Source organism: Nuphar pumila, chromosome 12, assembly GCF_984573655.1.
Source record: "Nuphar pumila chromosome 12, dmNupPumi1.hap1.1, whole genome shotgun sequence".
Lineage (NCBI taxonomy): Eukaryota > Viridiplantae > Streptophyta > Magnoliopsida > Nymphaeales > Nymphaeaceae > Nuphar > Nuphar pumila.
The window spans coordinates 106,239,878-106,384,056 of NC_143260.1; the positions used below are offsets into that span (position 1 = coordinate 106,239,878).

Here is a 144,179-nt window from a genome sequence, read left to right on the forward strand (position 1 = left end):
TGTATGAGTACTTGTTCTTTAAAAACAAGTGTTTATGACAGTTTTTCGTGAATATATATATATATATATATATATATATATATATATATATATATATATATATTGTTTTTTCAATAAATAATTCTTGAGGAAGCGACACGTGACCTACCTTTAAAAGCTAGACACAGCCATGCACCAATAGGGTTTGATTCTGTGCCACTCGGGTGGCCACTCAGAAAACCCCCCTCATGGTTTTAACTACTAAACTTGTAGAAGGAGTAACTGCTGAGCTTCTAGAAGCCAGTAAATTATTGCATTATTAACAACTTAAAACAACCACTTTTATAAGTGCTGAGCTTCTAGAAGCCAGTAAATTATTGCATTATTAACAACTTAAAACAACCACTTTTATATGATGCACTCGAATTATTGTGCTAGTGCCAGCTGATTATATAAGTTATGGAAAAGGTGCCAGCTCTAGCTATTCAACCCGAAGGGAATCTTTTTCCTGTATTAGGCGTACTAAGGGCGTGTTTGATACGTGGGACAAAACCCTGGTTGGGGGACAAAATAATTCTCACGTCATGTGTTTGATGATACGTGCCTTGCTTGGGGACAAATCTCTCTCCCCAAAGCTAATTTTGTCCCTGAAATTTGGGATGTAACACGTCAGAGTGTTGTGTGCTGGACAACTTAGGGATGGCTTTTGTGGGCATCTGCAATGTGATTGTACACTTTTAGTGTGCTGCTGTGCATCATCTTAGCAATGATGGCTTTTGTGGGCCCAAGCAATGATAGAAGAAGACCATAGGCAGAGGCGTGTTTGGTTGCTCTTTACAAATTAATGTGAGTAAATCTCATAGATTTCAAATCTCATCAAAATCATGTGATTTCCCATAATCTATACGGTTTGGTTCGGTTCGGGTCGGACCCAGGTAAACCGACCCTGACACGTTAGGTAAGGCATAAGCAAGAGGACCCCACTAATCCTGAAAATGGGACAAGTTGAAACATTGCATTACGTTATACGTTATGCATACAACATTATTATTATTATTATTATTATTATGTTTGATTGTAAGTGGATGCTTACCCTTGAATAGGAACTGGGTTTTGACACAAGTATTTTAATAATATGTGATGAAACCCACATAATAATATTTAAAAATAATCTGGGAAGCAACTTTCCCTAAGTATCATTTTCAAAGTACAGTTTCCTAACCAGTAGTTGACACCTGAGAGAGTTATCCCTTTGGCATCAGGTGAAGCTTAATTTTACTAAGCTACAGTACAGTCATCTTATTTTATAAAAACAAATTATTTTCCAAAAAAGGACCAATTCCGTTTCGCACTGACAAATATCCTCATTTCTGTTCCGTTTAGGGGTGTCAAAATCTGACACGACCAGCTTCTTAGCCGGGTTTGGGTTTGGCTTAAATGAGTTTGTGTCATAAACGGGTCGACCCAGCTAACCCATTTATTAAACGGGTCAGGTTCGTGTTAGGGGTATGCCAACCCTCCAACCGAGCTGACCCGTTTAATAAATGGGTTAGGTCAACCCATTTACCAGACCTAACCCGCCAACCAATTTACCGACCCGACCCGTTTATTAAACGGGTTAACCATGTCGTGTCGGGTTACCCGTTTAATAAATGGGTCGGGTTCGTGTTTTCCACAGCCGACCCATTTAATAAACAGGTTGGGTTCGTGTTGAGGTATGCTAACCCACCAACCCGCCGACCCGACACGCCAACCCGACCCGATTGCCACCCCTAAGTTCCCTTGACGATGGTAATCTAGCCATTTCATCACTGGCCACCTCAAGAATCCAAAACTTTGCTGTCCGTACTCACTCATCGTGTCTTCGAATCATAGGTGGAGTGCAGCTGTCGCAATACCTGACAGTTAGAAAGTGGGCCACGACCCGGAACCGAAAACAAGAAATGATAACCACAAGAAATACAACTTGGGAGCAATTTACGTCACACACACACCCCATTACTTTTCTCTTAATTCAACAAACCTCATATCGGATTGAAGGAATCCATGATCACACCAAATGCCTCATCCAGTAAAAATCTACATTCGTGGGGTTGCAAACCTCATATCGGATTGAAGGAATTCAACTTTGCTGTATTTTATTTGTTTCCTTTTTTTTTCAATTTAAAATTTTGATTTATTAATTTTGACTGTTATTCTACAGATAAAAAATGTTTTTTTTTTTAATTTATCAGAAGAATTTCGTCTGCCATTGTTTTCTAATAGGATTTTCATTATTACCAAAGTGTGGTCCAATCAGATTTTGATTGGTAACAAAGTGCAGCACAAATTAGTCCCAATCAACACAAATGCCTTAATTGGAACGAACAGCCAATATTGTACCAGTTATTTTATTTATTTATATGATTCTTTGCTTTCTTTGTTAAGCAAAACCAAGGGAAACCTCCTCTAGAGTTGCAAATTTGGATGAATCCAAGGTGGTGGTTTTGCAAATTTTGGTTCCGATCCCAATCCCAATCCCTTTGTATTTTATTTGTTCCAGATCCAAGCCGTTTGTATCCCTAACTAGGTGTGGCAAAATCTGACCCGACCCGCCAAGCCTTTGTATTTTATTTGATATTTACACAAAGAAATCACTCCTAGTAGCAGCACTGGCTCTGCTTACCGTACTTATGGTCACTGTCTTGGCAGCATTAAACTCTGTGGGCTTACCCTTTGCCTCGTCAAGCTTTGGCTTGCGTAAGGGGGTGACGCCCATAAGATTTGAACTTATACCGCAGCTGTGCCAAACCCCTTTGGGGCCTTCCTTTGCTTGTTAAAACATGTTTTTTTTTTAACCCATCATACAAAGTAGGCTCAGCTCAGCTCAGCTTTGACCATGCAACAGGAACACTTTAACATGCTATGGTGTCGTGTCCCCTTGTATATTATTCTTAATGAAAATTTCACAAAAAAACAGCGAGTCTAGTAAACTTTTAGACGTATCCATGTGACGACAGTTTTTTAGTATAAAAAAATGCCTGCAAGTTAGCATACAAATAGGGGTGGCAATCGTGTCGGGTTGGCGGGTCGACCCGACGGGTTGGCGGGTCAGCATACCTCAACCCAAACCCGAGCCGTTTATTAAACGGGTCGGCTGTGGCAAATACGAACCTGGCCCGTTTAATAAACGGGTAACCCGGCACGACCCGCCAACCCATTTAATAAATGGGTTGAGTCGGGTAAACGGATTCTCAGGTTCGCAGATCAAGTTGGCAGGTTGACGGGTCGGGTTGGCGGGTTGACCCACGCGCCTAACCCGTTTATTAAACGGGTCAGCCGGGTTGGCATACCCCTAACACGAACCCGACCCGTTTAATAAACGGGTTAGGCGGGTCAACTCGTTTATTAAACGGGTTGGTTTTTTCCAAACCCAAACCCGCCTAAGAGGCGGGTTGGCGGGTCGGGTCAGATTTTGCCACCCTTACATACAAAGAGATTAAACAAGTAATCTAATCAATGAAAGTAAATGGTTTACATACATGACAGTCACCAAACGATGAAGGGGGTTCCAGAAGTTACCAGAAGGAAACCAAGTAGGGGGAACGGAAATTTTCACATTAATCTCTAAACTTATTGCTAATCAATAATAAAACACCAATAGGAATCAACAGTTTTGGGGTTTATTTAAAAAGGGCGGTTGTCTAGTGGACACGAAGTAGGGGCATTTATTTTAATGCGATAATTGCATATTTATTATTATTATTTGCTATTTTTCCTGTGATTGTATTTGTGGGGGAGGAGAGAGGTCGGGGAACGTCGATCCCTCGTCGCTGATTTTCGCACTCATCGCCTTGTGTGGTTGCTTCTTCCCCTGGTTTTAGTTTCCAGGCTTTTCGATTATTTAATTTGGAACGTTCATCTTAAAGGCGACGGTTGGATCTGGGGATTTAAGGTTCGATCGGTAGGGCGGGGAGCAGCTGCAGGTTTGATCTCTCTCTACAGTGGGTGTGTTGAAGACGAGGGAGTAGAGGCGGAGGAGGAGACGTTTTGGTGGTCGATCGGCGGAGGAACGGGCGGTACGGTCGTGCTCTCTACGGCGAAGGAAGGAACTCTCGTCGCTCAGTAGGACGCCCGGAGAGGCGTTTTAGTAAGGTTTGGAGGTTGAGAAACAGTGGAGCTTGTGGCAATTTTGTTGCTCCGGCGGTTCTGGACTCGTGTGAGAACTGGTGGCGGATCGGCGGAAGTACGGGTGGTCCGGAGGTTCGGGAGAGAGACGACGTCGAGGTCGCCGGCGGAGGAGGATACGAAGGATCGGTGCTGCTCGCGCCCTTCGTAGAGGGGCGAGAAACGGTGAAGTTTGTGGCAATTTTGTTGCTCCTGTGGGAGCTGGACTCAAGTGAGGAGCGGAGACGATCGGTTGTTGGAGGTTCGTTGTGGAAATGAGTGAGTTTTCTCGGTGAGGGTAGACGTGATCTGGCGGTGTCTGAAGTGTTTTGAGTTGGAACGGGGGTGGTTTTAGAGGAGGAGAGCTAGCGGGATTTGGAAATCCGGAAAGCTGGGGGGATGACACTAGTAATGGAGTTGGTAAGTGTTTGCGTTTTCATTTTGAAAGTTTTTTTGGGCTGTGCATCGTCTGAGACTCGAAGGATTTTACCTTTTACTCTTCTTCTGATCGATAGTTTGGTGATTTCCTTTTCCTCTAGGGTTTCGGCAATTCGTACAATAAGGAGGGGGGTTGTAAAGTACTTCGATTTCTCTTCTGGTGCTAAATAGCACGAAGGCTTTGAAAGTAGTTCGGTTTTGTGCTCGTTGAAGTATCCGGATAGGTTTCCAGCTCGCTTTAGGTTTACTTTTTTTTTTATGTTTCTTTTTTCCTTTCTTCGCGGCGAGAAGTTTGAAGTTCCGTATTGTCTGGTTCAGGTTACAGGAGAAGAGGAGGTTCTGAAGATGAATCGCCATAATTTGGGGCGAACGCCAAGCTTTGGCATACCGGATGAGGTTTTGCAGCGGGTGATGGCGTACGTGGATGATCCTCACGACAGGAGTGCGATCTCTCTCGTCTGTAAGAAGTGGTATGATATCGACCACTTGACAAGGAAGCATGTCACCATTGCTCTGTGTTACTCGACCACGCCGGCTAGGCTCCAGGACCGGTTCCCAAATCTGGAGTCCCTGAGACTGAAGGGGAAGCCTCGCGCGTCGATGTTCAATTTGATACCGGAGAATTGGGGCGGATACGCGGGGCCTTGGATTAGAGAGATCTCGCATGCATTTCAGTGCCTGAAGTTTCTCCATTTCAGGCGGATGATAGTGATGGATGAGGATATTGAGGTGCTGGTTCGAGGCCGTGGGCATATGCTTCAGGCGCTTAAGCTGGATAAGTGCTCGGGGTTTTCGACGGATGGGCTATTACAAGTAGCTCGTTCGTGCAGGTGATTCTCAGTTTCTGATGATCGGGCTTTGTTCCTTTTGAGCCTTCTTGTGGTTTCTCATTTGACAGTTGTTTGTAGGAAGTAGTTGCCTTTTTGGTGTGTTGAAAGCACACTCGGATTTTTTTTTTCTTTGATATGCTTGATTCATGGAATTGATTCTCACTTTCATTGACTGGAATTTAGTTTTAGCAATGAACACATAGCCTATGTTTTGAGATTATTGGAAACAAGTGATTAAATCGGTTAGTTATCATGATATTTTCAAACTAGCTGGCATTTAAAAATTATAGCAAGATAATATGATGATATTATCAGCTTCTTACTTTTTTCTTATTTTCTTCTCTATATTCTGAGCATGAATTTTCCTTCTTTGTTATCTTTTTTATATTTTAAAAACCCTTATGTCTTATATTTACAATTTTTGCAAAAGAGTTGCTAAAACCTATTCTTTTCTTATCTAGTATTATTTTGTCATATTTTCCTATTTTCAAGTGTCGATAGCCCGAGACTAATCACAAAAAGTATAACTTTCCTGAGATTATGCCTTGCCAAGATATAGCCAACCGATATATATGCCTGGTTTTAATTCATGACATCCAGTTATTTAAAACTGTTGAAAGATCATTTTAACTTAGAATCACAATTAGGGCTTGGAATTGACACAAGCGGATTGTGATTCTACTCTGCTCAACTTGTCAAAAGCTTGTTTTCACTTTTGAATTGAGCTTGACAGGCCAAGCTGCAAGCTTCTCGTGAAGGTTGCATGATCCAAGCATGAAGGCGGGGTGCTCAACTCGTGTGGGCTCGTTATATATATATATATATATATATATATATATATATATATATATATATATATATATATATATATATATATATATATATATATATATATATATACACACGTGGCTCGTGGGTAAGGAACCCCCAGTGAAAAAATGCAATATTTCCAAATATTTTCAGTTTTTTACATATCTGACCTTCCAGACATGATCTACTTATTAAGTTTAGTAGAAACTGACCTTTTGATCATGTTCTTCTGACATATATGTCAGATTTTATGAGGGTAGAAAAATCAACAGCCTACAATGTACCAAAATTTCAAGCCTGAAAAAAACATGTTTTTATGTCCAAAAACTATGATTCAAAAGTTGATTTCTACTATTTTGAGCATGCTGAACACATCCATGATGTCAGATTTGGTCAAAACAACCTCCCCCTATGAGTTCTAACTAGGGGATTCCTTAGCAGGATAGCAAATGCTATCCCATATATAAAATCTTTGGTGTGAACGTGCATACAGCATCAATGAGTCCAATTGATCAATATATCATTGCTTATGCTTTTTTGAGTAAATCTATCCCCAATAGGTGGACATGCATGTTTCTGACATCATGAGGTCTTGGAGCATTCTTCTTTCTTAAGTAGCTTGAGATGAAATCTTATGAATACCCTTATGCCGATTGATTATCTTCTGCATTGGCATGTGCTCTCTATGTTCAGGCAATGTTTGTAAATTCCATAATTGCATTCCCGAATCTGAAATAGCATTTATGAATTTCCTCAAGTCTAAATTTATGCTTTGTTTACTTCACATAGTAGTGCAAAACACATTTATAAATGCTTAGCAAAGTGCAAGTGCTCTTGTTTTGGAAGTTATGCTTGTATTCGGCTGTTAATCATTTTGAGATTCCTGATGGTGAATGATGAATAACATATTGGCCTGCTAATGATATTCATTCTGTGCCTTTTAGATATCTGAGAATCCTATTCTTGGAAGAGAGTATCATTTATGATAAAGGTAATGGTTGGCTCCGTGAGCTTGCACTGAACAACTCAGTTTTGGAGGTTTTGAACTTTTACGTGCCGGATCTCAGTGTCAGTGTACAAGATCTGGAACTATTGGCTAGGAACTGTCGCTCGTTAGTCTCTTTGAAGGTTAGTGATTGTGAGATTTTGGATCTTGATGGGTTCTTTCGGACTGCTACAATGTTACAAGAATTTGGGGGTGGTTCTTTTAATAATCAAACAGGGCAAGGTAATAAGTATGAGAGTGTGTATTTTCCTCCTAAGCTGTCTGTTTTGGGCCTTATGTACATGAGTAAGACTGAGATGTCAGTTATATTTCCTTGTGCTTCATCACTCAAGAAGTTGGATCTGCAGTGTGCATTTCTTGTTACGGAGGACCATTGTCAATTGATTCAACACTGTCCCAATGTAGAAGTTCTTGAAGTATGGATTCAATAGAATTTTTAATTTTTCTTCTTCATATTGTTTTTTTCTTTCATTCAGGGATTTACTTGTTCTCCACTTTTGTAGGTGAGAGATGTGATTGGGGACAGAGGATTAGAAATTGTTGCTCAACATTGTAAAAAATTACGCCGTCTTAGAATCGAGCGTGGGGATGATGAACAGGGTTTGGAGGATGAACAAGGAATGGTTTCTCAAAGAGGTATATCTGCAATTGCTCAAGGATGCCTAGAGCTAGAATATCTGGCTGTGTATGTATCTGACATAAGTAATGGAGCATTAGAATGCATTGGGACATACAGCAAAAATCTGTGTGATTTTCGTCTTGTCTTGCTTGATAAGCAAGAACAAATAACGGATCTCCCACTGGACAGTGGTGTTCGAGCCTTATTGAGAGGTTGCCAGAAACTGAGGAGATTTGGACTTTACCTACGGCCTGGAGGCTTAACGGATGTTGGTCTTGGATATATTGGAAGGTACAGCACTAATGTCAGGTGGATGCTTTTGGGTTATGTGGGTGAAACAGATTCTGGATTCATAGAATTCTCTAGAGGTTGTCCAAGTCTTGTGAAGCTTGAAATGAGGGGTTGTTTCTTTAGTGAGTGGGCATTGGCTCTTGCTGTTACGCAGTTAGTGTCTTTGAGGTATATCTGGGTTCAGGGCTATAAAGCATCAACATCAGGCAAGGATCTTCTGCATATGGTTCGTCCATTCTGGAACATAGAGATTATACCTCCAAGGCAAGCAATTGATGAGTTTGGAAGGCCTGCAGAAGATGGTGTTGAGCAGCCCTCGCAGATTCTGGCTTACTATTCTCTTGCTGGGAGAAGAACAGATTCTTGTGATGCAGTTGTTGTGTTGTCTCCATCATTATTTAGATCTCCATAAGTACCACATCTTATGTTTCTTTCAAGTTAGCACCAGCGCTGAAGGTACATCATCTTTCCTTTGTATGATTCTCCACAAGCATCCATCATGTTGATTGCATAGATGGCCTATGCTTACCTTTTCCTATTGAGATAATATACATTTGGATGTGGAACCACAATCTTAGATGAATTATCTGCCAAGACTTGTTGCTGTAACGGGATTTTTGCTGTAATTTTTCCTTTCATGGATCCATTGGTGCAGAGCAGGAATGAAATTTTCAGATTTGACTGTACTTCTGAGCAAAATAAAATACTGCTTTGACCAATTTGGCTACAATCTGATTAAGTTAGCAAATTTTCTATACTGAAACACACGCAACTTGCTCCATGTCAAACACCCCCGACCCACACACACTCACACACACATAATGCATTAAGCCATTTGATGGCCTCTAATTATTCAATGGTGGACATCTGCTCAAACTAGAATGTGCATCCTATGATGCCAAGAAATTTTTGATTAAGTGAATGCACAATCTTCACAATCTTCCGCTATAGTAAATATGATGGGTACTCGCAAAACATGTTTTACCAGTAGCAATCTACCTACTTGTGATAATTAGCTGACCAAGATTGGATCCTTTTGCAAGCTCGATCCTATACGCTGACGAATGCGCAACTCTTGAGATGCAGTTTTGAAGTTTCAAGTGGTCTGCCCAAAGATTTCTCGAGTAATTCCCCAGCTTGACTTGTTTGCATAACTTGAGTATAGACCAGGATCTCCATATGCATAAAATTAGCTGCCCCAATAATCAAAATGTCATCAATGAATTGGATATGGGTTAAGGTTGGGGGAGACCCTCACTAATGAATCCTTCTCCATGCTTTATCCTCACTTGCTAGTTAAATAATAATGGGGATAGAGCCATAGAGCGTCCCCTTGCCATAGGCCTCTTGACATGGAGTAAACTTCGGCTGATGTCTATGTGATTGCCACAGAAATTGATGTAGGTGATAGCATATTCTTTGGCCACTTGGCCCACCACATGTAAAAGAAGCCAGCAGTTCGCCTTATTGAACATGATGTAGCTTCATTTGTTACAATTTCTCATTTGTTGATTCCCTTTTTGAAGGTGATGCTTGTAAGAAAATAGAATCCTCAAACAAACTTCAAATGCTTCTTGACGAATAAGCTGTCTCAAGAACCATAAAGGTTCATACACAAAGTAAACCCTTAAGAACCACTAGGGTTCACACACAAAATACTCAAAAGAGAGATTTACAATGAAAAAGTGAAGAATATATTTCATTCAAGTGGGACAAAACCCACACAAAAAGTATATGATACAATGGGGTAACACCCCATATTTATACATGAAATGAGATGGCAAGGGAGAGTTGGTGGAGTGTACGTCTCTAAATAGAGCCGTTGGAGTGTCCAACGACTCTCGGTAGCTTTTGCTTTTTGACTTGGTCAAAAAGCAAAAGCTCTATGCTATATCCAAAATTAAAAAATAAACTATGTAAAAAATCTAACTAACCTATGCTATTGTAACTAAACTGAAAAAAAAAATACATATTATGGGATATTTACATATGAGATTCTCTATGAGATTACAATTTTTAACACTCCCCCTCAAACTTACGGTTGAACAACCGAAAGTTTGTCAGAGAGAAAGTGAAATCGATGAGTATCGAGTGGTTTGGTAAAGAAATCTGCCAGTTGAAATTCTGAGGAGACATACGAAAGATCAATGGTGCATTGTAGGAATTCCTCACTTACATAATAGCAATCCATTTCGATATACTTGGTTCATTCATGGAATGTCCGATTGTAGAACTTTTGTTGTCACAATATAGTCGTGATGCACTTGTACTTGTAACACTCATATCATGAAGTAGTCATCTCAACCAGACCACTTCCATAGTGGTGGTAGCCATAGATCTGTACTCGGCTTCAGTAGACGAAAGAGAGACCTTTTGTTGTTTTTTACACCTCCATGAGATCAATGACTCTCCAAGGAACACACACAATCCAGTAGTTCAGTGTCGATCATTTGGATCTTCTCTCCAATCTGCACCAGTATAAACAGTTAATTCGAGTGTGGAAGAAGCAGACAAAAATAGTCCTCTAAAAATGAAAGTTTTAATATATCTAATAATGCATAACACAACTTCCATATGAACAGAGGTGAGAGCATGCTGAAATTGACTTGCTGTGTGAACAACATGTGCAATGACAAGTCTTATAATGGATAGATAAGACAACGCCCCAACAAGTTGTCTATAAGGTGTTGGGTTCTCAAGACGTTTCCTATCGTCAATTTTCATTTTGATATTCACAACTTCATGAGTATCAACATATTTGTCATCTGTGATTCTTGACTTGCCAATAATATCAAGAGCAAATTTAGATTGAGTTAGTAAATAACCTCTAGGAGAATAAGCTACTTTAATATAAAGGATTTTTTTTTAAAAACCTAAATCACACGTATTAAAGTTGTTTTTGAGAAATTTTTTGATATTGTCAACTCCATGTTTGTCACTTCCTGTTATGATCATGTCGTCCACATAGAGAAGAAGAATGATGATCTCTGCATTAGATTTCTTAATAAACAAAGTTGTGTCAGTAAGACAAAATTGAAAGCCAAAATCAAGCATAACCTTACTGAATTTATCATACCAGGCTTTTGGGGCTTGCTTAAGACTATATAATGTTTTATGTAACCGAAAAGCTTTTCTTTGAGGAACTTCAATGTCAGGAGGTGGTTTTATATAAACCTCTTCGGCTAGACTTTCATTGAGAAATGCATTCTTGACATCCATTTGAAAGATATGCCATTTCTTTATGGTGGCAAGGGCTATTAGAGTTCTTATGGTGGTCATTCTAGCGATTGGTGCAAAGGTTTTTTCGTAGTCTATTCCATATTCTTGTGAATAGCCTTTAGCGACTAGTCGAGCTTTAAAACGTTCAAGAGTGCCATCACTCTTAGTTTTAACTTTGTATACCCATCGACATCCTATAGGCTTTTTTCCAAGTGAAATATCTTGAATAGTTCACGTGTTTGCCTTTTCCAAGGCATTTAACTCGGCTATCATAGCTGCGACCCATTATGAATGTTCTTTTGTTGTATTATAGTTTGAAGGTTCTATATAGGAGTGCAATAGAGCAATATATGCTTGATGTTTTGGTGAAAAAAAAATCGTAAGATACAAATTTTTTGGGCACTCTTGATACCCTAGATGATTTTCTGGTTTCTATTTGATCCTGTGCTTTAATATATTTTTCTAGAGCATAAGTTTGCTATAGATTTCCTCGCCTGAAGTATTAAATGCAATCTGGATGAGATGTTTCAACATTGATTATACTATTTTGATCTTCTTGATCAACTTTTTCTTTATTAATTTCTGAAACTATGTCCAACAAGAAGGAGTATTCATCAACCTCTCTAAGGTTTTTAGTTTCAAAGAAACTTTCGTTTTCTAAGAAAGATACATTTCGTGACACATATAACTTCCTAGTTCTGAGATCAAGGTATCTATAGCCTTTCTGTTTGCTTGCATAACCAAGGAATGCATAAAGAATGACTCGAGGTGAAAGCTTGTCATTTTTGTTGGAGAAAACAAAACATTTGCAACCAAATACTCTTAATCACGAATACTCTAGAGTTTGTTTAAAATTTTTTCAACGGGTGATAAATTTTTTGACAAAGATGATGGCATTTTGTTAATGAGATATACTGCGGTTAGCCTAGCTTCGGCTCAAAATTTTTTAGGAACTTGACGAGTAATGAGCAAAGTTCTTGTTGTTTCTATAATGTGTCTATGTTTTCGTTCTGCTAAACCATTTTGCTGTGGAGTATATGGGTATGACTTTTAATTTAAAATTTCATGTAGATTTAAATAATTGCTAAATTCTTTTGATTAATACTTTCTTTCTGAATCAGTGCGAAATATAGAGATATCATTCTTAATTTGGTTCTTAACCAGTTTATGAAATATTTGAAAATGTAAAAATACTTTGGATTTATGTTTGAGAAAATAAATCCAGATATGTCTTATAAAATCATCTACAAAAATGACATAGTATGAAAACCCTCCTTCTCATATGACTGGTGCAGGACCCCATATATCTGAATGTACTAACTCAAGAGGTCGAGAAGAGATAAAATTTCTTTCTTGAAAGGGTAATTTCTTCATTTTTCTAAGAATACATTTTTCACATTTAAATGTCTCAGAATTACAAAAGTTTTTCGTATTTGGAAAAAACTGAATTTTGGATATGTTAGGATGATCAAGTCTCTTGTGTCATAAATCCAAGTCCATTTTCTGAACATTACAATAAAACATATTCTTGGGAATTTCCAAAAAATCCATGTAGTATAGGCCTCATTGTCTATGGCCTTCCCTAATCAGCTTCCCTGACTGGTGATCTTGCACTTGGCAACCACGAGAAGAATGAAACGTTATATAAATGGTCAGATAATTGAGAAACGGATAAGAGATTGAGGTTCAATTTTGGAATATATCTAATTTGAGGAATATGAAACCCTTTAAAGTTTTGAGAAGTTTTTTTAACAATTCCTTATTGCTTTAATTTCTAGTGATGTTCCATCAGTAGTAAAAACATTGGACCCATTTGAATTATGACATTCGGATAACATTTAGATATTTGAAGTCATATGAAAAGAAACACCTGAGTCAAGAAGCCATAGAGTTTTACCTGGATTGGAAGTGCTAATTGAAGAGACTGCAACTCTCGTAGATGAAGATGCTCCCTTGAGTAGAGGTCTAAGAGCTTTCACCAATTATGCTAGAGACTTGCTTTCAATTTAAGATTCACTTGACTCTTGTGGTGGTCCGACGACGTTGACCTTTTTCTCATAGGGCTTTCTTAATTTTGGGCAATGGGTTTTTACATGTCCCGGTTCACGGCAATAGTAGCAAATGATTTTTCTTCTTTCAAAATTATTTCCTTGTTTTTCATCATTTCCTCTTCCATAGTTAGGAGGTTTGTAAGTCCTAACATAGTTTCCGGGTTTCGAGACAGCTAGAACTGAGTTGTCATCATTCTTGGAGATCCTACTTTTGAGTCTATTTTCTTTCATACTTAACTTCTCTATTGTGTCTTCTATTTAAGGCACTTTTCCACGATGAAGGAGAATAGACTTAGTGGATTCAAATTCCGATTTTAATCCACTAATGAAATGAAAAAAGTGCTCTGCATTGATTTGATTTTGACAGAGTTCAATATCTTGTGGACAATGCCACTTTGGTTTAAGAAGAGCTAATTCTTCCCACAATTTCGACAAGCCATTGTAATACTCCCTAATGCTCATGTCTCCTTCAACCATATTTCTTACTTTAGTTTGAAGATTGTACACATGTGCAATATTCTTAAGAGAATACATTTTCTTAAGATAGTCTCAAGCTTCATTTGCACTTGAGCATTTCTTTATATCAACACTCGAAATAACCCAAGACATGATCTTGGCATGTCCCATACGCCATATTTTTCACTTTTTCTCGTACGTAGATATGACCTTAACTCTTTCTACCTCCGTGAGAGGTATTTCCTTTTCTCCTTCATCTTTTGTAAGAATTAGAGTAGGTTCCTCATCGGTTCCATCTACTAATCTCCATAAACCCTTGCCCCATATAAGATGCTTCATAATCGAAACCAGAGTTACCGGAAGCACCTAGGCGCATGGGGAAATGCGCTTTCCCGAAGCGCACTTCCTCCACGCTTCCACCTCGCTTCCCCCATGCTTCTACATTTTTTTCATTTTTTTTTAAAATTTTTTTCGCTTCCGGTTCGCTTCCTAGGTCGCTTCTGGTTCTCTTCCTAGGTCGCTTCCGAGACAGTTCGTATTTTCCTTCAAAGTCATCCCACGCTTCCCGCTTCCTAAATTTTTTAAAGTGCCTCGCTTCCCACTCCCGCTTCTCGTATCGCTTCCGCTTCCCCGACTTGTAACTCTGATCGAAACCCATGTGACATAGTTGAAATCATTTAGTTTGATGGGCTTAATGGTGACATTATCATTGTCATCCATTTTACAATATTCGGGAAAAAAAATAAGAGGAAAGATAAATAGAAGAATACTCTACCACAAATGGTGAATACGAATATCCTTCAAGCTTTTTACGCCTCCACACGATCACCACTTGTAAGAACCTCGCGTGGTATGTTTCCCAATGTATGAAAAGACTTGTCTTGATTGCTTGAACCTTGCTCTGGTACCATGTAAGAAAATAGAATCCTTGAACAAACTTCAAATGCTTCTTCATGAATAAGCTCTCTCAAGAACCATAAAGGTTCATATACAAAGTAAACACTTAAGAACCAATAGGGTTCACACACAAAATACTCAAAAGAGAGATTTACAATGAAAAAGTGAAGAATATATTTCATTCAAGTGGGACAAAACCCACGCAAAAAGTATATGATACAATTGGGTAACATCCCATATTTATACATGAAATGAGATGGCAAGTGAGAGTTGTTGGACACTCCAATAGTGCCGTTGGAGTGTCCAACGACTCTCTATAGCTTTTGCTTTTTGACTTAGTCAAAAAGCAAAAGGGCTATGCTATGTCCAAAACTGAAAAAATAATAGCTTTTGCTTTTTGACTTAGTCAAAAAGCAAAAGGTCTATGCTATGTCCAAAACTAAAAATAAAACTAAAAGTAAAAAATCTAACTAACCTATGCTATTGTAACTAAACTGAAAAAAGATTACATATTATGGGATATTTATATATGAGATTCTCTATGAGATTACAATTTTTAACAATGCTTTCTGATTTTGTGATGATGAGGGTGTGAAAACTTTAAGCCAATAAACCATGGTTTTGGAGATTGTCTTGAACACTATTAAGAGATATAGACTGAAGTCTAGAAATGTCTTCTATGCCAAAATCCATAGTTACTAATATCAGTTTTGCAATCTTCGAGAGTGTTCTTTCGAGTAAATTTACTTAGGAAAATATCAGGATAGCCTTGGGGGAATATTTAAAAGAGAAATAGTAATGCATTTGAAAAATTAAACATTTAAAGAATTTCCAAAAGTAAATTTCTCAGAAATAACCTGAAAATGTTGTGATAATATCATAAAGTTGACTTGACATTTTAGTTTTTTTTGAAATGTTTTGATATTTTCTCTCTTTTTGCTTTTCTAATAATCTTTTAAAAGGGGTTATTTTCAAAATCTTGCTGATAGTGGTGTGTATGCTCCATGCCTATTTATTTATGGATAAGGATTAGGCTTGACCTGCTCCCGTTCTTTGGTACAGTCCATTCTTGAGATCATTGTGATACCAATGCCTATCTTATTATGAGCTTGTGATTGTGAACCTTATGCTCAACTATTTTCTAGATTGACATTCTAACCTTCTTTTCTGTGAAAGGTGACACCTGTAATTCTTTTTTCGACCTCTATTTTATGAATCCTATAAGTGCCTTCTGGAGACACGTTAAACCTATTCCAAAATACTGGGCCACTTCTACTATATCCCATCCTCTTCCACCAAGGTGTGTTTTATAATTAAATGAGAAATATAACTAAGTCCATATTTGGAGGAAGCAATTTGAATCTTCTATAAGCAGTGAGGTGGATAAGCACACACAACATTGTCATCTTGTAAAGCTCAATGGTTGTCATTTTGCTTAAATACCTTTTAGGCTTTTAGCTGTGTTTCTTTTGCCTATTTAAACTTCAAGAGATATCTAAATCAAATGCTTCTGAAGTTTATTTAATGCATGATATTTCTCTCATTGCCTTTCTGTTGTTGTTTATTGATTTGTTACAGATCAGGTGGAAGAAAGTTCTATCCTGGTGTGATCATCGCAAAAATTTTCTTCTTGGTTTCTCTCTCTTCCTTCTCTATCCTTTTCTAATCTCTATTTCCCTTTTTGAAGGGGAAATAAAAGACAGAAAAGAAGAGAGAAGAGAAAAGAAAAGAACAGAGAAAAGAAGTCTTTTGCAAAGGTCTCAATTGACCTTAATTTTGAAAATATTTAAAAGATTACTCGCCTCCGTTTTGAAATATTTGTGGGAAAAAGGGGACGGGGCTCACTGGTCGGTACGAGGTTCGACCGTTTCTGACGCCTTTACCAAAGGTAACCAAACCAAGGATCGAATTTATGCTTTTTGCTTTGCTAAAATATTATCTAAGAATTTATTTTAAGTCTAAGGATGCACAAAGAATCATGCTTGTGTAAATGCAAAAGATGTATGCTCTTTTGAGAAGAATTTGGAAATTTTATCCAAGTGATTTTAAAAGTATGAACAATATGATGAAGAAATGTTTTTTTGAAAGTTGAAGACGGACTTGGAGAAGTTAGATTTTCTAACTTAAGATTTAGAATAGATCTTGAGTTTTGAAATAACCAAAGATTGAGATGAACCTGAATTTGGAGAAGAGATTTTAGAAAATAAGAATTGAAAGTTGAATATGGACTTCAAAAATGGATCTAGAATTGAGAGTCAAGACGGAATTTAAAAATAGAGTGGTGTTCTAGATTTAAATATTTGAAATCAAAATGGATCCTGGGTCTAGGTGGAATTTGAAAACATAATTGGATTTTTAGATCTGAATTTCAAGATGAATTTGAATCCGAAATCTGGAATCCTAAATGGCATAGGATCTGAAGTCTGAAATCCAAGATGGAGTCGAATCCGGAATTTGAAATCCTAAATGAAATGGGATCCGAAGTCTGGAATCTAAAGATGGAGTCGAATCCGGAATTTGGAATCCTAAATGGAGTTGGATCCGAAGTCTGGAATTCAATATGGAATTAGAAGATGGATCTGGATTTTGGAAATCCAGATAAGATTTGAAGATGGATCTGGATTTTGGAAATCCAGATTAGATATGAAGATGAGTCTAGGCTTTGGAAATATAGATGAGATTTGGATTTTGGGAACCCAGATAGAACTTGAAGTTGGATTTAAGAAATCTTAGATCAATTTTCAAAATTTGGGAAGAAGGATAGAGAATGAAACTTGATTTTCAAACTTAAATTTTGAGATCAGGAGATGAATCTGGAAATTTCAAACTTGAATTGAACTTTGAAATTTGTTTTGATTTGGAGATTGAATTTTAGATATGAATTCAGAATTTTCAAAGTCAAATTGGTTTTTGAAATCGAAGTCTGAATTTTAAAATGAGATAAAATTGAGAATAGAAAGATGAATTTGAATTTATAAATAAGAATTGATTTGAGAAAAGGTGTTTGAAGAATTATCTGAAAATCACTTGGATTTTGAAAAAAAGAATGATGTAATTCTATCCTAAATGATAAATGAATTTAAAAGAATTTGAAATTTGGTTTTAAAAAGCATATTTCATTCTTTAAATGAATTGAAATAAGATTGAAGACATAATACATTCTTGACTATGGTCATTGAATGTATTATATAATAATCTGTATTTAAATTCACCTGAAGAATAAAATACATTATGGTACCTTCATAGAGTTTAAAGTGAAATTAACTCTCAATATATCTTGACTATGGCCATTGATATATATTTTGAGTTAATTTTTAAGTTAAACTCTGATAAGGAAGAAAATATATAGAAAAATATGATGATTTTTTGAAAAAGAGATCCAGTGTGGATCCAATGTTATTCCATAAAAGGTAAGAATCCTAAGCATTGCCCACATTTTGACTATGACCATCAATGTGAGTCATTTGTTTAGGATTAATTACCTCTCATTAGAATGATGCACGTGTCATTCGTGTTCATATTCGTGAAATTTTGAAATAAAAGAGAAAATGATATGAAACAAGCAATTCTAGAGGATATACATGCTCATACATTCTAACCTAATACGGGAAATGTAAAATTCTCATTATAATCTAACTATTACAAAATTGAGATTAAAATTGAATTTACAATTTCTAAGCTAAGACAGGAAATAACATTTCCTGCAAAACAAGGTTAGCATAAAACAATGTGCTAAATATTAAGGTGTTTTGCTGAAACTAGATGCGTATGATATGTGTATACTCATGGAATTGCAGGCATGACGATAATATGTACATAATGTGAAAATGTTAGATAGGAGGTTATAGAAAGGCAAAAATGGAGAAATATCAAACGACTAGGCAAATGCATTGTCAAGGTACGAATATGAATTGCAGAGAAGATGAAACATGAATGCAATAATGATGGTGTGATTGAAGTGTGGAAGCATAGTAAGAGATGACTAAGGTGTTAGTGGAGTGTAGTGCAACATATATGTGCTGTGAAGGGAGCGCCAACAGGTGCAAATAATGCATAGGTGGGCTGAAGGGGTGATATTCTGAGAGTTATGAATGCAAAGGTGTGGAGTGCAGGTAATATATATATATATATATATATATATATATATATATATATATATATATATATATATATATAGTATGATGGAAATGTTGGCAATGGCATTAATGAAGCTGTAGGTATATGGGATATGCCTGTGGTAGGTAGCTGGTGATGATTAGTTAGGTATATGGGATATGCCTGTGGTAGGTAGCTGGTGATGATTAGTTGGATGTTATGGCTGAGAATAAATAAAGGGGTTGGTGCAAATGCTTCAGCAGGGGATGCTGAGTGAAGGGATGTAATAGTGATATAGGTGCAGAGTATGACTAAGTAACAATGGAGTACAATTACTATAATCCATGTTTGTAGTGGATGGGCATGTGATGGAACTGGAAATGGGAACAATGTGTTGCAACAGTTATAGCAGTATGGTGTATATTGAGGATGCCACTATTCAGGTTAGTAGTGTAGTATGGGTGATAGATGGTGAAAGATGCTGGAAGCAGCAGGTGGTGGTGTTGTGTAACAGAGATGGGGAAGGCGTCGATGGAGGGTAATGGGGTTTAGTGCACAACAGGTGTAAAAAGGGGACTGGTGAGGCTATAGTGAAGTTGTGGCATTGGTAGCAGTGACCTGGGGAAGGTGCAGCAGGTGGAAGTCCCACAGTGCAGTGCTGTGAAAGTTTTTGTGAAGGAAGTGCAGCCTGTGAAGGAGTGAAGGTAGGTGTTGTTGGTGTATTGCAGCAGGAAGGTGAGTGTGCACCAGGTGAGGGGCAGGGTGCTAATATGATAGTGATTACTTGCTGATATTGGACAAGAAATGATGGTACCGACATGTAAGTGAATAGCATGTTGTGATAGCAAGTGGAGATGTGCAAATGTAGTGAAGGCTAGTGATCAACAAGTGACTTGCGAAGGGATAGTAATGAAGAGGGTGTAAGGGTAAGGTGAGTGCTGGTGATGTGATAATGTAAGTGGGAGTTATGTGTTGCGAGCAACAGGTGAGTGTTGTGGCTTGTAAGCTAGAGATGTGGAGTGGCCAAAAAAGGGTGTTGGATACCCAAGTGTAGCAGTAGAAAGTTTGTGGTGGATATGAAGTAGGTAATCCTACAGACATATATGAATGGTAGTAGTGTGGGTGAATACTACATTCTACAGAAAAACTTGCACAGTGCAAAGTGACAGGGGTGGATAGAATGAATGTGCGTATATACATGACAGTAAAAAAAAAAAAGTAGAGGCATTGTTGTATAATCAGATGGTGGTCTGATATAATGTGATGGAGTGATGGGTGAAAAGAGAAAATAAGCCCTGAGTTTATAACAGCAATGGAATGGAAAAATGAGATGAGGAAAACTCATGATAAGATTTGAGAGGTAGACGAACATTGTATTGCAGCCTATGACAACACAGTAACAAGCCATTCACAGGGAGTTTTTAATCGAGATATAGCTCAGAAGATTCTTGTCCTCAAAATATATAAATATCATACAGAAGCATAACAAAAAGCGATAACAAATACACAGGGCAAGAAAGATCGGTCTGATAAAATGAACTGTAAAGAGATATTAGATCTAAACGGCATGAATTGAGATGTATACTTGCATAAACTGAGGAAACTCTATGAAATAAATTATAGAACTATAAGCAAATGTTGGGATCTCTCATCGCATTGATATTGCGTATTTGTAAATCGGTTTTGCTAATGAGCAAGCCAATGTTACATGGACACTTTAGTGGAAATAATTAAAATAAAGGGAAGAAAACAAAGAAAAACCGGGAAAGTGAGGTAAAGGGAAAGAAAAATCATGAAGAATTAAAAGAGCTACGATAAGAAAACGTAAAAGAAATAATAAAATTAAAATAAAGGGAAGAAGAAGGGTGTTACCTACCGTAATTTGATGGAAGATTCGATGGTAGAAGGATAGAGTTGATCCTTCGATGCCCTCTGTGATCGCGGCCTATACTCCGATTGGGAGGGAAGAGGCGCTTCTGTATAAAGCTGCAGGAAGCTGACCACCGTAGCACTCCTGAGTGATAGTTAATCTTCGCTTGCTTGGGGGGGAAACCAGAAAAATAAGAAGAAGAAGGAGAAAGGGAGAGAGAAGGAGGAAGAAGAGAAGAAGAAGAAGGATAATGCGGAGGTGAAGAGGCGATGTCGATAGCTTCCCCGACATGCCCTTTTTAAAGACGAAGAGGAAGAATCTGGAAGGATGGCAGTTGGAGATGAGCGGGAGAGGAGAAGGAAGGCAGGCTGATGATCGATCGAGCGAACGAGAGAGAGAGAAAGAGAGAGCCCCCGATCGGGAGAGAGAGAGAGAGAGAGAGAGAGAGAGAGAGAGAGAGAGAGAGAGAGAACGACTTTCGTAACGGAAAGCCGTTGCTATTTTTTTTAAAAAAAAATGGGTTAATTTTAAGGTTTTCAAAAAGGTGGTTATTTTTATGAGGTTTTTTTCAGAAAAGGGGGTCTTTAAGTTTCCAGAATTTCAAAAGGGAAATTTTCACATTTGCAAGGCTTTTCAAAAGAAGGGTTTGCACTATAGATTTTTGAAGTCTTTTTATTTTTATTTATTCTTTTTTTTTTAGAAAAATCCTAAAATCACAAGGAAAATATGAGGAAAAACCTAAGGATTTTCAAAAGATGGGATCCGGACGAGGTTTTGAAGTATTTTTACAATAATTTTGCTTTAAATTTTAAGATTTTTTTAAAACAAGTTTTTTATGAAAAATGCAGGATTTATTTTAGAAAATGAACCTCATAATGGATCTAGATCCAAGATTTTCATAAAATATTGGGTTTAGATCTCGTATTGAGATCGGATCCAGATAAAGCATCCGAGAAAATCCAAAGAATTGATTTTTTTGATTTTTTGAAGAATAAGAGATCCAAGATCAAAATTGGATCCAGATATCCGATTTGGATCGGAAGTGAAAAATTGATTCTGGATTCCAATGAATCCGACAAATGAATGGAAATTTGATCAGAAATTGACCCAGTTTATTCAGAGAATGGGCCTAAGGGCAAAAAGGGGATTTTTTGGAAAATTTGGGGTGTTCACAAAAGCCCCTCTTTGCTGCTAAGCCGGTTGTAAGCCGAGCTTAGCGGCAAAGAAAACACACCAAATTTTTCTAAAAATGCCTCAGTTAGGAGGTCTGAACTGGGTGTGAAAGAATTATTTTGAAAACATTATTCTCAGGTTTGATACCTTATCCTGAAAGGTTTTAGGAAGAAATGAAATCCTCGAGAATGAAAATAATTTGGACAGAAGAACATAAGGAAATCAAGATGAGACTTTGGGATGAATATCCCGAAATGGTAAAAAGGAGAGATTTTGAAGAAAGCTCATGGCTGAGACAAAAATAAATTTATTTGAAAAGACACAGGTTTAGCCCTTAACCTGGATGGGACAAAGATATTTGAAAAACCACGATGGGTCATTTTTGAAAAATACCTCATGAGACGAGGTTCAGTATAATCCTTATTTAAATGGATACACAAAGCATGAATTCCTTGATGGGGAAGACCATGATGGGATTGAGAGAAATACCTCACCAGAATGAGGCAACTCTCTTTGAAAAATATAAACAACGCTAGGTTGCATCAAAAATAGATATTGAGCATTTATTTCATTTTTGGATAACCGAAAATTTTTGCCAATAAGATGAAATTGCAATTGATTCAAATGCTTGAAAGTGTGCACGTATGTGCGAAAGATATTCCCTCTTTTTACCTAGAGTATTTCCTCCAATGAGATTAACTTCCCGGATTCCAGCTGTTGAGTTTCTTCAAGGAAGTTATCTAGTTCTTTGATATAAACAAAGAAGAGATACTCTTAATTTCATAAAAGCAAGTAGTGAAAAGACATTGATGAAAGGATTTCACATAAAAAAGATAATTTCTGGCAATTTTGACTATTTGATATCTTTCTGACACTCTTTTTGAGACATTGAGCTTTCTTGGGTTTCGGGGGAAGTTCATTACATCATCCTTCATTTTGAAGATGTCCTGGCTTTTCTTTTTTTCTTCGGAGTAGGGTACGTCACAAACTCCTTCATCTTGGATATGCTCTGATCCTTCTTTTTCTCAGGAATTATACTAATGATATTGGCTTATTGGTTAAAAATCTCTTAATGATAGCAGCAATCGAATATCTTTTAGGGTTTGTTGGGAGGTTCAGCGCAGTCGCCTTCATCTTGACGGTGATCTGAACGTTCCCTAGAAGGATCCGTCACAAACTCCTTCATCTCGGAGATGATTCGAATCTTCTTTGGCCCTGGGGGTCTAAGCTCGCGTATTTACCTTCAACTTCACGACAATTGAGAGAACCCCTTTGCGGATATTTGATTGTAGCTTAAATGAATGAGGAGATATGGATTGAGTGGATTCTTTTTATCGCTCAGGATATTTCCACTGCCTGATTGCCAGAAAGTCGTCTTTAAACATGCGTCATGGCTATGATCAATATCGATTCACTTCCGGCTTTTCAACATCATTGAATATTTCTTTCGCTAATCATACCAAAGATATTTCTTACATCCTCTTGGTTGATCAACAGAGAGAAGATTTGAATTTTACTCCTTTTCACAAAAAGCTTCACCCTTTTGAAAAGAATACTAGAGGTAATTTGAGGTGATTCTTTTGTATAATAAAATATTAGAATCAACACATATTTTTTAGCAAATTGACAAAGTTTTCGAGAATCCTTTGTGAAATAATCACTCAATACAGATTTTGATAGGACCTTTAGCAGAAATTCGGCAGAAATAATGTAAGACTTGTAGACTTTGAAAGACTCGACCAGTAAAAACTGGATTTGACAGGGCCAACTAAATGGATTTGGGTAAAAAGGGTTTTGGTAAAGGATTTTTGGTAAAGGATTTTGGTAAAGGACCAGTGTTAAACTGGAATTTGAAGGACTAATTTGAGAAAATTGGACATTTGAAGGACCAATATAAATATTGGAATTTTGAAGGACCAATATAAAAACTGGAATTTGAAGGACCAATTTTGAGAAAATTGGAATTTTGAAGGACCAATATAAACATTAGAATTTTGAAGGACCAGTGTAAAACTGGAATTTGAAGGACCAATTTGAGAAAATTGGAATTTTGAAGGACCAATGTAAACATAGGAATTTTGAAGGACCAATTGGAATTTGAAGGACCAGCTGGAATTTTTGAAGGACCAATTTAAGAAAATTGAAATTTTGAAGGACCAATGTAAACATTGAAATTTTGAAGGACCAATTGGAATTTAAAGGACCAAGGTAAAACTGAAATTTTTAAGGACCAGCGTAAAACTGGAATTTGAAGGACCAATTTGAGAAATTGGAATTTGGAAGGACCAATGTAAACATTGGAATTTTGAAGGACCAGTGAAAAACTGGAATTGGAAGGACCAATGTAAAAACTGGAATTTTGAAGAACCAATGTAAACATTGGAATTTCGATGAAGGACCAGTGTTAAACTGGATTTAGAATGACCAACGTGAGAATTGGATTTGATGAAGGACCAATGTTAGGCTAGATTTGGAAGGACCAATGTGAGAATTGGATTTGATGAAGGACCAGTGTTGGACTGGTTTTGGAAGGACCATTATAGAAGGCTGCACTGCTTCTATGAATGATTTCAAGATTATCCCTTATCCCGAACAAGAAACTCAGGTTTATCCCTTAACTTGAAGGGGAAAGAAGAAATTTTGAAAAGAATAAACCTGAAGCTTGAAATTTGGAAGGGATTAGCCGGAAGGCTAGATTTTGGAAGAAGGTCCAACCTGGAAGTTGGGTTTTTGAAAAAGTCTGAGTCGGAACTTGGATATTTAAAAAGAAGGATGAACCAACCTGAGAGTTGGGTTTTTGAAAAAGAGAAGAGTCTGAGTCGGAACTCAGACATTTTAAAAAGAAAGATGAACCAACCTGAGAGTTGAGTTTTTTAAAAGGGGAAGAATCTGAGTCAGAACTCAGATATTTCAAAAAGAAAGATGGACCAACCTGAGAGTTGTATTTTTGAAAAAGAGAGAAGGAAATCCGAGTCGAAACTCGATATTTTAAAAGAAAGCTTTAATCATAAGATTGAATTTTGAAAATTTATCAGTGCGAGGACCGAATCTAGGATTGAGAATGACCAGTTCGAAGACTGAATTATTTGATTTGAAATAAAGAAGACCGTCATAGTTAATTGTATGTGGTCTGATTTTCAGGATTAACCTCTTATTCTGAATAGGGAAAGAATAAAATTTGAGAAGAACTGAAGAAAAGAGATAGAAATTGATGGAAGATTTGATAAAATTGGAGAAAATTTGAGGAAGTTGATGAAAATTTGTCTTGAAAAAGAATTCTCATAGGTAGCATTTGTGCTCGTATGAGGGGTCTCAGGATTATCCCTTATTCTGAATGGGAAGAGAATATAATTTAAGGAAAAAATTTCTTTAAAAGGAATAAAAATTGACAGAAATTTATAAAATTGAGGAAAATTGATGAAAAATTGTTTTACAAAAGAATTCTCATAGGTAGTGTTATTGCTCCTATGAGGGGTATCAGGATTATCCCTTATCCTGAATAGGAAGAGAATAGAATTGACAAAATTGACAAAATTGATAAAAGGTTGATAAAGAATTAAAATAAAAAAAATGATAAAGAATCAATAAAATTGATAAGGAATAAGAATTAATAAAGAATTGACAAGGATTGACAAAGATCTGGTAAAAATTGGTAAAATTTGGTGGAAAAACTAAGGATACTTGGAAGACGATGAAAGACTTCAGGATTATCCATTATCCTGAAGGAAGAAGGACCTCGCAGGACGATGTTCAGGTTTATCCCTCAACCTGAGAGGGAAATTCAGGTTTAACCCTTAACCTGAGTGGGAAAAAGAAGAAAGGAATACCTCATGGGAAAGAGACATCAGGTTTATTTCCTTAACCTGAAAGGGTAACTGAAAATAAGAATTGACAAGAAGAATTAATAAAAATGGATGAAAAATCAATAAAATTGATAAAGATGAATAAAACTGATAAGACTAATAAAGATTGATAAAGGAAAAATTGATAAAAATTAAGGAAAAGTGTTTGTTTGATCCTGCCTGCACGTGAGATCTTTAAAGTGAGAGGAGAATGTTCATGAGAAAATCATTTTTGGAAAGAGGATCAACCGTGAGGTTGATTTTGAAGAATGATCAACACGATAGCTGATCTTTAAAGAAGAATCAACACGAGGGTTGATTTTGAAGAGAGATCAACATGAGGGTTGATTCTTTGAAAACAATGGTTTGAAACTGGTTTTGAAAAGGCGAATCACCACGCTGGTTGATTTTGAAAAAGATTGGACCAAAATTTTGAACTTTTGGTAATCATGCCGAAGATTTTGCAGAAAATTTTACAATTTTGAAAAACCTTCATAGGTAATTTCATTTATCTCGTGGATGATGTTGGGATTGTTCCTCATCCTGAAAAGAATAGGAGTTTGATGGCAAAGAAGATTTTTGAACTGTAAATATAATTTTAACGAAAAGATGTCCCAGTAAAAGAAAGAAGAATTGAATACCAGAGAAGGAAATTGACATTTAATTGATAAGCAAAACCGGTAACAAAAACTGAAATATTTACAAGCACTTTGACCAAAAGGTCACTAAAAGACTCGGGCTGACTTGCCCTTACAAGATGGTTGGTAAAAGAAATGGAGGAAAGCAGAAAGACTCTAGCATCATCAGTTTTTTGAATGATCTGGAAAAGGCTTGGTCAGGACTGAGGGCTTCCTGCTCTTCATCTTCATCCTCTATCAAAAGATTTTTATCAATGCAATCCTGGATGATGTTCTTGAGAATGAAGCAGTGTTCGGTATCGTGCCTCAAAGCTCGGTGGAATTTGTAGAATTTGTCTTTCCATTTTCCCATGGTGACCGGAGGATCTACAACCCTTGGAAGTTTAACCAACTCTTTGCTCAATATGTATTCAAGGACCTGTTCGAGGGATTATTCTAGAGCAGTAAACTGGCGGTCATAACCCCAACCGTCACGTTTTACCTTCTCCTTCTGTTTGGCCAGAACCAACTTGTCATTCTGTTTGAAGGGTTCCTCCCACTGACCTGTTTGTTTGTTCTTGCCATCTTTGTTGCTACTGCCACCAAAGTTGGCCGAGAAGGTATAATTCGCCTTCTTTTTGGAATCTTGACTGCTCTTAATGAGGGTGATGCCCTCATACATTCCATTGTCCATCCCCATCTCGAGCGACTCAGCTTGTTCAATAAGTTCGATGAATGATTTTGATGGGTAGGTAGAAATAAGGCTCCTGAGAGGCTAAGAAAAGTTGTTCAAAATGACCTGGGGTGCGTGCTCTTCTTAGATGGGGGTTCTCATTTTGTTGCATGTATCTCTTCACCTCTGAATGAAATCTATAGCCTTTTCTTTGTCCTCTTGTTTCAGATTATATAAATGATTGAGGGTTGGCAGTGCCTCAGTGTTGAACATGAATCGCTCCACAAACACATTAACAACTTTATCAAAATCTCGCAGCTCAACGGGATTGATGTGTTTTGCATACCACTTTGTTGCTCCGCCTTCGAGACTGCGCGGGAAGCACAAGAAAAGAGCACGGTTGTCTTCGTTGAACCTGACACACTCTGCGAAAAACATTGCAAGATGGGCCTTTGGGTTGCTGGATTCATCAAATTTAATGAATTTTCTGGGGAGGTCTTCCATGTTGCTGTCCCCATCTAGACCGAGGTAGAAGTCTTGCCTGGTATATACTTTCTTTCCCTTTTCTCAAATTTTTAGGTCCTTGACCATCTTAGTCAGTACTTGAATTGAATCTTCTGCCGGGACCCCATCTCTAGGCTTGTTCACTGATTCAGGCTCTTCTGCCACCTTTTTGGGTTGTCGCAGATGTCTTGGGACGAACACGAACTGCTTTTCTTTGGAGTCCTCTTCTGCCAATTCTTTACCCTCAGAGGTGTTGTCCTGTTGGATCATCTTCTTGCTGATCCTGACATGCTTCTTCACTGACTTTCTCTTGATCTTGTTTTTAGAAGATGTTTTCTTGGAACCTACCCCAGCTTGTTCGGACATCATTTTTGCCATCATTTTTTGGAATATCTTGTACATTGCTGGATCATCATCATCCTCTTCTGAATCATGTCTTTGGGACAATCTGGGAGAGTTCATTTCCTCTACGTCACTGTCATTGTCTTGCTGAGTTGCTCTCCTCTTTGCTCTCGTTTGAACCATGACGGAAAATCTGATGTTTTCTGTAAAATAAAGGAAGGGTTTAAACTTGAGGAGTTTTTGGAAAGAAGAGAGACGATGAATGAGATATTTAAAAAATTTGAGGAGAGATCTCTCGATAAAAAGAGATCTTGGATGAGAAAAATAGAATTTGAAGATATATTTAAAGATGAATGATAAGACCTTGAATATTTTAAAAAATTGCAGGCAGGATCAAAAGAATTAAATAAATCAGAAAAAAAGAAGAAAAATGCGCCTGAACTTTCGAAAGATAGAGGAAAAACTTAAAAGAATGTCCGGGGTTTAAGAAAATTATAAAAGAATAAAGAAATGAGAAATATACAATCCTGGATTTTTGAGAAAATAAAAGAATTTTTGTGAAATAAACATCAAGGGTTTTGAAAAATAAGATTTTTCAAGATAATATCCACAATAGAATCAAATTATACAAACAATGATGCACTAAATAGCACTCCTTAAAAGCTGACTCTAAATGCAATATTTGAAATGGCTCGCAGGACCTTAATCCTAACTCTATGGTTCAGATCATCTGATTCCAATCAAGGTATGCCGATATACTCAAGCCGAAGCTCGAAGTACGTGGCATATAAAGTGTTTCTCCGGTTCTAAGGTAATGGCTTCCCAATATCCTTGAGCACCTACCGATATACCTTGGACTATGGCCCTTAGGTACGTGGTAGGGGGCGCTAACCCAAATAAGTGGTCCAGTTGTGAGGCTCTCTCCAAACTATGGTTCACTGAGACAGCCCAACAACGTGAAGACCGAGACAATATAGGTAGGGATGTTTTCAAAAACATGTTCAACATGCCAGAAATCAGATGGCTCTAATGCAAGTCCTAAAGAGATAGAATTTAGATGAAGAGAAGCACACACTTGTATACATTGTTTGCATTCAATTCTTAGAATTGAGGAGAGTTGTATTTCAAACCCAAGTCTAATGTGAACATGGAATAATCTCCTCAATATGGTCCTACCAAACCACACTTAGATCCTATATGCAATAATGTCAGCTAGGACAGAATCTAGGCTCCTAAGGTTTGCATGAAAATGAAGCTGACATTTATAGGATAAAGACTTAGATAATATCAAAGCAAAGCAAAAGGCAAAAATCTGACCAAACGAAGACGGGTCCCATCTCGGTCGCCAACTTCTGTGATCATCGCAAAATTTTTTCTCTTGGTTTCTCTGTCTTCCTTCTTTGTCCTTTTCTAACCTATATTTCCCTTTTTGACAGGGAAATAAAAGACAAAAGAAAAGATAAGAGAAAAGAAAAGAAGAGAGAGAGGAACTCTTTTGCAAATGTCTCACTTGACCTTAATTTTGAAAATATTTAAAAGATTACTCGCCTTCGTTTTGAAATATTTACGGGAAAAATGAGACGGGGCTCGCTCGTCGGTACAAGGTTCAATCGTTCATGGTGCCTTTACCAGGGGTAACCAAACCAAGGATCAAATTTATGCCTTTTGCTTTGCTAAAATATTATCTAAGAATTTATTCTAAGTCTAAGGATGCACAAAGAATCATGCTTGTGTAAATGCAAAAGATGTATGCTCTTTTGAGAAGAATTTGGAAATTTTATCCAAGTGATTTTAAAAGTATGAAGAATATGATGAAGAAATGGTTTTTTGAAAGTTGAAGACGGACTTGGAGAAGTTAGATTTTCTAACTTAAAATTTAGAATAGATCTTGAGTTTTAAAATAACCAAAGATTGAGATGAACCTGAATTTGGAGAAGGGAGTTTAGAAAATAAGAATTGAAAGTTGAATATGGACTTCAAAAATGGATCTAGAATTGAGAGTGAAGACGGAATTTGAAAATAGAGTGGAGTTCTAGATTTAAAATTTTGAAATCAGAATGGATCCTGGGTCTAGGTGGAATTTGAAAACAAAATTGGATTTTTAGATCTGGATTTCAAGATGGATTTGAATCCGAAATCTGGAATCCTAAATGGCATAGGATCCGAAGTCTGAAATCCAAGATGAAGTTGAATCCGGAATTTAAAATCCTAAATAAAATGGGATCCCAAGTCTGGAATCCAAAGATGGAGTTGAATCCGGAATCTGGAATCCTAAATGGAGTTGGATTCGAAGTCTTGAATCCAATATGGAATTAAAAGATGGATCTGGATTTTGAAAATCCAGATAAGATTTGAAGATGGATCTGGATTTTGGAAATCCAGATGAGATTCGAAGATGGGTCTGGGCTTTGGAAATATAAATGGGATTTGGATTTTGGGAACCCAAATAGAACTTGAAATTGGATTTAAGAAATCCTAGATCAATTTTCCAAATTCGGGAAGAAGGATAGAGAATGAAACTTGATTTTCAAACTTGAATTTTGAGATCAGGAGATGAATCTGGAAATTTCAAACTTGAATTAAACTTTGAAATTTGTTTTGAATTGGAGATTGAATTTTAGATATGAATTCGGAATTTTCAAAGTCAAATTGGTTTTTGAAATCGAAGACTGAATTTTAAAATGAGATAAAATTTAGAATAGAATGATGAATTTGAATTTTTAAATAAGAATTGATTTGAGAAAAGGTGTTTGAAGAATTATCTCAAAATCACTTGGATTTTGAAAAAAAGAATGATGTAATTATATCCTAAATGATGAATGAATTTAAAAGAATTTGAAATTTGGTTTTAAAAAGCATATTTCATTCTTTAAATGAATTGAAATAAGATTGAAGATATAATACATTCCTGACTATGGTCATTGAATGTATTATATAATAATTTGTATTTAAATTCACATGAAGAATAAAATACATTATGGTGCCTTCATAGAGTTTAAAGTGAAATTAACTCTCAATATATCTTGACTATGGCCATTGATATATATTTTTAAGTTAATTTTTAAGTTAAACTCTGATACGGAAGAAAATATTTAGAAAAATATGATGTTTTTTTGAAAAAGAGATCCAGTGTGGATCCAATGTTATTCCATAAAAGGTAAGAATCCTAAGCATTGCCCACATTTTTACTATGGCCATCAATGCGAGTCATTTGCTTAGGATTAATTACCTCTCATTAGAATGGTGCATGTGCCATTCGTGTTCTCGTTCGTGAAATTTTGAAATAAAAGAGAAAATGATATAAAACAAGCAATTCTAGAGGATATACATGCTCATACATTCTAACCTAATAGGGGAAATGTAAAATTCTGATTATAATCAAACTATTACAAAATTGAAATTAAAATTGAATTTACAATTTCTAAGCTAAGACAGGAAATAACATTTCCTGCAAAACAAGGTTAGCATAGAACAATGTGCTAAATATTAAGGTGTTATGCTGAAACTAGATGCGTATGATATGCATATACTCATGGAAATGCAGACATGAAGATAATATGTACATAATGTGGAAATGTTAGATAGGAGGTTATACAAAGTCAAAAATGGAGAAATATCAAACGACTAGGCAAATGCATTGTTAAGGTACGAATATGAATTGCAGAGAAGATGAAACATGAATGCAATAATGATGGTGTGATTGAAGTGTGGAAGCATAGTAAGAGATGACTAAGGTGTTAGTGGAGTGTAGTGCAACATATATGTGCTGTGAAGGGAGCACCAACAGGTGCAAATGGTGCATAGGTGGGCTGAAGGGGTGATATTTTGAGAGTTATGAATGCAAAGGTGTGGAGTGCAGGTAAAATATATATATATATATATAGTATGATGGAAATGTTGGCAGTGGCATTGATGAAGCTGTAGGTATATGGGATATGCCAATGGTAGGTAGCTGGTGATGATTAGTTGGATGTTATGGCTGAGAATCAATAAAGGGGTTGGTGCAAATGCTTCAGTAGGGGATGCTGAGTGAAGGGATGTAATAGTGATATAGGTGCAAGGTATGACTGAGTAACAATGGAGTACAATTACTATAATCAATGTTTGTAGTGGATGGGCATGTGATGGAACTGGAAATGGGAACAATGTGTTGCAGCAGTTATAACAGTATGGTGTATATTGAGGATGCCACTATTCAGGTTAGTAGTGTAGTATGGGTGATAGATGGTGAAAGATGCTGGAAGCAGCAGGTGGTGTTGTTGTGTAGCAGTGATGGGGAAGGTGTCGATGGAGGGTAATGGGGTTTAGTGCACAACAGGTGTAAAAAGGGGACTGGTGAGGCTATAGTGAAGTTGTGGCATTGGTAGCAGTGACCACGGGAAGGTGCAGCAGGTGGAAGTCCCACAGTGCAGTGCTGTGAAAGTTTTTGTGAAGGAAGTGCAGCCTGTGAAGGAGTGAAGGTAGGTGTTGTTGGTGTATTGCAGCAGGAAGGTGAGTGTGCACCAGGTGAGAGGCAGGGTGCTAATATGATAATGATTACTTGCTGATATTGGACAACAAATGATGGTACCAACATGTAAGTGAATAGCATGTTGTGACAACAAGTGGAGATGTGCAAATGTAGTGAAGGCTAGTGATCAACAGGTGACTTGTGAAGGGATAGTAATGAAGTGGGTGTAAGGGTAAGGTGAGTGCTGGTGAAGTGATAATGTAAGTGGGAGTTATGTGCTGCGAGCAACAGGTGAGTGTTGTGGCTTGTAAGCTAGAGATGTGGAGTGGCCAAAGAAGGGTGCTGGATACCCAAGTGTAGCAGTAGAAAGTGTGTGGTGGATATAAAGTAGGTAATCCTACAAACATATGTGAATGGTAGTAGTGTGGGTGAATACTACATTCTACAAAAAAACTTGCACAGTGCAAAGTGACGGGTGGATAGAATGAATGTGCATATATACATGACAGTAAAAAAAAAAAAATTAGAGGCATTGTTGTATAATCAGATGGTGGTCTGATATAATGTGATGGAGTGATAGATGAAAAGAGGAAATAATGATAAGAGGGAAATACCCATTTCTCCATTTCTCCACCATGCCAATATACTTAGATCCTATACATGTAGGTCACGTACCTCACAGATTCCCTTTGACCAAAATAGTTTTGGTACCTTGACCCCCAAGTAACCACATTTTCAGAACATGTCTGAAAGAATGATCCTTAAATGTATATTGGAACTCTGGATGCTTCCAGCAACGAACCTTTGGCATATATTGGTTCGGGTTACAGATGCTCATGCACAGATTCCACAGACGATAAGTTTGTGACTGTTATCTCCAGATCCGCAGCCATATTACCCCATGGTCCCTTTTATGTCTTGCAAGCCTCATGTTTAGCATCGATACGAGAAACAATACTTGTCAATTTATCTGTCCGAGAGGAGATTGGCCCTGAAACACTTGTTAGGGCCTTTTGCAACTTCCATCGATGAGCCTGTTTCTTCGACTCTTAGATCCTCGCGAATAGATTTTAATAACATATCACCTTCAGTAGCTTGTCCCTAGGTTCAAAACCAACATTATCCTTGTAATGACCCACTTCTTTAGATCGTCCTGCTGATATCTTGCCTTCTGCTCCAGTAATGCTGACAGAATTTTATCATACTTAAACATGATTCCGAAGGAGAGAGACAGTGAAGACGACATAGGGGACCGAGGCCAGGACAGATCACTTTGGCCCTTCTCACCTGTTCTCACGGCAAATCTGATATGCTATTAAAGCAGATCAGATTTGGTTTCATGCTATGATGGAATCTCATCTTACACTCAAGGCAAAGAACACTTTTCACAGAAAATGGTTAGTAGGCAAATTATAACAAATCTTGATAGGAGGTTTTGCAGTAAGTGAAATGGGAACTTACAATATATCAAATACGAATATCAATCCTCCAATTTCAGGGTATTAAATTGAATAATAGATCAGTTTCAAACATCGAATCCTTGCAGTTCATAGCAATGACTTATTTTATGTTGCTCAGGCATAGTTGATGCAGGGAGATTAATAACACGGTAGTAGCCATTGATTACACAAAACAAAAAAAATGCAATGACCCAGAACACCAACCAAATAGAGCATCGTTAGGAGATGCTCCAGATAAAACAACATTCATCGAATGTATTAATAAATGCACAACCACAACAAGACCAATCGAAATCACTAGTAATATGAAAGGGGAATGCACAAGCAAAAAGTGAGTGCTCAACCATATCCGATGAAGCTGGAAATCAAAACAAAGTTATAAAAGTAAAACCTATCAAAAGGAAATATCGATTTCGCGCAGGATGGAGCAGATGGCTAAGTGTTGTGGTACATCGTTGATGTAAGCGATTTATTGCCATCATTGGTGATATCAGGGCAATCAATCAAATAATAATGCAACAGGACCCATGACTATTTGGCAAAAATTTGAGAGGTAGACGAACATTGTATTGCAGCCAATGACAACACAGTAACTAGCCATTCGCAGGGAGTTTTTAATCGAGATATAGCTCAGACGATGGCAAATGTTGGGATCTCTCATCCCATTGATATTGCGTATCTGTAAATCGGTTTTGCTAATGAGCAAGCCGATGTTACAGGGATGCTTCAGTGGAAATAATTAAAATAAATGGAAGAAAACAAAGAAAAACCGGGAAAGTGAGATAAAGGGAAAGAAAAATAATGAAGAATTAAAAGCGCTATGATAAGAAAACATAAAAGAAATAAGAAAATTAAAATAAAGGGAAGAAAAAGGGTGTTACCTACCGTAATTTGATGGAAGATCTGATGGTAGAAGGATAGAGTTGATCCTTTGATGTCCTTTGTGATCGCGGCCTATACTCCGATTGGGAGGGAAGAGGCGCTTCTGTATAAAGCTGCAAGGGCTGACCACCGTAGCACTCATGTGTGATATTTAATCTTCGATTGCTTGGGGGGAAAACCAGGAAAATAAGAAGAAGAAGGAGAAAGGGACAGAGAAGGAGGAAGAAGAAGGATAATGCAGAGGTGAAGAGGCGATGTCGATAGCTTCCCCGGCGTGCCCTTTTTAAAGAGGAAGAGGAAGAATCTGGAAGGATGGCAGTTGGAGATGAGCGGGAGAGGAGAAGGAAGGTAGGCTGATGATCGATCGAGCGAACGAGAGAGAGAGAAAGAGAGAGCCCCCGATCGAGAGAGAGAGAGAGAGAGAGAGAGAGAGAGAGAGAGAGAGATGCTTTCGTAACGGAAAGCCATTGCTGTTTTTTTTTTAAAAAAAGGGTTAATTTTTAAGGTTTTTCAAAAAGGTGGTTATTTTTATGAGGTTTTTTTCAGAAAAGGGGGTCTTTACGTTTCCAGAATTTCAAAAGGGAAATTTTCACATTTGCAAGGCTTTTCAAAAGAAGGGTTTGCACTATAGATTTTTGAAGTTTTTTTATTTTTATTTATTCTTTTTTTTTTAAGAAAAATCCTAAAATCACAAGGAAAATATGAAGAAAAACCTAAGGATTTTCAAAAGATGGGATTCAGACAAGGTTTTGAAGTATTTTTACAAAAATTTTGCTTTAAACTTTAAGATTTTTCTAAAACAAGGTTTTTATGAAAAATGCAGGATTTATTTTAGAAAATGAACCTCATAATGGATCTAGATCCAAGATTTTCATAAAATATTGGGTTTGGATCTCGTATTAAGATCAGATCCAGATAAAACATCTGAGAAAATCCAAAGAATTGATTTTTTTTTATTTTTTTGATTTTTTGAAGAATAAGATATCCAGGATCAGAATTGGATCTAGATATCCGATTTGGATCAAAAGTGAAAATTTGAGTCTGGATTCCAGTGAATCCGAGAAATGAATGGAAATTTGATCAGAAATTGACCCAGTTTATTCAAAGAACGGGCCTAAGGGCAAAAAGGGGAATTTTTAAATTTTTTGGAAAATTTGGGGTGTTCACACCTGGTAAAAAAGATGATGGTGGCTACAGATATGCCACTCAGAGCAGGTCTGAATCACGGATACTCCAGCTTGGGTGCTTTTGACTGTAGCAACTTGAGATTGTGGCAAACAATGGTTTCTCTTGATCCTTTTGAAAATTGATGCGAGAGAACTTTGAAATCTAAACTTGCAGTGTGGTACATTATATCCTCCTTTTTTTTCTTATCTGGACCTGAATCATGGTTAAGATCTCTCCGTGTGGAGAAAGGAAGCTCTCCTTAAGGCCACTAGTGTAAATTGGGGTCAAATGTTGCAGCAGAACATTATACGTCCATGGTAATTTATTGCCTGTTTGTGCCGGGTTTTTGGTTACTCTTCTTAACATGGAGAATGATTTCCACTGATTTGGCATTGATTTGATTTTGGATTCTGAAGGTAATTGATAGCTTGTCCCCCATCCCTTCTCTTCTTTGTTTACTCTATTTTCCTTCTCTATCCCTTGGTGCATTTTGTTGTTTAATCTGTTGCTAATTCGCAGTCAAACAATCAATTTACCTGCTGATTTTTCCTCTCTCCTAATTCTTGTTGCTTTGTTTGTTTTAAGCATGAATTATAACTAAATTCATGACAATTAGTTTATGTGTATTAGTTGAAGCATGAACTTATATTATGTCATGAATATACATGCATTAAAATATGTGCATGGGCGTGCTCCATAATTCGAATAGGATTTTCGGTAAAAGATCTTGTTTGACCGCTTCTTGTAATCACCAAAGTGATCTGAGTCATGTTAATTAAGGATTCTTTGGACCGTATTAAGATTCATAATTATGATTGTGTGTGAATTTATGAAACATCGATTCTACCCAAAGGTAGGCCGTTGTGTTCCAAATTTACACAGGGTGTGATAGTAGATGTGTATTCCAGCCCATGAAGCATGTTCGTTCCCAAAGGTACAATGCTGAATTGCCTCTGATTACATGATCTACTAGTCACCAATTGAAGTCAATTCCTTGAGAATTGAAGAGACGGAGCAGCTATGAGTATTATCATTTTCACCAAAGTGAAACGATAATAGCTCAACTATACTTGTCTCAGAAAATGTGAAAATAAAGGGTCTCACTTTTACCTTTTCAACACAAGTCTCGTCTGAGCAATAATATAAATGTCATTCCCTTTTTTGTTCCTTGTTTTATCAGGTTCCTTCCTTATCGACGGTTCTACTAATATCCCCATTTTAGACTGATCGAATTTTTCTGATTGGAAAGAAATTGTATTATTCACTTTAAGCTATATGGTTTTAGATTTGGCCCTTAGAATTGATAAACCTCCCGCTCTTATATAGTAGAGTACAGTCGATCAGAAGGTTGCCTCTGAGAAGTGGGAGCGCTCAAACAGACTTAGCCTAATTCTTTTGCAATCTCGGGTGACTAAGAATATTCGAGGCGTCATTCCTCATTGTTGGACTGTGAATGAATTTTTGGGAGCCATTGAGGCTCAGTTCGTCACTTCTAATAAGGCAAGGGCCGGTACGCTCATGTCCAAATTAGTGTCTATGAAATATGTTGGTGACAGTCACATCCGACAACACATTTGGAAATGAGGAATATTGCGACTCAACTGAATGACATGAAGTTCGCCATCTTTTTCTTAGTCCATCTGATCTTAACCTCCTTACCTACTGAGTATGGACCCTTTAAAATCTCCTACAACACACATAATGATGAGTGGTCTTTTAATAACCTCTTGGCCAAGTGTGTTGAAGAAGAGGAGAGATTGAAGGGTGAGTGGGTGTCAAGTGCACATATGGCCTCTCATAAGGATAAACAGAGGTCGAGGCCAAAGAAAAGTTCATTCAAAAGGAAGAATCAGAAGAGAGCCACTAAGGAGAGTTCAAACTCTTAGGCGAAAGCTAAATCCCAGTTAGGAGGCCCTTCTATAAAGTGTTTCTTCTGCAAAAAGAAGGGGCATAAGAAGGTGGACTGTTTGAAGTACAAGAAGTTACTCGAAAATAAATGTAATAAGTCATTTGTTTCTCATGAGTGCAATCTAATTCATGTTCTATTGCATAGTTGGTGGATTGATTCTGGTGTCACGGTGCACATTGCCAACTCTTTGCAGGCATTTCTGAACAAAAGGGAACCAATGGAACATGAAAGAAGCATCTTCTCATTAAATAAGATGTGTTCCCATGTCAAGAGCGTTGGGACCTGCAGAATTGTGTTGGAGTCAGGATTTATATTGGATTTGGTCGATGCATTTTACCTGCCATCTTATAGTCGGAACATAATTTCAATTTCAAAACTTGATAAGTTTGACTTTGTATTTAAATTTGAAAAATCTGAACTTATTATTATGAAAAATTTAATGAATATAGGTTCTGCATATATGTGTGATGGTTTGTATCGATTAAGAACCAAATTCCAAATTCGGGAATCTCATTTCATTGAGAACACAATGATTGACAATAAACGTGGCCTAAAGGATGATCAATCCTATTTGCTTTGTCATTAGAGGTTAGGACATATCTTAAAAGAGAGAGTCCAAAGACTCGTGAAAGAGAGAATCCTTGGATCCCTTGATTTTACGAATATAGAGCCATGTGTTGACTGCATAAAGGCTAAGCAGTCTAACACGTATAAGAAAGATGTCAAACATAGCAATGAAAAGTTAGAAATAGTGCATATTGATGTTTGCGGCCCTTTTTCACCGTGTTATGCGGGTGAAAAATATTTTGTCACCTTTATAGATGATTACTCACGGTATATGTATCCCTACTTATTATCTGAAAAATCAGAGGTCTTTCAGGTTTTTAAGGACTTCAAGAAAGAAGTAGAGAAACAAACCGATGAAGTTATTAAGGTTGTCAGGTCTGATAGAGGTGGCAAATATTATGGTCGTTTCACTGAGATGGGACAAAAGGAAGATCCATTAGCGCAATTTCTAAAAGAGGAAGGCATTATACTTTAGCATACCATGCCTGATAGTGCTTACCAGAATGGTGTAGTTGAAAGGAGAAACCGTACGCTTAAAGAAATGGTTCGAGCGATGTTGAATCACTCAAACCTCCCTTTAATCTTGTGGGGTAAAGCTCTTAAGACAGCAGTGCATATTCTGAATAAGGTTCTTACGAAGGTTGTTCAAAAGACTCCTTACGAGTTATGGACATGTAGAAAACCTTCTTTATCATATATGCACATATGGGGATGTCCAACAGAAGCTAAATTGTATAACCCACATATAAAAGCTTTTGATCCTAGGACAACTAGTCGTTTCTTTATTGGTTATCCAGAAAGATCGAAAGACTTTAGGTTTTATTGTTCATCTTATACACCACAGATAGTGGAAATAGATAAAACAAGATTTCTCGAAAATGGTTCTGTTGGGATAGTTGCGTCTCAAAATATTGATTTTGAGAAAATGCAGGATTCAGGTTTCACACCTGCTAAGGATAAAGACCCGATTTTCTCTATCATTGTTCCTTCGAGTAATGTAAGAGAAAGTTTAGTCAATAAACATCAATCCCAAATAGATCCGGTTGTTGATGAGGATATACAACAACAACAGGATACAAAGACTCACTTTCAACCACCTGTAGCACATGTATGGAGGTCCATCAGAATTAGGAAATCTGCTATCCATTCGGACTATGTGTTGTATTTACAAGAGTCAAATGATTTCATAGACATTGATGAAGATCCATTAACATTTGCAGAAGCCATTGAAAGTGAAAGATCAACACATTGGATTAATGCCATGAAAGAAGAGCTTGACTCTATGGCAAAGAAACAAGTGTGGGATCTTGTACCTCGACCTGATGGAGTTAGACCTGTTGGTTGTAAATGGGTTTATAAAACCAAAACAGACTCTAAAGGTCATGTGGAGATGTACAAGGCTAGGCTTGTTGCAAAAGGTTTCAGACAGATAGAGGGCATTGATTATAATGAGACTTTTTCTCCTGTCTCAACTAAGGAATAATTGAGGATAATCATGACCCTCGTAGCTCATTTTGATTTAGAGCTGCATCAGATGGATGTAAAAGCTGCATTCCTGAATGGAGATCTGGATGAGGAGGTATACATGCAACAACCTCCTGGTTTCAGTATAGATGACTCAAATAACTTAGTTTGCAAATTGAATAAGTCAATTTATGGACTTAAACATGCCTCCCGCCAGTGGTATAAGAAGTTCAATCAGGTAATAATGAACTTTGGATTCACTGAAAACATTGTTGATCAGTGTATTTTACATTAAGACTGGTGGGAGTAAGTTCATAATTTTAGTTTTATATGTTGACAATATTCTTCTTGCAACTAATGATTTGAGTCTTTTACATGAAACAAAAGATTTTCTTTCCTCTCATTTCGATATGAAAGACATGGGTGAGGCCACTTATATCCTTGAAATCGAGATCTGTAGTAACAGAACTAAGGGTGTCCTTGGCCTCTCTCAGAAATTCTATATCCTTAAGGTTCTTAAAAGATATGGGATGGAGAATTGTTCTCTTTGTTCGGCACCTATAGTGAAAGGGGATAAATTGAACTTAAAGGACTGTCCTCAGGATGATATTGCGAAGACTCAGATGGATGTTATCCCATATGCTTCGGCAGTTGGGAGTTTACAGTTTGCGCAGACCTGCACTCGACCTGATATAACATTTGTTGTGGGAATGCTTGGTAGATATCAGTCAAATTCAGGCATTGCGCACTGGAAGGCAGCGAAGAAGGTCGTGCGTTATTTACAAGGAACGAAAGACTATATGTTGACCTACAGGAAAGCTGACCACCTAGAGGTCGTTGGATACTCTGATGCGGACTTAGGAGGGTGTATTGACAGTAGAAAATCCACTACTGAATACATTTTCCTTCTAGCAGGTGGTGTTGTCTCATGGAGAAATGAAAAGCAGTCTACCACTGCTGCTCATACCATGGAGGGGAATTTATTGCTTTATACGAGACTTCATCACAGGCCATTTGGATAAGAAACTTCATTATGGGTCTTGGTATAGTGGACTCTATTGAAAGACCACTAAAGATCTTTTGTGACAATGAAGCAGTTGTATCCTTTTCAAATAACAACAAAAGCTCAACATCGTGTCGACACATGGAGTTAAAATATTTTGTTGTTAAAGAAATGACTGAGAATCATCTGATATGTATTAATACAATTGGGACGAAAGAAATGACTGCAGATACCCTTACTAAAGGGCTAGCACCGGAATTGTATTCCCAACATGTAAAGGGGATGGGTCTTTTTGATTCCTTCTTATGTATGACAATACATTATGTGACCACATTTGTGTTTATGTTATGATTCTCTAAGGTTTTGTGATATTGTTGATTTTGTATAAAGAATCTCTCATATGGGTTAGAGAGAATAGCAGAATAACAATATTAAAGGACCAATAGAATAGGTGAGAGACCAACCTATTCATAAAGGTAATAATTTTTTATATGCCTAAGCACTGAAGGTGAATTGTAACATAGTACATGAATATATGACATTTCATAAAGGGGTGTTCATATTCATGACTCATATGATTCATCCTTGTGATAAAGGGTGGCATGTGAACCCACATGAAGAATTAAATCGAGATAACGATATACACCTCGATTTAGTACACTTTTGGTGTCAATGGGTCAAGTGGGAGAATGTTGGACATTATCGGTTATGGGTCCAACCCACAAGTGTGACCCTGTTTGACACTCAGTAGTGGGTCACGTTAGTGGCCACACAATGGGGATAGTGGGTGGGAGTTACATGAATGTAGAGAAAACCACATTCACGTAACTGCCTAATCTCCCATTACATAAGGGGTTAGGGGCTATGAGGATGATGAGACATTCATAGCATTTAGCCTGCAAAATTCAGTTATGCATTCGGATACAGCGGAACAAGGTCCTGCTCATCGTCGACCTAAGGCCTGGGCTCATTGTGGGCGTCAACTGACTGAGGAGAACGCCGAATTTTCTACGCGCACTATGGCCAATTTAGGTACGCTTCCTGTCACTGTTTGTTTTACAGGATTCGCCAACACTTCCTCCTTAAGAAAGAGAGGGAGAGGAGAAGAACGTCAAGCTAAACGTTGAAAGGTTTCACAACGTTCACCTTCAGCTTTCGGTAGAACCCGTGAACGTTAGTGTGATTTCAAATCTCACGGGTTGAAATGATTTCAAATCACATGAGATTCAAAAATCATGTGAGCCCACAATCTCATGTTTGGCTGAGAGATTTGTGACAATATGAGATTCAACTCTCTCATTCAAATGAGAAAGTGAATCTCTTGTGATCTAACCAAACATGCCCCAGGTGCAGCAGCACACTAAAACTATGCAATTACATTGCACACCATCCTCAATCTGACTTTTGTCCAGTTTGTCAAACATAGAATTTGGTACCAGATCCTTGGTTTTTTTTCAAACTAAAGATCTCACATCCTCATGAGTTTTGAGATCCTCAATAGATGTTGTGAACTAGAGATCTGAGATTTTCGCACTCTTAGATCACTTGGGATCTAAGATGTGCGGCAATCAAACACACCCTATGTCAAAAAGAAAAATGCATTAATTTCTATAAGAAAATTCAAAGTTGCATTGGTTTCCACTCATGGCAAGTAGGGGTGTCAACAAGTTGGGTTTGGACCCAGGTGGAACCAGATCCGATTTTTGAGTATGGTATCGGGTCCAGACCTGAGTCTAATTGGGTTCACTATTAGAAAAATCATACCTGGACCCGAAAAGAACTACATAAACTATACTCGAACCATACCCGGTAAAACCATATTTTTAATTGTTTTGACATTGAAAATTTGCAGATCTTAATTGGAACTCGGGTCAGATTTGGGTCTGTTATAAAATTTCACAAACTATACCCCGGATCCATGTATTAATTGGACCTTTGGGTCTGGACCCTGGCTTCTTATTTATCACCTTACCCATAATCTATAGGGTTTGGTTCGGTTTGGGTCCAGGTAAACCGACCCTGACACCCTAAGGCAAGGCATAAGCAAGAGGACCCCCACTAATCCTGAAAATGGGACAAGTTGAAACATTGCATTACGTTATGCATACAACATTATTATTATTATTATTATTATTATTATGTTTGATTGTAAGTGGATGCTTACCCTTGAATAGGAACTGGGTTTTGACACAAGTATTTTAATAATATGTGATGAAACCCACATAATAACATTTAAAAATCATCTGGGAAGCAACTTTCCCTCAAGTATCATTTTCAAAGTACAGTTTCCTAACCAGTAGTTGACACCTGAGAGAGTTATCCCTTTGGCATCAGGTGAAGCTTAATTTTACTAAGCTACAGTACAGTCATCTTATTTTATAAAAACAAATTATTTTCCAAAAAAGGACCAATTCCGTTTCGCACTGACAAATATCCCCATTTCTGTTCCGTTTAGGGGTGTCAAAATCTGACACGATCCGCTTCTTAGCCGGGTTTGGGTTTGGCTTAAATGAGTTTGTGTCATAAACGGGTCGACCCAGCTAACCCGTTTATTAAACGGGTCAGGTTCGTGTTAGGGGTATGCCAACCCGCCAACCCGGCTGACCCGTTTAATAAACGGGTTAGGTGTGTGGGTCAACCCGTTTACCAGACCTCACCCGCTAACCTGCCAACCCGTTTACCCGACCCGATCCGTTTATTAAACAGATTAACCGTGTCATGTCGGGTAATCCGTTTAATAAATGGGTCGGGTTTGTGTTTGCCACAGACGACCCGTTTAATAAACGGGTTGGGTTCATGTTGAGGTATGCTGACCCGCCAACCCGCCGACCCTATTGCCACCCCTAAGTTCCGTTGAAGATGGTAATCTAGTCATTTCATCACTGGGCACCTCAAGAATCCAAAACTTTGCTGTCCGTACTCACTCATCGTGTCTTCGAATCATAGGTGGAGTGCAGCTGTCGCAATACCTGACAGTTAGCAGGTGGGCCACGACCCGGAACCGAAAACAGGAAATGATAACCACAAGAAATACAACTTGGGAGCAATTTACGTCACACACCCCCCCATTACTTTTCTCTTAATTCAACAAACCTCATATCGGATTGAAGGAATCCATGATCACACCAAATGCCTCATCCAGTAAAAATCTACATTCGTGGGGATGTAAACGATTCGGACCCGGATCTGATAAATTCTATACCGTATTTGATTAATTGAATGTTGGCTAATTTGGATATTTTCAGATTTGGATGGTGACAAGCTCATAACAGACTCTTTTTTACATGTAAATGTATTCGGATATACGTCAAATTTGGATATTTGTTGGATTTGGTAGCAAAAATTCGAATGCAATTAGTCTCAATTAAATGGAATCCGTCAAAATGGAATTCGTATTCGGATATCCGTCAAAACCATATTAGCATTGTAATTGGATATTTTTTTTTGGCTTACCAAATGCAATTAAATGGAATTCTGTTGGATATCAGATAAATTTTGGTTAATTGACGACAGCCCTACTCTTTGGCTTAGAAATGGATGTGAAATAATTGCAAAAAAAGAAGAAGCAACATTTTGGTTTCAACTTTAAACAGCCACAGTTTCATTTTTTTTTCAAAATATCATGATATTATTGTTTTTAGCAAAAATGTTGTGATTTTACCAACGGAGGGCTCCGCAGTTTGTGCATGTCACCTTGTGTTGGGATGTTGCAAGTTCGAACCCCAAATGGTATGGTTGTATAACTGGTAGGGATCTGCCTATCCCCAGCTTTCTCGTTTGAAAAAAAACAAATTTGTGATTTTGATTTTAACGTCTATTTCTTTGGGTAAAAAAACATGTATTTTATTTGTTTCCTTTTTTTTTTTTCAATTTAAATTTTTGATTTTGCAAATTTTGGTTCCGATCCCAATCCCAATCCCTTTGTATTTTATTTGTTCCAGATCCAAGCCGTTTGTATCCCTAACTAGGTGTGGCAAAATCTGACCCGACCCGCCAAGCCTTTGTATTTTATTTGATATTTACACAAAGAAATCACTCCTAGTAGCAGCACTGGCTCTGCTTACCGTACTTATGGTCACTGTCTTGGCAACTTTAAACTCTGTGGGCTTACCCTCTGCCTCGTCAATCTTTGGCTTGCGTAAGGGGGTGACGCCCATAAGATTTGAACTTATACCGCAGCTGTGCCAAACCCCTTTGGGGCCTTCCTTTGCTTGTTAAAACATGTTTTTTTTTAGCCCATCATACAAAGTAGGCTCAGCTCAGCTCAGCTTTGACCTTGCAACAGGAACACTTTAACATGCTATGGTGTCGTGTCCCCTTGTATATTATTCTTAATGAAAATTTCACAAAAAAACAGCGAGTCTAGTAAACGGGTTAGGCGGGTCAACTCGTTTATTAAACGGGTTGGTTTTTTCCAAACCCAAACCCGCCTAAGAGGCGGGTTGGCGGGTCGGGTCAGGTTTTGCCACCCTTACATACAAAGAGATTAAACAAGTAATCTAATCAATGAAAGTAAATGGTTTACATACATGACAGTCACCAAACGATGAAGGGGGTTCCAGAAGTTACCAGAAGGAAACCAAGTAGGGGGAACGGAAATTTTCACATTAATCTCTAAACTTATTGCTAATCAATAATAAAACACCAATAGGAATCAACAGTTTTGGGGTTTATTTAAAAAGGGCGGTTGTCTAGTGGACACGAAGTAGGGGCATTTATTTTAATGCGATAATTGCATATTTATTATTATTATTTGCTATTTTTCCTGTGATTGTATTTGTGGGGGAGGAGAGAGGTCGGGGAACGTCGATCCCTCGTCGCTGATTTTCGCACTCATCGCCTTGTGTGGTTGCTTCTTCCCCTGGTTTTAGTTTCCAGGCTTTTCGATTATTTAATTTGGAACGTTCATCTTAAAGGCGACGGTTGGATCTGGGGATTTAAGGTTCGATCGGTAGGGCGGGGAGCAGCTGCAGGTTTGATCTCTCTCTACAGTGGGTGTGTTGAAGACGAGGGAGTAGAGGCGGAGGAACGGGCGGTACGGTCGTGCTCTCTACGGAGAAGGAAGGAACTCTCGACGCTCAGTAGGACGCCCGGAGAGGAGTTTTAGTAAGGTTTGGAGGTTGAGAAACAGTGGAGCTTGTGGCAATTTTGTTGCTCCGGCGGTTCTGGACTCGTGTGAGAAGTGGTGGCGGATCGTCGGAAGTACGGGCGGTTCGGGAGAGAGACGACGTCGAGGTCGCCGGCGGAGGAGGATACGAAGGATCCGTGCTGCTCTCGCCCTTCGTAGAGGCGCGAGAAACGGTGAAGTTTGTGGCAATTTTGTTGCTCCTGTGGGAGCTGGACTGAAGTGAGGAGCGGAGACGATCGGTTTTTGGAGGTTCGTTGTGGAAATGAGTGAGTTTTCTCGGTGAGGGTAGACGTGATCTGGCGGTGTCTGAAGTGTTTTGAGTTGGAACGGGGGTGGTTTTAGAGGAGGAGAGCTAGCGGGATTTGGAAATCCGGAAGGCTGGGGGATGACACTAGTAATGGAGTTGGTAAGTGTTTGCGTTTTCATTTTGAAAGTTTTTTTGGGCTGTGCATCGTCTGAGACTCGAAGGATTTTACCTTTTACTCTTCTTCTGATCGATAGTTTGGTGATTTCTTTTTCCTCTAGGGTTTCGTCCATTCGTACAATAAGGAGGGAGGTTGGAAATTACTTCGATTTCTCTTCTGGTGCTAAATAGCACGAAGGCTTTGAAAGTAGTTCGGTTTTGTGCTCGTTGAAGTATTCGGATAGGTTTCCAGCTCGCTTTAGGTTTACTTTTTTTTCCCTTTCTTCGCGCCGAGAAGTTTGAAGTTCCGTATTGTCTGGTTCAGATTACAGGAGAAGAGGAGGTTCTGAAGATGAATCGCCGTAATTTGGGCCAAACGCCAAGCTTTGACACATCGGATGTGGATTTGCACTGGGTGATTCCGTACGTGGATGATCCTCACGACAGGAGTGCGATCTCTCTCGTCTGTAAGAAGTGGTATGATATCGACCGCGAGACAAGGAAGCATGTCACCATTGCTCTGTGTTACTCGACCACGCCGGCTAGGCTCCGGGACCGGTTCTCAAATCTGGAGTCCCTGAGACTGAAGGGGAAGCCTCGCGCGTCGATGTTCAATTTGATACCGGAGAATTGGGGCGGATACGCGGGGCCTTGGATTAGAGAGATCTCGCATGCATTTCCCTGCCTGAAGTTTCTCCATTTCAGGCGGATGATAGTGATGGATGAGGATATTGAGGTGCTGGTTCGAGGCCGTGGGCATATGCTTCAGGCGCTTAAGCTGGATAAGTGCTCGGGGTTTTCGACGGATGGGCTATTACAAGTAGCTCGTTCGTGCAGGTGATTCTCAGTTTCTGATGATCGGGCTTTGTTCCTTTTAAGCCTTCTTGTGGTTTCTCATTTGACAGTTGTTTGGAGGAAGTAGTTGCCTTTTTGGGGTGTTGAAAGCACACTCGGTTTTTTTTTTCTTTGATATGCTTGATTCATGGAATTGATTCTCACTTTCATTGACTGGAATTTAGTTTTAGCAATGAACACATAGCCTATGTTTTGAGATTATTGGAAACAAGTGATTAAATCGGTTAGTTATCATGATATTTTCAAACTAGCTGACATTTAAAAATTATCGCAAGATAATATGATGATATTATCAGCTTCTTACTTTTTTCTTATTTTCTTCTCTATATTCTGAGCATGAATTTTCCTTCTTTGTTATCTTTTTTATATTTTAAAAACCCTTTTGTCTTATATTTACAATTTTTGCAAAAGAGTTGCTAAAACCTATTCTTTTCTTATCTAGTATTATTTTGTCATATTTTCCAATTTTCAAGTGTCGATAGACTAATCACAAAAAATATAACTTTCCTGAGATTATGCCTTGCCAAGATGTAGCCAACCGATATATATATATGCCTGGTTTTAATTCATGACATCCAGTTATTTAAAATTGTTGAAAGATCATTTTAACTTAGAATCACAATTAGGGCTTGGAATTGACACAAGCGGATTGTGATTCTATTCTGCTCAACTTGTCAAAAGCTTGTTTTCGCTTTTGAATTGAGCTTGACAGGCCAAGCTGCAAGCTTCTCTTTAAGGTTGCCTGATCCAAGCCTGAAGGTGGGGTGCTCAACTCGTGTGGGCTCGTTACCCACGAGCGTAGTCAATATATATATATATATATATATATTTATATATTGATTACCCTCGTGGGTAAGGAACCCCCAGTGAAAAAATGCAATATTTCCAAATATTTTCAGATTTTTACATATCTGACCTTCCAGACATGATCTACTTATTATGTTTTGTAATTTTTACATATCTGACCTTCCAGACATGATCTACTTATTAAGTTTAGTAGAAACTGACCTTTTGATCATGTTCTTTTGACATATATGTCAGAATTTATGAGGGTAGAAAAATCAACAGCCTACAATGTACCAAAATTTCAAGCCTGAAAAAAACATGTTTTTATGTCCAAAAACTATGATTCAAGAGTTGATTTCTACTATTTTGAGCATGCTGAACACATCCATGATGTTAGATTTGGTCAAAACAACCTCCCCCCTATGAGTTCTAACTAGGGGATTCCTTAGCAGGATAGCAACTATCCTGTGTATAAAATCTTTGGTGTGAACGCTCATTCAACATCAATGAGTCCAATTGATCAATATATCATTGCTTATGTTTTTTTTTGAGTAAATCTAGCCTCAATAGGTGGACATGGATGTTTCTTATATCATGAGGTCTTGGAGCATTCTTCTTTCTTATAGTGTAACGCCCCAAAAATCCAAGACTTGTAACTTTTAGAATAATTTAGAAAGCTTTTGAAATCATATGGTTATCAGAGTTTAAATAGTAATTAAGCAAAAAATGATATTTTTCAAAACAAGTCAATGGACCTTGGGCGCATTACAACGCAAACTTTCTTTTGTCAAATTTCGCATAACCATTGAAATCAAATGGTTTCATAATGCCGTTTCAATAATTGAGAATTTGTACATCAGATTTGCAACTCATTATATTTATTGAAACAAAAAACAAGTTTAGTATAACAGCTTTAGTAACTCAAGGTTTATTTAAAAGAGAATTTTTGAAAGACACTTTATACCAAATTTACCGAGATGTCCTTAGGAGCGAAACGTAAGAAAAATAGTTTCATTTTGATCTTATCACGTCATCGCAAGCTGTATCACCTGTACACCACTTGCCCATAAATGAGTCAGTTTCACGAAAAACTGGTAGGTGCACAATGTAACGCCCCAAAATTTCAACTTGTGATTTCGAAAACATTATCGAAAAACCTTTCAAAGATTTAAAGTTTTCACTTTTAAAAGCGACAACAGAAGACATTTAGAAAGGAGCACAAGTTAACAAATTCTGAAAAACCATCATTTCACATGAACCACTGCTTAGAGGAATTGAGGAAATAAAACAATAGATCATTAATAAATCTGCAGTTTATTACAAAATGAGCATTTTCCCAATGTCCAATAATCTAAAGAAAACTCCAAAACTCAGAGCCAAGACGCTAGCATAAGAAAGAGAAATCTTGAGCCATGATGCACCACGCCATCGGCCACCTATGAAGTCCTCTCATCACTTGCCCATGAAATGGGTTAGTTTCATAACAAACCAGTAGGTGCACGAATAAATAAGTAGAATAAAATAAAGCAGGACATTCATGAGATAAACAGTTTATTATATTAAAACAACAAATACAATTGTAATCTATTTTAACAAGTGTAACATATGTAAAGAGCTATTGTTTGAAACATTTCAAGCAGTGTAAGTCTCAATCATCTACAACTATTTAAAAAGATATTCTTTAAGTTCTGATATTAACTGGCCTGTGGGTACGCACAGACGTGAAACGTACTAACAACCGAGTCCGATCCGGGGGTTTATTATGTCAGGTGTTTTCTTTAACCCGGATGACTGACTGAGTCCGCTCCTAAGGGGAAGGTCAGTGACCAAGAGAGTAAATCCCCAAAGGCATTCGTGGCACATGGATGCATCCAACTTCTGCAGAAGTACCTGGGAGTTACCACCTAGGATAATTTATGGTAATCCCAATTCTCCTAACTCCGATGACTGGGGAAGCCGAGTCTTTTGCCCGTGGGGTGGTTGTTAACAACCTGTCCATCAGAGTTTTTGTACCATCCATCCTCTCCCTTGATGAACCATTAAGGTCGAATGGGCGCGATGGGGGTTTCTTAACTGCCGCCCCATTCTACATGGTCTGGTCTATTAGGCCCACTTGAGCATCTTTCTTGTGAAGGCGAGTTGTCACCATTTATGTGATCTCAGCATTGTGCTTAATGCACGCTTCGAGGTTGCTACAACCTCATCATCCAAACATCGTAACACACATGGGACATACTTGTCCAAAAGTACGGTCATACCTACCTAGAGGTACTGAAAGTTTTTCACCTGTAGAGAAGAGAGAGAGAGGAAGAGAGAGGGAGACGAAGAAGAAACACAAGTCTTCTTTCAGCTGTTACGCTTTCTGTTTTTCTCATTACTTAAAATCGTGACCTAAAGGATGTTTTATAATGTTACAACACAATGATGTGGATCCGGGTCTGGTGTATCCAGACCCGATAGTTTAAGTGGGTTATAATACATGACTATGGATATGTGTCCATGGCTGTACACAATCCATGGATCGGGTCCACCTTTTTCACCCCCCCTCAAGTTGATCATGGTTTTGGACCATGAACAACTTGCCTTTAAGCATCCAAAAACGATCCTTTGTTAACCCTTTGGTAAATAGATCTGCAACTTGTCTCTCAGTATTGACGAACTCAGGTTCAATCTCTTTTTCTTCAACCTTCTGTCTCACAAAGTGTTGATCGATCTCAATGTGCTTGGCACGACTATGATGTATTGGATTGAATGACATGTTGATAGCACTTTGGTTGTCACATAGCAAAGTAGTATGGGAAATCTTTTCTCCTACTTCGGTTAGTAGGTGCCTGATCCATGTGACTTCAGCAGTAGCAGCAGCCATAGATCTATACTCAGCCTCAGTGCTTGATCTAGCGATGGCCTTTTGTTTTCTACTGCTCTAAGAGACTAAATTTTTTCCGATGAAGATGCAATATCCTGATGTAGATCTTCGTTCATCAGGATCTCCTGCCTAGTCTGCATCACAATATACAGTGAGTCTGTGCTCATCTTTGCCATATGACTGTGGTGAATATATCAATCCATCTCCAATAGTCCCTTTCAGATATCTAAGGATCCTCTTGACCGCTTCCATATGTCCAGTACGTGGCGCATGCATAAATTGAGACACTTGATTGACTGAATAAACAATATCAGGTCTGGTGAATGTGAGGTATTGTAACATTCCTATTATGCTTCGATACCTGGTGGGGTCATCACACAGATCTCCATCCTGAGAGCTAAGTTTTTGATGAAGCACACTTAGAGTTCCCAGAGGTTTGCAGTCTTGCATGCCTGCCTTGCTGAGAACGTCTACGGTGTATTTGTGCTGAGTGAGTGTCAAGCCATGAGCCTGGTTATCAACTTCTACGCCAAGAAAGTAACGTAGAACTCCAAGATCCTTCATTTTGAACCTCTGACCTAGTAAATCTTTTACTTCTTGGATGTGGGTCGCAGAGTTTCCTGTGATGACAATATCATCGACATAAATTAATAACAGAGTGCTCACAGTCTGACTTCTAAAGATAAATAATGAGTGGTCCAGCATGGAACGTGAAAATCCATGTTTCTGAATCTCTAGCGAGAAGTTATCAAACCATGAGCGAGATGCTTGCTTCAGACCATAGATAGCTCTTTTTAACCTGCACACATGAGTTTTACAATTTTGTTTTTGATACCCAGGGGGTTGCTCCATGTATACTTCCTCTTTTGAGTCCCCATGTAAGAATGCATTTTTTACATCAAGCTGACTCAACTTCCATCCATGTTCAACAGCCAGGGAAATAATAATTCGGATTGTTCCCATTCTTACAACTGGACTAAAAGTCTCATCATAGACTTGTCCTGCTTCTTGAGTGAATCCTTTTGCCACAAGCCTTGCCTTGTACCGTTCAATAGTTCCATCTGGCTTGTGCTTTATTTTGTAGACCCATTTACATCCAATAACATTTTTGTCAAGTGGTTTGGGAACAACTTCCCAGGTTCTACATTCATGCAAGGCTTGCATTTCATCATTCATGGCTTCTACCCACTTGGTAGAAGTGGCTGCCTGGTAGTACATAGTGGGCTCTTCTTCCTTATTGAGAGCAGTTAAGAAGAGTTGAAAATCCAATGAGAAGTTGTTATAGCTGACCCACCTGTCAATGGGATGTCGTATGCGGTTTGATTTTCTGACCTCAAGAGTACGAGAATGAGTTGGATTGCCGTCTGAGACATGATCTGAATGACTTGATGCCGTCGGTCTTTGTCTAGAATAGACAATGCCTTTGTATCTGCCTGGTACTTCTGTATTCTGTGATCCCGACGTCCCAGTGTCTTCAAAACTCTCTTCTTCTTGTTGTACACAATCTGAGGAGCATGCTTCGTTGGAATCAACAAAAAGTTCTGAACTCAACCACGGATAGTAAACTTCAGTTGGCATATTCGTTGCATCAGCTCCGTCATCAAATTTTTGTTCATCAAAAACAACATTTCGTGAGATTCTGATACGTTTGTTGATGGAATCATAACACCTATATCCTTTGTAGTCATCTGCATATCCCACAAACCTACATTTCTGGGCTTTGTCCTGAAACTTGTTTCTCAGGGACTGATCAATATGCACATAGCAAACACAACCAAAGACACGCAAATCATGATAACTAGGATGAGCTCCAAAAAGACAGTGATAAGGGGACTTATTTTCCAGAACAACCATGGGCAGCCTATTTATCACATGAACGGCAGAATGAAAGGCTTCTGTCCATAGGTTGATAGGGAGATGACTGTCATGAAGCATACTCATGGCACTTTCAACAATATTTCTATGTTTTCGTTCAGCAATCCCATTTTGTTGAGGGGTGTGGGGGCAGGACACCCTTCTTCCTATTCCATTATTTCGAAGAAAAGAAACAAAATCACGGGATGAGAATTCCTCACCTCCATCACATTGGAAAAATTGAATGGACTCAGAAAATTGATTTTTGACCAAGGAAAGAAAATTTTGAAACAAAGAGAAGACTTCCGACTTATTCTTTATGAAATATATCCAAGTGTATCGAGAATAACTATCAACAAAGATTAGATAGTATCTGCTCCCAGATCCAGAGACAATTGGGGCGGGTCCCCATACATCAGAACAAATAATCTCAAAAGGTTTTGAAGCTCTCTTATTAATGGAATGGAAAGGCAATACATGACTCTTACATGAAAGATAACTGGAACACTTATGACTGCTCTCATTCCCATTAAGACTTTCTTTTGGAATGAGATTATTAGAAACAAGTTTCTTAATGAAATGACTCCCACAATGTCCTAACCGACTATGCCATAAGAACGGCTTATTACATTCAGAAATACTAAAAACACTGGCAGAAGAAGATGAACACAACTCTAACGAAGGCTTTGAATTCAGATGAGCAGGGCAAACAACATGACATGGAGCTTCTTCAAAGACATACATATTGCCTCGTCTTTTTCCTTCAGCGAATGTTTCCCTCGTGCGTAGGTCCTTGACTTGCACAGGGAAGGGAGTAAATTCAACTGAAACATTATTATCATCAATAAGCTTGGAAACAGAGAGGATGTTTTTCTTAATGTCAGGAGCATGAAGAACATCAGAAAGAGTAAGAGTGGAATGTGACATGGGAATGACAGTTTTTCCAACATGAGTAACAGGATGGTGGGATTCATCTCCAGTAACAATCTTATTTTTTCCAAAATAAGGAATAGGATTAGAAATCTTACCTGCATCACCTGTCACATGAGTCGTTGCTCCTGAGTCAACAAACCAAGTGCCTTCATCACTCTGTTTCAATTTCAACTCTGACAAGGCAGATATTAGTAGATCTTTGATGTCTCCACTATCTCTGGTGTTTGTGAACTTTCTTTTCATTTCTGTCTGTGGGCCTTTTCCTTTATTCTCTGGATTGTGCCAACAATTCGCCTTGATATGCCCCTTTTTGTTACAAAAGAAGCAAGTGGGGACGGATCTTGATCCCTGCGCATGGACAAACATATTTGGAGTGGGAAGCAAACCACGTCCTCCGTATCCATTTCGCCCTTGTACTCCTCGTCCTCCTCCTCTACCATAAGTCACTCCTGTGGCAAAAACTTCTTGAGAATTTGTGTGGATGTGAGTTTCTTCAGAGAATCCCTTCAGAGTCATTTCATACTGAATCAATTTCGCCCGTAACGCATCGAAGGAAGGAAGAGCAGGAAGGCACAATAGTGAAGTGACTATCATATTGTAGTCAGATCCCAATCGACTCAGAGTTTGCTGCACCATGTCGTTGTCGCTTACGGCACATCCTATAACTTCAAGCTGATCTGTGATGGTCTTTATCTTGTTCAAATATTCCATGATGGTCATGGATTCTTTTCTTAACAACTGAAATTCCCTTTTAAGGAAAACCATCCTTGCTTGAGAAACCTGCGAATACGTCTGAACCAGTCGCTCCCAGAGTTGTAGCGCTGTACAATTGTCGGGAATGGCAACTAGAACTTCTTGAGACAGGGTTGAGGTGGTGTATGCAACAATTGATTGATCTTTCCTTTCCCAATTGAGAAATTCTACATTTTTGACGTACACGATCGAACTCACCCCTTGATCATCTTTCTCTTCTCTCGGGACAAATTCTGGTGGAACAAGAGTGGTTTCGTCCAGGTGACCTAAGAGACCTTGACTCCTTATAAAAGGAATGATTTGTCTCTTCCAAATCAAGAAATTGAAGGTATTCAACTTTTCAGACACGAGTTGGTTGAGGAAGCTTGAAGAAAGATTTGATTGAGAGTGATAAGGGTCCATTTGAAAAGAAACAACGAGAATGTTGACCAGAGTGTTCATAAAAAGTTCAGCCTTTTTTTTTTTGGAATCGCAGGCTGTCGGATGCAGGGAACTCGGTTTCTGAACCTTTTCTGTGCAGTCCAGAAACTGAGATTGATGAGATGAAGGATGCCTTCACACGTTAAAGGAACTCCTTTTTTTTTTTGATAAGAATAGAAATCGATAATCAAAGGATAAGTTTCACAGTATAGCAGTAAAAAAAAATCGATAATGCAAAGACAGACTTAGAGGGGATTAGGTAGGGCTGATCAAGAAAAGAAATTAAGGAGATACTGTGGGTGTTTGTGTTTACGTAAACGTGAATCACAGATTCACAAAAAAAAAATGAAACCCACGTGAATAGAGGTCACGTGGATCACGGTTTCACCAAGGGAAGAAACCCACGTGAGGTGTGGGTACACAGTAAATTTCAGAAGGAGGGGAGGAAATGGGGAAGAACACAAGAAAAAAAAATGTGAGATGTGGGTACACAGTAGATTTCAGAAAGAGGGGAGGAAATGGGGAAGAACAAAGGAGAAAAGAAAGGGAAAAGGAAGAACCTCGATTTTCCGATCTCGCTCTTGTCGGAATCCTTCTCAGCCTCAGTCGGATCTATGCTCTGATACCATGAAAGTTTTTCACCTGTAGAGAAAAGAGAGAGAGGAAGAGAGAGGGAGACGAAGAAGAAACGCAAGTCTTCTTTCAGCTGTTACGCTTTCTGTTTTTCTCATTACTTAAAATCGTGACCTAAAGGATGTTTTATAATGTTACAACACAATGATGTGGATCCGGGTCTGGTGTATCCAGACCCGATAGTTTAAGTGGGTTATAATACATGACTATGGATATGTGTCCATGGCTGTACACAATCAATGGATCGGGTCCACCTTTTTCAGGTATGACTATGATGAGAGGGCAACATTTAATGTCTTGTGATTCTTTTAGTTCATACATGACATGTATTGCTCTTTGAGCATTTGGCCTGTGGAGGCCGACATTATTTCATTTATATCAATAAAGTGTTGATTGCCCACCTCGAGGTACTCACTGACCTCTCTTACTATTTGTACCGTACCTGTCTTAAGGTCCGGTTACGATAGCAAATTTGTGGGTTTATCGATGGATAACCCATTACAGTATTTCATAAAATCAGTAATATACTTGGCATGCTCAAATACTAAGAAACAAGAAGTCTCAGACAAACCCTGGAATCGCTGTGGATCCAATCATTTCTTTCGAGTAACCGACTCGGGATACACTTAGTTGCATCTAGCAACGCATAACTAGCTCCCAAGCTTTATAATCAGAAATTCATTCTCGATGAGTCAGCCCTGCACAAGGAAACACCTCCTCTCAAACTTTTAGTGCTTGTACACAATTTCACACCTTTTCCATAAAGGGGCAAAATGTGGTACGTGCACCCGCACACCCTACAAGGTTTGTCTAAGGGTGGCGACAAGATTCATCAGGCAATAACTGAAAGTGCACTAGGATCGAGACAACGAGCACTAGAGGGGGGGTGAATAGTGCTTTTAAAACTTTCTGCGGAATATTGAATGATTTTGCAAATCTCAAAGCAAACACACAAAGAACACAAGATTTTATCTTGGTTCGGTCAAACCTGACCTACATCCAGTCCCCAATCAAAACCCGTTTGAGATTTTCCACTATCAACCTTGTAAACTACAAGATCACACAAACTATAACCGGTCCCACTTTCAGTAACAATCCCACTGAAAGCAAACAACTCCTTTACACCAATGAGTCCTTCTTTTTACAGAAAAGAAATAAGAACTTACAATACAACCTATGAGCCTTCCTTTTGAATGCAAATGAGATGTAATTGGCTTTTGAGGTTGTTGAAACACTGTACTCACGAATTCACTATCTGTCAAAGTGATTTGAGTGAAAAACTGAAGTGAAAATATCACGTGAGTGAGAAAACAAATACTTGAATGAATAGGAGTGAAAAGCAAGATTCAAATCGATTGAATTGTTGTTTTTGAGTGTAAAATGCACTCATATTTATAGTTAAAAGATTCCATACGTTGAGAGTATGAAAGAGTGTCAAAACGGTCCATTTCGAACGATCAAAACGTTTGAAAAACAAAAAGACACGCCTTTTTGAAGTTTCAGGAAAACGGCAAAATTAGTCGACTGAAACATCAGTTAGTCGACTAATAGTTAGTTATTAGTAGACTGACAATTATCGTCGGTCGACTGATCTGTTAATCGAGCCGTTTGAAAATCTGAACTTTTGAAACTTAGTTGACTGGAGAAAAGTTAGTCGACTGATAATATCATCAGTAGACTGAAAAACCTTTTAGTCGACTGCTGCTAAAATCTTCTGAAAAACAAACATTCTGTTCGGTCGACTGATAAAAAGCATTAGTCGACTGCTGCTAAATTTTTCAGAAAACCCATGTTCTGTTCAGTCGACTGATAAAACCATTAGTCGACTGCTGCTAATTTTCCAGAAAACAGACATTCTGTCCAGTCGACTGATAAAAACTTCGGTCGACTAATATGACAAGAATGATTTTTTAGAAAATATGGCGCGAAAGGATTAGTCGACTGATAAGTCTATTGGTCGACTAATAAACATGAAAATTTAAGAAAAGAGTTTTCTAAAAAGATTTTCAAAAGAGTTTCTTTTAGAAAAGTTTTTCTAAAGACTTAAGGTGAAATGCAACCTAAATATGCACTCTAAGTAAGGCTCTTACAAGAATCTAAGACTTTTAATGAATTAAACATTTGCACACTAGTCTTCAAGGATTCTTCACCGAATTCTTCAATTTCTTCATAGCCTTAGCTGAAATGCAGTTGATTCCACTTGCTCATCATCAAAACCTTGTACTTGAAGTATCATGTATGACTTCATTGTCGTAACAATCTCCCCCTTTTTGATGATGACAAACTTAATCAAAGATAAAGCATTTAGATGCATAGATGGAGATTTTACTCCCCCTATCAATATGCTGCAAAACATTAAAAGTTAGCACATTTAAAGCACATATATCACATATTGATTGGTTTGTATTTCCATTCATCATTTCTTCATGCATTTAGAAATACATTCATTCAAAGCTTTCTTTTTCTCTTAATTTTGCATTTCTTATGCAAGATCTCCTGTAATGTAATTGCTATCATCTTTTTCTCAAGATCTCCTTGCAATTTCAAAGTAATGCTCCATCTTTTTCTCCCCCTTTGTCAGAATAAAAAAGAGTAAGGGAAAAAATAGCATAAGTAGAAATAGAGATAAGTTTAAAATATTACAACCCATAAAGTATGTTTTTCAAAGATCAAAGATCAGAAAAGAGAGTTTAGCAAATCCTTAATGGCAGTTACATCCTTCTGAATTGAAGCAAGTTGTTGAGTCCCATCTTCACGAAAGGTGTGTTGATGCAGCTCCAAAGCTTCCAGTCTCTGCATAACTTCATCATGGTCTTGATTTGTCGAAAATTTCTTTCTGTTTGCATGAGATGAAGGTGTCGCAGAAGGTGAAGGTTCAGAAATAGATGGTTCATTAGGATCAGATGGTTCAGTTTGATCAACATTTAAGGGAGGCAGATATTTAATTTTCATTCTTTTAAAAATTGTTTGATCAAAGAACTCTTTTTGCTCAATGTACTTTTCATTTGTTAAAGGTACTTTAAAATGTCTAAAAATACGGGTTAAAAGACAACCATAAGGAAGAAATGGTTTTTGTTTCCACAAGTTTGTAAAATATACATTGGCCCAGTTGACAGAAATATTTCCAAATAAAACATAAAGAGCCGTAGATAGATCTGTGGAATAATAATCAAAAGAACCAGTTTTTGGTAGAACATTGTGGGCAAGGATTCGTCCAGCAATGCGTGCACGAGTTTGAAGATTAGTATTTTTAAAAGGAGGGCAGTGAGGTGCTTCTGGAAGAAGAATTTGTTCAAAAACTCTTTCATCATTCAATTCAATAGTGTTGAAAAGAGTGTTTGAAGGTGGAATTTCAAGAATTTCTCCAAGCAATTTCGAATCAAACTCGATTTCAACATCACGAACAAGAGAAGACAAAACTCCAGTTTCATGATTCATTTGTAAATTTGTGTAAAACAAGTGAATAAGAAAAGGATAGTGAAGGGTATCTGCACAAGCATAAAAAAGATATGAAATACCAGGAAATAATTCTCTTATTTTGTAACGAGAAAACAAGTGAAATAGAACATTTCGGCCTGGTAAAATAGGTAGTGCAGAAATTGATCCAAAAGTGTCATAGAGAAGAGGGTTGCGAAGTAATCTTAGTGAAAAACCATGTCTTGAAGTAGGTGTAGGAGGAGGAGAACCTAAACCTTTTGCAGATGCAGACTTCGTGCGAGGCATGGTTACCAAAATGTCAGCTTCCAAATAACGTCCGGCAAGGGGAAAAAGCTTTCCGGCGTTCAAAAACAAAGGACGATGCGGTGGCAGACGGTGAGGAGAGGTCGGCCAAAAGGGGATTCCGGCAATGCACTGTCACGGCAAGAGAGTTTCGGCGTATTTTTGAAGATGCGTCAGTCACTACAAGAGGATTCCGGCGTTTGAAGATTACGGCCACAAGATTCCGGCGTCTCCCTGTTACGGTAAGAAAATCCCGGCGATGATGGAGTCGAACAACACTCCGAGGGTTTTTCGGAAGAGAGAGAGAGAGAGGCAAGAGAGAAAGAGGGGTTTTTGGTTTAAGGGTTTCGTTTTTTTTTTTTTTAAAAAACGAAAAGGTACGAAGTGAAACGATGCCTCTTATGTTTTAAAAAAAAAACGGGTTTTAAAACAAGTCCAAGGGGTGTCGGGTCCCTTCACTTAAATTTTTTTAAAAAATTTAGTCGACTAAAACTTTATCGGTTGACTAAAAAAGTGCGACTTATTCTAAAAATATCATCAGTCGACTAGAAATATATCGGTCGACTAATATGGTGCGATACATTCCAAAATATAAAAACACCAGTCGACTAGAATTTTATCGGTCGACTAATATAGTGCGATTTTGAGATTTTGTTCAAAAATCAGCATTTTTATAAATCCAAAAACGAGCAAATACCTAGTTCTCTCCTAATTCTCATAAAATATTCATTTTTAAGAGGTTTAGTGAAGATATCGGCATGTTGTTCTTTAGTGAGAATAAAATTTAACGAAATATCTCCTTTTAACACATGATCTCTTAAAAAATGATGTCTAACTTCAATATGCTTAGTTCTTGAGTGCTGAATAGGATTTTTCGAAAGGTTTATAGACTAGTGTTATCACAATAAATAGTTGTTGTGGAGTAATTCAAACCAAAATCTTTTAAGGTCTGTTTCATCCAAAGTACTTGTGAACATGCTAAACTAGCCGCTATATATTCTACTTCAGCTGTTGAGAGTGATACTGAATTTTGCTTTTTACTAAACCAAGAGACTAAGGAATTTCCTAAGAAATGACAAGTTCCACTAGTACTCTTGCGATCAGATTTACTTCCTGCAAAATCTGCATCACTATATGAAACTAAATCAAAGGAAGATGATTTTGGGTAAAACAAACCGAAATATGAAATATCTTTCAAATAACGAAGAATTTGTTTTACTGCAGTTAAATGAGATTCCTTTGGATTAACTTGAAATCTTGCACACATACAAACACTAAACATAATATCAGGTCGACTAGCAGTTAAGTATAATAGAGATCCGATCATACCTCTGTAGAGCTTAATATCTACACTTTTACCATTTTCATCTTTATCAAGAGAAGTAGTTGTACTCATAGGATTCCTTCTTGATTTAGATGAGTCCATCCCAAATCTCTTGAGAAGTTCTTTTGTATACTTAGCCGGATTGATGAAGATTCCTTCTTCAGTTTGCTTTATTTGAAGTCCAAGGAAGTAGTTTAATTCGCCCATCAAGCTCATTTCAAACTCTTCCTGCATAGCTTTAGCAAATTCTTTACAGAGAGAATCATTAGTAGAACCAAATATTATGCCATCAACATAAATTTGCACAATAAGAATATCTGAATTAAAATGTTTAATAAATAAAGTGGAGTCTACCCGACCAATGGAAAAACCAGATTGTTCTAGAAAATTTCGTAGTCTTTCATACCACGCTCTTGGTGCTTGTTTGAGTCCATACAGAGCTCTTTTCAATTTGTAGACCTTTTCTGGATATTTCTCATTTTCAAAGCCTGGGGGTTGCTCTACATAAACTTCTTCATTGATGTGTCCATTTAAAAATGCACTCTTAACATCAATTTGATATAACTTGAAGTTCATGTAACTAGCAAAAGCAAGCATCATACGAATTGACTCTAATCGAGCCACTGGTGCATAGGTTTCATCAAAATCTATGCCTTCTTCTTGATTATAGCCTTGTGCCACTAGCCTTGCTTTGTTACGAATGACTTCACCATTTTCATTCAGCTTATTTCGGAAGACCCATCTTGTTCTAATTACTGGATGATCCTTTGGTCTATCAACGAGATCCCAAACATCATTCCTAGTAAATTGGTTAAGTTCTTCAGACATGGCTAAAAGCCAAAATTCATCATCACATGCCTCATTGATATTCTTTGGTTCTAATTTAGATATGAAAGCAACATTTGCAATATATTTTTCTAACTGCCTTCTAGTTTGGACACCACTCTTTATTTCACCAATAACTTGTTCATGTGGATGATTAGAAACTTCTTTCCAAACCGGTTGAAGAGGAATATTTTCTTGAGAAGTACTCTCTATCAAGGGTTCTTCTTGAAGTATTGCTTCTTCTTCTTCGCTTAGAGGAATAACCTGCTCACAATTCTCATCAAATGCAACATGTAAAGATTCTTCAATACAAGATGTTCTTTTATTGAAAATACGATATGCTTTACTTCTAAAAGAATATCCAAGAAATATTGATTCATCTGATTTTGAATCAAACTTATCAAGATTATCTTTGGTATTTAACAAGAAACATTTACTACCAAAATTTTTGAAATATGAGATCTTTGGTATACGATCATAATACAATTCAAAACATGTCTTATGTAAAATTGGTCGAATAAGAACACGATTCAAGACATAACATGCTGTATTAATTGCTTCAGCCCAAAAATATTTTGGTAAATTTTTATCTTGAAGCATGGTTCTAGCACATTCTTGCAAAGTTCTATTCTTTCTTTCAACAACTCCATTTTGTGGAGCCGCTCTAGGAAAAGCAAAGTTGTGAGAGATACCATGTAAATCACAAAACTTTAGAAAAGATTCATTTTCAAATTCACCACCATGATCACTACGAATTTTAATAATAGATGTGGATTTTTCATTTGTAATTCTTCTACAAAGTTTAGAAAATTCTGAAAAAGCATAATTTTTGCTTTTTAGAAAAATCACCCATGTAAACCGAGAATAATCATCTACTATAACAAAAGCATACTTGATACCATTCAAACTTTGAATTCTAGATGGTCCAAATAGATCTAAATGTAAAAGTTCAAGAGGACGTTTTGTTGAAACTATATCTTTAGCTTTAAAAGAACTCTTGATTTGTTTACCCCTTTGACAAGCATCACATAAGTGATCCTTTTTATATGGTATTCTAGGTAGGCCTCTTACAAGATCATTCTTGGATAATTTTGAAATAATTTTAAAATTAACATGTCCAAGTCTCTTGTGCCATAACCATTGAATTTCATTTGAAACAATAAGACATTTTTCATTAAAAGTGGGTAATTCATCTAGATATAGTTCATACACATTGTTTCTTCTTTTACCTTTAAAAATGATCTTTTTAGATTGAAAATCAGAAATTAAGCATAAATTATTTTCAAAAGAAACATGAAAACCTTTATCACATAATTGACTAATAGATATTAAATTATGCTTTAAACCATCCACTAAAAGAACATTTTCTATCAAGGGAAATTTTGGATTACCAATATTACCAATACCTATCACTTTTCCCTTGTTATTGTCACCAAAGGTGACGGTTCCTCCATCCTTATTTTGGAGGGTGGAAAATAACTTCGGCCTTCCAGTCATATGTTTGGAACAGCCGCTGTCCAATATCCATTTGCTCCTTATGTTGTGTACCTACAACAAAATCAGACAACAGAGCATTTGACCCCTTTCTATTTTCGGGTCCATGAGAGTTAGTCTTAGGAACCCATATCCATTTGGATTTTGGTTTCCTTTAATAATAAGTATTCTTTCTATAAAAGGATTTAGAATAAACATGTCTAGAACAATCATATCTAGATGCATTTCTATTAGAACTAGAAAGTTTAGTTCTATGAACAAAAGGTTGAGAATAATGTCTTTGATTTTTCACCACAAGGTTTGGTCTATTTTGAGTATCAAAGAAGCTATATCCCAAACCGGTTTTATTAACCGAGCATCTTTGAGAACCAAAAAGTTTTTCTAGATTCTCTTGACCATTTGTGAATTTGGTCACTATAGAAAGAAGATTATTTGACTTTTCTTTAAGATTAGATATTTCCTTTTGTAAGAGATTGGTTCTAACTCCAATTTCTTTTATCTCAAGTGCTTGGCAAGAATTTTTCTTCTTGAGATCTTCTATTTCTTGAAGTAACACTTTATTTTGAGAGTCAAGAGTTAAATTTTCAGTTTTTAACTCTTTATTTTTAGAACTAAGACTCTTAAATTTAGCATATAAATCATTAAATGCTTCAAATAACTCATCATAGTCAAATTGACTTACCGAATCTTCTTGTGCTACAAAACACATGTTGGCGACTTCTTCATTTGATTCTTCATCGGAAGAGGAGTCACTATCATCCCAACAGGCTTGTTGAAAATCTGAACTTTTGAAACTTAGTCGACTGATAATATCATCAGTAGACTGAAAAACCTTTTAGTCGACTGCTGCTAAAATCTTCTGAAAAATAAACATTCTGTTCGGTCGACTGATAAAAAGCATTAGTCGACTGCTGCTAAATTTTTCAGAAAACCCATGTTCTGTTCAGTCGACTGATAAAACCATTAGTCGACTGCTGCTAATTTTCCAGAAAACAGACATTCTGTCCAGTCGACTGATAAAAACTTCGGTCGACTAATATGACAAGAATGACTTTTTAGAAAATATGGCGCGAAAGGATTAGTCGACTGATAAGTCTATTGGTCGACTAATAAACATGAAAATTTAAGAAAAGAGTTTTCTAAAAAGATTTTCAAAAGAGTTTCTTTTAGAAAAGTTTTTCTAAAGACTTAAGGTGAAATGCAACCTAAATATGCACTCTAAGTAAGGCTCTTACAAGAATCTAAGACTTTTAATGAATTAAACATTTGCACACTAGTCTTCAAGGATTCTTCACCGAATTCTTCAATTTCTTCATAGCCTTAGCTGAAATGCAGTTGATTCCACTTGCTCATCATCAAAACCTTGTACTTGAAGTATCATGTATGGCTTCATTGTCGTAACAATAACCAGTAAGGCATCTACAGTAACTTACAACAGTGAGCAAGGATGAAAATACAAAAATAGGATCTCTCTAGAAATGAGTCTACCCATAGAGCTTACATTAAGCATGTAATTTCAAAAGAATAAGGATGAGGAAACACAAAACAGACAATCACAAGTTAAGTAATCCTACAGGTAAGCATGTATGCCAAATAAACTATTCTATCACAAAATCCTTATATTTTATTCCATTCATACAAACTTCTTGTGCGACTTTCCCCTACCTCGGAATGTCGTGCAACTGTGTGCATCTACGAGTGTAGATGATACGAGGCTCAGGCCGCGGAGCCAGAGCGGGGTTCAATGCGAAGTCTGCAAAAGTGTGGGCATTCAGCGCTATATTATTTATTATGCCAAGAAAAGAGAGTCAGGCAGGGCATCGCTCTTTGCCTGTCGGTCAAAAACAATGAGAGGCGGCAGGGGTATGCCCCTGCTTGCAGAAATCAAAGAAGCGACAGGGAGTGAGCCCCTGTCTGCCGACGACAGTAAGGCGATAGGGGACGAACCCCTACCGATAACAGCAAGGCAGCAGGGGGCGAGTCCCTGCCGACAACACCAAGGCGGTAGGGGGCCAGCCCCTGCCGACAGCACCAATGCGGCAGGGGGCCAGCCCCTGCCGACAACACCGAGGCGGCAGGGGCGAGCCCTTGCCGACAGCACCGAGGCGGTAAGGGCGAGCCCCTGTTGACAGCATCGAGGCGGCAAGGGTTGAGCCCCTGCCGACAGCAACGAGGCGGCAGGGGGGCGGGCCCCTGCCTGCCGGGAACACCCAGGTGGCAGGGCGAGCCCCTACCAGCCGTCGATCGAGCGATGGTAGGGGAACGAACCCCTGAGAGAGAGAGAGAGAGAGAGAGAGAGAGAGAGAGAGAGAGAGAGAGAGAGAGAGAGAGAGAGAGAGAGAGAGAGCCACCAACCTCCTGCCGACCCCTTGGTAGGTCACAGAGGAGAGGGGGTGACAGGGGGACCACCGACCTCCCGTCGGCCGTCCGATCACCCACAGGGGAGAGAGGGTGTCGCAGTGGCCATTGGCCCCCCTGTCGGCACTCCGACGAACCTCCAGAGAGAGAAAGAGAAGGATTAGAAGACCGGGGGGGGGGGGGGGGGGGGTTACGTACATGGGAGAAGATCGACGGCGATGGTGGCGGCGACGGTGTCGATCAGACCAGAGGGAGGAGGCGTCGAGGTTCGCAAGGGGCGTCGGTGCGAGGGGGAGGAGGCTCGAGAGGGAGGTGTGCCTCCCCTTGCCCTCCTGCGGTGCTCTTAAAGAGCTCGAGGGGGGCGAAAATCGGGGAAACCCCGATTGGTTTCCCTTATCGGTTCGAAGGCGCGGTTGGGGTGCGGCGCTCGGGAAGAGGATTTCTTAAAATCCTCTTCCTGAGTCGGGTTTTATAACCCTAATGAGGACGGGCCCGGGTCGAGTCCAGACCCGACCCGACCCGAGTATGATAATAATATATATATTTTAAACCGTGGGTTTTACATCCTACCCCTCTTAAAAGAATTTCGTCCGCGAAATATTTATTACCTTTAAGAATCAAAATACAGGTCAGGATATTTTTCCCTGATATCGTTCTCAGGTTCCCAAGTACATTCGTCAATTCCATGATGTTGCCACCGAACCTTTACAAAGGAAAAGGTCTTCGATCTTAACACTTGGTCACGATGATCGACGATCTCCCCTGGTCTTTCTTCGAATGTGAAGTCTCATCTAATGTCCACATCATCGTAATGAATGATGTGCGATGGATCGTGAACGTATTTCCTCAACATTGATACGTGCAAATATTATGGATCTGAGCGTACTGAAGAGGTAACGCCACACGATAAGCTGCTGCTTCAATTCGCTCCAGGATTTCGAACGGTCCGATGTATCTAGGACTTAGCTTTCCCTTCTTCCCGAACCGAAATACGCTCTTCGTCGGAGATACCTTAACAAAAACCATCTCATCAATTGCGAAGGTAAGCTCTCGTCGGCGTCTATTTGCATAGCTTTTCTGTCGACTCTGAGCGGTACAGAGTCGTTCCCGAATCATTTGCACTTGTTGAGTATAGTGTTGTAGAACTATGGGTGCCTTCAGCCTTCGTTCACCGACTTTATCCCAGTAAACAGGTGATCGGCAAGGCCTCCCATACAAAGCTTCGTATGGGGCCATCTCGATGCTCGCATGATAGCTGTTGTTATACGCGAATTCCGCCAGACTGATGTGGGAATCCCACTCTCCCTTCCAATCCATCATACAAGTTCGAAGCATGTCTTCCAAGGTCTAAATCGGACGTTTCGACTGCCCGTCAGTCTGGGGTGAAACACAATACTGAACTTCAACTTTGTGCCCAAAGCTAACTGACGTTGTCCCCAAAACCTCGAAGTGAATCTAGGATCATGATCGGAGATAATCGAGATCGGAACACCATGCAGTCTCACAATCTCTCTAACATAGAGATCAACAAAACTCTCTAATGACGGGTTAAGACGGATAGGTAGAAAGTGAGCAGACTTGGTGAGTCTATCGACAATCACCCAAATTGTGTCATGCTTCCTCCGCGTTCTCGGTAGACCGACTATGAAGTCCATGGTGATATCCTCCCACTTTCATAGAGGGATCTCTATCTGCTGCATGACCCCACCGGGTCTCTAGTGCTCGATCTTGATCTGCTGGCACGTCAAACACTTTGAGACATACTCAGTCACGTTTCGTTTCATTCCGTTCCACCAATAACTCCGTTGTAGGTCCTTGTACATCTTCGTGCCGCCAGGGTGAATGGTATATCTAGACTTGTGGGCTTCCGCAAGAATTTCATCTCGTAAGACTGGGTCATCAGGAACCCAAAGGCGCTCCTTCAGCCATATACTTCCATCATTCTTCAGACGAAAAGGTGTAAGTATCGCTTGAGCCTTCAACTTCTCGTAGCGTGCATCCGTCTTCTACCCATTGATGATCCTCGCTAGTAGCTCAGGTTGAGCAACAAGATGGGATAAACAAATTGAACCTTGAGTGATTGCGAAAGGTTCCCAAGAGGCTAGGTCTTCGACCAACCTCTATCCAACAAATAAGGCATTAATCGAAACTTCAGGTGCTTTGCGGCTGAGGGCGTCAGCCACGACATTCGCCTTTCCTGGGTGGTAGGAGAGGGTTAAGTCGTAATCTTTGAGGAATTCTAGTCAACGTCGCTGCCTCATGTTCAATTCTTTCTGCGAAAATAGATACTTAAGGCTCTTATGATCGGTGAATGCCTCAAACTGCTCCCCATACAAGTAGCGTTGTCATATCTTCAGTGCGAACACAACCGCGATTAACTCTAAATCATGAGTTGGGTAGTTCTTCTCGTGAATTTTAAGTTGCCGAGAGGCGTAAGCGATCATTTTTCCATTCTGCATCAGCACGGCCCCTAGGTCTGACCCAAAGGCATCAGTATAAATCACGAATCCGCCTTTACCAGATGGTAAGGTCAAAATAGGAGCACTGGTAAGCCGCTTCTTCAATAATTGAAAACTCGCCTCGCACTTCTCGTCCCATAAGAATCTAGCCTCTTTCTTCAGCAACTTCGTCAGGGGTAACACAATTTTAGAAAAATCCTGAATGAATCTTATGTAGTAACCCGCTAGTCCAAGAAAACTCCTGATATCACGTGCGTTCTTCGGTTGATGCCAACTGAGTACAATCTCAACCTTTGCATGGTCCACGAACACTCCTTCTTTAGAAATAGCGTGTCCCAAAAACATAACTTCTTCGAGCCAGAATTCACATTTAGAGAACTTGGCATACAAACGTTCCTTTCGCAGGGTCTCCAACACGATGATTAGGTGTTCCCGATGTTCTCGACTTTCTGAGTACACCAAGATATCGTCGATGAACACGATCACGAAGGTGTCCAAAAATGGCTTAAACACCCTATTCATTAAGTCCATGAAAGTTGCAGGGGCATTGGTTAGTCCGAACGGCATGACCGTGAACTCATAATGTCCGTATCTCGTCCGAAAGGCCGTCTTAGAAATATCATCATTCCTAATTCTATGTTGATGGTATCCAGACCTAAGGTCGATTTTCGAGAAAACTTTAGCCTTTTGTAACTGATCGAACAAGTTTTCGATACACAACAATGGGTACTTGTTTTTTATCGTGGCCTGGTTGAGCATTCGATAGTCGATGCACAATCGCAAGGTCCCGTCCTTCTTCTTCACGAAAAGCACATGACCTCCCCAAGGAGATACGCTGGGGCGAATGAATTCCTGATCCAACAACTCCTGCAACTGCTTCTTGAGCTCCTCAAGCTCAACTGGCGCCATCCTGTAAGGTGCTTTAGAGATTGACGTCGTACCTGATAGCAATTAAATATTGAATTCTACCTCACGAGACGACGAAAGTCTCGATAGCTCTTAAGGAAAAATGTCGGGATAATCACAAACAACATTCAGCTCACTGATGGGAACAAACATTGGATCCGATTGGATAACACTAACCAAAAAGACAGTGCATCCTTTCCGTATGAAGTTCTGCACCTTTAGCGCCGAGATCATCCGACTTGCTTGCACAAGTCTGGGAATTCTGAATTCTACTCTCGGAGAGCCTGAAGGTGATAAAACGATCTTGCCATCACGGCAAAATATCTTGGCATGATACTTGTGCAACCAATCCATGACTAGGATGACGTCAAATTCTGTCATCTCAAGCAGGATGGCACAAGCAGGCAAGTGCCGCTCTGCTACAACTACGTCCAATTCAGGTATGTAAGTGAGGCAAACCGTGTTCTTCCCAACAGGGTTATACACGTCTAAAGCATTGTCAAGTGGTTTTACAATTATATGCAATTGTTCTACGAATTTTTTTGAAACAAACGAGTGTGTGGCACTACAATCAAAGAGTGCAAAAGTTGCTTGACCAACAACAAGAATGGTACCTTGAATGAGATTCTCTTTTGTCAATTGTTCGACCGTGACTGCATAAACTCGACCCGGCTCCTTGACACTGCTTGGTTGTGCTCGCTGCTGCTGATGAGGTGGTCGAGGAGACTGAGATACGTTGCCGGTTCGCTTGAGGTCATTTGCTACTTTCTTTCGGCATTCACGTATGAAGTGACCTATCTTGCCACAGTACAGGCATTCGCCAGTGTCTCGCGGACAAGATTGTCCTACGTGAGGCCTTTTACACTTGGGGCAGCTATCTCCAGACGACTGTCTGGGCGGTGGATGGCCCTGCTGTCGTTGGCGCTTTATTGGAGGGAACTGTTTTTTCCCTCCCTCGGTCTTCACAGGTAATGGTGGCCGCTGCCCTGGGCCACCGGAATAGGTTCTCTTTTGATCACCACCTGTCACAAGTGGCTTTTTGGCCTGCACACTCTTTGAACACTCCCAATCCTCGTTCAGTAGGGTGGCTGCTGCTACAGCCGCAGAAAAAGTCGCAGGCATGCTGGTGAGAACTCTATGTCTGAGTCCTTTCTTCAATCTACGTATGAACTTCCCAGCCCGCTCATGATCATCCTCGAACAGGTGGGGACAGTAGCACTCCAACCGTTGAAATTTGGCGATATACTGCACAACTACAGAAATTCCACCTTCTTCTTTTCCCTCGCATGAGGAGGGAAATAGTTTTCGAGGAAAGCCCTCCGGAAGGCCTCCCAATGAATCACCTCAGCACCCGAGAAGTGCACTTCCTGGGTAGTGTCCCACCATTCGTGAGCGTCGCCCTTTAATCGAAAGGACCCGAACATCGTTTTCTTATCGTCAGGAACAGAAAACACTTGGAACACCCGTTTCACCTCTTTGACCCAACTCTCCGCCAAGTCAGGGTCAACCTTACCAGAGAAGGTAGGAGGGTCAAGCTTCAGAAATTTTTCATAAGTGGCGGTTGGTGTATTCCCAATAAGGGAGCCCGGATGCTGCTGTGGGCGACCCTGACTACGAATCGTCTCTGCCAAGGAGTTGAGGGTATCCATCATGAATCCCCTCTGCTCACGCAACTCATCAGCCATGTTGTTGCTTGAGTTCCCCGTCATCCTTGAAAAGCAACTAAGGTTAAGAGTCAAAATACCGAAGAAGCACAACAAGACATAAGCATACATGGCGAAATATAGATCTTTATTATGAAAGTCATTTATTTCGAATCCAGTAGTACTGGTACACAAGCAAAAAGTTCTATTCTGTAATGATAAATGAGTTCACAGACTCCAACAAAACTTGGTAGGTGCTACCTCCCCTTAGGGACAGCTAGAGTACTGCTTAAGATATTCCCTTTTATTTCCTGTGTGCCTGCATCTGCGCTTAGGGGTGAAGGGAGGTGGCTCCTCATAGGAGGTCTCCTGCCCGTAGAGGGGCGTCGCTGGAGTATATTTTGGTGAGCCATGACTATAACTTGACGAATCAGTTGCAGGCGTGTATATGGGTGATACACCGCCCACTGGTTCTGCTGAAGGTGGTGGTTGCTCGCCTGCAGTCGAAATTGTGATCTTGTCATCGTGCTCGGCCTTACGGAGGCAGACATCCATGGTGTGTCCTGATTCTCCACAGAAAACACATTCCTCTGCTAACTCAGGGGGAACATAATCTCTCGATGACTCTTGTGATGCCTGATGGCGCACCAGAACATGTCAAGGCGCGAATCCACCTTCTCGAGCATACACCTCAGCCCACGTTACTGCCAAGAGTATTTGGTAGGTGGCCGGTAGTGTGAAGCCTTGCACATCCGTAAAGGTGGATAGAGGAGGGCGGTTAGCCCAATAACCAGCCTCAAACATCCCCTGTCTGCCCCTCCCCCTTAGAGAACAACCATGCAACCTACGCGCGCCCTTACCGTGACTACCACTAGAACCAGCAAACAAATCCATCTTTCAGACTGTACTACAAATAAAAACAAGAATATAATTTAGTCTAAACATGATATAAAATATCAAAGACTTACTTACAGTACGATGGGATGCTCAATGGTCAAGATTCACCTCTTTCTGATCTGGCTCTGATACCAAGTTATAACGCCCCAAAATTTCAACTTGTGATTTTGAAAACATTATCGAAAAACCTTTCAAAGATTTAAAGTTTTCACTTTTAAAAACGACAACAAAAGACATTTAGAAAGGAGTACAAGTTAACAAATCCTGAGTACATTAATTGAAAAACCATCATTTCAGATGAACCACTACTTAGAGGAATTGAGGAAATAAAACAATAGATCATTAATAAAATCTGCAGTTTATTACAAAATGAGCATTTTCCCAATGTCCAATATTCTAAAGAAAACTCCAAAACTCAGAGCCAAGACGCCAGCAGAAAAAAGAGAAATCTTGAGCCATGATGCACCACGCCATCGGCCACCTATGAAGTCCTCTCATCACTTGCCCATGAAATGGGTTAGTTTCATAACAAACCAGTAGGTGCACGAATAAATAAGTAGAATAAAATAAAGCAGGACATTCATGAGATAAACAGTTTATTATATTAAAACAACAAATACAATTGTAATCTATTCTAGCAAGTGTAACATATGTAAAGAGCTATTGTTTGAAACATTTCAAGCAGTGTAAGTCTCAATCATCTACAACTATTTAAAAAGATATTCTTTAAGTTCTGATATTAACTGGCCTGTGGTACGCACAGACGTGAAACGTACTAACAGCCGAGTCCGATCCGGGGGTTTATTATGTCAGGTGTTTTCTTTAACCCGGATGGCTGACTGAGTCCGCTCATAAGGGGACGGTCAGTGACCAAGAAAGTAAATCTCCAAAGGCATTCGTGACCCATGGATGCATCCAACTTCTGCAGAAGTACCTGGGAGTTACCACCTAGGATAATTTATGGTAATCTCAATTCCCCTAACTCCGATGACTGGGGAAGCCGAGTCTTTTGCTACTTGGGTGGTTGTTAACAACCTGTCCATCAGAGTTTTTGTACCATCCATCCTCTCTCTTGATGAACCGTTAAGGTCGAATGGGTGCGACGGAGTTTCTTAACCGCCGCCCCATTCTACATGGTCTGGTCTATTAGGCCCACTTGAGTATCTTGCTTGTGAAGGCGAGTTGTCACCATTTATGTGATCTCAGCATTATGCTTAATGCACGCTTCGAGGTTGCTACAACCTCATCATCCAAACATCGTAACACACATGGGACATACTTGTCCAAAAGTACGGTCGTACCTACCTAGAGGTACGACTACGATGAGAGGGCAACATTTAATGTCTTGTGATTCTTTTAGTTCATACATAACATGTATTGCTCTTTGAGCATTTGGCATGTGGAGGCCGACATTATTTCATTTATATCAATAAAGTGTTGATTGCCCACCTCGAGGTACTCACTGACCTCTCTTACTATTTGTACCGTACCTATCTTAAGGTCCGGTTACGATAGCAAATTTGTGGGTTTATCGATGGATAACCCATCACAGTATTTCATAAAATCAGTAATATACTTGGCATGCTCAAATACTAAGAAACAAGAAGTCTCAGACAAGCCCTGGAATCGCTCTGGATCCAATCATTTCTTTCGAGTAACCGACTCAGGATACACTTAGTTGCATCTAGCAATGCATAACTAGCTCACAATCTTTATAATCAGAAATTCATTCTCGAGGAGTCAGTCCTGCACAAGGAAACACCTCCTCTCAAACTTTTAGTGCTTGTACACAATTTCACACCTTTTCCATAAAGGGGCAAAATGTGGTACGTGCACCTGCACACCCTACAAGGCTTGCCTGAGGGTGGCGACAAGATTCATCAGGCAATAACCAGTAAGGCATCTACAGTAACTTACAACAGTGAGCAAAGACGGAAATACAATAATAGGATCTCTCTAGAAATGAGTCTACTCATAGAGCTTACATTAAGCATGTAATTTCAAAAGAATAAGGATGAGGAAACGCAAAACAGACATTCACAAGTTAAGTAATCATACAGGTAAGCATGTATGCCAAATAAACTATTCTATCACAGAATCCTTATATTTTATTTCATTCATACAAACTCCTCGTGCAACTTTCACCTAGCTCGGGATGTCGTGCAACTGTGTGCGTCTACGAGTGTAGATGATACGAGGCTCAGGCCGGGAACCGGAGCGGGGTTCGATGCGAAGTCTGCAAAAGTGTGGGCATTCAACGCTATATTATTTATTATGCCAAGAAAAGAGAGTCAGATAGGGCATCGCTCCTTGCCTGTCGGTTGAAAATAATGAGAGGCATCCGGGATATGCCCCTTCTTGCAGAAATCAAAGAAGCGACAGGGAGTGAGCCCCTGACTGCCGACGACAGTGAGGCGACAGGGGACGAACCCCTGTCGATAACAGCAAGGCGGTAGGGGTTGTGGCGGTAGGGGGACAACCCCTACCGACAACACCGAGGCGGCAGGGGGCGAGCCCCTGCCAACATCACCGAGGCGTCAGGGGGCCAACCCCTGCCGACAACACCGAGGCGTCAGGGGCGATCCCCTGCCGACAGCACCGAGGCGGCAGGGGTGAGCCCCTGCCGACAACATTGAGGCAGCCCCTATCGACAACATCGAGGCAGCAGGGGGCCAGCCCTTGCCGACAGCATCGAGGCAGCAGGGGTCGAGCCCCTGCCGACAGCATCGAGGCGGCAGGGGGGCGGGCCCCTGCCTGTCGGGAACACCCAGGTGGCAGGGCGAGCCCCTACCAGCCGGTGATCGAGCGATGGCAGGGGAACGAACCCTTGCTGGAGAGAGAGAGATAGAGATCGGGGTGGTTGGAGCCACCAACCTCCTGCCGACCCCTTGGCAGGTCACAGAGGAGAGGGGGTGACAGGGGGACAACTGACCTCCCGTCGGTCGTCCGATCACCCACAGGTGAGAGAGGGTGTCGCAGGGGCCATTGCCCCTCCCTACCGGCACTCCGACGAACCTCCAGAGAGAGAAAGAGAAGGATTAGAAGACGGGGGGGGGGGGGTACGTACCTGGGAGAAGATCGACGTCGATGGTGGCGGCGACTACGTCCATCGGACCAGAGGGAGGAGGCATCGAGGTTCGCAAGGGGCGTCGGTGTGAGGAGGAGGAGGCTCGAGAGGGAGGTGTGCCTCCTCTTGCCCTCCTGCGGTGCTCTTAAAGAGCTCAAGGGGGGCGAAAATCGGGGAAACCCCGATTGGTTTCCCTTATCGGTTCGAAGGCGCGGGTGGGGTGCGGCGCTCGGGAAGAGGATTTCTTAAAATCCTCTTCCTGAGTCGGGTTTTAAAACCTTAATGAGGACGGCCCTGGGTCGGGTCCATACCCGACCCGGCCCGGCCCGGGTCCGATAATATTTTTTTTTTAAACAGTGGGTTTTACACACAAGATAGTCAATATAGAACTGAAATAAACAATTAAAACAAATTATGAGTTATATTTGGCAGGTGCAATAGACTATGCAAATGAGTAAGCATTTCTAACATGAACATTTGAATATGTAAACAAATGAAGGTTCACAAAATTTTACGGCAAGTAACTACCTAACTCATAAGGTGCAAGCAATTGCACAACAATCTGTTTAGAAGTTGCATGCGGTAAACGATTATACAACAATAGTTATACTAATCACAAGCTGTAAGCAACTAATAAGACAGACAACTCCATTAGCCCTAGTTATAAACAGTTCATGGATTTCGAGCTGTAAGCAGGCACATTGACAAGCCAGAACAATTCGACCAAGTAGTAAAGTATGTCACATATGTCATATTGCAACTAGCATAATGCTATTATCATAAGCATTTAACTAGTATGAGCAACCAATTATTATTAACAAGAAACTAGTGTAACGCTACAATAAGCGTGTATAATTTAATGAGTAGAATACTGAACTAAACAAGCAAGTCATGTCACAACATGCATATCTCGATAATGTAAATAGTTTATCTTATGTTTCGATATTAGCTGGTCAGGCGGGTATGCCCAAGGCACGAAACGTAGAAACAGTCGAGACCAGTCCAGGGGTTTATTATGCTATGTGTTTTAGATAACCCGAATGACTGACTGAGTTCGCTCCTAAGAGGATGACTAGTGACCAAGAGAGTAAATCCCCAAAGGCATAGGTGGTCTGTGGATGCATCCAACTATAAGCTACCATTTGTAGCCCATTTTCCCTAACTCCGATGATTGGGGAGTCCGAGTTTTTTGCTCGTAACTGTCATTAAAGGACCTGTCCATCGAAGTTTTGTACCATCTGTCCTCTCTTTTGACGAACCATGTCGAACGAGCACGATGGAGGTTTCTTAACCGCCGCCCCGTTCTACATGCTCTGGTCTTTCGACCCACTCGAGCATCTTGCCTGTGAAGGCGAAACCATCACCATTATGTGTGTTATACGCGCCATTGCACGCTCGAGGTAAACATAGACCTCTCATCCTACTCATCGTAATACGCAACATACCTGTTCAAAAGTACAATCACGATGAAAGGTGGTTGGATTTCTCATATGAAATCCCCAACACATCTGCTTTGTAAAAGTACACAGTATAATCACTCAATTTCATATTTGTCATGCTCTGGTCCTTTAGACCCTCACGAGCCTCTTGCCTGTTAGGCGGTCATCAACATTACATGATTACAATAAGGTGCCAAAACACGATTCGAGGTTACCTCAAACCTCTCATCCGATCATCGTAACACCAATGTGCCGTACATGTTCAAAGGTATGACCATACCTGTTAAAAGGTACGACTACGATAAAAGGGAAAACGGTTTCTCGAAAGAAACCCCCAACATTTATCCTTTATAAGAGAAGTGATACAATAATTACTCAGTTTTATAATTGTTAGTTTTGGATCATGGATCCGACCCGCACCACATTCCAAGGATCCATCTTGGGATGCATGGGCGGTGGCATGTTTGTAATTTGGTTTTACTTGTGTAATGTCATACTATGTACAACACTTATAAATAATAAGGTATTAGGTAGCCTTGGACCTGAATATCGCATGTTTTGCACAGCACTCCAGGTTGTCTCAGTTCTTCCATGTTTTGATGATCTTCAATCTAAGCTTTTGCAATATGAGGTCAGTTTAAATCAGGAACATGCGTCAGATGATACTTATCCTGTGATGATGACACATACGCCTATTCAAACAGGAGCCTTATTTACTCCTCGTCCAAATGGAATAACTATAAACAAAGGAGGATTACTACCTACACCAGCTGGAGGAGGCCTTGACTCAGGCAGTGTACCACGAGGGGGACGTGTTCCTACTTGTTTTCTATGCAACAAGCGGGGACATGTTAAAGCAAATTGCTGGTACAATCCTCAGAACCGGAACAAAACAGGGAGGCCAGGGCAGAGGGTAACTCAGACGTTTGCATGCACTCCTCAGGGACAGGTTCTTCCACAGGACGTACAAAATATCCTTATGACTACTTTCAATCAGATGAACTTGCGTCAAAATGATGATGGTGTATGGTATATTGATTCAGGGGCAGCAGCACATGTTACTTCTGATGCAGGTAAATTTTCTCACTTGACTCCTTACACTGGAAATGGCACTATAGTCATAGGAGATGGATCTCACCACCCCATCTCTCACATTGGAAAAGTCTCCCTTTCTTTGCCTGAATCTCAATTACCCTTGTCAAATGTCTTACTCACACCTGCTATTCAAAAGAATATTCTATCTGTGTCTAAATTAGTTGATGAAACAAATTCTTCCGTTGAATTTACTCCTTCTTCTGTTTATCTTAAGGATCTCCACACCAAGAAGACGCTCGTTAAAGGTGAACGACGCGGGAACATATACGTCTTTGAAGAATCTCATGTGCCTTTGAAGACGTCGTCTTCCGTAACCGTGGCTTCTTCAGCTCCTTCCTTTCCAACATTTTTGAGTCGATCCACAGATCATAGTTCTTCATCTAGAGTCTTGAAACTTAATAAGCCAGACTTATGGCATCTTCGTTTGGGTCATTGTAGTCAAGTTTTTCTTGACAAGTCTGCTAAAGGTCTAATACCCGCAGTCAGTTTAGAGTCAAAATGTCCAAGTTGTCATTTATGCAAAAGTCATGCACTTCCTTTTCATAGTATCAATAAAAGAGCAACAAAGCCTTTTCAGATTATATGCTTAGATGTTTGGGGTCCTGCGCCCACTGCCTCTCTTTCTGGATCTCGATACTATGTACTCTTTCTTGATTCTTACACTCGATTTAGTTGGATTTACTTCATGAAAAACAAACATGAAGTTTTCAAGTTGTTCAAACAGTTTCATGCACTAGTGCAAAACCAATTCAATACCAATGTTGTATATTTCCAGTGTGATGGGGGGGGAGAATACATATCCCATGATTTTAGTGAATATTTGAAGGAGCATAGCATTACACGTAACATTTCTTGCCCTCATACCCCTCAACAAAATGGAGTAGCTGAGAGAAAACACATGCATATTGTTGAGACAGCCTTGAGAATGATGCACACTATGGGTATTCCCTTCTCTCTTTGGACCGAGGCTTTTCATACAGCTGTTTACATTATCAACAGGTTGCCCATGACCATCCTTGAAGATAATTCTCCATACTTTGTTCTTTATAATTGTCATCCATCATATGAAGAACTACATCCTTTTGGTTGTGTATGTTATGTTCACATTAATCGTTCATTGAGAAATAAGTTTCAAGACAGAGCTGTACAGTGCAAGTTTCTTGGGTATGCAGATGAATATAAGGGATACAGGTGTTATGATCCTCATACAGGCAAAATTCGGGTATCTAGAAATGTTGTTTTTGATGATGAGAATTTTGACACTCTGGGTTCGTCTTCCACAGATACACAGGACAATTATGATCCTTGGCTCAGTGACTCACTTTTATATGACTCGTTGCCTTATGAGGATTCATCTTTATTGACAGACAATAAGCCCTATACTTTCGATGTGGAACCGCATATGGAAGACATTCCTCCTACAACAATATCCTCACGTTTTTCTGGTCTTGTTTATTCTCGTAGAGCTCATCCAGTCAATGATGAGACTCCTCTACGACGTTCCACTCGGATTAGACATCCTATAGATCGCTGGGTAAGTTATAACAATTTCTCTTTGGATTTTCAAACATTTTTAACCAGAGTGTCCAAAGAAACAGAACCTTCCTCCTTTCATGATGCTGTACATTCCCGTGCCTGGGTAGAGGCGATGAATGAGGAAATAGAAGCATTGCATGAATGCAGTACATGGGAAATTGTACCAAGGCCAGATAACAAGAATGTTGTAGGGTCCAAATGGGTGTACAAGATCAAACACAAACCGGATGGCAGTGTTGAGTGCTATAAAGCTCGTCTGGTCGCACGAGGTTTCACATAGCAGTATGAGCAGGACTACGATGAAACATTCAACCCAATAGTAAAATTGGGCACCGTCAGGATTATCATTGCATTGGCATTACAACATGGATGGTCACTCAGTCAACTTGATGTTAAAAATGCCTTTTTGCATGGTGAACTAAAGGAAGAAGTTTACATGGAGCAGCCACCTGGTTATAGTATGCATGATTCATCCAATTGGGTATGTAAACTTCGACGCTCTCTTTATGGCTTGAAACAAGCTTCTCGATCTTGGTTTGAGAGTTTTTCCACGGAGATAAAGCATCATAGGTTCACTAAAAGTGTTCTAGATCATTCATTGTTCATATTCAAAAGTGATTCAGCTATTGTTTGAGTGCTTATATATGTTGATGACATCATTATTACCGGGAGTGATGAGGTTCACATATCTTGGGTTAAGTCTATGATGATGGCTAAATTCAAGATGAAAGACTTGGGTCCCTTGCGATATTTTTTGGGTGTGGAAGTTGATAGTCGACATGAGACTATTACATTGAGCCAACATAAGTACACCATTGATATTTTACTTGCTACAGGGATGGAGAATTGTAAACCAATTAGCACACCTTGCCTTCTAAATCATAAGCTAAGTGCTAAAGAAGGCACTACTTATCATGATCCTACTTTGTATCGTCGAGTTGTAGGGATGTTACAATACTTAACATTCACTAGGCCTGACATAACATACTCTGTCAATCAGGCTTCACAGTTTATGCATGCTCCTACAGATGTACATATGGAAGGAGTAAAAAGGATCCTTCGGTATTTAAAGGGTACGATTGGAGATGACTTGATGTACACCAAGGACACAACTTATATGTCAGGGCATCGACTATTCACCTACATAGACACGGACTGGGCGGGTGATCCTGACGAGCGCAGATCAGTTTCGGGGTATTGCATTCTTATCGGCAATAATATTGCAACATGGAGTAGCAAGAAGCAAAAGGCAGTGGCACGATCTAGTACTGAAGCAGAATATCGTGCAATGGCAGTAGGAACAACCGATGTTACATGGGTGAGACATCTACTGCAAGAATTACAAGAACCGATCTCGTCCTCTATGCTTCTTTGCGATAATCAGAGTTCTATTAATATTGCCTTCAATCCCATCCTTCATTGTCGCACGAAGCATATCGAGATCGATCAACATTTTGTTAGGCAAAAGGTGGAAGAAAAAGAAATTGAACCTGCATATGTTCGGTCAGATATGCAAGTTGCTGACATCTTTACCAAGGGATTATCCACTCATTAGTTTTGGGCACTCAAAGGCAAGTTGAGCATGATCAAAGAGCATACTCAACTTGAGGGAGGCTGTTAGTTTTGGATCATGGATCCGACCCGCACCACATTCCAAGGATCCATCTTGGGATGCGTGGGCGATGGCATGTTTGTAATTTGGTTTTACTTCTTGTGTAATGTCATACTATGTACAACACTTATAAATAATAAGTAAAAGAGGGAAACCCTATTGCCGCCGACCCCTCTCTTGTCTCTTTACCTCATCTCTAACCCTTGCAGGTGGATATTTCTGACAATAAGATCAAGTCTCTTAATTTATATTAACACAATGACATCTTGCACGATACGAGATTTGCCTCGAATCACTCTTTTGAAGTGACAATATCGCATGCAGGGGATCGTCGCGGATCTTGCTTCCGTTCTCTAAAGACACGACTATTTGAGAGACTTGCCTGAGATATTGCAATTCCCAAAACTTTTGAGTTTGCTTTGCAAGGTTTCAATCTTGATAAGTTGTAACCCTTTTCAGAGTTTCTGAATCATATCAAAATATCAATTTATTGTTGTAAAACATTCTATTCAAAAGTGTTGTCTTGGAAAACTTAGTTGCACTTTCGCAACCTGCAAGACTTCCAAATTTTTTCTTTTACAAAACGATGCATTTGAAAACTGGATTCGCATAAGGAATCCTTTTAAGAGGAACCGTTGCGCACAAGCGCAACTCGCATCTTTCGTAAATTAACAAAAATATGATATATAAAAGGCTGCATCGACTTGTATACAATAACTGTGAGCATGGGAACATTATAGCGTGATAGCAAAGTACTAAGCAATACTCGATATGCAAAAATCACACCTCGAGCGAAAGATGTATAAGTAAAATGCACGATGTACAAATTTGTACATCGATCAAATATCTAAACAAGCAAGTAAATATGTAATTATGCAAATAATGCATGAGGTACGAAACCATACATCAGTCAAATATCTAAGCAATCAAGTAAATGTGTAACTAAGGCATGAGGTACGAAACCATATCTCAACCAATAAGCGTGCAAGCAAGTAAATATGCAAAGCAGAGAAGTACAGGAAGGAAATAAAGTACGATTAGGCATCTCTAGAATGACTATTAATTATTTCAACTTAATTCAGTTCATCTACTGCCCTTTTTGCGCAACTTTCCCCTACCTTGAGGGTTTTAGGGTTGCACGCGTTGTTGTACGTAGTAATGTAAGTCTCGGGCCGTGGGACACGAGCGTTCTCCATCGTGGAATCTGTGAAGAACAAATAAATAGCAACTCAAATAAGAAATAGAAAGGGCTTGGTGGACTCAGCTATGATCCTGATCGAACCCGACATTAGACAAGGGATGTCGGTCCGCTAGGGCACTTGGTGGTGACAAAAGGTGGTAGGGGCCAAACCTTCCACCCATCTTCTGACATCGCGGACATGGGCAAAGGCTAGGCTGCTGCCACTTGCAAGAAGGCAGAAAACTGCAGAGCTTAGCTCCTGCCAATAGCTGGAAATCATAGGAGGCAATAGGGGCTCAACCCATGTCGACCCACCGAAAGGACTCGGTCGGCAGGGACTCAGCCCCTGCCGATCTGCCAGAGAGCGAGTGTCAGGGGCAAAGCCCACTGCCGGAAGGGGGGTGCATGGCAGGGGTCGAGGCCGCTGCTTGTTAGAAACATCAAACGGCAGGGGTCGAGGCCCCTGCTTGTCAGAATCAGACGCACAGCATGGGTCGAGACCCATGCATGATAAAAACCCCAAATGGCAGGGACTGAGGCTCCTGCCTATCGAAATAATCACACGGCAGGGGCCTTGGCCCCTGCCTGACTGGAGCGACAGACGGCAGGGGTCGAAGCCCCTGCTTACTAAACAAGTCAAAGTGAGGGTGCAAGGGGATCGGCGACGCCGTCGCCAGATAGATCCCAGAGAGAGGGGAGAGAGATCGGGTTACCTTGAGGGAGATGGCACGGTTGCCGGCAATAGCTTGCTGGAGGGGAGCTCGCTGGAAGGGACCCTGGATCGACTGCGATGCCGTCGAAGCTCGCTGGAAGGAACCCTGGATCGACTGCGATGCCGTCGAAGCTCGCAAGGAGATGAGAGGAGCAGAGTGGCACTGGGGAAACCACCGGCGTTGAGCTATCGTCCGAGATCTTCAGCAAAAAGGGGGCGACAGTGTTGTTGGAGAACCCAGCTACGAGAGAGAAAAGGGACGGGAGACAGAGAGGGGTTTCTTCGAAGGGTCTCGCCAGAGGCCGCTGGACTGGGGTGGTTGTCGGCGCTGGCGAGCACTGGTGGTGCCGATTGGGATGCGCCGCAGAGAGGGAGAGAGGTGGATGGCGACAGGGAGGTGTCAGTCGGGGTTGCCGGCGAGGCTGTTGCCCGTAGGGAACGAGAAGGGGGTCGATGCCTCTATCCTCCCCTCCCGCGACGCTCTTAAAGAGCTCGGGGAGGGGCGACATTTGGGGAAACCCTCAAGGGGTTTCCCTTATCCTGTCGAGGGAGTGGAGCGGCGCGGGTGGGGTGCGGCGCACAGGGGAGATGCGTCGTGTTTTAAAAAATCCTGACGAGAACGGGTCTGGGTCGGGTCCAGACCCGAACCGGGTCCGATTGTTTTTTTACGCGGGTTTTACAAGTAGCTTGAGATGAAATCATATGAATACCCTTATGCCGATTGATTATCTTCTGCATTGGCATGTGCTCTCTATGTTCAGGCAATGTTTGTAAATTCCATAATTGCATTCCCGAATCTGAAATAGCATTTATGAATTTCCTCAAGTCTAAATTTATGCTTTGTTTACTTCACATAGTAGTGCAAAACACATTTATCAATGCTTAGCAAAGTGCAAGTGCTCTTGTTTTGGAAGTTATGCTTGTATTCTGCTGTTAATCATTTTGAGATTCCTGATGGTGAATGATGAATAACATATTGGCCTGCTAATGATATTCATTCTGTGCCTTTTAGATCTCTGAGAATCCTATTCTTGGAAGAGAGTATCATTTCTGATAAAGGTAATGGTTGGCTCCGGGAGCTTGCACTGAACAACTCAGTTTTGGAGGTTTTGAACTTTTACATGGCGGAACTCAGTGTCAGTGTACAAGATCTGGAACTATTGGCTAGGAACTGTCGCTCGTTAGTCTCTTTGAAGGTTAGTGATTGTGAGATTTTGGATCTTGATGAGTTCTTTCGGACTGCTACAATGTTACAAGAGTTTGGGGGTGGTTCTTTTAATATTCAAACAGGGCAAGGTAATAACTATGAGAATGTGTATTTTCCTCCTAAGCTGTCTGTTTTGGGCCTTATGTACATGAGTAAGCGTGAGATGTCAGTTATATTTCCTTGTGCTTCATCACTCAAGAAGTTGGATCTGCAGTGTGCATTGCTTGATACGGAGGACCATTGTCAATTGATTCAACACTGTCCCAATGTAGAAGTTCTTGAAGTATGGATTCCAGAGAATTTTTAATTTTTCTTCATATTTGTTTTTTTCTTTCATTCAGGGATTTACTTGTTCTCCACTTTTGTAGGTGAGAAATGTGATTGGGGACAGAGGATTAGAAATGGTTGCTCAACATTGTAAAAAATTACGCCGTCTTAGAATCGAGCGTGGGGATGATGAACAGGGTTTGGAGGATGAACAAGGAATGGTTTCTCAAAGAGGTATATCTGCAATTGCTCAAGGATGCCTGGAGCTAGAATATCTGGCTGTGTATGTATCTGACATAAGTAATGGAGCATTAGAATGCATTGGGACATACAGCAAAAATCTGTGTGATTTTCGTCTTGTCTTGCTTGATAAGCAAGAACAAATAACGGATCTCCCACTGGACAGTGGTGTTCGAGCCTTATTGAGAGGTTGCCAGAAACTGAGGAGATTTGGACTTTACCTACGGCCTGGAGGCTTAACGGATGTTGGTCTTGGATATATTGGAAGGTACAGCACTAATGTCAGGTGGATGCTTTTGGGTTATGTGGGTGAAACAGATTCTGGATTCATAGAATTCTCTAGAGGTTGTCCAAGTCTTGTGAAGCTTGAAATGAGGGGTTGTTTCTTTAGTGAGCGTGCATTGGCTCTTGCTGTTACGCAGTTAGTGTCTTTGAGGTATATCTGGGTTCAGGGCTATAAAGCATCAGCATCAGGCAAGGATCTTCTGCATATGGTTCGTCCATTCTGGAACATAGAGATTATACCTCCAAGGCAAGCAATTGATGAGTTTGGAAGGCCTGCAGAAGATGGTGTTGAGCAGCCCTCTCAGATTCTGGCTTACTATTCTCTTGCTGGGAGAAGAACAGATTCTTGTGATGCAGTTGTTGTGTTGTCTCCATCATTATTTAGATCTCCATAAGTACCACATCTTATGTTTCTTTCAAGTTAGCACCAGCGCTGAAGGTACATCATCTTTCCTTTGTATGATTCTCCACAAGCATCCATCATGTTGATTGCATAGATGGCCTATGCTTACCTTTTCCTATTGAGATAATATACATTTGGATGTGGAACCACAAACTTAGATGAATTATCTGCCAAGACTTGTTGCTGTAACGGAATTTTTGCTGTAATTTTTCCTTTCATAGATCCATTGGTGCAGAGCAGGAATGAAATTTTCAGATTTGACTGTACTTCTGAGCAAAATAAAATACTGCTTTGACCAATTTGGCCACAATCTGATTAAGTTAGCAAATTTTCTATACTGAAACACACACAACTTGCTCCATGTCAAACACCCCCGACCCACACACACTCACACACACATAATGCATTAAGCCATTTGATGGCCTCTAATTATTCAATGGTGGACATCTGCTCAAACTAGAATGTGCATCCTATGATGCCAAGAAATTTTTGATTAAGTGAATGCACAAGCTTCACAATCTTCCGCTATAGTAAATATGATGGGTACTCGCAAAACATGGTTTAACGGTAGCAATCTACCTACTTGTGATAATGAGCTGACCAAGATTGGATCCTTTTGCAAGCTCGATCCTATACGCTGACGAATGCGCAACTCTTGAGATGCAGTTTTGAAGTTTCAAGTGGCCTGCCCAAAGATTTCTTGAGTAATTCCCCAGCTTGACTTGTTTGCGTAACTTCAGTATAGACCAGGATCTCCATATGCATAAAATTAGCTGCTCCAATAATCAAAATGTCATCAATGAATTGGATATGGGTTAAGTTTGGGGGAGACCCTCACTAATGAATCCTTCTCCATGCTTTACCTTCACTTGCTAGTTAAATAATAATGGGGATAGAGCCATAGAGGGTCCCCTTGCCATAGGCCTCTTTGTTAAATTATGTACCTAATCATTTAATGTAATATATATATTTTATATATATAAGGTAATACATATACATATATTAATATATATGTATATGTATCTACTTATTATATATATAAAATTTATATTTCTATTTGTTTAGCTGTAGGGGCAGTTGAGTCTTTTCCTCTATTTTACGCACATTCACTTTTTGAATCTGATTGTAAATTTATTTTTCTTTTATTTATTTTTCATTTTTTATTTTCTTTTATTTAATGTACCAAAAGGTACCTTGGGGGGCCCACTCACATAGACGTTGGGCCCCTCCAACGTCTATGAGTGGAGCCCCTCCAAGGCCCCCTTTGGTGTTGTTATAAATAGGGGTTCTCCCCTTTGTATTCCCTCATGGCTTTGAGTCAAAGCCCAAGTGCTCAATAAATTGATTCCATTATTTTTATGCCTTTGCGCATTTGTGAGTTATTTGTGAGTTGTGCTTTTATGCACAAGTGTTCTAAAGTGTTCTTATTGTGCATTCGTGTCGGGTTTATTATCAAGAATATTAAGGTCTTGATCTTAGTATCTTGTTGGAGATACTTTCACATGGTATCAGAGCCTCGTTAAAGCAGGAGGATCGTGCATCTCGTCACTTGTGAAGTACCTCGAAAAACGTGCCCTCAAGTAGTGAAGTTTTGGCGTAAATCATCTACCTCGGGCAATACTTTAGAAGCAACTTTTGTCAAGAAAAGCTTGAAAATCCTTTAAGGTACGCATTATTTTCTATCGTCTTTCCTCTCTAATGGGTGAAAAAGACTCCCACTTCTCCCTTGGGTTTAAACTTAGTGGTTCGAACTACCATGTTTGGGCCGGCAATATGGAAGCCCATATCAAAGGGAAAGGCCTTTGGGGATACGTTCAAGGTTCCATATCGGAACCCGAACCCAAACTTTCTATCATAGAGAAAGGGGATATTAAGATTCTTGAAGGTGAAGATAGACAAAATGCTCTAGAAGAATATTCCAAAAAGCATGATGAGTGGGAAATGAAGAACTTCAAAATATTGTCTTGGATTTTTTCATCCGTTGAAACCAAGATCAATGCCAACATCATTAAGTTTAAAAGGGCCTCCGTAGTTTGGTTGTACCTTGAAAAAATGTATACTTCAAGGGATTTATCTCACAAATATTATCTCCAAAAGAAAGCTTTGACTCTTCAACAAAACGATTTGTCTATTCGGGAATATTTTGCCGAACTATCATCTATTTAGGACGAGCTTGCTATGCTCGAACCAAAATGGAGCGGAGAAGCTATTGAATTAAGACACAAACAACTAGAGGAAGATCGATTCTTCAACTTTCTAAATGGTCTTAGACCCGAATTTGAGCAAATTCGGTCCTCTCTTCTATCCGCGTTCACATCTCCCTCTATTGAAGATGTCATCACCAAGCTAAGTGGTGAGGAAACACGTATGGGGATTAGTAAAAATAACCCGAGTATCCTTGCTACACCTTCTTAAAGTGATTATGAACTATCATCTATTTAGGACGAGCTTGCTATGCTCGAACCAAAATGGAGCGGAGAAGCTATTGAATTAAGACACAAACAACTAGAGGAAGATCGATTCTTCAACTTTCTAAATGGTCTTAGACCCGAATTTGAGCAAATTCGGCCCTCTCTTCTATCCGCGTTCACATCTCCCTCTATTGAAGATGTCATCACCAAGCTAAGTGGTGAGGAAACACGTATGGGGATTAGTAAAAATAACCCGAGTATCCTTGCTACACCTTCTCAAAGTGATTATGAAGTGGTTAATGCTGTGTCAAGACCCGAAAATAATTTGAAGACATACAAACCACCCCATTTCAAAAATCAAGGGCAAGGAGGAAATGATCGATATGGCAAGAGAGACTATAGCAAATTAACTTGCCATTTTTGTAAAGAACCGGGGCATATCAAACCCATTTGTCCCAAATGGAAGAAATTTCTTGCCGGGGCTTTAGCATCCCAATCAGAGGAATGACCTTCGTCATCAAATGAGTCTCTTTCGCTTCAACAAATTATGGATGCTCTTCAACCTCTTCTCAAAGGAGGCATTTCTGGAGCCGCTATGTCATCATCTTCCTCTCTCGGTAAGACATCTTGGCTCCTTGATTCCGGTGCTTCATTTCATATGACTCCAAGTCCTTGTTTTCTTTCTGATTATTCTAAAAATTTTCTTCCATCTTTTGTCTCAACGGCGGATTGAACACCTCTTGAAATTAAAAGAATGGGCAATTTTGAAAAACAAGACTTTTTTATCCCAAAAATTTGTCTTATACCAAAACTAAACTTAAATTTACTTTCCGTTTCTCAACTCTCGGACTATAGTTGCGATATAAAATTTTCTTCTGATAAATGTTGGATACAGGATCGCCAGTCCGGGAAGTTGATTGGGGAAGGCTCTAGGAGAGGAGACCTCTACTATGTTGATTTTCTTAAAATTCTCAAGAATCAATTTTGTAATGTTGCTCAAAACAAAGATATTCATGTATGGCATAAGAGATTGGGTCATCCCAACATTGTTAAAATCTCTTATTTGCCTTTTATTAAGCATCTTTGTAATGAAAATTTGTTTGTAATGAATGTATTCTTGGAAAAATGAGAAATCTTCCTTTTCCTCAAAGATCCATGTTTACAACAAAACCTTTTAAAATTTTTCACTCCGATGTATGGGGTCCGACTCCGGTAATATCTAAGGGAGGTTTCTTTATCTTTGTGGATGATTTCACTAGGTTTAGTTGGATATATTTTCTCAAACATAAACATGAAGTTTTCTCAACTTTTAAAACATTTCATATGATGGTTTTAAATCAATTCAATGGAAATTTAAAAATTCTTAGAACCGATTCGGGTGACGAATATCTTTCCAATGAATTCAAAAGTTATCTTGAAAATTATGGAATTCTCCATCAAAAGTCTTGTCCTAAACCCCCCCAACAAAATGGGTTGGCTGAACGAAAACATAGGCATATTATTGAAACAACACGAACCAAGGTTTTAAAACATGTGACTCGGAACTCGACTCGTTCTTTATTGACTCGTGACTCGGCGGGTCAACTCGGTGGGACAAGGTTTTGTTAACTTTTGATTTTAAAAGAAAAACAATATATAATTTGTCTGAAACCATGTTTTTGAGTAAACATAGTCTCCAAATGTATCTAAGAATATAAAAACAACTGCAAAGAGCTATAGAGGTTTGCTTGAATAATTGAATTTGATATCTATACAAGCACTTTGACTAATTCATGACTTGAATTAGAGGATTTGGTCACCATGAGTTCAGTCCGCTACTACCTACAACAACAACAACAACAACAACTACGCCTTCATCCCAAAACAATTGGGGTCAGCGATATGAACCAAAAAAGAAATTCATTTTGGGTCTTCCACATGAATCCTTTTTCTCCAATCATTTCTATCGAATGCCATGTCCTCGGTGAGGTTCAAAGCATTCATATCCTTTCCTATCATCTCCATCCAAGTCTTCTTAGGCCTACCCCGACCTCTTTTAACTAATATATTTTCCCATTTCTCCAACCTTCTAACTGGAGCATCATTAGGCCTTCGTCGAATATGTCCAAACCACCGTAAACGATTCTCTCGCATCTTATTTTCAATGGGTGCAACACCTACCTTCTTACGTATCTCCTCGTTCCGAATCTTATCTTTTATTGTATTTCCACACATCCATCTAAGCATCCGCATCTCAGCTACACTCATTTTTTGAATATGATGTCTCTTGGCAGCCCAACATTCCGTACCATATAGTAAAGCGGGTCTAATAGTCGTCCTATAAAACTTTCCCTTCAACCGCAATGGCATTCTACGATCGCACAACACTCCAGTTGCACTTTTCCATTTCATCCACCCAACCTTTATCCTATGATTTACATCTCCATCAATTTCTCCATACTTTTGAATGATGGATCCCAAATATTTGAAATAATCATTCACCGGTATTTCTTGCTCACCAAGCTTCACTACACCCATCACTACTGCGTTTCTTACTAAACCGACATTCCATATATTCAGTCTTACTCTTACTCAACTTAAAACCTCTAGCTTCCAATGTCTGTCTCCATAATTCTAACTTAGCATTAACCCCAGCTCTAGACTCATCAATCAAAACAATATCATCAGCAAACAACATACACCACGGTACATTTTCTTGAATTGATCTTGTAAGCTCATCCATCACTATCGCAAATAGGAAAGGGCTTAAAGCAGATCCTTGATGTAACCCAACCGTTATCGGAAAATTGGTTGTCACTCCTCCACAAGTGCGGACATTGGTTACTACTCCTTAATACATATCTTTAATTATACTAATGTACTTGAGAGAAACACCTTTCTTCATCATTGTCCACTAGAGAACGTCCTTAGGTACTCTATTGTATGCCTTCTCTAAATCAATAAAAACCATATGCAAATCTTTGTTCCTCTCTCTATATCTTTCAATAAGTTGTCTAAGAATATGTATAACTTCCATAGTTGATCTTCCAGGCATAAAACCAAATTGATTCTCCGATATCATGACAACCTTCCTCAACCTAGAATCAATCACCCTCTCCCAAAGTTTCATAGTATGACTCATGAGTTTTATACCACGATAGTTTGTGCAATCTTGTATATCACCCTTATTCTTATATAAAGGCACCAAAGTACTCTTCCTCCACTCATTAGGCATCTTATTTGTTCGCCAAATCAAGTTAAAAAGATTTGTCAACCATTCTAAACCTTTCTCTCCCAAGCATTTCCAAGCCTCGATAGGTATACCATTTGGGCCAACTGCCCTTCTTGATTTCATTTTCTTCAAAGCCTCTGCAATTTCTTTCTTTTGAATCTTGCGCATGAAGTCACGATTTATCTCATGAAAAGGAATGGAGAAGTCTCCAAAATCTTGAGCATGACTATCATTAAATAGCTTATCAAAATAATTTTTCCATCTCTCCTTAATCTCCTCATCTTTGACTAAAACCCTTTGCGTTTCATCTTTGATACATCTAACCATACCCAAATCCTTCGATTTCCTATATCTCATCTTTGCAAGCCTATAAATATCCTTCTCGCCTTCTTTGGTATCCAACTTGTCATAAACCTCCTTATATACCTGAGCCCTCGCGTTTCGAACAACTTTTTTAGCTTCCTTCTTTGCTAACATATACTTCTCCAAATTCCCATTATCACGACTCTTACTTAGATTTCTATAACACTCTCTTTTAACCTTAATAGCTAATTTGACATTCTCGTTCCACCATGATGTATCCTTACCTAGTGGTGCACCGCCTTTAGACTCACCCAATAACTCCTTTGCCACTTTTCTCATGCCACCCGCTATCTTATTCCACATTGATTCTGAATCCTCCTCGAGACACCAATCAACTTCTTTAACTACCTGCTCTACAAACATTCCTTGTTTAGCTCCTTTCAGTGCCCACCACTTAATTCTAGGATCTATCCTATGTCTATCCCTTTTGCGGCATTCTCTAATTCTAAGATCTAAAATTAAGACTCTATGTTGTGTAGCTACACTTTCTCCCGGTATAACCTTACAATCGATGCAACAACCCCTATCTCTCTTTCTAAGTAGGAAAAATCTATCTGACTCGTATTAATCCCACTTTTAAATGTTACTAGGTGAGACTCCCTTTTCCTAAACCAAGTGTTTGCTAAGATCATATCATAGGACAAACAAAAATCTAAAATCCTTTCTCCACTTTCATTTCTTTCTCCTATACCATAGCCTCCATGGATACTCTCAAATCCATCCCTACTAATGCCTACATGTCCATTAAGGTCACCGCCGATGAAAAGCTTTTCTCCATAAGATATCCCTTGTACTACTCCATCTAAATCTTCCCAAAATTGATGCTTAATGGAATCATCTAAACCTAATTGAGGTGCATAAACACTAATAATATTAATAATATCCGTACCTAATACTAATTTAATAAGTAAAATTCTATCACCCTTCCTACGGACCTCAACTACATTATCTATAAACTGACGACTCATAACAATCCCTACTCCATTCCTATTCTTATTTATTCCTGTATACCAAATCTTATATCCCCAAGGTTCTATCACTTTTGCTTTCTCACCTACCCATTTGGTCTCTTGAAGACATAAAATATCAATCTTTCTCCTATACATAACATCTACTAACTCTACCAACTTACCAGTTAAAGACCCTATGTTCCAAGTGGCTAACCTAATTTTATGGTCTTGGACTAACTTCTTTACCCCCACCCGTCCAACAAAGTGAGGGAACCCTTGCCTATTTGACACCACACCCGGGCGCCAGTGTGACGCGTCGCTTCTGGGCGACGACCTAGCAACCCTTGCCCATTTATCACTGCCTCCGGGCCTAGAGAGTACATCGCGCCGCTCAGTAGGGAACGCCCCAACGAAATTCTCATATTGGTTCATTTTCATAGGGTATGACAGTTTTTTTATGATGGCTGTCACCGGCCTACCGCAACCCTCCTCCTTTATCCGGGCTTGGGACCGGCAGTGTATAACTAAACAGTTATACACAGGCGGAGTTCCTACCTAAGATTCCTAAAATGGCCAATCATATATGCTAACTTGTTTTAAAAGTTTTAATTCCCTTTCTAACAAATCCATAAATGTAAAATAGGGATATATGTGCATATTGAAAGTTTACCGAATGCCCAATATCAACATAAATAAGCAATTTTCTTATGTATAAAACTATGCAGGAAATATATTAATGGCACAACTATAAAAAGACTACTAATACTTGAATATGTACAATGCTTGTTCACATAACAAATGGATGATGAAACCTAAATGTGACTTCCCATAGGCACAGTTGACCCTCCATATATAGTGAGAATCATTTCTTTAAAATATTTTGCTAGAATAAGTTGATAACATAGGGTGAACAGTAGTTCGAACAACATGGCGATTTTATTCTATGGATTTAAATGCTTTTTTATCTTTAAATGATTTTTATTTTCTTTTTTATACAAAATTTGGGGGTAACCCTTGTTAAAATATATGTACTTATATATTTCAAAACTGTAATTTGAAACTCAAAAAACAAATTTCAAACATCCCAAAACTCGCCCGAGTCAGGCCGAGTCAAGCCGAGTCAGGTCGAGTCAAGCCCGAGTCAAGCTCGAGTTTTGGCAAACCGAGTTTTCCTTGCCGGGTTGACTTGCTGGAGGGCCGAGCCATGCCGAGTCAATGAGTTGACTCGGCGAGTTTTAAAACACTGACACGAACTTTGCTCATTTCGCAAAATATTCTGAAAAAACTTTGGGCAGCCCTTACATTTGTCAATCTCATAAATAGACTTCCATCTAAAAACTTGAACAAGATTTCCCCATTTGAAAAATTATACGAAAAAGAACCTGATTATAGCAGGTTAAGGGTTTTTGGATGTAAATGTTTTGTCCTTACTGATAAAAATGACAAACTCTTTCCTAAGGCCATTCCTTGTGCGTTTCTTGGTTATTCTGAAACTCACAAAGGCTTTCGCTGTTATGATATTAAAAGTGATAAACTATATGTTTCCAGAAATGTGAGCTTCTTGGAAAATATTAGTGGTTTCGAAAAACTTGAAACTAATGACGAAAATATAAACTATTCCTTTCTGTTTGATTTATTGACCGAAGATGATGATACTAGTGATGATGAATCAAATCAAAATGACTTAAGTAATAATGAAACCCATTTTGAGTCCTCAACACTTCATCAACACATCAATGAAGAACCACATAGAGATCCCATAACCTACTCTCATAGAGATAGGAATACTTTCAGAAGTGCTCTCGAAAGATATGATAGTGAGTCTACTCCTTCGAGTGAAGAAAACCTTCGCAGGACCGAAAGATCAAGAAGACCCCCTTCTAGGTTCATCTCATATGAGTCATTTTCACCTAAATATAGAGCAAGCGCCATTGACTCTTACATAGAACCTAGGAACTTCGAGGAAGCACGAAAATGTCCGAAATGGATAGTCGCTATGAATAATGAACTAGAAGCTCTAAAAAAGCAAAAACATGGGAGTTTCAAGACCTTCCTAAAGACAAGAAAGCAATACGGTGTAGATGGGTGTTTAAGGTCAAGACTAAGAGTGATGGGTCCCTTGAGAGATATAAGGCCCGTTTAGTTGCAAAAGGATATGGTCAAAAATATGAGATTGATTATGAGGAGACCTTTGCCCCGGTAGCTCGGATGGTCACCGTCCGATGTCTTATAACCGTTGCCTCAATCAATAAATGGAACATCTATCAGATGGATGTTAAGAATGCTTTTTTAAACGGAGATCTAAACGAAGAAGTATATATGGATGCTCCTCCTGGAATGGAGTCTCCTAAAGGAAAAGTGATTCGCCTTCGGAAAGCACTTTATGGTTTAAAACAAGCTCCCAAGGCTTGGTATGATAGGTTTAACTCCGTAATGTTAGAAAATGGTTTTTCATCCTGCTTTACTGATACTGCTTTGTTTGTTAGAAAATCTAATGCAGGGATTGTTATTCTACTACTATATGTGGATGACATGCTTATAACTAGGAGCGATTCTAAAGGGATTAAAAGCATAAAATCCATTTTAAAGGATAAGTTTGAAATGTCTGACTTGGGTTTCTTAACTTATTTTTTGAGTATTGAGGTAGCATACTCTCATAGAGGATATTTTTTGTCTCAAACTAAGCTTGCATCTGAGATTATTGACAGGTCAGGTATTACAGACGATAAAATTTGTGAAACTCCTGTTATAGTAGGAGCTAAAATGAAGATTGATGATGGTGTTCCTCTCTCCGATCCTACTCCCTACAGGCAACTAGTAGGATCGTTGATGTACCTAAGTATCACCAGACCAGATATATCACATGCGGTGCATACGGCAAGTTAGTTTCAGCATGCACCAACTTCTGTTCACATGGGTGCTATCTTACGTGTCGTAAGATACCTAAAACACATTATTAATAAGGGAGTTTTTCTGTCTTCCTCTTCTGAGTTAAAATTAATTGCTTATACTGACTCTGATGGGAGAGGTGACCCAAATAACCGTCACTCCACCACTGGTTTTTGTGTATTCTTAGGAGACTCATTGATCTCATGGAGATGCAAGAAGCAACAAAAGGTGTCTCTATCATCAACTGAAGCCGAATATCGTGCCATGACGACTACTACCATGGAAATTGTTTGGATTCATCAGTTGCTGGAAGACATGGAGATCACTATTGAAGGGCCTACCAAGCTTTGCTGTGACAACAAAAGTGCGATTTATATTGCTAAAAATCACACTTTTCATGAGCGGACCAAACACATAGAGATGGATTGTCACTATGTTCGGGAGGCGTACCTCAAAGGAATCATTGACCTTCCATATGTCACGTCCGAATATCAGCTGGCGGATTTCTTCACTAAAGCCTTGTGTGCTTCGCGTTTCAACTTTCTTCTTAGCAAACTCTCGGTCATCCTGCCCTAAGTTTGAGGGGGGGTGTTAAATTATGTACCTAATCATTTAATGTAATATATATATTTTATATATATAAGGTAATACATATACATATATTAATATATATGTATATGTATCTACTTATTATATATAAAATATATATTTCCATTTGTTTAGCCGTAGGGGTAGTTTAGTCTTTTTCTCTATTTTACGCACATTCACTTTTTGAATCTGATTGTAAATTTATTTTTCTTTTATTTCTTTTTCATTTTTTTATTTTCTTTTATTTAATGTACCAAAAGGTACCTTGGGGGGCCCACTCACATAGACGTTGGGCCCCTCCAACGGTCACATTTGTGATAGTTGGAGGGGCTCCAACGTCTATGAGTGGAGCCCCTCCAAGGCCCCCTTTGGTGTTGTTATAAATAGGGGTTCTCCCCTTTGTATTCCCTCATGGCTTTGAGTCAAAGTCCAAGTGCTCAATAAATTGATTCCATTATTTTTATGCCTTTGCGCATTTGTGAGTTATTTGTGAGTTGTGCTTTTGTGCACAAGTGTTCTAAAGTGTTCTTATTATGCATTCGTGCCGGGTTTATTATCAAGAATATTAAGGTCTTGATTTTAGTATCTTGTTGGAGATACTTTCGCACTCTTGACATGGAGTAAACTTCAGCTGATGTCTATGTGATTGCCACAAAAATTGATGTAGGTAATAGCATATTCTTTGGCCACTTGGCCCACCACATGTAAAAGAAACCAACAGTTCGCCTTATTGAACATGATGTGGCTTCATTTGTTATGATATCTCATTTGTTGATTCCCTTTTTGAAGGTAGTGCTTGTAAGAAAATAGAATTCTCAAACAAACTTCAAATGCTTCTTCACGAATAAGCTCTCTCAAGAACCATAAAGGTGTTAGATTTTCACTGTTCAAGTCCTTCTACGCGTGAGAGCTGAGAAACAGAGAGAGAGAGAGAGAGAAAGGGAGAGAGAAATTGCAGAGAAAACCGATACCCACAATACGCAGGGTCGGCTGCTGTATATGCTACTTTATGTATTAACATTAGGGTACTAAAGTACCCTTATTACAATAAGATAATTTACAGAAACTGCCATTAATGAGTGTGTTAATGTAATGATCACGGGTCTGGATCTCCAGACCCGTGACCCGTAATAACAACACTTCTTTTCACCCTCCCTCAAGTTGTGCATGGTCTTGAACCATGAGCAACTTGCCTTTTAACATCCAAAACCTGTCTTTTGTCAATCCTTTTGTAAATATATCCGCTACTTGATCTGTAGTTCGAACAAATTCAGGCTCAATCTCTTTCTCTTCTACCTTTTGTCTCACAAAATGCTGATATATTTCAATATGTTTGGCACGACTGTGATGGATTGGATTAAAAGACATACTAATGGCACTCTGGTTGTCACACAAAAGAAGTGATCGAGAGATCGATTCTCCTACTTCTGTCAGTAAGTGTCTAATCCAAGTAGCCTCAGCAGTGGCGACTGCCATTGACCTGTATTCAGCGTCTGTACTGGATCTGGCAACAACCTTTTGTTTCTTACTACTACAAGAAACCAAATTCATCCCAACAAACGCACAATAACCGGATACTGATCTGTGTTCATCTGGGTCTCCTGCCCAGTCCGCATCAGAATAAACAGTGATCTCATGTGCATTTTGCCTATTTGTCTTTCGCTTATATGTGAGGCCATCCCCAACCGTTCCCTTCAGATATCGAAGTATCTGTTTAACTGCTTCCATATGCCCTTCACATGAGGCATGCATAAATTGAGAAACTTGATTCACCGATTAGACTATATCAAGGCGAGTAAAAGTGAGGTATTGTAACATACCCACTATGCTACGGTACTGTGTGGGATTATCAAGTGGATCTCCATCTTGAGAGCTAAGCTTTTGATGAAGAACGCTAGGAGTGCTCAAGGGCCTGCAGTCTTTCATACCCGCCTTATTGCGAACATCAATGGTATACTTATGTTGAGTGAGAGTCATCTCTTCAGAAGTACTGTCGACTTCAACTCCGAGAAAGTATCGTAGTTTGCCAAGGTCCTTCATTTTGAACCTCTGATTCAAGAGATGTTTGACTTCTTCAATATGCTCATTGGAATTACCAGTGAGGATGATATCATCTACATATATCAACAAGAGTAATTGTGTCTTGGTTCTTGAATATAAATAAGGAGTGGTCAAGAATAGATCTCTTAAAACCATATTTTTGGATTTCAAGAGAAAAGCTGTCGAACAAAGATCGAGATGCCTGCTTCAATCCATATATCGCCCTTTTTAGTCTGCAGACATATTTTGTAGGATGGCCTTCTGCGTAACCAGTGGGTTGTTCCATGTATACTTCTTCTCTCAAATCTCCATGAAGAAAAGCATTCTTCACATCAAATTGGCTAATAGTCAATAGCTAGAGAAAGTATGACTCTGATTGTCCCCATCCTCACCACTGGACTAAAGGTTTCATCATAATCCTGTTCTTGGTCCTGTGTAAAACCTTTGGCTACAAGTCTCGCCTTGTATCGCTCTATAGTCCCATCTGGTTTATACTTTATTTTGTACCCCATTTCGAACCAACAACGTTTCTGTCAGGTGGTCTTGATACGACATCCCACGTACTACATTCATGTACAGCTTCCATCTCTTCATTCATTGCTTCAATCCATCTTTTGGAATTTGATGCTTGAGAGAACGTTGTGGGTTCATCTTCTTTATTCAAGGCTGTTAGAAAGAGTTGAAAATCTAATGAGAAATTTTCATAACTGACCCACCTTTCAATTGGATGCCGAGAACGTGTGGATCTTCTAGTATCAACGATGCTGGATGTAGAAGACATGTCCATGTCTGAATTAACTATGGTGGGCGGCTCTTTTTCTCGTCGAGTGTAGACAAGGCCTTTATACCTTTCTGGATTCAAAGATGGGTCTGCATTTTCATGAGCAATCATTTCATCGGTAGACACGTCTCTTATCCTTTTGAGTGCAATTTGAGCAAGTATCACTAGCTTCTGAGAGAAGTTCATAATTCAACCAAGGATAATAAGCCTCAACTTTAGGTTTTGATTCTGAAGAACTAGTACATCGACAATCAAAATTCAATTCATCGAAGATGACATTTATTGATATTTTGATGCGCTTGCTCACAGGATCATAGCACCTGTACCCTTTATAGTCATCAGCATAACCCACAAACCTGCATTTCAGGGCCTTGTCCTGAAACTTATGTCTCATTGAACTGTCAATATGAACATAGCATAAACAACCAAACACATGCAAATCATAGTAGTTGGGATGTACACCAAAAAAGAGACAAGTAAGAAGACTTGTTTTCCAGAATAGTCATGGGCAGTTGATTTATCACATGAACTGCAGAATGAAAAGCCTCTGTCCATAAAGTGATCGGAAGGCTATTGTCATGCATCATGCTCATCGCACTCTCAACAATATGGCGATGCTTTCTTTCAACAATCTCATTCTGCTGAGGTGTATGTGAGCAAGACACCTTTTTTCTTATCCCGTTACTTTGAAGGAAGTTAGTAAAGTCAATGAAAGAGAATTCACCTCCTCCGTCACATTGGAAACTTAGGATGTTTTCAGAAAATTGGTTTTTGACATAGGAATGGAAGTTTCGGAACAACTTGAAAGTCTCAGATTTGTGTTTCATGAAAAATATCCAAGAATAGCGTGAATAACTGTCAACAAATAAAAGATAATATCTAGTTCCAGATATGGAAGCAACTGGAGCAGGTCCCCAAACATCAGAACAGATAGTCTCAAAAGGTCTTGAAGCTTTTTTATTGACAGAATGAAATGGTAAGACATGACTCTTACATAAGAAACAACTGGAACATTTGTTGTCATTGACATTTATTCCTAAACTTGACTTGGGAATGAGGTTATTTGAAACAAGCTTTTCAACTACTACTGCAGTAACCTAGACGACCATGCCAAAGATTTGGCTTATTGATTTCAGAGACACTGAAAACACAAAGGTTCATATACACAAAGTAAACACTTAAGAACCACTAGGGTTCACACACAAAATACTCAAAAGAGAGATTCACAATGAAAAAGTGAAGAATATATTTCATTCAAGTGGGACAAAACCCACACAAAAATTATATGATACAATGGGGTAACACCCCATATTTATACATGAAATGAGATGACAAGGGAGAGTTGTTGGACACTCCAACGTCTCTAAATAGAGCTGTTGGAGTGTCCAACGACTCTATGTAGCTTTTGCTTTTTGACTTGGTAAAAAAGCAAAAGGGCTATGCTATGTCCAAAACTGAAAAAATAATAGCTTTTGCTTTTTGACTTAGTCAAAAAGCAAAAGGTCTATGCTATGTCCAAAACTGAAAAATAAACTAAAAGTAAAAAATCTAACTAACCTATGCTATTGTAACTAAACTGAAAAAAAATGTTACATATTATGGGATATTTACATATGAGATTCTCTATGAGATTACATTTTTTAACACTCCCCCTCAAACTTACGGTTAACAACCAAAAGTTTGTCCAAGAGAAATTTAAATCGAGGAGTAGCGAGTGGTTTGGTAAAGAAATCTGTCAGTTAAAATTCTGAGGAGACATACGGAAGATCAATGGTGCCTTGTAGGAATTCCTCACGTACATAGTGACAGTCCATTTCGATATGCTTGGTTTGTTCGTAGAATGTCCGATTGCTGGCAATGTAAATGGAACTTTTGTTGCCACAACATAGCCGTGATGCACTTGTACTTGTAACACCCATATCATGAAGTAGTCATCTCAACCTGACCACTTCCATGGTGGTGGTAGTCGTGGCTCTGTACTCGGTTTCAGTAGACGAAAGAGAGACCTTCTGTTGCTTCTTACACCTCCATGAGATCAATGACTCTTCAAGGAACACACACAGCCTAGTAGTTGAGTGTCAATCATTTGAATCTCCTCCCCAATCTACATTTGTATAAGCAGTTAATTCGAGTGTGGAAGAAGCAAACAAAAACAATCCTCAAAAAATGGAAGTTTTAATATATCTAATAATGCATAACACAACTCCCATATGAATAGAAGTGGGAGCATGCTGAAATTGACTTGCTGTGTGAACAACATGTGCAATGTCAGGTCTTGTAATGGAGAGGTAAGACAACGCCCCAACAAGTTGTCTATAAGGTGTTGGGTTCTCAAGAGGTTCTCCATCGTCAATTTTCATTTTGATGTTCACAACTTCAGGAGTATCAACATGTTTGTCATCTGTGGTTCCTGACCTGTCAATAATATCAAGAGCAAATTTAGATTGAGTTAGTAAATAACCTCTAGGAGAATAAACTACTTCAATATCAATTTTTTTAAAAAACCTAAATCAGTCATTTCAAAGTTGTTTTTGAGAAATTTTTTGATATTGTCAACTCCTTGTTTATCACTTCCTGTGATGATCATGTCGTCCACATAGAGAAGAAGAATGATGATCCCTGCATTAGATTTCTTAATAAACAAAGCTGTGTCAGTAAGACAAAATTGAAAACCAAAATCAAGCATAACCTTACTGAATTTATCATACCAGACTTTTGGAGCTTGCTTAAGACCATATAATGCTTTATGTAACCGAAGAGCTTTTCTTTGAGGAACTTCAATGTCAGGAAGTGGTTTTATATAAACCTCTTCGGCTAGACTTTCATTGAGAAATGCATTCTTGACATCCATTTGAAAGATATGTCATTTCTTTATGGAGGCAAGGGCTATTAGAGTTCTTATGGTAGTCATTCTAGCGATTGGTGCAAAGGTTTCTTCGTAGTCTATTCCATATTCTTGTGAATAGCCTTTAGCGACTAGTCGAGCTTTAAAACGTTCAAGAGTGCCATCACTCTTAGTTTTAACTTTGTATACCCATCGACATCCTATGAGCTTTTTCCCAGGTGGAATATCTTGAATAATTCACGTGTTTGCCTTTTCTAAGGCATTTAACTCCGCTGTCATAGCTTCGACCCATTCTGGATATTCTTTTGTTGTATTATGGTTTGAAGGTCCTATATAGAAATGCAATAGGGCAATATATGCTTGATGTTTTGGTGAAAAAGATTCGTAGGATACAAATTTTCCGGGCACTCTTGATACCTTAGATGATTTTCTGGTTTCTATTTGATCCTGTGCTTTAATATATTTTTCTAGAGCACAAGGTTGCTCTAGATTTCCTCGCCTGAAGTATTGAATGCAATCTGGATGAGATGTTTCAACATTGATTATACTATTTTGATCTTCTTGATCAACTTCTTCTTCATTAATTTTCGAAACTAAGCCTAACAAGGAGTATTCATCAACCTCTCTAGGGTTTTTAGTTTCAAAGAAACTTTCGTTTTCTAAGAAAGATACATTTTGTGCCACATATAACTTCCTAGTTCTGAGATCAAGGCATCTATAGCCTTTCTGATTGCTTGCATAACCAAAGAATGCACAAGGAATGACCCGAGGGGAAAGCTTGTCATTTTTGTTGGAGAAAACAAAACATTTGCAACCAAATACTCTTAATCGCGAATAATCTGAAGTTTGTTTAAAAAGTTTTTCAATAGGTGATACATTTTTTAACAAAGATTATGGCATTCTATTAATGAGATATACCACAGTTAGCATAGCTTCGACCCAAATTTTTTTAGATACTTGATGAGTAATGAGCAGAGTTCTTGTTGTTTCTATAATGTGTCTATGTTTTCGTTCTACTAAACCATTTTCCTGTGGGGTATATAGGCATGACTTTTGATTTAAAATTCCATGTAAATTTAAATAATCGATAAATTCTTTTGATAAATAGTCTCTCCCTGAATCAGTGCGAAATATAGAGATATCATTCTTAAATTGGTTCTTAACCAATTTTTGAAATATTTGAAAATGTAAAAATACTTCAGATTTATGTTTGAGAAAATAAATCCAGGTATGTCTTGTAAAATCATGTACAAAACCTCCTGATATGACAGGTGCAGGACCCCATACATCCGAATGTACTTACTCAATAGGTCAAGAAGAGATAAAATTTCTTTCTTGAAAGGGCAATCTCTTTATTTTTTCAAGAATACATTTTTCACATTTAAATGTCTTAGAATTACAAAAGTTTTCCATATTTGGAAAAAACTGAATTTTGGATATATTAGGATGACCAAGTCTCTTGTGCCATAAATCCAAGTCTATTTTCTGAATATTACAACAAAACGTATCTTGGGAATTTTCAAAAGATTCATGTAGTATAGGTCTCTTTCTCTATGGCCTTCCCCACACAGCTTCCCTGACTGGTGATCCTGCACTTGGCAACCACGAGAAGAGAAGGAAATGTTATATCTATGATCAGATAATTGAGAAACGAATAAGAGATTGAGGTTCAATTTTGGAATATATCTAATTTGAGGAATATGAAACCCTTTTAAGTTTTGAGAAGTTTTTTTCAAAATTTTCTATTGCTTTAATTTCTAGTGATGTTCTATCAACAGTAAAAACATTGGACCCATTTGAATTATGACATTCGGACAACATTTTGATATTTGGAGTCATATGAAAAGAAGCACCTGAGTCAAGAAGCCATAGAGTTTTACCTGGATTGGAAGTGCTCCCTTGAGTAGAGGTCTAAGAGCTTCCACCAATTGTGCCAGAGACATGCTTCCAATGGAAGATTCAGTTGATTCTTGTGGTGGTCCGACGGCAGCGACCTTTTTCTCATTAGGGCTTTCTTAATTTTGGGCAATGGGTTTTTACATGTCCCGGTTCACGGCAATAGTATCAAATGATTTTTCTTCTTTCAAAATCATTTCCTTGTTTTTCATTATTTCATCTTCCATAGTTAGGAGGTTTGTAAGTCCTAACATAGTTTTCGGGTTTCGAGACAGTTAGAACTGAGTTGTCATCATTCTTGGAGATCCTACTTTTGAGTCTATTTTCTTTCATACTTAACTCCTCTATTGTGTCTTCTATTGAGGGCACTTTTCCACGATGAAGGAGAATAGACTTAGTGGATTCAAATTCCGATCTTAATCCACTAATGAAATGAAAAAAGTGTTCTGCATTGATTTGATTTTGGCGGAGTTCAATATCTTGTGGACAATGCCATTTTGGTTCAAGAAGAGCTAATTCTTCCCATAATTCCGACAAGCCATTGTAATACTCCCTAATGCTCATGTCTCCTTGAACCATATTTCTTACTTTGGTTTGAAGATTGCACATGTGCAATATCCTTTAGAGAATACTTTCTCTTAAGATAGTTCCAAGCTTCATTTGCATGCTCAAATTTTGCTAAACTTGAGCATTTCTTTATATCAACACTCGAAATAAGCCAAGACATGATCTTGGCATGTCCCATACACCATTCTTTCCACTTTTTCTCGTACGTAGATATGGTTATAACTCTTTCTACCTCCGTGAGAGGTATTTCCTTTTCTCCTTCATCTTTTGTAAGAATTAGAGTAGGTTCCTCATCGGTTCCATCTACTAATCCCCATAAACCTTTGCCCTATATATGATGCTTCGTAATCGAAGCCCATGTGACATAGTTGAAATCATTTAGTTTGATGGGCTTAATGTGACATTATCATTGTCATCCATTTTACAATATTTGGAAAAATAAATAAGAGGAAAGATAAATAGAAGAATACTCTACCACAAATGGTGAATACAAATATCCTTCAAGCTTTTTACGCCTCCACACGATCACTACTTGTAAGAACCTCGTGTAGCATGTTTCCCAATGCACGAAAAGACTTATCTTGATTGCTTGAACCTTGCTCTGATACTATGTCACATGGGTGCGGGTGCGACACAATTTTAAAATTTTTGGACACGGGGACTCAGCTATATATATATATATATTATTTTTTAAAAAAGTGCACAGACACACACAGTCTGTGTCCGTGCACAGCACAGCACTGTGCACAACACTGCGCACTGACTCTTTTTATTTATTTTTTTTAAATAAAAAATATAAAAAAATCGTTTTTTAGGGACAAATGAACATTTTTGGACTCGGTCAAAGTTGACTGAGTCCAAAATGTGGTCGGACTCGGCCTTGACTCGTTGACCGAGTCTGACTCGGCATTGATCGAGTCCAGGCCGAGTCCGAAGCCACACCTGTGTCGGGGCGTGTCGACTCGGGTGCGGCACCTCCCTAGCCGAGTCCGTGTGACATAGCTCTGATACCATGTAAGAAAATAGAATCCTCAAACAAACTTCAAATGCTTCTTCACGAATACGCTCTCTCAAGAACCATAAAGGTTCATACACAAAGTAAACACTTAAGAACCACTAGGGTTCACACACAAAATACTCGAAAGAGAGATTCACAATGAAAAAGTGAAGAATATATTTCATTCAAGTGGGACAAAACCCACACAAAAGTATATGATACAATGGGGTAACACCCCATATTTATACATGAAATGAGATGGCGAGGGAGAGTTGTTGGACACTCCAACGTCTCTAAATAGAGCCGTTGGAGTGTCCAACGACTCTATGTAGCTTTTGCTTTTTGACTTAGTAAAAAGCAAAAGGTCTATGCTATGTCCAAAACTGAAAAATAAACTAAAAGTAAAAAATCTAACTAACCTATGCTATTGTAACTAAACTGAAAAAAAAGATTACATATTATGGGATATTTACATATGAGATTCTCTATGAGATTACAATTTTTAACAATGCTTTCTGATTTTGTGATGACAACGAGGGTGTGAAATCTTTGAGCCAATAAACCGTGGTTTTGAAGATTGTCTTGAACACTATTAAGAGATATAGACTGAAGTCTAGAAATGTCCTCTATGCCAAATTCCATAGTTACTAATATCAGTTTTGCAATCTCGGAGAGTGTTCTTTCGAGTAAATTTACTTAGGAAAATATCAGGATAACCTTGGGGAATATTTAAAAGAGAAATAGTAATGCATTTGAAAAATTAAACATTTAAAGAATTTCCAAAAGTAAATTTCTCAGAAATATCCTGAAAATGTTGTGATAATATCATAAAGTTGACTTGACATTTTAGTTTTTATGAAATGTTTTGATATTTTTCTCTCTTTTTGCTTTTCTAATAATATTTTAAAAGGGGTTATTTTCAAAATCTTGCTGATATTGGTGTGTATGCTCTATGCCTATTTATTTATGGATAAGGATTAGGCTTGACCTGCTCCCGGCTTGACCTGCTCCCGTTCTTTGGTACAGTCCATTCTTGAGATCATTGTGATACCAATGCCTATCTTATTATGAGCTTGTGATTGTGAACCTTATGCTCAACTATTTTCTAGATTGACATTCTAACCTCCTTTTCTGTGAAAGGTGGCACCTGTAATTCTTTTTTCGACCTCTATTTTATGAATCCTACAAGTGCCTTCTGGATAAACCTATTCCAAAATATTGGGCCGCTTCTACTATATCCCATCCTCTTCCACCAAGGTGTGTTCTATAATTAAATGAGAAATATAACTAAGTCCATATTTGGCGGAAGCAATTTGAATCTTCTGTAAGCAGTGAGATGGATAAGCACACACGGCATTGTCATCTTGTAAAGCTCAATAGTTGTCATTTTGCTTAAATACCTTTTAGGCTTTTAGCTGTGTTTCTTTTGCCTATTTAAACTTCAAGAGATATCTAAATCAAATGCTTCCGAAGTTTATATTGATGTTTAAATTTAATGCATGATATTTCTCTCATTGCCTTTCTGCTGCTGTTTATTGATTTATTACAGATCAGGTGGAAGAAAGTTCTATCCTGGTAAAGAAGATGATGGTGGCTACAGATATGCCACTCAGAGCGGGTCTGAATCACGGATACTCCAGCTTGGGTACTTTTGACTGTAGCAACTTGAGATTGTGGCAAACAATGGTTTCTCTTGATCCCTTTGAAAATTGATGCGAGAGAACTTTGAAATCTAAACTTGCAGTGTGGCACATTATATCCTCCTTTTTTTTCTTATCTGGACCTGAATCATGGCTAAGATCTCTCAGTGTGGAGAAAGGAAGCTCTCCTTAAGGGCACTAGTGTAAATTGGGGTCAAATGTTGCAGCAGAACATTATACGTCCATGGTAATTTATTGCCTGTTTGTGCTGGGTTTTTGGTTACTCTTCTTAACATGGAGAATGATTTCCACTGATCTGGCATTGATCTGATTTTGGATTCTGAAGGTAATTGATAGCTTGCCCCCCATCCCTTCTCTTCTTTGTTTACTCTATTTTCCTTCTCTATCCCTTGTTGGTGCATTTTGCTGTTTAATCTGTTGCTAATTCGCGGTCAAACAATCAATTTACCTGTTGATTTTTCCTCTCTCCTAATTCTTGTTGCTTTGTTTTATGCCTACTTCTCCATGACAAATTGAGGATCCATCTGCATGAAATGCTAGTTTGATTTTTGATATCAGCTGCCTCTTATTCTTTCTAATATTGTGTTGAAATCTTAAACTAATATTTTTATTGTTATTGTTGTTTTACCAGTATCATTAGTATCTAAACTGGAATTTGCTAAATGAATATTGTCACTGTGTTTCTCTTGGAACTTTTTTTTTATACTGTTCTACCATACATTTCTTTGATTTAATAATTATTTTTCCATACATAGCTGATTCAATGCTGGTTCCAGACTATTGAATAACGTTGGTGGATGCTCTAATATATGGTGTTTAGTCTGTCTGTAGGTCAAGCTCCAGCTTCTAGGCATTTTAGTTTTCCTTTTCCTTTCCTGAAATGCTTGTTTGAAGCAGCAGGTTTACATGTGGGGCCAACATGACCCCAGTAGACCCTGAGCTTGGGTTGTTCGAGCTCAGGTTGGTACTGAATGTGTTCCATCTTGGATCAAGCTCAAATCGAGCTTGAACATAAGTATTCAGGCTTGGCTTGGTAGAACTAGAGTTTGTTCGTGTTTGGCTTGGCAAGGGTCCAGTGTAAAATGTCTTTTTCAGTTTGTTTGAAAAGAGGGTCAGCCGCATTTGTGGAGAGTCCTTGTGTGATACCCATCTCTTTTATTAAAAATATAATTTTTAAAAACTTGATTAGATAGGAGGGGGTCCCATCTCTTACCATTTTACTAGAAAGATTTTTTTTTTCGTTTAATTGAAGAAAGGGGCTGCAAATTGTAAAGTGGATGTCTCACTTATTAAAACAAATATCTTTTCAACTTGATGACATAGAAGGGGGTCCCACCTCTCACATTCTGTGGTTTTATTACTTTTTTAGCCTTCGTTAGTGTAGGACCTGACCCGTCCATTAATCAAAAGTACTACTCTCCACTTGTTCTTTAAATAGCAAAAACCTAACCTGCCCACTTCAAGTTTCTTTTTTTTTCTGGGGAATATGAGGAGGGTCAACCCTGAGGCCTTGACATTTCTAAGGTCAAGATTCAGTCCTTATCTTGTTTATGGTATTTAATATATTGTTTATATCTTATAACCAAGTCCAGACTTGCTTGTCCATGCTTAATTAATCTTTATTCTGTTCATGGGCTTGGTTCAAGTAATTAGACGAGTTTGGTCTCTGGCTCGATTCATTTTCTTATATACAAGCTTGAGTCAATCCTTAACAAGCCAAGCCCGTGCTTTTGACGAATGGATTGGCTTATAGTGCACTCTTGTATCTGTCGGGAATTATGTTGAAGGCTTTTGTTTGGGGTGTGTCTGGTTACCAAGTTGAGAATTATTGTGATTGAGACAAGACCCTACTATTATTTTGTTTGGGTAACTTTTCCATGAGACTCCCACGTTTGCTGTTTCCTCAAGAATTCCTGAAGTCAAATGACAAAAGTATAATCCAAGATACCATCTATAGAGATGGTAATCTAATTGTTTACCTTTCCCCTGCAGTCACATGAATTCACATTTCACTTAAATGAGAATTCAAGTCCACCCTAAATTCACACCTTTGTCTGCTTTTTTATCATCTTTGGAGGGCTGATTTTACTGGGTATTAGTACTTTTCTTTCTGCTTGCAATTGTGTTGCTTACATGTCTTAGAGAACAGTTCCACTCATTTGTTTCAACACTGATTCCCTGCCTTTCTGGAGAATAAAACATCTTTTGTTTAGATAACCCAGCATGAAGGAGTTTCATTCAACAATCTATAGGACATTTTACAAATGACATATTATCTTATGTTGGTGAGACATCTGGTGTCAACAACTCTGTCCAAAAATGCTGATCATGTTGATATCTGTTCCTTTTTATATAAACTGGTTATTTGTATCAGGATGTTACACTGTTTCATTGTTCTTTGCAAGTCTGGAATTCAGATCCAGTGTCAAGCTTTTGTTGGTATCATGGTGGATTTTATATCATATGCTTTGGAAAAATTGTAACGAAACATTCCTTTCTGTTCTTAAATTATTATTTGTATGTGAATGCCATTTAAAGAATATTCCTTTTCCTTTCTACTGTTAGATTGATGTGCATTCATCTTAGGACATGGAGATGCCGGAAATGCAGTTGAAACACCTTTAATCCCAGTGTATGTTTAAACCCAATGCATTTAGATTCTAGTCAGACTTTTTCCTGTTGTTAGGGCCTTTTTAGTTCTGATGTTCATTTTGAGATGTCTGAGAGTTTTTATTTTTATTTTTTTTGGTTTTGATGTTTATTTTGATTCTCGTGTCCACTGACATTGCATAGTTCAATCACGTCTGACTTGAGTGTCACATAGGGACTTGCCTCAACTGTACCTTGGGCCTACGATTGCTTCAAGTACTAAAACCAAATAACAGTGATCTGACCGATTTTCAAGCCCGAGTTACCTTGTGATTATTGCTTTACTTAAAGTGAAGCTAGAACTCTATTACCAATGCTGCAGCTTTACCACTTCAAACAGTAGAAACACTAGGGTTTTTATTGTGCTGTGGAGCTTTCTGTTACTGATCAAATTTCTCATATTATATCGTCTTGCAGGTTTGGAGTATGACAGATCAATTTAGCTTGAAGACTAGTGCTGCGATCCCTATATTTGGAAAAGTTGGGCTTTCCTTCTCTCTCTGTCTGCTTTTGTTAATCAAAATGTTGGAGATCTGGAGCCAACAGAACATTACACATCACCTGAAATTGCCAAACTTATTTGGTGTCCATTTTCTCCACTATTTACATAGATATGGTACTTTCTAAGGCTCCAAGCGATCTACAGCAGTTGGAGGTTTTTAACAATTTGTTGTGTTTGTTCTAATGCTCCCCGGCGCCTATCTCACCGCATCCAAGTTGGGAGGAATGCATTCTGTGGTATTGGATCTACTATCAAGCAAACATTTTATCTCATCTGTGGGTGTTTATAGCTTCCCACAAATCAACATGGTGATTTTTTTTCCTGATATACTTGTATGGCTTCCACTGTGATCCTACAGGGGATTCAGTTGTTTCTCGACCAAGGATGTGAGCTTGATGTTCCATCCTTTGTGGTTGTCCAAAATTGGGTTTCCCTTGTGGTTGGTAAATTAGAGGATGACAGGTACATAGATATCACAAGTGGGAGTTACAGCAATAATTAAGGCTATGTTTGGGAGCCTTGAAATGGGACTGAAACACGGGCTCAGTGTGTGCCAAAATATCGTTTTGCCAATGTATGATGTTGAGAGATGGAGTTGCCAAAACATCTCGAGAAAGGTGTTGAAATGTGGTGTTTGGCCTGCCAACAGTCCCAATGCATTGTTTTAGCAATGCCATTGCTCTCAAACAGCAGAGCATGGCGGAAACCACAACTCAACCCCCAATTCCAGGCTCCCAAACATAGCCTAATTCATTTTGCTGTCTTGATTTGTTCTGGTCTATCCCCAAGCAGTGGGTGCAAAACAGTGGAGACCATATCAGGTCAGAGGCACCTCTGGTGATAGTGTTGTCAGAGGTGCCTTGTATGCCGTTCATCAATGAGTTAACGACAACCCAAACTTTATCACTTTTCTTGTAATTTTCATTGATGAGGAAGTAAACTTCTTGAGTTTGGATGCAAAAGCAGTGACATGACACCTTCTAAACAAGAATAAATTATGTCAGTCAACTAATGTTTTTTCAAGATTAGAACACCCCGATTTGAGACTTCGGGAGTCCAAGTTCGGTTGGTATTACTTTTCCTCTGAGTTAAAAAAAAAGATGGTTAAATTTTTTTGTATTATTTTTCAATAATTTATTTATTTTACATAGTTTATCATTCATAATAAAAGAGAGTAATAATTATATAGATGTTCAATGACAAGAAAGTAAAAACTATCAAGTGCTCTGTCGAAGTAGTTCATTAAGTTGTGTGCTAGTATGTTTGAAACCTACAATTGTAATTAAAAAGAGGGTGAGTTTATACCTCAATAAAAAATAATTATAAGTAAATAAACATTATATGGTGGGCTCTAAGCTTCTAGTTTGAGTTTAGTTTTTGACACAATACATGTTTGTATGTTTTAATTATTTTTCAATATACTCTTAAGTATTCTATCATACCAAATTAATCCTAGGTCGGCTATACCGGTCATAGTCGTCTGCAGGCGTAGCAACCTGCGTAGAATACTTTAATTTTACATGTTGGTCAGATAATGAATCATACACTTTCAGTGATTTTTTAACCACCAGGCATTGCAGTGAAACAAAAAGGGGACTCCACCGATAGCTAATCGGGAGGTTAGACTCAATCTCAATCTTGGTATAGTTCATGCTACATTCTAACCATGATGGTTCTCAATCATCCATGGTTGTCTAGAGTCTTCAAATACCGTGTGAGTGTAACCTTAAGTCATAGGTTAAGTTCAACACATAGACTTACATTCTTAAACTTGTATTTCACTCATTCTTTCACGAGTGATATTGTGAAATGATCATGATATATTTCATTCTTTAATCTCATGATGACATTAGGACTCACACTTATCTCATAATAAGCACACAATGATGTATGGTCTTTACATAATTAAATTATCAGTGGCTCACTCTCTATAATGGTTGCACTTTGATCGTGAACTAGATAACTCTTACCACAGGTTGTCACTTTTAAAATTTAAAGGGTTATGCATGCTAATCTTAATATATCCATTCATACAACATGAATAAAATAAAAATGAGACTAAAGTTTAAACACAATCTCATCGTAATACATGTCATTAGCAGTTTATCACATAGATATGCTATCATAAAATAATCTTTCTAACATGCATGACATACAACAACTAATATGTATTCTATAATTAACATGTGTTTTTAATCATCTCATAATATCATACATGGTCAATTTATGCATATCATTTTCATACTTAAAAGCTATCATGTTAATTCACAACAATAACATGCAACGTGAAAATGTTTATTAACATCTAAAATTACTTATAATATTCCTTACCTCGAGTGTGAATACTGTGCTCTAGTTGTAATCTAGTCTCAAGGTTCCTTGACACTAGAATCTAGTTATCACATAAGCACATTCGTATTAATGCACAAAACTTCTTATTTTTTTTTATAAAATTACCAAAATACCTTTATTGATTTGACTCGTGAGACTTGATTTTTGTGTCACTAATTTTACCAAAATTAATGGACAAGTCGCTTGTAATGCCCCAAAATCCAAAACTTGTAATTTTTTATGAAAAGTTTGAAAGCTTTGTAATCATTAGTTTATCATAGCTTTTAAATAGTAATTCAACAAAAAATAGTGTTTGAAATAGTAAGTCAGTGGACCTTGGATGCATTATAACGCAAACTTTTCTTCATAAACAAATTTGAAACTTCTTACATTTAAGAAATCAAATAAATTATAAAAATATAATTTTTAATAGTTTAAGACATACAAATGAGAGAATTTGAAGAAAACTTTTATACAAATTTACTGAAATATTCTCAAGAGCAAAACATCAGGAAAAGAGTCTCATCTTGATTTCATCACGTCATCGTGTCATCGCAGATCCAAAATATCACCTGCCCATAAAATGAGTCAGTTTCGCAAAAAAACTAGTAGAAGCGTAAAAAGACAATGAAGAACAGAAAGTTAAAAACAAACAGTTATAAGAGTAACAATAACTATGGTAACATAGCTAAGCATGCATGCCATCGACTATCACAAGCAGTAAGTAAAGTAAAACAAGTAACTATGCTTCAGAATAATCACCTATGGTAATATTACCAAAGTGTACTAACTGGAGTGTAAACATGATTATATTTTATTCTGATTATTACCTGGCCATGTGGGTACGCACAAGGCATAAAATATAAAAACAATCGAGATTGATCCGGGGGTCTATTATGTTATGCATTTTATGATACCCTGGATGACTGACTGAATTCGTTTATAAGGGGACAGTTAATGACCAAGAGAGGATTTTCCAAAGTCCACTCGTTCAAAGGATGCATCCAACTTCTGCAGAAGTGCCTGAAGCTACCTTTTGTAGCCTATTTTTCTCTAACTTTGATGATTGGGGAAGTCAAGTTTTTTGTACAAAGTAGACATTAATGGTCTGTCCATCGGAGTTTTTATATCTATCATCTCTATTGATGAACCGTGTCGAACAGGCACGACGAGAATTTCTTAATCGCCGTCCTGTTCTACATGCTCTGGTCTATTAGACTCACTCAAGCATCTTGCCTGTGAAGTCTGCAACTTAGCATGCCTCATACGAGAAAACCCATTTGTTCTTTGATTCATTGCCGCCGACACTTGAATTCTTGAAATAGAACTCATTCAGGTAAAAGTTCAATGCCTATCATTGTATATCAAAGGATGGTGTATTTAGTCAGCATACCTGTAAATTGTGATTATGCTTGATGCTTTCTTACACATTTTCATTTCTTGCAAATACTAGTGTTCTTTGAAGAGTGGTGACTCCCCTAGGGTGAGGGGTAAGCCCTCTGAATTTTATGCTGTCGGAACAGTGACCGTAAGTATGGCAGGCAGAGCCGGCCCGACTAGGTCTATGATCCTGGGGTGGTTTCTCCAAGTAAAAATACAAAAAATACTAGTGTTCTTTAAAAAATATGAACTCTCTCTCTCCAAGGCATTGGACCGCCAACCCTTGCCTCCACCACCGCCATCCCCGACCTCCACCACTGTCAAACAACCTCTCCACCGCCCCCCTGACTCCTCTCTTTTATACGTCTCACCCAACCCCGGCCCAGCAAAATTGGGCCTCCCTGCCTCCCCTTCCCTGGCTCCACCAGTACCCGGCCTCCCCACTAGCACTGGTTCCTCTCGTTTTTGCATTTCACCCAGCCCCAACCCAGCAAATTGGGTCTCTCTCTAGGTCCCAAACCCCAAACGCCTCCACATCTCCCGTCGCCCTTTGCCTCTCTCGATCCCTAACACACACCATTCAGAAGTTTTGGCCGGTGAAGAGGCATCGACAGTGGACCAACATCCGGTCAATCAGTGTCTGAGGCGTTAGAAACTGTCTGCAATGCCTATCTCTCTCTCTCTCTCCACTTCTCCGTCTCTCCACCCACATTTTTGCCCTAGCTATATATGCCCTGAACCCCCCACCATCTCTCTCTGTCTCGCCATTCTGGCAGTCCGGCACCTTTGCTCCACCTCTCCAACAGGTGATATCCCTTGTGCGACAACGACACCTTTTCTTCACCTCTTCGACCAACGAAAGCACTCAGGCAGTAGCACCGACTGCATCTGTGTGTGTAAAAGGAGCGGATTGAGAGAGCCAACGATAGACTTTCGACATCCGACCGACGACGTTCGGGCGACAACAAAGGTTGACGGTGCTAAGGCAACTCTGCCTCTCGCTGTGTGTGTGTGTGTGTGTGGCCGTGGAATGCAGCACCTGTGGCGGGAATTTTGGGGGATATTGCAGCAGAAAAAGGGCTACCGCGTGGAGCCGTGGACCATTGTTGCTCCTAGAGTCGCCCTTTGGGGTTTCTTTCTGTCTCCATTCTCGCAGGAGATGCCTATTGGGGTTCTCTCTTGGAGTCACCATCCAATATCTCTCAGTCTTCATCTTTGCTTTCGACTTCACCGTTGCTGCCGAGAGGAGTCACAACGTCAGTAAGCTTATCTACATGTCTTCCTCGCCATGTTTCTTCGTGGGTATCCGTTCCAACCACCCTTTCCATGTCAACCAGCAGGCCCTTCTCTCTATTCAGAACGCTTTAAATGACTAGGGTGTTGCTTTTGCCATCCGACGATAGGGTTTTCATGTTGCCCTTCTATTTCAGCTATCGTTCATGCTGTTCTCCTCTCTTTTGGTCATTTTTTCTTCCTGTGTGGCTTCAGGTTCGCTCCTTTCCTAGGATATCTAACATTTCATCCGCAATGTTAGGAGGGATCCTCTTCAGTGTTTCTCGGTGGGGGTGTTGCTTCACACGCCATTTTTCTTTCAGGTTTCTCCTAATTGGGGCGATGATCGGGATTGACAAGATGTTAAGCCCTTCTGGGAACTTTCTTTCTCCAGATTTTGTTCTCGCGCTCAGCTGCACTGTGCGAAGTCTAAGGACTGGTGGTACGCCGAGTGCTTCTCCCTTAACTTTAGGAAGCGCGTTGCATGTCATCATTGTGCCACCTCTTTTCTCTCTCGACGACATCCAATCTGGAAGAGTAAGCGTGCCACAACCTCTCGAATCACTATTTGTGGTAGAAGTCGATTTTTTGCCAGGATAGTGGGAGATCACAGATGCCCCAGTGCCATGCCTCATTCTCTTCTTGGGTGCAGATTGGCAAACTGCATGAGCCCAAATAATCTTTTTAGGCTTTCAAAATCGGATCTATCTAGGTTTTGATCAGCCAATCGCCTGCATTGCCCATGTTGTTCACTAAAAAGCCTTCGTGCAGTCAGTGGCGACACCATCTTCGTCATCTCCTATTTTGGTGGTCGCTCAAGCTTGCCCGGTGCTCCAATCGTTTCCCACTCCTCACTGTTGCGTCGTCTTTGGTAGGTGCTCTAGTAGATAGTGGAAATTTTACCTTTGATGACTGCTCTTCTGGTGCTCCTTTCAGAGGTGCTTTGACGGTGCATGGTGATGTTGGTGCTCCTCTCGGGAACCTGTTATTTTGGAATTCACCATCCTTCATGTTCCCATGTAAGTGGTTTCTCGGTTCTCGATCTTTTCAGCCGCCAAGAGCCTCTTTATTTGGCACTATCAAATCTTTTGGGAATCCTACCTATGATGATGGCACTCATGTCCAGTAGTCTGCCACCATCCCATTTTCACATGCTCACGTTTCCAATATCTCTATTGTTAAGGCCGTTGTGCCATTATCAGTCGGCGCCTCCTTCTGTGCTCTCATTTTGTACGATTTTACAACGACTTCTAAAGACTTGTGTGGCTCTCATAAGCATCAATTTTTTGGGAACTCACACTTCATCATTTTTTCATGCAGGCATTTCGATGGCCTGGCAGTTCACGTTATGGGTTTCAATGCCCTATCCTATCAAGCCATCAATTGCATGGCGATCCGCTTGCAGGCTCCTTTCCTCTTACCTCTCACAGACTTCACGTTTCGTCACTCTTCGCATCTAGCAGTCAACCAAGGTTCATCTGGGGAGCCTGTTACTTTTACCTTTGGAGACTCATCTCCTGCGGGTGCTGATCCTACAGTAGGGCAAAGCCATCTCTTTTCTATGCTTGGTATCAAAATTGATTAAGCTGCCCGACTTCTCTATGTTTATCTTTCCTCGCAACAACTGCTTCATATCTCAGGCATCATGCTCGTATCTGTTGCTACGGTCTCTGACCTTCTTCCTTCCTTTGAGGCAACCCAATCTGTGGTCGTTCTTCATATGCCGACTCCCAGCTTGTTGCATCAATTAGGTGTTGGAGCCTGTTATGCCCATTGAGGGCATCGTCTCAGCGTCCCATGCTGGTGGTTCTCCTCGGTGTTCAACCAGAGCTCGCACCCCTCAGAGTTTTGTTGACTTTCAGCTATGAAGGCTCTATGCTGGAATATCAGAGGGTTGACTTCTCCCGACAAGCGTTTATTCCTGACAAACTGGATTCGTCAGAAAAAGCTAGATCTCATTGCCCTATGTGAAACAAAAATGGAAGACGTCTCTCACTCTATCATTTTTAAAATTTGGAGAGGGGAAAACTTCTTCTTTAAGCCCGCGATCTACTACACTGGTGGTATTCTTATTCTCGGAAAGCCTTCTCTGGGTATCTCCCAAGTCAATGATGGCCTATTCTATCTTGTGATTGCTCTTTTCTTGAAAGCGGGAACCCATACAACAGTGGTCACTATTGTTTATGGCCCTAACCGTTCTTCCCCTCAACCAACGTTATGGTCCTATTTGAGTAGGATTATCGGTTCTTTTGGGGAGCAACACCTTCTTACGGGGGACTTTAACTGCTTATTGTCTATTTATGACTCAAATCCTTTTGTTTCTCCCACTGCCTCTATGCAGAGTTTCCAAGATTTTATCCAACAACAGTAGCTTTACCCTATTCCTTCTATTGGCGAGCCTTTCTCGTGGTCGAATAGAAGGTTTCGCCCATGCTATAGGCTGCTCGACCAAGTGCTCGTCTCCCTTGATCTGCTGGAGATCCTCCCTGACGTCACCTGCTTCCTCCTTCTGTCTCGGATCATAGCCAGTTTATCACTCATTGGGGAGAAGGTTTTACCTCTGCAAGGACTTTCGTCTTTGAAAAGTGGTGGTTGAAGGAGTCAAACTTCAAATCTGTGGTCTATCGTTCGTGAAGCAAACATTCTACTGCGGTTAAGGCTACCGTCCGATGTCATGAGAAGCTTTTCTGCCTCAATTGCGATATTAAAGCTTGGCTTCTGAATCATACTCTTAGTAAATTCTAGCAAATAGATGCCTGGGAGCAAGAGCTGTCAATCATTCATCATTCTATGTCTTTTCTGAACTCCCTTTTCGATTTGACTATTCAAAGCTTAAAGGCTAGATTGTAACACTCCAAATTTTCAAAACAAAGCTAAGTTAAATTTTTCATGATTTTTTTTCTTTGCAGCGGAACTTAGAAAAGCTTTTAGCAACGAAATCAAACAATAATGAGTCGTCAGTTTTAGAAAACTTTGGGCAAGTCACAGGTATGTGACCAAGCACTTCTTGACCACCAAGGTGTTTCATTTATCAAAACCACTTGTTTATTACAAACATTACTGCTTGGAAAAAGCAGTATTTGTTTTAATAAAGGAAGCAATACAACACTGTCTAGAGAAACCCTAGAACTTAATGCCGCCTTGCTCCGTATATCACAACGCAGGTTCAACACCTGAAATCTCTATTAAACGGGGTCAGAACCACTGATGGTATGATAAGTAAGTAATCATACATCCATTCAACTCAAGTAAATGCATTGACCACTCAGGGTCACAGTTCGCAATAACGTGCTCAAGTCTCCATGACTTAGCGTATATCGCAAGAGCCTCTTTAGGGCTATGAGTTAAACACTCGCTCAAGTTTTCATGTCTTAGCGTGAGCCTCTTTAGGGTTGTGATTTGAATATCGTGTTCAAGTCTTCACAACTTAGCGTAAGCCTCTTTAGGGCCTCAATTAGGATGTCAAAGCTCAAGTCTTCATACCTGGCACATCCGTATCCCATGAACCTAAACACAAACTCCTCAAGCTTCACTTAGTTGTGCAGATACAACATAGTTATTTGCTCTATTGGTCCAGTAGTATACCGATCATGACACTTTGCTTAAGGTTATGCAGGACTTGACACAACAACGTCCATTCACTCATACATTCATACATCGCTGAACCTAGAGCTAATGCATTGTTTTGATATTATTCTGTTCACCCCCTGGTACACAGGAGAAGCTTTGTCAATGCATCAATGTGATGCTCTAGAGGTTGATTATTCCATGTATTTTAGATACCTCAGAGGCCTGTTGACCCCATCCATGTTAGGGTAGTAGTTTTCATAACGGGATAACCCTAATAGGCCGGTTCAGATGCATCCTCTACTATAGTAGTTGGGTTCAATCCTTAGATAATTTAAGGATAACCACGACCTCGAAACCCCTGAGTGACTAGAGGTCCCATTGAACTCTGTCAGGTTCATAATCAAATACATGTCACTTGCGGCAGTACCATCACCGTATGGCACAGTGAGCAATAGTTCTGATGGGGTCTGTCAGTCTTACGATTACTTATTGGATATGCGCATGTCGCTCGGGCAAGCTAGTGCCTCCTGCACTGAGGACATATGTACCCGACCCCATTCAATAATCCCCCCTAACATGATCTTTGACCACGAGGTTCATTTAAACTGTAAGTCTTATTCATATGCATGCTTGACTCTGCTCTCAGCATCTGCAACCACATGAATATCTCAACTCTTTCAGGTGGACAACATTCTCTGACACGATGGCCCTTATGAGTCTAGTTGTGTATCAGTATCTCAATGAGTATGCATATGACATGATCTCAATGGATCGACTGCTCGACGCGAATCACCGCAATGAGCAGTTGGCCTAGTCAAGGCACGACAACTATTCTGGCTTTGCGACCCTTACGAGTAAAGTGCCCTTACAGGCGAACATGGAAATGAGCCATTCTGACAACGTTCCAAGAGCAAGGCATCCTCATGCCATTCAACTGGTTTCAATAACTCTTTTGCCAACCATTTCGACAGTACTTTCCTTGCTTTGATGATAGGAGTGAGTCGATCCTTTCTACGTTGTATAAAGTACTTGATGAAATATGGGCAACACCTCCTCTGTATGATGGAGTAACATGTTATGCTCTTTCTGAGCTTGATTGAGATTCTTCAGAAATTTCTGCAGCACTCCCTCTCTTTAACCGAAAAAGCGTGTATTTCTTTTAAGCTCGGTGAATATCTTTTCAGAATTCCTGCAACACTTTCCCTCTTTGACGGAGAAATCGCTACGCTTTAACTCGAGAATGGATGTGCACTGTTGTGCATACTTTGCATCCATCGAGGTTTGATAGAACCTTGTGCCATATCCAGGTCATGTGCAAGTGACTTAGGTCTTTACGAAAAGCAGTTTTGCACAAAGGTGAAGCCTTTCCAATAGAGGCTTTATTCATCAAGCAAAATCTTGATAGAGAAGCGGTAATAGAATTACATCGGTAATTTGGAGTTGATCTCTATTTGAATGCTCATTTATGCGCACTATATGTAGTATAAGCAAAAACTTTTGCTTTATATGATGGCGGCGTAAAGGAGTGCATATACATATTGTTCGGAAGGTAAAATCGAGCAAAATATCTTACATATATAATTACAGAAAGTAAGAGACTTGGCATCATTTGACGCGATGGCAAGACAAAATGCGCAATGTAAGTGCATAATATAAATTACAGAAAGCAGGAGCCTTGACATCATATAACACGATGACAGGACAAAATACAATATACACGAGAATCAATATTCAATGATAGTTGTAAGGTGAGCGCGTGAATATCGAAGTGTCCTAGATGGCTCAACCAAGAACTAGGGCTAGATACTATTTTTAATAACGCATATAATGCACATTCAAACATATATATCTGACGATAGTTGCAAGGCGAGCACGTGAACACCAAAGTATCCTAGAGAGCTCAACCAAGGACTAGGGTTAGATACTACTTCAGAAGGTATATGCTATATACAAACAAGCAAATACTTGAGAGAGATGGATCAACGAAGCAAACTTACTTCTGATCGGGGAAGAAACATCTCTGAAACACTTCTTCTACTTCGAACAAGGTTTGATTCTTCCTTTGAGAGGTCAGACTAGGTCAGATGAGTTCGACCTAGTTGAGAAAGAGGAAGAGCAAGTCAAGCTGCTAAACCTAAGTGATTTGAACTAAATTGAGTTTGGTACAAGTCAACTGGGTCAAGCAGGTTCAAACTTAGCCCAAGTTGGTTGGGTTTGGGTCAAGTGAATCAAACAAGGTTTTGAGACCAAATTTTTTTTTGACTTTGACTAAACCCAGCTAGGTTCAAGTTAAGTCAAGTGGGTTTAGACCAGGTCAAGTGGGTTCAGACCAGGTCAGGCAGACTCAGACCTACTCAGGCTAGGCTAGGCTAGGTAGGGTAGGTTTAGAAGAGAGAAAGAATAGGAAAGAGAAGGAGGGGTTGACAATTTTTCAAGGAGGGGGTCACTCCTATTTATAGGCCAAGGAAGCAAAAGCTTCCTTGACTTTCTAAAGGATAAGCCTTATCCTTTTAAAGGATAAGGCTTAACCTATTTACAAAACCACCCCTTGCTTTAAAATAAAGACAAGAGGTTCCTTTGAGTGTGGGGCCCACATGGAAATTCTATAGGATATTTTATGGGTGCCACCAATATTTTCGTGGGTCCCACAAAATTTTTGGATTTTCAGTGATTTTTTTTTTCAAAAAATTCTGAGTACGTCATTCTCTTCGTACTGACGTAACTAAAAAAGTTGGCTCATACAAATATGTTGATTTTATTCAGGGATGAAGTTATGACTCCCTTACGATTTGAGCATATATTCGCGAAGATACGAATATCCTAAGTATAACTAGTTCATAGAAATTGTTTCGTTTCATATTTCAAGTTCGAATGCTATTTTCACTTGAAAATGCCTCGTGAATTTATTCAGAAAGATACTGAAAAATTACGGGTCTTACACAGATCCACTAAGCTTTCTTTGCTTCTGCAAACATGATGAATCAAAGATGAAATTCGATGGAAACAACGGGCGAGGGTACATTGGCTTGCGACTGGTGATGACAATACTATCTTCTTCCACTCCTACGCTTCGCACCACCACAGGAGGAACGTTATTCCATCTATCTCCATTGGGGGAGTCAGTTACTCCATCGACAATGTCCTTCAAGCGGTTTCCCACTATTTCAAGACCCTTTATGCTGCCCAAACCTCCATCGATGACACTATTGACCCTCTTCTCGTACGGGCTATTGATCAATCTCAAGCTAGAGCTATGCAATCTAAGTTCGCTGACACTGAAATCATTTAGGCTATCAACAGTCTTTTAGGATGGAAAACTTCTGGCTACGACAAATTTTCCATGGATTTCTTCCATATCTTTTGGTCTTGCATTCAACATGACGTTATCATTGTCTTCGCTGAGTTTCATCGCAACTGTCGACTGCCGGTTCACACGCACTTAGCCATTGTCTCTCTCATCCCAAAGGATGTGGCGGCCTCTGATATCTCGAGGTTCCATCCGATTTCGGTTATGAGTGCACTCTACCGCATTATTGCTAAGATTTTGGCCAATAGGCTCAGAGTTGTTGTTGCTCAAATCTTCTCGGACTTCCTGTTCACTTTTATCCCCTACAGGCGGATTCAACACTCATTTATCTTGGCATCGAAAGTTCTTCACTCTTTACATATCACCGACCAACCTTTCTTCTCTCTCAAGCTCGACTTTTATAAAGCCTTTGACTCGGTCCATTGGCCTTTCTTATTGCACATGCTTACCAACTTTGGTATCATTCACCGTTTCTCTCGATGGGTGCGTGAGTTGGTATCAAATGCCCACTCTTTGATTAAGCTCAACAGAGCAAGAGGTAGGCAGTTCAAGCTTGGGCGCGGTATTCAACAAGACTGCCCTCTCTTCCTTTTTTTATTTAATGCAATCGCCGATGGTCTCGTGGTGTTGTTCAAGAGGATAACGAATAAAAGCATAATCAATCACATCAACATCCAGGAATTCTCCCATCATATTCTCACCTATGTTGATGACATGATCATTTTTTGCCACACTTTCGTGCAACAGATGCTGAGATTCAAGCTCATCCTTCAGTTTTCTCTCTCTCTTTCGGGTTTATCCCTTAATGACAGTAAATGATGTCTGTTCATGTTTAATGTCCCATCTTCCTTACTGGATGCCGGATAGTAGATTTTTAGTTGCGCAACTTCAGATTTACCTATTTCCTATTTGGGTCTCCCTTTACAATAAAGTGCATCCCCTCAGTCGCTTAGACTGCCACTATTCAAAAAGTCCAGACCAAATTTTTTTTCTGGCAGGCTTCCTACCTTTCCATCGTCGGTTGACTTACCCTTATTAGGCATGTCTTGTCCTCTATCCCAAAATTTTTTATGTTCATGTTTCTGATGCCCAAGGGTGTGGAGAAGAAGTTCTCTAGTTTGATGGCAGATTTTCTTTGGTCTGGTTGCCACTTCAGACTAAGCGCCACCTGGTTGGATGAAACTCGTTGGTGTTACCAAGGCGTATGGTTAGTCTGAGGATCTTTTCTCCCAGACTAAGGAGGATCTTTGATGGCAGATTTTCTTTGGTCTGGTTGCCACTTCAGACTAAGCGCCACCTGGTTGGATGAAACTCGTTGGTGTTACCAAGGCGTATGGTTAGTCTGAGGATCTTTGCTCCCAGACTAAGGAGTATTGCTCTCATCATGAAGCAATGTTGGATGATGCACCGTCCAGACAATCTGTGTGCTCCTCTGTTTCATGGTAAGTATGGTTTCCTTGAGTCGATCTATTATATTCGTCCTCCCAGCAGGCTTCATATCTCGCACTTGCGTCGCATGTGGCTTAAGGTCATGTCTTTCATCCTCATGCAAGATAGTGATTCCGGTCCTCACGTGCAGTTTTTGTAATGGGCAACTACGCCTAGCGGCATTTTGTGCACCAAAACTTTGTATCAATCTTTTTTCTTCTTAGGGTTGATTAGCTTTCTGAGCGTCTTTTATGGGTGAATGAGCCAACTCCCCGCTCTCGGTTCTTAGTTTGGTTAATTTTACACGATAGAATACAGAAAACAACTTTCTTAAGAATATGGGTTTTCAGTATCCGAATAGGTGCGTCCTTTGCCAAGCGGCGAAAGAATCAACCTACCATCTGTTTTGGGCCTGCCCAATCTTTGTGGATCTCTTTAAAAGTACATGGAATTATTCTGAAGTAATCGTGAGATAGGAATCCTTCGTACTTGACCTTCTGTGGGGTCTGTCGTGGGTTCGTAGTTGCAAGCAATGGTGGCTGATCTGGAGAACTTGGCTTCTTACTTCTTGGTGGGCTGTGTGGATGACTCGCAACAATGCGATCTTTCGTCAAATTCTGTTTGCTTTCAATAAGCTCTTCCATTACATCTTGGTTGATGTGTACGCAATTCTGTGCCTCTCCTCTCATGTTATCCATCCCCTTCAGTCACTTTCTCTTCTTCAAGACCCTGATTGATTTTTATGATCTTTTATTTTTATGTTTTACCTTTGTGCTTTCGACCCTTTGTTTTGGATATATTGTTATTTTTTTTGTTTTTGCCCTGCTTTAGTAATGTTGATGTTTCTTTAGGCTCTCTCTCTTGTTCCTACTTTATCAAGACAGGAAACTGTTGGAAGCTGTACGTGGGAAAAGTCATAGAGAATTTTGCAAAGCTAATCATGTCTTCCACATTTGTTTTCGCTCAAAACTTTTTTCAGATGATACTTTTTGATGTTTGTCTCTATCGATGAATTAACAATAAAAGCTCACTTTTTGGGTTGTGATCATCTATTGCGCATGGGTTGTCATGTTAATTTACTTAAACAAATTTGGGAAGGCAAAGAGAGACATGAACCATCATGGTGGTGGCACCCTCATCATCGCCACTACAGTATGGTATGATCTTACTTGTTGTAACCATTGTCATTTCTTTCGTTAGGAGAATAGTTAAGTCAGCTGAGACTGATGAAAGCTGTAGTTATCATTATCCTGTATTAGTGGTGACCTCCTACTCATGCAACAACCCTGCAGTGGTGTCACCATCATCATCAAGGTAACAGTGCACCTTTATCTTACTAATCAAAACCCTGTTTTTTTTTTTTAATATATAAATTAGTGGGATAGTGTGTGAAAGTACTGTTGGGAGTGGATCAAATGACTTCCTTTGGTTTTGACCTATGTCACAATGATTCGTGGATTCGAAGATGCAGGATTCGGATTCGACTAAAAAGTTCATTTTTTTTTCAAAGGGGACATGAGGACATAGAATATTTAATTTTTAATCAATACAAAATCATTTTTGAATATTTCAACGTTAATTTTTTATTGAAAAAATTTAAATAGAATAAAATATTGTTTAAAAATATTAAAATAATACCTTACATGTCGGTGTGTCTGAAAGTGTTCACTCGTGTCACCAGGACACGCAGCCAAGATGTTGTGTCCCTATGACAGCTTTTGACAAGGCTTTTGATGGAAAACATGAATATCATAGGGCTTTGTGAAAGATGGAAATGCTTTCATCTTGTGGCATGAATTTTGTATATGTATTGGGAACAGGGATCCCACCATTTGAAATAGGATGGATTCCATCCTACATTCAATCCTACCCATCCAGCAGAACCATTTAGCTGTTGATTGGATGGTTAGGATTGAATGTATGATGGAAGGGATCCTGTTTCAATTTTTGGAAGGCTTGAATTTGCAACATTGTAATGAAAATTGTGATTAGGGTGCCGGACCTAGGGATGCAAAGGGATCGGGTTCGGAACAGCCAAAAATTGCAAAATCTACATCTTGCATTGGACCCATTTGCTACCGGACCCGCCCATGGATCAGCACTGAGCTGATTCCTTCTGAGTTACAAATATGCAACTTTATTGTGAAAAATCTGAGCATATTCTAACTTCGAATGTGCATCAACTTGATTCGTTGTTCAACTGCTCAAGCAACTCAGGCAAGTTGATTAGCATCTTGTTTGCCGAGGAGGGTATCTTCTTGCACTCAAGCAAATCACTCGTCTCTCAACCATAGTACACTAGCTTAATGGACCAATGCTGTTAAAACCTGTTAACTAAGATGGTTTCTAAAAAAAAAGCGATAAATCAGTCCGAATTAAATTGTATTGTTTCTTTTTGAATTGGACAATTTCAAATTTTTTAATCAATTTTATTTTTATAAATTGATTAAAAAATTTACAATAGATGATAATAGGCAGCATTCCTTCTCTAACGATCTAGTTTTTGTATCGAACTAACTTTATTTATTGGATTTTTATCATTTATTTAGTGAACAACATGTTTTGTAATATGAATTTTTGATGTTTATATGCATTTTTGAAAGCACTAAAAATCAATGGCCCCATAAGACTTTGTATTGTAAAGTTTTAAATGCATTGTGAGTTATCAAATTTTTATGTTTAGAAAAACATGACTATATATCGTAAAGTTTTCGTGTAAAGCATATTTTTTACTAAATAAATTATAAAAAACTAATATATAATGTCCTCGTTGAGATGCTCAAGCACTGAATAAGGGAAGCTATCTAATCATCGTTGCTTGTAGATTTTAGACCTTCCTTTGGTTGGATGATCCCCCTTTCTAATATATATGGTTAATATTGGCTACTAACGAAGGTACAAAACTAATGAGCTAGAAATCATGGGTTACTCAATCTAACCACAGAGATGTGTTCAACCCGGTTTATTTGCTAAAGATCAAGCCTTGGATCATCTTTTTTTTTTATGTAAAAAAGTGATATTTTGAGTTATGAAATTTTGGCAGACAATGGGTTGTTGATTTTTGGAACCCTTTAGATTAAACAAAGAACACATGCAAGTATGTTTTTTTATAGGAGCTTGAGATAATATGAAACATAAATGGTCTAAAAACTACACATTACTCTCACATACACAATCTCTCTCTCTCTGAGAGAGAGAGAGAGAGAGAGAGAGAGAGAGAGAGAGAGAGAGAGAGAGAGAGAGAGAGAGAGAGAGAGAGAGAGAGAGAGAGAGAGAGAGAGAGCCGAATCAAAGATATCAACATTACGACCGGTTCAACAGCCGTTGAAACCGACAAACAAGACAAAGAACACATAAGCCAAAAATAGATATAAAATACAGATAAAAACCGAGGCGATCAGTCTGGATCCGGGGGAGGCCTTAGCGGCAAGTGGCGTTGAAGATCCGGAAGGCATATGCGTAACGATGCGTATACATCCGCCAAAATATAATTTACTAACTTGTTGAAATTAACCGGGGTATGCCTGAAAATAGCATTGTTGCACGACATCCAAACGGCCCACCAGGAAGAGAGCAACCAAGTTCTCCAAATGATCGGCCAACTTTTACATCTACGAACTGGTTGGGGTCCCCACAAGAGGTCTACAGCGAAAGACTCCTGGCGCACGGACACGACTGGTTTATTCCAGGTAACCTTAAAGATATCTTGAAAGACCTGACATTCCTAGAATAGGTGCAACGCAGATTCCTCGGCCCTCTCGCAGAGAACACATTTACTCACAATACAGAAACCTATAGACTTAAGGAAGCTATCCGTCTGCACCCGATCATGCAAAATAAGCCAAGCAAGGAAGCGCGTTCTCGGAGGAGGACCTTTGCCCCAGATAATTCTCATATGAAACCGATTCACACCTGCCGGAAGGAGAGAAAGGTAGGTATCTTTAGTGCAGACGGAGCCATTCGGGGTGATCGCTCTACAAAGGAACTGGCTCTGAGCGACATCATCGCCCTCACCACCCCACACAGCAGACCAAGCTTGAATCCACGATCTCCGCAGATGCGAAATGGGCGACCTAATTGCGTGCTGACCCCCAAACAAAGACTCCACTGATCCATATTTAGCCTGAAGGAAATTCACACAAGGGGACCCCGATTGATGTGCAAGCCAACTTTGCTTAACAACCAGAACAATACTTCTTAACCTAGGGTCTGAAATCCCCAAACCCCCTCTATTCTGCGGTAGCCTTATCGTTTCCCAACCCACAAGGTGACGTTTTTTATTGTTACCTTGCCCAGACCACAGAAACCTGGTCAATACTCTAGAGAGCTTCTTATTTATCCCCACAGGCATAAGGAGCATAGACATAATAAATTCTGGCATCGCATTTAAAACATGCTTGATGAGAGTAAGTCTGCCGGCAATCGAGAGGTAGGAGGCTTGCCAAGTCGAAATTTTAGTCTGAACCTTTTGGAGAGTGGCGTTCCAAGCAACTGATGGAATCCGTGAGAGCTGAAGCGGCAGACCAAGGTAGGAGAAGAAATTATCCGAAGTGGCACACTGAAAGATCTTCTGCCCAATGGCCTGCATATGCGGAGGAACATTGATCATGGACATGCAACACTTATCATTGTTTAGCGAGAGGCCCGACATCGATAGGAAGAAGAGGATGATGAGCCTGACTCTTAACATCTGTTCGATGGATCCAATGCCGAACACAATCATATCATCTGCGTAAGTAAGAATATTGCTCTGAAACTCCTGAACTCCTAGTGGCTTAATAAAACCACACCCCACAGCCCTCTTGAGCAAGACTACAATGCCTTCAGAAACGACGTTAAAAAGCAGAGGGGACAAGGGGCATCCTTGCCGAATACCACGCCCAACCTTGAACTGCTTACCACAGGCCCCATTAATCTGAATTTGGGATTGTGCATTAGTGACCAACTCACGCACCCAGCTAGAGAAGCGCCGACCAAATCCAAAGTTCTCCAACATGTGAAAGAGAAAAGGCCAGTGCACCGAGTCATACGCTTTGTGGAAGTCAAGTTTAAGAGTAAAGAACGGCCTCCCACTAGACTTCATAGAGTGAACCACCTCTGTGGCCAAAATAAATGAATGTTGCAGTCGTCTATGGGGAATGAAGGCAAATTGAGCATCTGAAAAGATCTGATTAGCGACAGATCGCATCCTGGTAGCCAATACCTTGGCGATGATCCGATAGATTCCCCCTTTTAATCTTTGGAGAGAGAGAGAGAGAGAGATTTTGTTTGGATTTTTGACTAGTATTTCTTGGAACCATATCTATACCGTATCCAGTTGGGTACTGCATCATACGTCCATCAACTTTTCACATGGACGTCAATACCGTGATCCATATCCTTTAAATTGGATGTGGTTCGGATGAGTATCCCATTCTCAGCCTAATCATTGATCTCTTCCATAAAACTTTCATCCTTCATTAATTCTTATAAGTAATTATTTAAGAAAAAATACAAAAGGTTCAATTATAAGTTTTGTTTTATGGCCCCTTTTAATCTTTGGTTTGTTGTTAAAAACTTGGTATTCCCATTAGCCGTTGCCTATTTTCAAGAAATAAATGAACAAATAAAGTGAAGGAATCAATCATCCTTTCGGCCAACACTCTAAACAGAAAATGCTAAGACTGTGGGGCTAGTTGAGCCACTAGCGTCTTCAATTGGAATCTTGCCATGCAAAAATTGATTCCATACATGAAATCTACATATTTACTGTATCATATTTTTTAACATTTTACAGAAAGATGCCCAACTTATCACATATTTACAAATAGGTGCCTGGTGTTTCAATTATTACATTAAACGATCTTCTTTTCAAAGTTATATTTCAAGGATGCCCTTGGTCTTAAAATCAGTCAGTTGGCTTTTACTTAATAAAAGTAAAAAACAAAATGCCCTTGTTTTCTAAAACTGCCTATAAAATGAGATAGAGAGGGAGGAATTGTTTGCCCCATAGCCACCATGCACCATCTCACCTTCACCCTTACCATTTGATTTCTAAATTACCTTGTATTGACAAATATCGCAAGATTTATGAAAATCTCATGATAATATCGTGAAAAATTGCCTCAAAGTTTAAAAAAACAATTTCTCTTGAGAATTTTAAAATATCATGATATTTATGAAAAAACATAAATACCGTGATTTAAACATTATATTTATGTTTTAAATGGCTATTTATCATGAAAAAACTGTGCATTTTTAATTTTAAATAAATTTTATTAATAATTTTTATAAAACATATTTTTTTATTTATTTTTTTATTGCCAAGAATATGCCAAAAAATGCAAGATTTATGAAATTTTTTCAATTTCTCACAAGTTTATAAAAAAACAAAATTTTGCCAAAAAAAATGTTTGTCGCTATGACTACCTTAAGCATGGTAGTGAAGCAACTCTCCCTCTCTTTCTCTCTCACTAAAAATGAGGGCATTGTGGTGGGTGATGGTGCAACCGGATAACCTCTCTCTTTTCTTTTACAGTTGGTTAAAAAAAGGCATTTTGGTCTTTTCATTCATTAAGTCAAGGTCAACTGACTGATTTTTGGATCAAACGTGTCTTTCAAAATATAATTTGCAAGTGGCTAATTGTAATATTTGAAACGTGAGAACTTATTTATAAATAGCTGATAAGTTGGGTGCTTTTTTGTAAATTATTCATTTTTTTTTTCTTTTCTTGTCTTGATTCCTTTGACAGCGTTCCCTTGTCTGATGTGATAAACAACCACCACCATTCCCAAAAAGGAAAAAGTCCAATGACTCATTTGGTGGAGACCCACTTAAATTCCTAGTTTTCATGCTTTTAGGGCTCTTTAGCCTATGTTGTCTAAATTCACCTTTTCTTTTAATTTATAATTGCACGCACGTCTCATTGTGGTGGGACGCTGCAGGTTCAAAACCCAGTGGTACTGTGAATAATAACTTGTTGGGGTCAGCCTAACCGCAGTTTGCCTTTAAAAAAAAAATCAGCATCGAGTCAGGTGACCTTGCATTGGAAGATACTGCCGAGCTACGGTCACCATGTGATACGGTTTAAATTCTAGATGACTCAACTCAAGATCCATTGCCTTAGTCAGATCTCACTGTCAAAGCCTTCGACCCGTATTCATTGGCTTAAATGAATTCAAGTACGATGCACTCAAATCCAAATCTATTATACCAAGAGATTTGGGTGGACCCAAGTATTACCAGAGAGAGCCCAAGCATCAGCTTCTTTTTTTAATTTATAATTACATGCACGTCTCCTTGTGGTGGGACGTTGCAGGTTCAAAACCCAGTGGTACTTTGAATAATAAATTGTGAGGGTTGGCCTAACCCCAGCTTGCCTTTCAAAAAACAAAAAAAAACCAGAACCGAGTTGGGTGACCTTGCATTGAAAGATACTATCAAACTACGGTTACTATGTGATATCATTCAAATTCTAGAAGACCTAACTCCAGATCCATTGCCCCAATCAAGCAAAATAGATCCTTCTGACCGGTACTCATTGGCTCAAATGAGTTTAAGTATGTCATACTCAGATCAAAATCCGTTATATCAAGAGATTTGGGTGGACCTAAGCATTACTATGAATTCGAAGCCTAATGTTGAAGGCCCAGTTAGAGCGGTAGAAGACCCAAATCCAAGTTTCGTAGTCCAAGCAATTGATAAGGACTCATTCACTGCAGATTCAAATCTAATTAGTTCCATCTTGCAGTGAAACCCATAAGTGCTACATCCGCATTTGCATCCATGTACGATATTTGGTGCAAAACATTACTTCATTTCACATTTGAGACCCTGATCCAATTCAACATTGGGTGGAGCAAAACTTGAAAAAAACGGATCCAACAACAAGATCTAGACCTCACTTTGGAGGACCTTGATCTAAAGATACCATAAAGTTGACAGCTGACCTTGGTGGAGCCCATAGGGAGGTCGACCTCCTTTGAGAGGATCTTGGTAGGGCGTCAGCAGGAAAGAAAGAGAGACTAGAAAGAGACTCTCTAATTTTGATGAAGTCCTATTCCTAGGTTGGGGGTTGCGTGTGTTTTCACAAAATACATTAGGAAGTTTAACACCATGCTCGATGGTGTAAAACCCCCAGTCTGCCCCCTTCACCCAGTGGAGTAGCTAGGATTCATGTGAGGGGGGGGGGGGGGGGGGGGGGGGGGTGCAAACAGGGGTGTAGGAAAAAAAAAATTTGGTGCGATAGTCCGGGGGGTTCGAGGGCAGAGCCCCCGAATTTTTTTTTTGAGACAAAATAAAAAATGGCTACAATTATTAATAAAAGTCTATTTCATATGGACAAATCAAACTATTTGCTGCAGTCAGGGCTGGGCTAGGACTGAGCTAAAAAAATGGATAAAAATCTATTTCATATGGAATCAGGGCTGGGCTTTTAAAAAAAAATTAAAATAAAATTTAACTGTTTCGGGAGGCAGGACTGGGCTACAGCCACTGGGTGAAGGGGGCAGACTCAAAACCACTCCAGGTATCAAGCACTTGACCTTCAACTCAAAACCAGTTAAGCCGATCCACCTAACCAAGTAATGCAGAGCTGTTGTGGCAGTCTAAAAGTCACTTAATGGTGAAGAAAAAGGAGGAAGAGTGAAATCAAACTGTTGCTATTGATGAACCTTAGATGTTGTCTTTATTCCTTTTAGAGCAAATGATATTTAGAATAAAGGGTCCCCAAGTGCTTTTCCTACGCAACTTGCAGAAAAAGGCTGACCATTTTAAAAAATAAAGGTCGGCAAGTTTTGTCATTTATCAAGGAAAAGCTTTAAAGGGGAACAATCATTTTCCTCCTCAAGGCTTCCTCTCAATGTAAGTCATTCGTCGGGGGGGGGGGGTGGGGGCACATCACATGGTTAGTGACCCCTGGTGGGTGCCAATTAGGGGTGTCAACGGGTCGGGCTTGGTTCGGACCCATATAGTTTCAGACTTGGGCTCAATTTTTGGGTATGGTATCAGGTTTGCACTCGGGTTTAATCGAGTCTACTATAAGAGAAACCATACCTGGACCCGATAAGAACTACATGAACTCGGGTCGGCCCCAGGTCTGGTATAAAATTTCCCAAACTGTGCCTGGATCCATGTATTAATCAGACCTTCAGGTCTGGACCCGGGTCTTATTATTTATCACCAGGTAAACCCGACCCATTGACACCCCTGGTGCCAATCCATGCAATAGCAGTAAGATGCAGTATCACGGCCACAAACAGCAAAACAAAGAACAAAAGCAACACAAGCATTTAAAGAAACCTAAACATTATGATGCATTTTTTTTTTTATAAAGAACAAGAAAATCACCACCCAAACAGAGATCTAGTCGTGCCTGCTATCCCAAAGATGTAAGCATGTGGGGGCACCCCTGGTCCCCAGGGAGTTGCCAAGCTTTGGAATATATAACACAAGGGTTGTCGCCGTGGGAATGGAACCCTGACCACCCATCTAGCGGCTAAGGCCCCCGGCCCTCCCACTGCGCCAAACTCCTTATGTTTAAGATCAGTTTTATTCTTTTTTTTGGAATTCACTGAAAGATTGGATACTTGGTGAAATTTACATGACAAGAAGAGTACAACCAATTTAGAGCATTGTACCTGCCAGAAAGGACAGTATTATGGTTTACATCGTCACCATTATGAAAGAGAAAACATGTGGTTTTGTTGCATTCTTGTGGGCTAAAAAAAATAAAAAAGAGCTAGTGTTTCGTATTGGGCCAAAGGAAATTGCTTGTTTAAAGTTGTGTGGATGTATACATCCCTATGTATGTGCATTTAGATCTATTAGCTAAGATGCAAGCACTACATTTTATGTATGTGGGTGGTGTTCATGGAGCAAAATTAAAGAGGGGTTGCAAATGACATCTACATCATAGTCAGAAATATCAGCCATTTTTTGAAAATCTCATGATTTTATTGAGAGCTGATATAATCCCCCAAAAGGTGAAATTTTCAAAATATTGCCTATTTTGAAAATATAGTTTTTCTATCGTGATATTATTGCATTATTAATGTGATATTTATATCTATGATTATTCAAATTGAACCACAACCAACCTGCTATGACAGGCCACTTAAGCACTCCTACAATTTTTAAACAAAATAAACATAATTCTACAAATTTTAAACAAAATAAAAATTATATATATATATATATATTGATGACGAAGAAACCCTCACTGAGAACTGGGTCACTTAATGGGCCAGCCTCCCTGTGAGGTAAATCTGAAATTGCAGACAAAGAGAAAAGGAAATTCGTGTGTTTTTATAAATTAAAGAACTAAAAAGTTTCCATATGCTTATTAGAGGAAGGAGCTGGACTTAAATTAAAAAGCAAAACAGAAAGGAAGAATCTGTGTTTTCAAACGAGATGGAAACATAAAGTCACAAAAAAAAAATGAATGAATAATCAAATAGTGCAAAGTATCAAGAAGAAGAAAGGAATAAGATCTGATTCTTCTTAATGACAGGATTCTTTGTCCCTGGTGAAGTTAATATGGAAGCTTTATTGTGCAGATACCATGTGCAATTTTAAATTAGAGAAGGAAAACCAAATAATAAAAGCAAAATCTTAGGCTAGAATCAGAGAAAGATATGATCAGGGAAAGATATTTGAGAAGGAATGACCAAATTTAAGTATGGAAAAATCCACACTATTAAGCATATAAACGAGGGATATTTTGAAAAGTTGATTTTATAAGATCATTTCAAGCTGTTGAAGCATTTCCAATCTTCTGTTAAAGGATTTACATACTAATATGAATAAAATTTCAATAAATGAGCAACTTAATAGCTTAAATATGAGCTGCTCTCAGAATATTAAAAGAAAAAAATGAAAAATGAAAAATGAAAAGAAAGAACCCACTGAGCTAATTTCAGAAAGCTGTTTGCCTCACGAAAGGGAAATTTCAGGTGCATTGCAACTAATGCATTTAGAACATAAAGCTACTCATGTACCTGTTTCTTCAATGTAAACATTTACTCTACAGAAGCAAATTGTGTGTTTTCATACCTCTAGAAAGAGTATCAGCTGACACTACTCTCCATCAAAATTCATGCATGAAACTGCTGCACATTAGAATAAAAATAATTAAAATTCATTTTGTCTTTTGAGCATTTTTTCAGATTTCCTGCACAATGGACCTTAAATTGCAGAACAGCAATTCTGGGAAAAAGTAGCACATAGGAAAGAAGATAGCTACATAATGTAGTCCGCTGTTTGTGTTTCACTTTGTAAAGTTGACCTTATCTTCAAAATTTAAATTTGAGATATATATCTTATAGATGCATTCATAAAATTTATTTAATTAAAAGAGAAGACTTGTAACTGTCCCAGATCCTTATGTTTTTCTTTTGAAGCACACTACCATGTCAAACCAGAGCAAGTTGAAATTCTCCATAGCAGTTTCTGTCAAAAAAAAAAGAAAAATTCTCCATAGCAGAACTTCGATCAAACATTGCTTCATTCTTATAATTATGACATCTCCCCTCTTGAAACCCATGGAGTTAAACATCGGGGAACATGATTTTTGAACTACAACACAATGTCACCATACTCCTAAGCTTGGAATATTTGAAAATTATAGCCGAATTCCCATCAACATTCTCATTGACAAGAAACAGAGTCCTACACGCCAATTGAAGTGCTGTTTCACTAGATGAATATACTATTTACCGTGGTCCATGACACTACCCTTGATAGCTGTGAATTGCAGGTTGCATCTGAAACACAGAATTATGCACTTCCACATGAGATTGGTGAAGCATATTCCTCTGCAAATGTTGTGCGCTGAAGTTGTTTGCATATGTACCAACTGAATAAGATGGAATGGAAAAGTTCCCCTGTGATAGGCACACCCCAGAGTTCACACTGATTGCTCCTTCAGTAGTATGACTTTGATCGAACAATACAGAGAATCCATTAGGAGTGCTAGGCATGCTACCTGAACCGGATTGAGCGGGAAGGACCGGAGATCTAGTGAGTGAAGCTAGCCTCTTATCTGACACATTAGCAGTGGTGATATCGTGTATGCTAGATCTTCTTTTATCTTTGCTCCCTGAACATAGCCGGATGAAATATTTCTGAGCATGGCTGGCCACCTGTGTAGGAGTTTTTGTAACAACCAAGTTCCTAGAGATATTTCTCCAGTCCCCTTTTCCATATTTCTCAAGACCCAACAGAAACAGCCTGTGATTAACAGAAAAGAAGAGAATTAAATTATATCAAAACTCAGAAGATAAAGTTGTACCACTACTATAAGATGCGTGCAGATTCTATTTTTTACAGAAGTATTCTTATGATTTTACTTTTGTGATCTAAAATATCTTAACTATTTAACTGGATACAGTAAGCCAGTATCGAATTTCGGTAAGGTCGAAGAAAATAACAAGTTCCTTAAAGAATTCCTGCATTCTTAACAAATTCAATGACAAAAAACGTATTTTAGACACCTCCCATAAAGCGCCATCCAGTTCTTCATGATCACCAGTATTCTGTTCATATATGGTGAAATCAATTTTGCAGTAAGATCAGAAATGCTTTGAATTTTGAACAAAAAGTAAAAAGATCAATATATGGACAACCCAGGAATGATGTTAAATTATACTATTAGTATACGACCATATAAATCCATGCTTAGAAATATATGAAGTCAACCAATTAAATTTCTGAAACAGTTTCTATCTATTCTGCAACTTAAACATGAACAAAATGAGATGAAGGAAAAATTAAACAAAGAAAAGCTTTATAGGAGCTACCTATGCTCTTCTTCAGTCCAAGGGACACCCTTCTTCCTCTCTTGCTCAAAGCCCTTCCCGCCACCCCTCTTCGAACAATTACCGAACTGCTTGAATCCGTCGAACCCGCGATCTTCTCCCAACTCCAGTGTGAACGATGAAGTGCTATAGCTTGGAATATCAACCAATCCAGCTTCAATACAATTAACATCTGCTTCAAGATGTTGGTAATGTTCATAGGCATCAGAAGCTGTTTTCCCAGGGATCATGGCCGCTATTTTCTGCCATCTGTCTGGTGTTTTGCTGTCAAACAAGGCCAGAGCCTTCTCAAAGTTCTTGTTCTCTGTTAGAGTCCAGGATGAACTGCGTCCATAATTGAAGGTAGATCCAAGGTCTTTCTCATACTTCATCTGCTCATAGAGCACCAAGTTTCCACCCATAATGTGTTTTTTCTGGGAAGATAAAACTTCAGCCATCTACTGAACCAGAACCAAACAGAATTTTCGGTTTTCTAGAGTTAGGAGGAAGAAAGGAAGAGCAAGTAAAAGAGAAGTCTAGGAGTCCCAAAGGAGGTGGTGATTCAGAAGAAGAATGACTCCTTTTATAAAATCATTTGAAGAATCATTTTCTTTTCTTCCTTTTCCAATCAAAAAGAGGGCACAACTTTCTTGGTTGTGGTAACTTGAAATATGAAGATCTTTCCCACTAATTATCCAAGGAACAAGCCTTCAGATCTGACGATGCCCACGAAATCAAACAGGAAAATGAAGAAAAGAAAACAACCCAACTTTGGGTTTTGCAGAATCTAGTGGCTACAAGAAGAGAGACCCAAGAAGGAAGAACTTGGAAATCAGAGGGAAGACTTCAAAGGGAAGCAGAAATTGCTCATGAGCCTTTTGTGTTGCTTGCTTTTCTTTAATGTAGGCAAAAGGCAACAGGGCTCAAGGTATTAAGATTTTTGGTGCCAATCACAAGGCTAGCAGAGAGAGAGAGAGAGAAAGAAAGAGGTGGTGACTCCCTATTGAATACGTAAATTGGTGGTTCACTTCAAAATATGACAGGGCTCTCCTTCCTCTTATTTATAATAATATAAGGCTATTTCACAAGCATCAAATATACATATTTTAAAGGTTACATGTAAACTGGTATGCACCGAGGTTTTGATATTTTTCTTTTTTAATTTTAACTTGTGCGCAATGATTAGATCGATGTATAAGAATAATCTTTTAAGGGTTGATAATCAAGGGTTGATAATCAATGGTTTAGAATTTTCATAAATATTCAAGCATACAAAATCACATTTTTATCCCGTTACAATGTGATCCAATAATCAATTCCAAGCAAATAAACCACATGGTTGCAAACTAAGTATCAAAATCTCAACTTAAACTAGTTTACATATTTTGCTGCATATTTCAGTTTCCCATGTCCCTAATATAATGTGCTCTAAACCCCATATCCCCAACTCTCTACAACAACAACTACTACAACTACGCCTTCATCCCAAAATAATTAGGGTCGGCGATATGAACCAAAAAAGAAAATTATTCTAGGTCTTCCACATGAATCCTTCTCCTCCAATCATTTCTATCCAATGCCATGTCTTCGGTGAGGTTCAAAGCATTCGTATCCTTTTCTATCATCTCCATCCAAGTCTTCTTAGGCCTACCCTGACCTCTTTTAACTAATATATTTTCCCATTTCTCCATCCTGCTAACTGGAACATCATTAGGTATTTGCCGAATATGTCCAAACCACTGTAAACGATTTTCTCTCATCTTATTTTCAATTAATGCAATGCCTACCTTCTTATGTATCTCCACGTTTCAAATTTTATCTTTTATTGTATTTCCACATATCCATCTAAGCATACACATCTCAGCTACACTCATTTTTTGAATATGATATCTCTTGGCAACCCAACATTCCGTACCATATAGTAAAGCGGACCTAATAGTCATCCTATAAAACTTTTCCTTCAACCGCACCGGCATTGTACGATCGCACAACACTCCAGTTGCACTTTTCCATTTCATCCACCCAACCTTTATCCTATGATTTGCATTTTCATCAATTTCTCCATACTTTTGAATGATAGATCCCAAATATTTGAAATAGTCATCCACCGGTATTTCTTACTCATCAAGTTTCACTACACTCCCATCACTACTTCGTTGCTTACTAAACTGATATTTCATATATTATGTCTTACTCTTACTCAACTTAAAACCTCTTGCTTCCAATGTCTGTCTCCATAATTCTAACTTAACATTAACCCCAACTCTAGACTCATCAATCAAAACAATATCATCAGCAAACAACATACACCACGACACATTTTCTTGAATTGATCTCGTAAGCTCATCCATCACTATAGCAAATAGGAAATGGCTTAATGCAGATCCTTGATGTAACCCAACCATTATAAGAAAATTGGTTGTCACCCCTCCACAAGTGCGAACATTGGTTACTACTCCTTTGTACATATCTTTAATTATACTACACTACAAGAAAAATCTTAATTAGTGACGACAATTTGCGACAGATTTTTTTCGTCACAAATTAGCAACGAATTAGCGAGAGAAAACTATTTGTCGCTAACATTCGAAATATTTACAGAATTAGCGACGAAAATATCTCCCTCGCTAAATCCGTCGCTAATTAGCGATGGATTAGCGACAACATTTTTCTATCGCCAAAACACTACAAAAAAATTCTAATTAGCGACAGAATTAGCGAGGGAATTTTTTTGTCCCTAATCCGTCGCTAATTAGCGACAGAAAAATTTCCTCGCTAATTCCGTCGCTAATTTTCGATTTAAACCGTCCCACCTGAGGCGCAAAATTTTCCCTCCCCCCCGTTCAAAAGTTTTCCTCCCTCAATTTTTCCTTCCCCCCGTTCGAACTCTGAATTGCGGTCTACTTATCAGGATGGAAGCATAGGTGCATTTCGAGATTTTTTTTGGAACTTTGGCCGTGAAGTTTCTGACGGGAAAGGAAAGGAAGAGAGAAGAAATCAATGGCGTCCCAAAACTGCTCAAGCCTTGACACTTGAGCCTTCTGGCCTTCGCTGACCGTCAATTCCTGGTTCTCGGAGAAATTCATAAGTCATGAGACCGACGTCCTCACTCGGGCGCTCTAGCTTGAAATCTGCAACTCCGACTCCCTCGCCTCCCTTCCCAAGCCAAACGCCCTCACCACCACGAGTGCCACCAGCTCTAAGACGGACGACCCCCTCCTCCCTCCCGCCCGTCGGACCACCGTCGCCCCTCTGCCCACCGGACGGATCTCCAAGAGGAAGTCCCGGGAATCGAAGAAGACGCTGACGACGTTCATCAACGCCGACCCCGCCAATTTCTACTAGATGGTCCTCTGGCCGTCGACACAGAGCTTATCAGTCTCCTTCCTGTGGCTGCCCACGTCCCTTCTCCTGTCGTGTCTGGCTTGCTGCGAAAGAGCGTCTCAACGCCGAAACACACCGGTTCTGTGAAAAAAAAATTGCTCCCAGCTGGAGAACGTGCTGGCAAAGAGCAAATTTTTTTTATTTTTTTTTTTAAATTTAACGATGGATTAGCGACAGATATTATCTATCGCTAATTTAAAATAGCGAAGGACTCGCGATGGATCATGTTCGTCGCTAATCCGTCGCAAATTAGCGACGAATAAGTTATGACACTACTTAACGTTGAAAAATTTGCGATGAAAGTTATCCGACGCTAATCCGTCACTAAATAGTTTAGCGACAGATTAGCGACGAATTTAGGTCGCCGCTAATCCTCAGGTTTCTTGTAGTGCTAATATACTTGAGAGAAACACCTTTCTTCATCATTGTCCACCAGAGAACATCCCTAGGTACTCTATCATATGCCTTCTCCAAATCAATAAAAACCATATGCAAATCTTTGTTCCTCTCTCTATATCTCTCAATAAGTTGTTTAAGAAGATGTATAGCTTCCATAGTTGATCTTTCCGGTATAAAACCAAATTGATTCTCCGATATCATGACAACCTTCCTCAACCTATAGTCAATCACCCTCTCCCAAAGTTTCATAGTATGACTCATGAGTTTTATATCACGATAGTTTGTACAATCTTGTGTATCACCCTTATTCTTATATAGAGGCACCAAAGTACTCTTCCTCCACTCATTAGGCATCTTATTTGTCTGCCAAATCTTGTTAAAAAGATTTATCAACCATTCCAAACCTTTCTCACCCAAGCATTTTCAAGCCTCGATAGGTATACCATCTGGGCCAACTGCCCTTCTTGATTTCACTTTCTTCAAAGCCTCTGCAATTTCTTTCTTTTGAATCTTGCACATGAAGTCACGATTCATCTCATGAAAAGGAATGGAGAAGTCTCCAAGATTCTGAGCATAACTTCTATTAAATAGCTTATCAAAATAATCTTTCTATATCTCCTTAATCTCCTCATCTTTGACTAAAACCCTTTGCGTTTCATCTTTGATACATCTAACCATACCCAGATCCCTCGATTTCCTATCTCTCATCTTTGCAAGCCTATAAATATCCTTCTCGCCCTCTTTGGTATCCAACTTGTCATAAACCTCCTTATATACCTTATCCCTCGTGTTTCAAACTACTTTTTTAGCTTCCTTCTTTGCTATCATATACTTCTCCAAATTCTCATTATTTCGACTCTTACTTAAATTTCTATAACACTCTCTTTTAACCTTAATAGTTAATTTGACATCCTCGTTCCACCATGATGTATCCTTATCTAGCGGTGCACCACCTTTAAACTCACCCAATACCTCGTTAGCCACCTTTCTCATGCCACCCGCTATCTTATTCCACATTGATTTTGAATCCTCCTCGAGACACCAATCAACTTCCTTAACTACCTGCTCTACAAATATTCCTTGTTTAGCTCATTTCAGTGCCCACCACTTAATTCTAAGATTTATCCTATGTTTATCCATTTTGCGGCATTTTCTAATTCTAAGATCTAAAATTAAGACTCTATGTTGTGTAGCTACACTTTCTCCCGGTATAACCTTACAATCGATGCAACAACCCCTGTCTCTCTTTCTAAGTAGGAAAAAAACCATCTGACTCGTATTAACCCCACTTTTAAATGTTACTAGGTGAGACTCCCTCTTCCTAAACCAAGTGTTTGCTAAGATCATATTATAGGACAAACCAAAATCTAAAATCCTTTCTCCACTTTCGTTTCTTTCTCCTATACCATAGCCTCCATGGATACTCTTAAATTCATCCTTACTAATGCCTACATGTCCATTAAGGTCACCGCCGAGGAAAAGCTTTTCTTCATAAGATATCCCTTATACTACTCCTAAATCTTTTTAAAAGTAACGCTTAATGAAATGCCTACATCCCCAACTCTCTCTCTATATATACCTCCCCCCCCCCCCCCCCCCCCCCACACACACACACACAGACACACACACCCTAGTCCTCTTTCATTCTCTACCCCGCATTTTCAACTATGTCTCTTTCTACTAGCATACCCAGTCCTCTTTCTCTGTCTACCCCCACATTCCCAACTCTCTCTTTCTCCGAAGCAGGTTATATGTTCCCCCCGAAACACGCAGGTGCGTGTTCTTGGGTCTGAATTAGCGCCACATATGTAATCACATGGGGCCCATTTTCCCGTGTGTATTGACATCACTTAGCATCAGAGTCTGGTGTGTTTGCAAAGACTTAACTACCCTTTCCCACCATTAACATTATAAAATGACATTTCGAGGAAATGACAAAAATGTCCTCCTGCCAAAAAGGGTTAAAATCATCATCGTTTTTGCCCTAAGGAGTAAACTCCTCTGCTTTAACAGGAGCTCTTCGCAATATGTCACCCTAAACGTTCTGGATCACCCTTTGATGATGCACCATCTGTTGTAACAGGAGCTCTGATTGATGATGCACCTTTTGTCATCGTTTGCTGTCGTCGGAGCGCCTTTTATCACTTTCTGCTGTCGTCGGAGCACCCTTTGTCGTCGTCTGCTATCACCGAAGTACCCTTTACCGTCACCATCGTCTATTATCGTCGAAGCACCTTTTGTCGTTGTCTCTTCATGAGAAATAGTTGAACTATTAGAAAAATTAGCATTCTGTCTATTGTTCATCATGATACCAGGGTGCAATCATCGAACTGAGTAGACAAAAAATAACAATTTATAGCAGAGATAATGATGGCAATGTCAAACTGAGTAGAGTAACGATTTATAATAGAAATCAGATAAGAGAGTAGCGATTTACAATAGAAATAAATTCAAAAAGTAGAGATTTATAATAGAAATCAGATAAGAGAGCAGCAATTTACAATAAAAATCAATTCAGAGAGTAGCAATTTATAATAAAAATCAATTCAGAGAGTAGCGATTTATAATAAAAATCACATAAGAGAGTAACAATTTACAGTAGAAACTAGATAAGAGAGTAGTGATTTACAGTGGAAATCAAATCAAAGAGTAACGATTTACAGTAGAAATCAAATAAGAGAGTAGCGATTTACAGTAGAAATCAAATCAGAGAGTAGGGATTTACAATGAAAATCAAATAAGAGAGTAGCAATTTACAGTAGAAATCAGATCAAAGAGTAACAATTTATAATAGAAATCAAATCAGAGAGTAGCAATTTACAGTATAAATCAAATTTCGACTGTAAATCGCTACTCTCTGATTTGATTTCTACTGTAAATCGCCACTCGCTGATTTGATTTCTACTGTAAATCACTACTTTCTTATCTGATTTCTACTGTAAAATCGTTACTCTCTGATTTGATTTTTATTATAAATCGCTACTCTCTTATCTGATTTATACTGTAAATCGCTACTCTCTGTTCTGATTTCTACTGTAAATCGCTACTCTCTTATCTGATTTCTACTGTAAATCACTACTCTCAGATTTGATTTCTATTATAAATAGCTACTCTCTGATTTAATTTCTACTGTAAATCACTACTCTTTGATTTGATTTCTACTGTAAATCGCTCTTTTCAACAAAGAGAATAAAAAAAACTACGGCTGCTCAGAGAGAAATCTTATTGTTCTTTCAACAGTTACAAAAGAGAAAAAAAATAAAGAATTTATACAAGGAAAGGGCGACAACCCTAAACCTAAACAAGTTGGGTCTGATCCATAAGAAACCGAGTCTCAAACATAAGTCCCAAAAAAAAAAATTTTTGGGGGCGCTGCCCCCCACAACCCCCGTCAGGGATGGCCCCCCTTTTGTAAGAGAAAAAACTATGAATCAGGCTCCACAACTCATCAGGTAGGAACGAGAATATGGCCATGTGTTGTAACACAAGCTAAAAACAAAGGCGAAACATGCAAATCTATTTACGAAAAGTGAGACAACATTTTCAGATAAGAGAGTAGCGTTTTACAGATGCAATTGTACCGGATCCGGTATATAAGTTTTATGATTTTTGGTTGTTCGGACTTGATTTGAATCAGACTTTTTTATGCATTTAACTAATCCTGGTCCTAACTGTTTGCATTCCTATCGTTAGTTGCAAGTCAATGTGGGTTTGTGGATTGAGCTTGGCAAGCAAGAGGGCACCCTATTTCCTTTCCATTTTAATTAAAACAATATGGTTTGCAGTTGCACAAGGTCATGATTTGGTATTACTAATCATTGAATACCAATAACTTGGACTGCACATATCAAATCAGTATCATTTATTAGTTAAAGGTTAAAAACGGCATTCCAGCCTTTCTCTAAAATAATATGAGCAACAATGGCATTCTCAAAAGATGAAAAAATAATATTTCCGGTGGGGGTGACTCCCTTTGTTCTTTATGCGATTAAGAAAAAGCAAGAATGGTTTTATTCATTTATAGAGAGCAGATCTTTTTATGCTTTTGTCTTATCACATGAACGTATATGGTTAAACACAATATATATAGAGAGAGGGAGAGAGAACTGAACATATTAGGCTTTCTTTTTTAGTTCTGCCTTATTAAGCTACATAGTTTAAAGTGTTTTATGATAGATCTGAACCGTTAGATGTGTTTTAGCATGCTTGGTTTAGTGACAATCAACTCTTGTATTATGTTTTTAGGACAAAAAAATGTATTTTTATGAGCTAAAAAAACTTGATGCCTTCATAGCCACATCTATGGTGTTAAACGTATGAGAAAAAAAATACCAAAAGGCTATAATTTTTGAAGGGGCCTAACGGGGGCAGAACCAACACACTACTCATATATATATATATATATATATATATATATATATATAGAGAGAGAGAGAGAGAGAGAGAGAGAGAGAGAGAGAGAGAGTTTGGAATGAGAACAAAGTTTATGAGAGACGACAAAAATATTAGGTGCCCTTTTATTATGCATGAGGTTGTTTTTGTTTTCCATTTATGGAAAGCCATCTTCTCTCCTCTGTCCATATTGTTCAAACTTGGACTTCTGCCCACAAGGGCTTGGCTCTGGTAGGGGTGAGCTGTGAACATCTCCAAGTTGACGTCACACTTCACTAGTTCGAAACTCCGAGGTGACATTCTTTTCTGTTCTGCAAGGTCAAAGCTGGGTGTAGTCCATGGTGGCGAGGGGGCACTTCTTACAAACCAGAGGCCAGCCAATGTGTGGTTCCGGTGTGTGTAGGGGTTCCCCTGGCCTATCCACAAAAGAAAAAGGATATTGCACCAAAGCTTTGCAAAGAAAAATATTTTTTTTTAGGATGTGATTTTTCATAAATATCACAATGTTACGGTAAGATAATGACATCCAAAATTCTTGTGAGAAATTAAAAAGTTTTATACATCTTTAACATTTTTATTGACAGTGTAACTGCAGAAATAAATATATATAAAAGTATATTTGAAAGAAATACAAATTAGAAAATAAAAATGGTATTTTTCTTATTAAATAGCCAATATACACTACAAGAAAATACGTTGTTAGCGACAGAAAGCTTCCGTCGCTAGTTAGCGATGGATTAACGAGCGACAAACATCCGTCGCTATGATTAATAAAGTTTACGAAAATAGCGACGGAATATAGTCCGTCGCTACTTAGCGACAGATTTTGCGCCGTAATGTTTTGTCGGTATGGTCACACCATTTGCCGACGAAGTTGGCGACCGAATCTAGTCCGTCGCTACTTAGCGACGGACATGGCGATAGAATATAGTCCGTCGCTCGTTCCGTAAATTTGATTTATGTTGACTTAGCGACGGAATGAATCCGTCGCTAAGCCGTCGCTAATTTTCGAATAATCCTAATCCCAGACAGCTTTTCCTTTTCTTCTTTCGCTGCTCCCGTCGTTCGTCGTTCGCCGGTCCCACTCCCGCCGTTCGCCGGTTCCCACCATTCGCCGGAGACAGGTAAGAAGACACCCTCCCTTCCCGCCGGAAAACGCGGGGGTTAACCCTCTGTCGTTTTCGACAGGGGGTCGACCGCGGCAGGGGGTCGACCTCGACAGGGGGTTAACCCCCTGCCTTTCCGGCACCCCCTGCCGAAACAACAGGGGGTTAACCCCCTGCCAGAACAGGCAGGGGGTCGACTCACTGGCAGAAAGGCTTGGGGTTGACTCACTGGTAGAAAGGCTGGGGGTCGACCCCCTGCCGGAACAGCAGGGGAGTCGACCCCTTGCCGGAACAACCTCTTTTTTTTTTCGTGGTGACTTCATTTTAAAATTGTGTTTTTTTGTGCAGATTTTTCAACGAAACCAGCTCGTGCTCAGCCACTTGTGGTAAGTAAGTGACAAAAACAATGTAAATCGGGTAAATACC

General features: G+C 39.1%; 3 protein-coding genes across 6 annotated transcripts; 2 read left to right on the plus strand and 1 right to left on the minus strand.

Annotated features, from left to right (window-relative positions):
• Positions 1-3,754: 3,754 nt before the first annotated feature.
• Positions 3,755-8,665, plus strand: LOC149821482 (coronatine-insensitive protein homolog 2-like). 3 transcript variants are annotated; one of them, XM_089983108.1, is made up of 5 exons: positions 3,755-4,545; positions 4,665-4,787; positions 4,882-5,393; positions 7,148-7,625; positions 7,713-8,665. In XM_089983108.1, exons 3-5 carry the CDS (start codon positions 4,909-4,911, stop codon positions 8,529-8,531), a joined length of 1,782 nt encoding a protein of 593 aa, XP_089839234.1. In that variant the 5' UTR covers positions 3,755-4,545; positions 4,665-4,787; positions 4,882-4,908; the 3' UTR covers positions 8,532-8,665. The 3 variants fall into 3 exon arrangements, with proteins under 3 accessions (XP_089839234.1, XP_089839235.1, XP_089839233.1); XM_089983109.1 differs by lacking the exon at positions 3,755-4,545 and having other exon boundaries at positions 4,672-4,805; XM_089983107.1 differs by lacking the exons at positions 3,755-4,545; positions 4,665-4,787 and having other exon boundaries at positions 4,818-5,393.
• A 36,874-nt stretch (positions 8,666-45,539) lies between these two features.
• On the plus strand, positions 45,540-109,369 carry LOC149821483 (coronatine-insensitive protein 1-like). Of its 2 annotated transcripts, XM_089983110.1 has the most exons (7): positions 45,540-46,294; positions 46,414-46,536; positions 46,617-47,128; positions 82,671-83,148; positions 83,234-84,096; positions 105,148-105,584; positions 108,326-109,369. In XM_089983110.1, exons 3-5 carry the CDS (start codon positions 46,644-46,646, stop codon positions 84,050-84,052), a joined length of 1,782 nt encoding a protein of 593 aa, XP_089839236.1. In that variant the 5' UTR covers positions 45,540-46,294; positions 46,414-46,536; positions 46,617-46,643; the 3' UTR covers positions 84,053-84,096; positions 105,148-105,584; positions 108,326-109,369. The 2 variants fall into 2 exon arrangements, with proteins under 2 accessions (XP_089839236.1, XP_089839237.1); XM_089983111.1 differs by lacking the exon at positions 45,540-46,294 and having other exon boundaries at positions 46,509-47,128.
• Positions 109,370-133,123: 23,754 nt separating this feature from the next.
• Positions 133,124-135,483, minus strand: LOC149821484 (transcription factor DIVARICATA-like). The gene is made up of 2 exons (XM_089982065.1): positions 134,476-135,483; positions 133,124-133,906 (listed from the first exon to the last, which is right to left on the minus strand). Exons 1-2 carry the CDS (start codon positions 134,928-134,930, stop codon positions 133,408-133,410), a joined length of 954 nt encoding a protein of 317 aa, XP_089838191.1. The 5' UTR covers positions 134,931-135,483; the 3' UTR covers positions 133,124-133,407.
• Positions 135,484-144,179: the final 8,696 nt, after the last annotated feature.

What these genes read in the sequence shown, in the direction of transcription:
- LOC149821484 (XM_089982065.1), bottom strand. Translation starts at nt 134,930, where the DNA reads ATGGCTGAAGTTTTATCTTCCCAGAAAAAACACATTATGGGTGGAAAC. An exon ending in TGGACTGAAGAAGAGCATAG is followed by an intron (nt 133,907 to 134,475) that starts GTAGCTCCTATA and finishes TGTTAATCACAG; the next exon opens with GCTGTTTCTGTTGGGTCTTG.
- LOC149821482 (XM_089983107.1), top strand. Translation starts at nt 4,822, where the DNA reads ATGTTTCTTTTTTCCTTTCTTCGCGGCGAGAAGTTTGAAGTTCCGTAT. An exon ending in CAAGTAGCTCGTTCGTGCAG is followed by an intron (nt 5,394 to 7,147) that starts GTGATTCTCAGT and finishes TGTGCCTTTTAG; the next exon opens with ATATCTGAGAATCCTATTCT. An exon ending in CCAATGTAGAAGTTCTTGAA is followed by an intron (nt 7,626 to 7,712) that starts GTATGGATTCAA and finishes CCACTTTTGTAG; the next exon opens with GTGAGAGATGTGATTGGGGA.
- LOC149821483 (XM_089983110.1), top strand. Translation starts at nt 46,644, where the DNA reads ATGAATCGCCGTAATTTGGGCCAAACGCCAAGCTTTGACACATCGGAT. An exon ending in CAAGTAGCTCGTTCGTGCAG is followed by an intron (nt 47,129 to 82,670) that starts GTGATTCTCAGT and finishes TGTGCCTTTTAG; the next exon opens with ATCTCTGAGAATCCTATTCT. An exon ending in CCAATGTAGAAGTTCTTGAA is followed by an intron (nt 83,149 to 83,233) that starts GTATGGATTCCA and finishes CCACTTTTGTAG; the next exon opens with GTGAGAAATGTGATTGGGGA.